Source organism: Somniosus microcephalus, chromosome 13 (assembly GCF_052327205.1).
Source record: "Somniosus microcephalus isolate GS21.2 chromosome 13, FLI_Smic_1.0, whole genome shotgun sequence".
Taxonomy (NCBI): domain Eukaryota; kingdom Metazoa; phylum Chordata; class Chondrichthyes; order Squaliformes; family Somniosidae; genus Somniosus; species Somniosus microcephalus.
In genome coordinates, this window is record NC_140999.1 from 132,843,827 (window position 1) to 132,988,005 (window position 144,179).

The window sequence follows — 144,179 nt, forward strand, 5'->3', positions numbered from 1 at the left end:
TAAAAATGTTATTTAATGATTACTTATAATGTTATGTACTATTTATCTAAAAGGGGAGGAATTGTAGTGTATGTACCTTTAAGTGGAACTATGTTTTTGAAGCCCCTGTATACTGTAGTACCAGTAGTGACCACTCGGGTATATAAGCCTGTGTAGCGTCTTGTGTAGTTAGTTCACCTCCAGACTTTGTTCAGTAAACACTTGTTAAATCAACTCCTGCATTCCGAATCTCCATTAACACACGGATCTAACAGATTCCTGCACTACCTGTCTGACGGTCACCCATTCCCTCTCTGTCTGCACACTCTTAAGCTACGGGGTGACCACCAACCGAAATGTGCTATCCATATAGCTCTCAGCCTCGCGGATGCACAGCATTGACTTCAGCCGCTGCTCAAGCTCCGTAACCCGGTGTTCGAGCTGCTGTAGCTGGTGACACTTCCCGCACATGTGGTCGTCCAGGCCACGGGTGGTGTCCCACATGGCACAGAATGTGCATTCCACGGGTGTGAGCTGCCCTGCCATACCTCTAATTAACATACTATTTACTAACCTAGCTGGAATAAACTTAAAAACTTTAAGAAAGCCAAGGAAACACCATTACCAGATACTCAACAATCAGCTCCCTCTATTTGAACGTTTAGTTTTTAATCCCGGCTCTTAATTTAAACCAATGCCCAAGATAAAGAGAGAAATACTGACCAACCAATCATGTCGCTGCTTTCCTGTGATGTCACTCCTTGTTTTTGTTGTCAGGTCCGCTGCCTCCGCTCTCGGGCCTCACTCTGCCGCGCTCTTTATATCTTCAGGCTCCGCTCTCGCTCCCTCTCAGGTCCGCTGCCTCCGCTCTCGGGCCTCGCTCTGCCGCACTCTTTATATCCTCAGGCTCCGCTCTCGCTCCCTCTCAGTTCCGCTGCCACCGCTCTCGGGCCTCGCTCTGCCATGCTCTTTATATCCTCAGGCTCCACTCTCGCTCCCTCTCAGTTCCGCTGCCTCCACTCTTGGGCCTCGCTCTGCCGCGCTCTTTATATCCTTAGGCTCCACTCTCACTCCCTCTCAGGTCCGCTACCTCCGCTCAAGTATGTGAAGACTGAGTATGGTGATTGTCAAGATTGTGACTTTGCCACAACTAAATCAAATCCCTTTCTTTTGTCTTCCAGGGCCTTCACACTTACAGCAAGTGACACTGGGCATCCATGAGGACCTCAGAGGACCTCATTCCTTCAAAAGGTGCACCGTCCCAGGACGTACAGTCACGCACCAGCACAGATACTCGCACTTCAGTGGGTCCACTTAGATAGTTAGTTGGGTTTTCACCTGGTGACTCACAACTCACAAGTGAGCAGGAGCAGGCACTGGTGGCAGGGATAGCTATGGAGAGTCCACATCAGGGGCGCAATCCTCTCCAGGCTCTGCTAAGCTGGACACAGATGCTGAACCCCGGGGACTTTCGTTGAGAAGGAGAATGCTAGAGGTACATTAGTTACTTAGCCAGGTACTGACAAACATGGTACGCACAATAGCGGAGAGGATGGAGGAGTCCAACTCGATCGCTAGGTACTGGTTGAGCAAGGAATTGTGAGAATGTCTGCAATGGAGCGAGTGGCCGACTCCATGGAGCTTCAAGCAAGGCTCTCAAATGAACCCATACAGCCCATGACCACAGCCGTGCAGAATTTGGATACCAATTTTCTGCCACCTTAAACAGGATGACAGAAAACATATCGGTGGCCTTACAATGCGCCACTGATCTGCAGCAAGCTGGTCTGCAGCAGAGTGGTTGGAGTGATGTGATGCTGGCCCAGGAAAGGAATGATCGCGAAAGGTGATATGGAAGTGGAAATTCCACTCAAGGCACTTCCACTTCTCATCCGTTGCCCCACCTTCAGTCAGTACCAGACATGCTGCCTCATCTCCCCATGGTCAAGTCTGGCCCTGCACAGGTACATGTGGAGCAGTCTTTGGTGGGGCCCTCAGGGGCTCCAAAACCCAGAGGGCATAGGTTAAAAGCATCTCAGAGCAGGGCAGGGAACTGAGCAGCCTGCCTGTACCTCTGCAGAAGCGATAGGGGATGCAAAATGTAGAAGCAGTAGTAAGCGTAAGTAGAAAAAATTGTAATTCACCAAGGGTATGCAACAAACATATATTCCTCTAGGGCATAAAAACTCAAAAGGAAAAGTGATCCAACCATGGCTAACAAAAGAAATTAAAGCTAGTATTAAGTCAAAGGAGGAAGCTTATAAAGTTGCAAGAAAAAGCGGTCAGCCTGAAGATTGGGATTTTTTAGAAATCAGCAAAGGGGGACCAAGAAATTGATAAAGAAAGGGAAAATGGAATATGAGCACAAACTAGCGAAAAATATAAAAATGGATTGTAAAAGCTTATATAGGTATGTGAAAAGGAAAAGACTGGTGAAGGTAAATGTAGGTCCTTTACAGTCAGAGATAGGAGAATTTATAATGGGGAATGAGGAAATTGCTGAGAAATTAAATAAATACTTTGTTTCTGTCTTCACGGAGGAAGACACAAAAAACCTCCCAGAAATATGAGAAAACCAAGGGTGTGGCAAGAATGAGGAACTTAAAGAAATTACCATTAGTAAAAAAACAGTACTAGCAAAATTAATGGGACTAAAAGTCAATAAATCCCAAGGACCGGATGACCTACATCCTAGGGTTTTGAAAGAGGTGGCCATTGGGATAGTGGGCATATTGGCTGTCATCTTCCAAAGTTCTATAGATTCTGGAATGGTTCCTGCAGATTGGAGGATAGCAAATGTAACCCCGCTATTTAAGAAAGGAGGGAGAGAGAAAATGGGAAACTACAGACCTGTTAGCCTCACAACAATAGTTGGGAAAATGCTGGAATCTATTATAAAGGATGCAATAACTGGGCACTTAGAAACTAATAGTAAGATTGGGCAGAGTCAACATGGATTTATGAAAGGGAAATCCTGTTTAACAAACCTATTGGAGTTCTTTGAGGATGTAACTAGTGGAGTAGACAAAGGGAAACTGGTAGATGTGGTGTATTTGGATTTTCAGAAGGCCTTCGATAAGGTCCCACACAAGAGGTTGGTGAACAAAGTTAGGGCACATGGAATTGGGGGTAATATACTAGCATGGATTGAGAATTGGTTAACAGACAGAAAGCAAAGAGTAGGGATAAATGGGTTTTTTTCAGGATGGCAGGTTGTGACTAGTGGGGTACTGCAAGGATCGGTGCTTGGGCCCCAGCTATTCACAATCTATATCAATGATTCGGATGAGTGGACTAAATGTAACATTTCCAAATTTGCTGATGATACAAAGCTAGGTGGCAGTGTCAGTTGTGAAGAGGATGTGAAGAGGCTTCAAGGGGATCTCGACAGGCTCAGTGAGTGGGCGAGAACATAATGGAATATAATGTGGATAAATGTGACTTTATCCACTTTGCTAGAAAAAACAGAAAGGCTGAGTATTTCCTAAATGGTGAAAGATTGGGGAATGCAGATGCTCAAAAGGACCTGGGTGTCCTTGTACATGAGTCACTGAAAGTGAATGTGCAGGTGCAGCAAGCCATTAGGAAGGCAAATGGTATGCTGGCCTTCATTACAAGAGGATTTGAGTATAGGAGTAAAGAAGTCTTACTCCAATTATATAGGGCCTTGGTGAGACCACCCTGGAGTACTGTGCACAATTTTGGTCTCCTTAGCTAAGGAGGGATATACTTGCCATAGAGGGAGTGCAACAAAGGTTCACGAGATTGATTCCTGGGATGGCGGGACTGTCGTATGAGAAGAGATTAAGTAAACTAGGCCTGTATTCTCTTGAATTCAGAAGAATGAGAGGAGATCTCATTGAAGCATACAAAATTATTACAGGGCTTGATAGGGTGGATGCTGGGAGAATGTTTCCCTTGGCTGGGGAGTCTGGAACCAGGGGCCACAGCCTCAGGGTAAAGGGTAGGCCATTCAGGACTGAGATGAGAAGAAATTTCTTCACACAGAGGGTGGTGAGTCTTTGGAATTCTCTACCCCAGGCAGGCTCAGTCATTGGGTATGTTCAAAACAGAAGTTGATAGATTTCTGACTAGTAAGGGCATCAAAGAATATGGTGATAGGGCCGGTGAATGGAATTGAGGCAGAAGGTCAGCCATGATCTCATTGAATGGCGGAGCAGGCTCAAAGGGCCAAATGGCCTACTCCTGCTCCTATTTCTTATGTTCTTATGTATGCACTTGGGTGGTTGACAAAAATATTATGTTGTTAAGTTTCCTTTTTTTTTATAATGCCATGTAAAATTTAATGTCTTGCTCATTCTTGCATCATGAGTGTCAACTCGCCCCTTCACTTGTTTCATGATGAATGTCAATACATGACAGGACCCATTGGGCATATGTGCAATGGGCAGATGAGTGGTTGAAGGACTGTTTAGTGCATAGGGAAGGGTGAGGGGGGTTGGTGCTGGTGGTGGGAGTGGATATAATGGCTCGTAACTTGCGGTCAGTGGCAAAGCAAAGGTGTTCGCTGCTGGCCCCAAACAAAAGTGCCCACAGAGATCTCGCGATCTTTATGGCGAGAAGTTTGACTTTTACGACATGCAGTTGAGATCAGTGTAGTTTAGTGGGAATTCCATTGCACGAGCTGTTGTGACGGCAACAAGCTGTCTAAGCACAATGGCCCAGAAATTCGGGTCTCCACGGGTGAGTACGCATGGGGTACTCACGCGTGGGCCCGATGGAAGTGCTGGTTTCTTGCATGCACTGCGCATGCGTGGGAAACCGGCACTTCCGTTCCTCTGACCGAAGGGGTTCAGAAGTCAAACGCGTGCACGCGGGAGTCTGCGCGTGCGCTTTGAACTTACGTTTTTTTTACAGGTTTTTCCGTGAGGGTAAGTCTTTAGATTTTAGAAATGTAAAAACCAGGCGTAAGGCCTGCATTTTAAAAGGTAAGTGGTCAATTAATTAAAATTAAAACATTTTTCCACAGGTTTATTATTTTTAAATACTTTATAGCAAGGTAAGTTTATTTTTAGCCCCGTTAGAATATAAAAAAAAAATTTTTTTAATTTAAATTATTGTTTAAAATGGTTATTTAATGTAATTTATAGTTTATTTAAAAAGTGTGATGATTTTTAAAAAATTATTTGAAGGTTTACTGCTATTTTGGGGCCGTAGTATTTATAAGTTTTGACAGGTCTTCCTGTCACTACTTATGAATGGGCTTTTCCCTGCGCCGATTGGCTGCCCATGGCCCACGTGATCCCAGGGGACGCATCGAACTAACTACGCCCCTGGGACATGCAAGCACAGCGTGCCGGCAGCTGGGTCAGGCCCCAGATCGGAATTCCACGGGGCCCTACAGCTCAACTGCTGGCGCGCTAGGTAAGTGCAGGTCGGGGGCTTACACCCGCGGGAAGCCCCCGACCCGAATTTCTGGGCCATTGTCTAATCACAATGCAGAATTCTCACAGACAGGAAGTGCAGAAGCTCCTTTTATTCTGACTTTTTAAAAATGTTAGAGAGCAAAAGAAAGATTGGGGCTCTCACATGGGGAAAAGGTAAACTTGATATAAATATGAACAAACTTTTTAAAAATATAATTTTTTTTAAAGTTTCTTAAAAATTGTAATTTTCATCATTATGGAGAAATTTGACATTCCCAAAATTAAAATTAGTTTTTCGGGGCCATAACACTTGTTTAGCAGTCAATAGGCTGTTAAAACTCCAGTTAGACCTAATCCAACAAGTCTAACCTTTAATGGGATATTTAGCACCGATATTACTGTGGACACGCCCAGGGCCTAGAAATTCCAATATTTCAAAAACCTGCCGGTGCCAGCACGGGCTGCAGTTAACGACCGCCCGACTTCATAGCACAGGCAGCGCCGCTATTTAAATTAGCGCAGCGCAAAACTTACCGTGCAACCCTCTTTTTCTGCCGCTATTCTCAGCAGGAGGCCCAATGTAGTGCGGCCGTAGCATCCCTGAAACGAGAGCACCGTTATCTTAAAGCAAGGCTGTCATTTTAGAAATCAGTGTCAATCCCTTAAAGGGGTGCTGTCTTCTAAAAAATAACAATTATTTAAAAATAGACAGTTTTAGCACTTAGAGCTCAACTGCCTTCTGAAAAAAAATAATTCTGAAATAGCAGTCTTAAGCTCTTAAAGCTGAATTGCCTTCCACACTAAAAAAAATGGTAAAAGTGCTTCAACACTAACATCAATGGCTCAACAAGCCAGGGAAGGGGCATGCAGGGTCTCACACGCAGCACTTCAGCTTTATGCAGGGGTTCAACACTACAAGACAGGTCCTGTACCCACTGGAGCCAGGAGGCCCTGCAGGAAGATGGATGTAGGACCAGATCACCGAGGCCGCCACTGCCAGCAGTGTCGCCCTCACGACTTGGCTTCAGTGCCCAGAGAAGCTTCTTTAGCTCAGACCAGTGGTCAAGGTCAGTGAATGTATCTTCAAAAGCCAGCTCCTACCAACTGCACCACTAGCCTCACATACTGCTCATTGCACGACCACGCCCCCATCACTCACCTACCTACAATCTGTACCAAATACGAGGCACACCTCCCATTCCTAGCTTCACCTCACCCCCTTGGAGGAGTGGGCCTTTGGCGTAGCGGTAGCATCCCCGCCGCTGGGCCAGAAGGTGTAGGGTTTCGAACCCCGCTCCAGACAGTCCCGGCAAGTGGAGTCGGAGCTCCGGCTCTAAATTCTGGGTTGACATCCAGCGGGATACTTGTGTCCGTGGGTGTGGGTGGCCCCCCCCTCGTATGGGTTGTGGGGGCCCGTAAAACCCTCCCGCCATAGGACTAACCACCCTAATGGCTGGTACGAAGATGGTTACGGTCACGGAAGGAGCGTTAATCGCGGCCAGAAATCCTTCCACCACTTCATACAGTTCCCCAAAGGGAACAGTGTGAAGACACGTACGACAACGACCCCCTTGGAGGAGACAGTGCTGGCCATTCATGGCAGGGGCATGGCTTAGCCCTTGGCCAGCGGTGGGGCTGAAAGGATACAAGATGCTGGTATCTTTGTACTTTATCCTCCTTCTCACATCCCACTTCCACCTCATCCCATAATATCTTCTGATTTACAAAGTGCGCATGGTGTAAGCATGCATCTCTTGCTTTCCTGCCCTCTCCTCACCACAACTCTACTCTTGTGCCTTCCTCATTTCACACACCCAAGAAATCCAGCCTGCCCAACCAGTGGTTGACTAAGAATAGGGCGAGGAGAGGGAAGATGAAGAAGAAGAAACACAGTCACTCAATTTGACACTCCCAACCACCAGCTCCTCAACATTGTCCTGCAAGGCCATCAGCAGTGTCCCCCCCGAAAGTCAGCAGCCTTCCACCAGCCATGCTGCACCCACTGGGGAAGCACTGCATGACATTAGTAGGATAAGCAAAGGCACACACAAGGCAGTCACTAAGGAAATGCACAAGGGTGATTTGTTTGTTTCTTGATGCGTATTGGATGGATAGATGTATAAAGTTGAATTGGAAAGTTTCCTTTCTGGTGCCTTTATTTCAGCATTGTGGCCAAGAGGATAAGGTGATGGTCAGTAACAGAGAGGGAAGGTAAGGTGTGGGACAAATGTTGATAGGGGAATTGGGGTTGTGATCACTAGTACCACAGGCGGATGATTCTGTGGTACCAGTGAAAGGGGTTGTCTGGGTTGCATCCTTTCTTCTGCTTCCACCTCTTTCTGCCTCCACCTCTTTCCTCTGTGAGCATATGCTGTAAAACTGATATAAAAGCAGAAAATGCTGGAAATACTCAGCAGGTCAGGCAGCATCTTGACCCGAGATGTGAACTCTGTTTCTCTCTCCATGGATGCTGCCTGACCTGCTGAGTATTTCCAAAATTTTCTGCCTTCTCAGAGACCTTCCTTTACCATCCAAAGCATTGCAAGCGTCCAGCAGCACTCCCTGCACTCTTTAAAAACTAACATCTATTGCACCAAGCCATTACTTCAATAAAACCAAAAAAAAGTCCAAATCTTAAATCCAAACTTACCTCAAAGATGTGTGTGTCCATTTAAGTAGTGCTGGCAGTGCCTCTGTTGGTCTGCCACACGCAGGCTTTTCTGAGCGTGCTTAGGACCCAGCATTAAAGTCAACAAAGAGGTCGAAGTTTGCAGATGTGGCGTCAAATTTGCACTGCAGGCCGACTTATGTCACACTCTGCTGATTTGCGTTTCTAGGGCCAACGCTGCTAACGGCAGTGCTATAGCCCTCACCAAATATTTTTCCAGAAGTGGGCATTACTAGAGAGCAGTAAGTCCGCAAATTTCTAGGCCCAAGTTTTTGCCAGTTTCACTGATTTCCCTGATTGTTGGCTAAGGGTGGAGTGGGGCGGGGGTGTCCACAGTGTAGCCAGTTTCGGAGCAGTGACTGACTGACTGCAACTTCAGGATTTCTGCATTGGGATTCGCATGCGCTAAATCCTGACGTTGATCAGTTTCACAGGGGTAATAACAGCGAACGCTGTTTGTTTGCTGTTACTACTCACCACAAATTCCAGGCAAATGTTTCCTTTGTTATGTTTCACTCTAGGTGAACCTCCCCGGGCATCAGTGTAAGCAGTTAGTCTGGCGATGGGTGCCCCATTTTCATCGTCCTCCCTCTGCTCTACATTCTCCTCATCAGAAGATGAGTGATGAGGCCCTTCACCTTCCTCCACCTGCAATGCTCACTGCTGCACAATGTTGCGCAGGACGCAGCACACCACTATCATTTTGGACACCCTTGCTTGTGAGTACTGAACTAGAACCGCTGCACTCCATCTTAAGGAAGGCAAGAAGCATTCTTAGGAGATGTTAATTCGGTATTTTTAAGTTGTTTTTCACTTGGCTCCAAATTTAACTTGTGTAGCATGGATTTCCCAGGACAAGGGAAACAGACCAGGAAAACACAGACAAGTTTGAGCAGCAGTTCAGGTCAGTATTTAAACTTGTCATTATTCCATCTGAATAAAAGCTCACTTATTCCAGACCTATCGAGGCACATGAAGAGCACTAACAACATTCAGATGGCTTTCTCAATGACACACCTGGTGGCCATGTGGTTCTTGTTGTAGGAGATGTGGTTGCAATGTGGCCAAGGTTGGGAACTAAATATTCCAGGATACTTAACTTTTAGAAGAGATAGGAAAAATGGAAAAGGAGGAGTAGCCCTGATAATAAAGGATGGGATAAAGACAGTAGAGAGAAAGGATCTTAGCTCCGAAAATCAAGAAGTAGAATCAGTTTGAGTGGGGCTAAGAAACAGCAAGAGGCAGAAAGCATTGGTGGGAGTTGTTTATAGGCCAGTATAAACAGTATTTGTAATGTAGGGCAGAGTATAAATCAGGAAATTAAAGGTACATGTAACAAGGGTAATACAGTAATCATGGGGGACTTTAATCTACACAGACTGGGCAAATCAAATTAGCAGTAATAGCATGGAGGACGAATTCATGGAGTGCATGCAAGATAGTTTTCTAGATCAGTATGTTGAGGAACCAACTAGGGAAAAGGTTATTTTAGATCTAGTATTGTGCAACGAGAAAGGGATAATTAATAACCTGGCAGTAAAGGGGCCTTTAGGAAAGAGTTGAAGGGATTATTACTAGTCCTAGCCCCTTTAGGGCTACCCCAGATCAGGCATATTCCCCAGACGTTCACTTTCAACTAAAGTTTGAGGTAGCCGAATCCTAAAGACACTTAATTGGGTCTAAAGGTCCAGACTATCTCTCCCTAAAGGAAATGAATAACCTGAAGATGTTACTGTCCTCCAGATAACACTTTTGATGACGCAGAAATTCGGGTCTCCACGGGTGAGTATGCATGGGGTACTCACCCGTAGGCCCAATGGAAGTGCCAGTTTCCTGCATGCACTGCGCATGCATGGGAAACCGGCACTTCCGTTCCCCTGAAAGAAGGGGTTCAGAGGTCAAACGCGTGCGCAGGAGAGGCTGCGCGTGGGCATCGAACTTACGTTTTTTTTGCAGGTTTTCCCAGGAGGGTAAGTCTCCAGAAGTTAGTCATGTAAAAAGCAGTCGCAAGACCTGCTTTTTACAAGGTAATGGTGAATTAATTAAAATTAAAACACTTTTTCCATAGGTTTATTATTTTTAAATACTTTAAAGAAAGGTAAGTTTATTTTTAGCCCCATTAGAAAATAAAATTATTTTTTCAAAAATTTTAATTATTGTTTAAAATAGTTATTTCATGTAATTTATAGTTTATTTAAAAAATGTGATTTTTAAAAAATTTATTTGAAGATTTAGTGATGTTTTGGGACTTATAGGCCTAGAAATTCAGTGGGCCTTGCGCCCACTTAGCGCCTAAAGAGGTCTTCTGCACCGGCGGGGCTGGTAGCACGGAAATTGAGTGCAGCGTTAATGGCGGCGGTAGCCGGTAGCGCTGCGCCAGCACCGATGACGTCATCGGAGTGCGCAGCGCCCCGGTTCCGCCCCGATGCCGGCCCGACGCCCATATTCAGTTGCAGCCGCCTCTTCCGCAGCGGCCGCAAACAACGTTCGTGAAACACGGCCTTCATGCAGCGTTAGTGGGGCGCATAAAGGTGGAGGTGCGGCCGGCCGCTTTTTCGGCGGCCGCCTGCCCGCACCTCCCTTCCCGGCCTCCTACACCACCCCCCCCCGCGGCATTGGTGGCTGATTCCCGCGAGCCCGGCACTTCTCCGTGGTGCCGGGCTCATTTGCCGGCAGAATCCAGCGGCGATCTCACGGCTGCAGGCAGCTCCTCCTTAAGAGAAGGAGGAGGCCTGCAGTACCCCAGCCTGCCGCACCGCATCGGGTGGCGCAGCGGCAGCTGGAGCACTGAAATTCACTTTCAGCGCCCCAAGCGGAGGCGGGCACACCCTGGAACAGCGCCCGGTTCCGACTTGGGGCGCTAAAAGTGAATTTCTGGTGGGCGCAACGGGCTCCGGGCGCTGCGCAAACTTTTGGGCGCAACTGAGCTGGCGGGGCCGTACCTAATTTCTAGGCCATAGTATTTATAAGTTTGACAGCCCTTCCTGTCAAACGTATGAATGAAGCATTCCCTGCTCTGATTGGCTCCCCATGGCCCACGTGATCCCAGGGGATGCATCGAACTAACTGCGCCGTTGGAGGAGGCCCAGAATCGCAATTCCACGGGGGCCCACAGCACAACGGCCGGCGTGCAAGGTAAATGCAGGTCGGGGGCTTACACCCGCGGGAAGCCCTCGACCCGAATTTCTGGGCCAATAAGTTTAGCTAGACTGTAACGTTCCAGATATTATGAGGGTCCGGAAAACTCCCCCAGAATTCTGCAACTCCTCACCAAAGAGTATACAGAGATTGAATTTGCGAGTTTGATACAGAAGTACTATGTGAAACAACTCTAAAAATATATAGATTTATTAAAGAACCGACATGTAATTTACAGTTGATGATTCAATCGCACCATTAACAGTTCCAAATACAAAAAGCTTACAATTCTATCATCAGAGATCCTTACATTTTTACATTTCTTAGTCTTATTCCAGGATATCCACCAAAATCAAATACAATACCTTGATCCTCGAGATACAAAGAGTTGAAGACTTACAGAGCTTGCCTCTGAACCCTGAGAATCGCGTTGCCCCTTTACAGCGAGACTAACTTCCCATTTGAAAGTTCAATTTTTATACGCTTTCTCAGTGGTATTTCCTTTGAAGTTTTCTGCTGATGTAAGCTAATTACCTCTAGTCATTTTTCTGTTGACCCCTGCTATTTTTACAGTTAGATCAGCTTGTAGCATTAAGAATTATGTCTCTACCTTTAGGTGTTCGAAGCTTATCATCAAAAACGGTGTGGAGCAGGTGCATCTATTTGATGTCATTCTTACCAAGGTCTTCTATGCAATTCTTAAGTCACCTCAGCTGGTTGTAACACAGAATCTGTAAGGTTCACAAAATTTCGGCAGCCCCCGAAGATTACTTGATTAAAGAAAACCTGGTTGGAATGTACTTTAAAAACCCAGGACATCAAAGATGGCTGTAGCCAGCCCTGTGGCAAAAGAGAAAGACAGCCTGTATGAATATGAAAGGAGGATCTCCCGGCACTGGCTGACGAAAGGATTGAAAAAAAACCCAGCTTCTGAGTACTTAAGTACATGAAACTGTCAATCAACTGCGGTTAGGAAGTTTCAACACTGAACAAAGCACTCTGTTTACGCAAGCCCTCAGCAGTGTTGACTCAAGGGCTTAAGTGGTTGCTGTCAATCAAGTTGCAGTTGGGCTGTAACCACAGGACAAAGGATTGTTTACCTAGCACTCAAGAAACCAGCGGGACATTTCAAACTGGGACAGTTCCATTCACAAACCAGTTAAATGAATGGGAAACGCATTATAGCCACATTCAAACCCATTACGGTCAATGGGGCCAGATCGGTCCCTTTTGTGTAACCCAGATACATCCAGGTTTCGGCGTGAAGATAAGGGCTCCCAATGGGGTATAAAGGTAGCCCCTCAGGAAGCCATTCGTTCTCTACCGCCTCACCTCCGGTGCCCTGCCTTCGAGAGGATCGTCACAGCTCGCCCAAAGAAGTGGAATACCCGCAGTTACTTTTGAATTACTGGGGTATCTCTACTTCAGGTGGTGAAAAATCCAAGGCAGACCACAGGGCACGGAGCAGGCATTTCAACATCATAGACTGGTGAGCATAAACTTTCTGGTCCATTACAAGGCAACCTAGATAGGTATAAGGGGTGGGAACAAAATGGGAATTTTGTTAAATTGTCATTTTAGTCAATTTTCCCTCGATGTGTCCATCTTTTCTCCTCCCCGTTAAGTAAAAGTGTGCTGTATTCATAATTATTTTCACTGAATAGCAATTCATTCTTTATTTCAATAAAACATTGGTTCTCTTTGCACCAAACCACTGGTCTCGTTTTGTCTATATCGCTACTGAAATAAGTCCGGCGGTCAGAACCAAAGGGGATGGAACAGCTCAGACACATGGCTGACTGACCAGGCAAAAACCTCAAACCAAAACCCCTTATAAATTGTGTCTCCCATGTTTCATTTGATGTCATTTTTATGAAGGCATATGTTTCTTAATCTTTATGTGATTCTTTCCAAAGTGTTATTTAAAACACCTTAATAGGGTATACCATTGTATTCTTTCCCAGGCTTCAGACTATCAGGAACCCCAACATCCTGTTTCAATAAGGTTATTGATTCAGTGTCAACAACCCATCTTATCTCAATAGCCTGTAGTTTTTTTACAGCTTCTCCATTGTTAGGTTTTTAGATTTTCAAGCCCAGTTTGTCGTGTTTTAATAAAGTCAGAATTCTTTTATAGAATGGTGTATTTTTCTGAATAGGTATATTGCTTATTCCTTCACAGAGTGACCATAATATGATAGAATTTTATATTGAGTTTGAAAGCAATTTGTTTAAATCCAAAACTAGCGACTTAAATCTAAACAAAGCAAACTACGTAGGTATGAGGGGTGAGTTGGCTAAAGTAGATTGGGAAACTGCATTAAAAAGTATGATGGTAGAGAAGCAATGGCTAGCATTTAAAGAATTAATACATAATTTACAACAAATATACATTCCTTTAAGGCACAAAAACCCCACAGGAAAAGTGGTCCAACTGTGACTAACAAGAGAAGTTAAAGATAGTATTAGATCAAAGGAAGAGGCTTAGAATGTTGCCAAAAAGTGTAGTAAGCCTGAGGATTGGAAGGATTTTAGAATTCAGCAAAGGAGGAGAAGAAATTGATAGAGAGAGAAAATAGAATGAGAGTAAACTAGCGAGAGACTAAAAATAGACTGTAAAAGCTTCTATAGGTATGTAAAAAGGAAAATATTAGCGAAAGTAAATGTGGGTCCCTTACAGGCTGAGACAGGAGAAATTATAATGGGGAATAAGGAAATGGCAGAGAAATTAAACAAATACTTTGTTTCTGTCTTCACGGAAGAAGATGCAAAGAACTTTCCAGAAATAGTGGAGAACCAAGGGTCTAGCAAGAATGAGGAACTGAAAAAATTAGTATTAGTAAAAAAATAGCACTGGAGAAATTAATGGGACTGAAAGCCAATAGATTCCCTAGACCAGATGGCCGACATCCTAGGGTTTTGAAAGAGGTGGCTATAGAGATAATGAATGCATTGGTTGTCATTTTCCAAAATTTCATGGATTCTAGAATGGTTCCTGCAGATTGGAAGGTAGCAAATATAATCCTACTATTTAAGAAAGGAGGGAGAGAGAAAACGGGGAATTACAGACCAGTTAGCCTGACATCAGTAGTAGGGAAATGATAGAATCTAATATTAAGGACGTGGTAACAGGGCACTTAGAAAATAATAATACTAGGATTGGGCAGAGTCAATATGGATTTATGAAAGGGAAATCATATTTGACGAATCTGTTGGAATTTTTGAGGTTGTAACTAGCAGAATAGATAAGGGGGAAACCAGTAGATGTGGTGTATTTGGATTTTCAGAAGGTATTCGATAAGATGCCATGCCAGAGGTTATTAAACAAAATTAAGGCTCCTGGGATTGGGGGTAATATACTAGCATAGATTGAGGATTGGTTATTGGACAGAAAACAGAGAGAGTAGGAATAAACAGGTCATTTTCAGGTTGGCAGGCTGTAACTAGTGGGGCACCACAAGGATCAGTGCTTGTGCCTCAGCTATTCACAATCTGTATCAATAATTTGGATGAGGGGACCAAATGTAATATATCCAAGTTTGCTAATGATACAAAGCTGGGTGGGAATGTAAGTTGTGAGGAGGATGCAAAGAGGCTTCAAGGGGATATAGACAGGCTAAGTGAATGGGAAAGAACATGGCAAATGGAATTTAATATGGAGAAACGTGAAGTTACCCACTTTGGTAGGAAAAATAGAAAAGCAGAATATTTTTTAAATGGTGAGAGATTGGGAAATGTTGGTGTTCAGAGGGACCTGGGTGTCCTTGTACACAGATCACTGAAAGTTAACTTGCAGGTACAGCAGGCAATTAGGAAAGCAAATGGTATGTTGACCTTTATTACAAGAGGATTGGGGTATAAGAGTAAAGGCGTACAATTTTGGTCTCCTTACCTAAGAAAGGATATACTTGTAATAGAGGGAGTGCAACGCCGCAGATGTGACTCCAGGATGGTATGTTGCCTCCCTGGTTCCAGGGTCAAGGATGTCACTGAGCGGCTGCAGGGCATTCTCAGGGGGGAGGGTGAACAGCCAGAGGTCATGGTCCATATCGGTACCAACGACATAGGTAGGAAGAGGGATGAGGTCCAGCAGGCAGACTTTAGGGAGCTAGGAAGGATGTTAAAAAGCAGAACCTCAAAGATAGTAATCTCTGGATTACTACCAGTGCCACATGCTAGTGAGTACAGAAATAGGAAGATAGAGCAGATTAATGCGTGGCTGGAGAGATGGTATAGGAGGGAGGGCTTTAAGATTCCTGAGGAATTGGAACCATTTCTGGGGGAGGTAGGACATCTACAAGCCAGACGGGTTGCACCTCAATGGGAACGGGACCAATATCCTTGCAGGGGGTGGGGGGGGGTTGGCTATTGCTGTTGGGGAGGGTTTAAACTAACTTGGCAGGGGGATGGGAACCTGAGGGTATAATCAGAAGGGAGAAAAGCTAAGCTGGAAATAAAAGATAGGGGTTCAGGTGAAGGGATATTTAGGAAGCCAAAGAGAAAGGAGAAGGCAATAGTGCAGGGCAACGACAGGGTTAACGATAACCAGAATGTATCAGGAAGGGGCAGAGCAAACAAGCATAAGAGTGCACCAGAAAATAGAGTCAGAGTAAGGAAAAATGATAAGTTAAATTAAAGGCTCTTTACCTGAATGCACACAGCATTCGTAACAAGATAGATGAGTTGACGGCACAAATAGAAATAACTGGGTATGATCTGATAGCCATTACAAAGATGTGGTTGCAAGGTGACCAAGACTAGGAACTGAATATTCAGGGGTATATGACATTTTGGAAGGATAGGCAGAAAGGAAAAGGAGGTGGGGTACCTCTGTTAATAAAGGATGAGCTCACTGCAGTGGTGAGGAATGATATTGGCTCAGAAGCTCAAGATAGAGAATCAGTTTGGATGGAGATAAGAAATAGTAAGGGTAAGATGTCACTGGTGGGAGTAGTATATAGGCCCTCTAACAGTAGCTATACTGTAGGACAGAGTATAAATCAAGAAATAATGGGGGCTTGTAAGAAAGGTACTGCAATAATCAAGGGCGATTTTAATCATCATATAGAATACAAATCAAATTGGCAAGGGTAGCCTTGAGGATGAGTTCATAGAGTGTATTCGGGATGGTTTCTTAGAGCAATATGTTGAGGAACCAACCAGGGAGCAGGCTATTTTAAATCTGGTAATGTGTAATGAGACAGGCTTAATTAATGATCTCATAGTAAATGATCCCCTAGGAAAGAGTGATCATGGTAGAATTTCAAATTCAGTTTAAGGGTGAGAAACTTGAGTGTGAAACTAGTGTCCTAAACTTAAATAAAGGCAATTACAAGGGTATGAGGACAGAGTTGGCTAAATTGGACTGGGAAAATAGATTAAAGGGTAAGACGGTACATCAGCAGTGGCAGACATTTAAGGAGATACTTCATAAATCTCAGGAAAGGTATATTCCAGTGAGAAAGAAAGGCTCTACAAGAAGGATGCACCATTTGTGGCTAACTAAGGAAGTTAAGGGTGGTATCAAATTGACAGAAAAGGCATGCAATGTTGTGAAGATTAGTGGTAGGCCAGCGGATTGGGAAATTTTTAGAAACCAGCAAAGGATGACTAAAAATATTATAAAGAGGGAGAAGATAGAGTATGAGAGTAAAGTAGCAAATAATATTAAAACAGACTGTAAGAGCTTCTACAGGTATGTAAAAAGGAAGAGGTTAGCTAAAATAAATGTTGGTCCCTTAGAGGATGAGACTGGGGAATTAATAATGGGAAATAGAGAAATGGCAGAGACTCTAATCAATTATTTTGGATCGATCTTCATGGTAGAAGAGACTAAAAATATCCCAATAATAATAGATAATCAAGGGGCTATAGGGAGGGAGGAACAATCTATATCGCTAGAGAATAATTACTAGGCAAACTAATGGGGCTAAAGGCCGACACGTCCCCTGGACCTGATGGCCTGCATCCTAGGGTCTTAAAACAAGTGGCTGCAGAGATAGTGGATGCGTTGGTTGCAATCTACCAAAATTCCCTGGATTCTAGAGAGGTCCCTGCGGATTGGAAAACCACAAATGTAACACCACTATACAAGAAAGGGGGGAGGTAGAAAGAAGGAAACTATAGGCCAGTTAGCCTAACATCTATCATTGGGAAAATGCTGGAATCCATTATTAAGGAGGTAATAGCAGGAGATTTAGAAAATCATGAGACAATCAAGTAGAGTCAACATGGTTTTATGAAAGGGAAATCGTGTTTGACAAATTTGCTAGAGTTCTTTGAGGAAGTAACAAACAGGGTGGATAAAGGGGAACCAGTAGATGTAGTGTATTTAGATTTCCAGAAGGAATTCGATAAGGTGCCACATAAAAGGTTACTGCACAAGATAAGAGTGCACAGGGTTGAGGGTAATATATTGGCATGGATAGGGGATTGGCTAACTAACAGAAAACAGAGAGTCGGGATAAATGGGTCATTTTCCGGTTGGCAATCAATAAGTAGTGGGGTGCCACAGGGATCAGTGCTGGGGCCTCAACTATTTACAATCTATATTAATGACTTGGATGAAGGGACCGAGTGTACTGTAGCCAAATTTGCTAATGATACAAAGATAGAAACATTGAAACATAGAAGATAGGAGCAGGAGTAGGCCATTCGGCTCCTCGAGCCTGCTCCGCCATTCAATGCGATCGTGGCTGATCATCCAAATTCAGTACCCTGTCCCTGCTTTCTCCCCATATCCCTTGATCCCTTTAGCCTTAAGAAATATATCCAACTCCTTCTTGAATATATTTAATGAATTGGCCTATACTGCCTTCTGTGGTAGAGAATTCCACAGGTTAACCACTCTCTGGTGAAGAAATTCCTCCTCATCTCTGTCCTAAATGGCTTACCCCTTATTCTTAGACTGTGACCCCCTGGTTCTGGACTCCCCAACCATCGGGAACATCCTTCCTGCATCTAGTCTGTCCAGTCCTGTTGAATTTTATAAGTTTCAATGAGATCCCCTCTCATTCTTCTAAACTCCAGCGAGTACAAGCCCAATCGACCCAATCTTTCCTCATACGTCATTCCTGCCATCCCAGGTATCAGCCTGGTGAATCTTCACTGCACTCCTTCCATGGCAAGAACATCCTTCCTCAGATAAGATGACCAAAACTGCACACAATACTCAAGATGTGGTCTCACCAAGGCCCTGTGCAACTGCAGCAAGACATCCTTGTTCCTGTACTCAAACCCTCTCGCTACGAAGACCTTCTTAACTGCCTGCTGCACCTGCATGCTTACCTTCAGCGGCTGGTGCACAAGGATGCCCAGGTCTCATTGCACTTCCCCTTCTCCCAATCTATTGCCATTCAGATAATAATCTGCCTTCTTGTTTTTGACACCAAAGTGGATAACCTCGCATTTATCCACGTTATATTGCATCTGCAATGCTTCTGCCCAATCACCCAACCTTTCCAAATCATACTGGAGTTTCTTGGCATCCTCCTCACAGCACACACGCCCACCCAGCTTTATGTCGTCTGCAAACTTGGAGATATTACATTTAGTTCCCTCGTCCAGATCATTAATATATATTGTGAATAGCTGGGGTCCAAGGACCAATCCCTGCGGTACCCCACTAGTCACTGCCAGCCACTCAGAAAAAGAGCCGTTTATTCCAAATCTTTGCTTTCTGTCTGCCAACCAGTTCCCTATCTAAGTCAATACCTTGCCCCCAATCCCATGTGCCTTAAATTTACACGCTAATCTCTTATGCGGGACCTTATCGAAAGCCTTCTGAAAGTCCAAATACACCACAACCACTGGTTCTCCCTTATCTATTTTACCAGTTACATCCTCAAAAAATTCCAGTAGTTTAGTTAAGCACAATTTACCTTTTGTAAATCCATGTTGACTTTGTCCGATCCGGTCACTGTTTTCCAAGTGCTCTGCTATTACATCTTTTATAATGGACTCTAGCATTTTCCCCACTACCGATAGCAGGCTTACCGGTCTGTAATTCCCCGTTTTCTCTCTACCACCTTTTTTGAACAGTGTGGTAACATTAGCTACCCTCCAATCCATGGGTACTCTTCCAGAGTCTATCGAATTTTGGAAGATGACCAGCAATGCATCCATTATTTCTAGGGCCACTTCCTTAAGTACCCTAGGATGTAGATTATCAGGTCCTGGGGATTTATCGGCCTTCAATCCTTTCAATTTCTCTAACACCATTTCTCAACAGCAAGGGTGACAGAATGGCTGCTGCATAGGTGGGTTAGCAAGTTCTGAGGAGGACAAAAGGGGCTGGATTTTCTCAATGGAGATGTGCTGGAGGCAGGAATCATGGTTTCCTGGTTTCAGTCCTGCCCCCAACGACATCTGACCAACCCACGCTATTTTCCCTTGATTGCCCTTGTTAATTTTGCCCTGCGGGCTTACCGGCCAATTAAGGGAAAGCCGGTGACAGATGACTTCAGCATATGATGCTTCATCAGTCGAAAATGTTTTGACAGATGAATTGTCAACGTTTCACAGCTTTGAGAAGCTGTCAAAAACATTGACAATCTCTGTTCTAAGGTGAGCCCTTGCACACAGGCCCACCAAGACCCCTCTTCTCAGCAGAAAGCAGATGGCTGCTGCATCTGAGAATGCAGTAGCCATTCTGTCATCCTTGGTGTTGAGATGCGGCACCTCTGGATCCTCAAAAGTTGAAGCCTGCAAGGAGAAACATAGGTAAGGAAACATTTTCCCCATACTTTACACTCACCTCTCATACCTATGTGTCCACACTTGCACCCATCACTCACCTCTACAACTGACATTTCGACCCCTCTCACCACCGCAGACCCACTGCTCGCCTCGCTGACACTGGCGAGGTTCACAGCCATTGGGAAGCCCACAATTGCAGGCGTAAAATGGGGAAATGCCTCAAAGCTGCCGGTTAACTACCTGTTAACAGGTAGTTAATTGGCTCTAATCCCCTTCCTGCCTCGAGGAGACGGGTCCCTGCGTGACTCGGGGACCCACCTCCCGAGAAGATAGCACGGAGATGAGTTGGGAGCAGGGTCGGTACCTGCTCCCAGATTCTGCCATTTCCCTGGCAGTCTCACCTCCCCAGGGCTGGGAAAATTCCCCCCAAAGAGTCTGCAAAGGGATATAGATAGGTTAAGTGAGTGGGCAAAAATTTAGCAGATGCATTATAATGTGGGAAAATGTGAGGTTATCCACTTTGAAATGAAGAATGAAAAAGCAAATAATTATTTAATTGGAGTGAGACTACAAAATGCGGTGGTACAAAGGGACCTGGGGGTCCTAGTACATGAAGCACAAAACGTTAGCATGCAGGTACAGCAGGTAATTAGGAATACTAATGGAACGTTGGCCTTTATTGCAATGGGTATGGAGTATATAAGTAGGGAAGTTTTGATGCAACTTTACAGGGTGCTGTTGAGACTGCACCTGGAGTACTGTGTACAGTTTTGGTCTCCATATTTAAGGAAGGATATACTTGCATTGGAGGCAGTGCAGAGAAAGTTCACTCGGTTGATTCCTGGAATGAAGGGGTTGATGTATGACGAAAGGCTGAGCAGGTTGGGCCTATAATTACTGGAGTTTAGAAGAATGAGAGGTGATCTTATTGAAACATATAAGATTTTGAGGGGGATTGACAGGGTGGATGCTGAGAGGATGTTTCCCCTAGTGGGGCTATCTAGAACTAGGGGGCATAATTTCAGAATAAGAGGTTGCCCATTTAAGACGGAGATGAGGAGGAATTTCTTCTCTCAGAGGGTCATAAATCTTTGGAATTCTCTACCCCAGAGAGCTGTGGAGGCGGAGTCATTGAATATATTCAAGGCAGAGATTGACAGACATTTGAACTACAAGGGAGTCAAGGTGTATGGGGAGAGAGCAGGAAAGTGGTGTTGAGGCCCAGATTGGATCAGCCATGATTTTATTGAATGGCGGACCAGGCTCGAGGGCCCACTGGCCTACTCCTGCTCCTGTTTATGTTCTTATGTTCACCAGACTGGTTCCTGGGATGGGCGGATTGTCCTATGAGGAGAAATTGACTGGACTCGGCTTATATTCACTGGAGTTTAGAAGAATGAGAGGTGATTTCATTGAAATATACAAAATTCTTACAGGGCTTGACAGGGTAGATGCAGAGAGGATGCTTCCTCTGGCTGGGAAGTCTGGAACCAGAATAAGGGGTCTGTCAGGGCGAGGCTGGTTCTGGACCCAAGTGCAGACAGACGAGGTGAGAAGCAGGTATGCAGTCTTAAATAAAAGTACTTTACTAGAATCACACAGGTAAACAGTTACAAACACAGGAGCTCAAGACAAGCTACCACTAGGCAAACGGCTTGTCAAGACTGAGCACAGAGGGAAGAAACCACATAACTTAAAGACAAGCAAAAACAGGTGAAACCAATAAACCTGATAAAAGGCAGTTAAGTAATAAATGCAGGAGAAACTAGTAACAATTAGCAAAGGGAAAAAACAAGTGAAGGCGCCATCTAGGGGTTACTGAGGGAACTAACCGGCACCCTCACAGGACCCCCTCCCCTAGGAACGGCTCCTGACGTTCCTCCTGGATGATCAGGGTGGCGACGGCGAAAATCCCTGATGAGTTCAGGATCCAAAATGTCCCGGGCCGGAACCCAGGAACGCTCTTCAGGACCATAACCCTCCCAGTCGACCAGGTATTGAATGCTCCTCCTAACCCGGCGACTATCAAGGAGGCAACGGACAGTGTAGGCTTGCTGACCGTCAATCATGCGGGGTGGAGGGGTAGGTCTGGAAGCAGGAACCAAGGGACTGGTAAGTACCGGCTTGAGGTGAGAGATGTGGAACATGGGATGTATCTTCATCGACCGAGGAAGGAGGAGCCGGTAGGCCACAGGGTTTACTTTTTCCAAAATCCTAAAAAGTCCGATGAACCGGGGAGCCAACCTGCGGGACTCCACATGGAGTGGAAGATTCTGGGTAGACAGCCAGACCTTCTGTCCGGTCCGGAACCGAGGTGCTGGGCAGCGGTGTCTGTCAGCCTGCACTTTCTGCCGAGAAGAAGCGAGCTGCAAGGCAGATCGGACCCTCCTCCAGGTACGGCGGCAGCGTTGGACGAACCCCTGGGCAGCTGGGGCTCCTACCTCCCTCTCCTGTTCAGGGAAGAGTGGCGGTTGGAAGCCATGTTGACATTCGAAAGGTGAGAGGCCAGTGGAGGAGCTCTGAAGGGTATTGTGCGCGTACTCTGCCCAGACCAGATACTTGCTCCAGGTGGATGGATTGGAGGACACAAACCTTCTTAGCACCCTCTCCAGATCTTGGTTGGTTCTCTCAGTCTGGCTGTTAGACTGTGGGTGGAACCCAGAGGAGAGACTGACGGAAGCGCCCAGGAGGGAACAAAAAGCCTTCCAGAACCTGGATGAGGACTGGGGACCACGGTCAGAGATGACATCCAGGGGCAAGCCATGGAGGCGGAAGACATGCTGGACAACCAGCCGGGCAGTCTCTCTGGCAGAGGGAAGCTTGACAAGAGGGACGAAGTGAGCAGCCTTGGAAAAGCGATCGACCACAACTAGGATGGTAGTGAATCCCTCAGATGGAGGTAGCCCGGTGATGAAATCCAGGGCGATATGAGACCAGGGACAGCTGGGGATGGGCAAGGGATGCAGGAGACCAAGCGGAGGTTGTTGAGATGTCTTGTTCTGGGCACAGACGGGACAAGCGGAGACAAAGGCCCGGGTGCCGGCTTCAATAGAGGGCCACCAGAACCTCCTCTTAAGGAACTCAAGAGCCCGACGGATCCCAGGATGACCAGTCAATCAAGAAGAGTGCCCCCATTGAAGGACCTGGGCGCGCACCTGACTGGGAACATAAAGGCTATGAGGAGGGCCTCCTCCAGGGTCAGCCTCCTGACGTTGGGCCCCTCGCACCACAGTCTCAATCTCCCATGCGACGGGAGCAACGATGCAGGAACTGGGGATGATAGGTTCCGGGGTCCGGTCCTTTTCCGAGGGGTCAAACTGGCGAGAAAGGGCATCCGGTTTGAGGTTCTTAGACCCTGGGCGCTAAGACAGGAGAAAGTTGAATTGGTTAAAGAAGAGAGCCCACCTGGCCTGCCGAGGGCTGAGGCGCTTGGCGTCCTGGATATATGTCAGATTTTTATGGTCGGTCCAGACGACAAAAGGGTGCTCTGCTCCCTCCAACCAGTGTCTCCACTCCTCCAAGGCCAACTTAACTGCCAAGAGCTCCCTGTTGCCGACATCGTAGTTACTCTCTGCTGGCTTCAGGCAACGGGAAAAGGAGGCACAGGGATGTAGCTTTTGGTCCTTAGGGGAGCGCTGGGACAGGACAGCCCTCACTCCAATATCCGAGGCATCCACCTCTACGATAAAAGGCAGGGTGGGGTCAGGGTGTACTAGAATGGGAGCAGAGGTGAAGCATTGTTTGAGCTCCTGGAAGGCCCGTTCTGCTTCAGAAGACCAACTGAACCGTAAAGACGAGCCCTTGGTCAATGCGGAGAGGGAGGCGGCAAGGGAGCTGAAGTTGCGGATGAAGCGTCTGTAAAAGTTGGTGAATCCCAGGAACCGCTGAACCTGCTTAACCGACGTGGAACGCAGCCAGGTCAAGACGGCTTGAACCTTGCTAGGATCCATCTGGACACTTCCACAGGAGATGACGTAGCCCAGGAAGGTGACCTTAGAGACGTGGAATTCACATTTCTCGGATTTGGCAAAGAGATGGTTCTCCAAGAGCCTTGGCAGCACCCATCTGACGTGTTGGACATGCTGCTGGGGGCACTTTGAGAAGATGAGAATGTCATCCAAATAAACAAACACGAACTGGTTCAGCAGGTCCCGGAGCACGTCATTGACCAGAGCTTGGAAGACAGCAGGAGCATTAGTGAGACCAAAGGGCATGACGAGGTATTCCCAGTGACCGCTAGGGGTGATAAAGGCAGTCTTCCATTCATCCCCCTCCCTAATGCGGACCAGGTTGTACGCATTGTGGAGGTCAAGTTTGGAGAAGATGGTAGCTCCCTGCAGTTGCTCAAACGCTGAAGACATCAAAGGGAGAGGATAGCGGTTCTTAATGGTAATTTTGTTAAGCCCCCGATAGTCTATGCAAGGCCTGAGACCACCATCCTTCTTCTTTACAAAAAAGAAGCCAGCACCCGCTGGGGAGGTGGAAGGGCGAATGAAACCTGTAGCGAGGGCCTCCTTGATGTATTCTTCCATAGAAACATTCTCAGGGCCAGAGAGAGAGTAGAGCCAACCCCGAGGGGGGCTAGTGCCAGGCAGGAGATCAATGGCACAGTCGTAGGACCGGTGTGGGGGGAGTGTAGTGGACCGCCTCTTACTAAACACAGCATGGAGGTCCGAATATTCAGGGGGCACATGAGCAAGGTCCAGCTGATCAGCTGACTCAGGAGAGGAAGGACGGGGCAGACTAGGGAAGACCTTAAGACAGTTGGCTAGACATGAAGGACCCCACTCCAGCACAGTCCCGATAGTCCAGTCAATGTGAGGGTTGTGAAGAGAGAGCCACGGATGTCCAAGAATGAGAGGGAGCTCAGGTGAATCGTTAAGGTGAAACTGCAGCAACTCTTGATGTCTCTCCCCTATTTGGACATGTAATACTCCGGTGATATGATGAATGCGCCCAGAACCAAGGGGCCTGCCATCAAGGGCGGTGACTTGTAAAGGCTTGTCAAGGCGTGAGAAAGGAATTTTCAGGCTGCGCACAAGGGTGGCATCGATAAGACAGCCAGCGGCCCCTGAGTCAACAAATGCCTGGAGGTTGTACTGTTGTCCCTCCCAAGAGAGATGAGCGGGAAGCAGGGTTTGGAAGACAGAAGGGGTAGGAGAAGGAATTTGATCTGTCAGTATTTTCCCAATCCTCCTGGCTTTTTCCTGAAGCTCAGGGCATGTGGCTCTGAGATGGCCAGACAGGCCACAGTAAAGACAACGCCCCTCTCTCAATCTCCTCTGTCTCTCAAATTGGGAGAGCCGAGTTCTGCCGAGTTGCATAGGTTCCTCTTCGGTGCTAACAGGTGGACTCGGGGGTACTTGGAAACTCTTGGTCAGATTCGAAACACCAGAAGATCTCACCTCTGTGGAAATAGTGAATCTCCTCTCTCTACCATGCTCCCGGAGGTGGTTATCCACTCTGATGGCAAGGGAGATGCGCGTGTCAAGGTCCTCCGGAACCTCTCTGGACGCCAGTTCATCTTTGATAGATTCGGAAAGGCCATGAAGAAACATGGAGAGATGGGCCTCGGTGTTCCAGCGGCTTTCCGCAGCGAGTGTGTGGAACTCGATGGCGAAGTCAGCTATGCTGCAGTTGCCCTGGCGGAGATTCAAAAGTCTCTTAGCTGCCTTCCGTCCACTCACAGGATGGTCAAAGACATTGCTCATCTCTTCGGCGAAAAGGAGAATGTCCGAGCAGACGAAAGATTGCTGCTCCCAGATAGCGGTAGCCCAGGTGAGAGCTTTTCCCGGGAGTAGTGATATGATGAACGCTACCTTAGAGCGGGGTGATAGGAACATGGAGGGTTGGAGTTCAAAAACTAGGAAGCACTGGGTCAAGAAGCCGCGACACTTGCCCGGATGACCGTCATAGCGCTCTGGCGTGGGTAGGCGAGGCTCTCAGTGAGTCTGGAGGTCGGCGACCGGTGGGGTAGTACCCAAAGGAACTGACTGAGGAGGAACATCCTGAGCAGAAGCCACAGCGGCTGGGTGTTGAATGGTGTGAGTCCACGTATTTACCTTGTCCAAAATGCTTTGGAGAAGTTGCTCAAGGCGGCCGATGAAAGCACCTTGATGGGAGAGAATAGAACGAAATTCCTCCATCACTGCTGGGTCCATACTGGCTCAGTCTTGCTGTCAGGGCGAGGCTGGTTCTGGACCCAAGTGCAAACAGACGAGGTGAGAAGCAGGTATGCAGTCTTAAATAAAAGTACTTTACTAGAATCACACAGGTAAACAGTTACAAACATAGGAGCTCAAGACAAGCTACCACTAGGCAAACGGCTTGTCAAGACTGAGCACAGAGGGAAGAAACCACAGAACTTAAATACAAGCAAAAACAGGTGACACCATTAAACCTGATAAAAGGCAGTTAAGTAATAAACACAGGAGAAACTAGTAACAATTAGCAAAGGGAAAAAACAAGTGAAGGCGCCATCTAGGGGTTACTGAGGGAACTAACCGGCACCCTCACAGGGTCGGCCATTTAGGACTTAGATGAGGAGAATTTTCTTCACTCAGAGGGTGGTGAATCTTTAGAATTCTCTACCCCAGAGAGCTGTGGAGACTCAATCATTGAATATATTCAAGACAGAGATCGCTAGATTTATGGATATTAAGGAAATCAAGGGATAGGAGGATAGAGCAGAAAAGTGGAATTGAGGTAGAAATCAGCCATGATCTTATTGAATGGCGGAGCAGGCTCGAGAGGCCAAATGGCCTACTCATGCTCCTATTTCTTACGTTATTATGTAGCGCTCCTGCGCCTCATTGGTGGAGCTCCTCACAGGTGCATGAGCCAAGTTTAAAGGGTGTAATCCTTGTCTCCTATGAGCCAGTCCTTAAGTCTGCTTCCTGGAACAAAAGGTCTGGAATGTTGGACTGCCGCAGTATGAAAGCATCATGACAGCTCCCAGGGAATCTGGCACACACCTGCATGAACCTCTTCTTGCGGTGGCACACCAGCTGATCATTGATGGATGAATATCCATTTTTTAAGAACTCCAGATTGCTTTGGTGGTGCTTGGATTGCCACATGTGTGCAGTCGATGGCACCCTGTACCTGGGGGATCCAGCCAGAGAGGAGAATCCAAGTGCCCGCTCATTCTGGTATTGTCATCACAGGATAAATTTTGCATAGTTGTCAACTGGCAAACAAGTCATCAATGGTTGCCACTTTCACAACCACTGGTAATACGTGGCCATCAGGTCCAGCAGGGGGCAGGTCTTCCTGTAGGAGGCTGCAGATGTCTGCCACCATTTAACTAGACAACCTCAGCCTGCAGAAGCATTCTCTTCTGAGAGGTCAAGGAAGTTGAGCCCATCTGCAAACCCTGTGATGTGAGCAATGCCTCCAATGACCTTGGCCCCTCTCTTGTGCACCACCCTCCTGCGCACCTCTCTCCTGCGCACGTGCTGATCTCACTACAGCACGTTGTCACTGCTGTGGATGTTGATGGTCTTCCTCTTCTGTAATGCTGTCAAACACATCCAAACATTTCCTCTTCTGTAATGCTGTCAAACACATCCCCTATCCTGACCTTGTCAATTTTAAATTCTCAAATGTTGAGAAAAAGTGATATCCACACAAGCACTCTGCCAAATATTTGCCAATGGATCAGCAGCTGCAATAAGGCAGCTTTTATTCAGATGGGATAATGACAAGTTTAAATACCCACCTGAACTGCTGCTCAAACTTGCCTGTGTTTCCCTGGTCAGTTTCCCTAGTCCTGGGAAACCCTTGCTGCACAAGTTAAATTTGGAGCCAAATTTAAAACAATTTAAAAATACCTCATTAACGTTTCCTAAGAATGTTTCTTATCTTCCAGAAGAGACAGTGCAGTGGTTCTATGTTCAGTTTAAATGAGTTTCTTTTCAGTCTGTTGCTTCCACCAGTGTCCCTTAAGGTCCTTATTTTGACTTTCCCTTGGAAGGCCTGTCAACACCGCTGAAATGCCTGTGACATTCATCTCCCATCCATTTGACCTGAGAGAATGTATTAACTTTAGAGATTATCTGCTGCTAAATCCTTAAGAAACTAAGAACTGAGGAAGGAATGGAACATCCAAAAGCCAGTGAGCCCATTTACTTGTCCGTCTTGCTTCTGGGTCTCTGAATTGAATAGAATCTTGACTAGTAATCCAAAAGGCCTTAACTAATAATCCAAAGACATGAGTTCAATTCCCACCATGGCAGCTTGTAAATTTGAATTCAGTAAAAAAAAATCTGGAATAAAAAGCTGGTATCAGTAATGGTGACTATGAAGCTATCAGATGATTGTAAAAACCCAACTGGTTCACTAATTTCCTTTAGGGAAGGAAACCTGCCGTCCTCACCTGGTCTAGCCTATGTGACTCCAGACCAATAGCAATGTAGTTGACTCTTAACTGCCCTCTGAATTGGTCTAGCCAGCAACTCAATTGTATAAAACCGCTACAAAAAAATATAAGAATAAAACTGAATGGACCACTCGGCTTCAACCTAGGTGACGTAAGAAAACTACTAGGCACTTGGTCTAAGTATTAAACAAGGCTTTAATCAACTGTTTTTCAACATGGAGGTCCAGTTGTGTCCTTCACTAGTTCCTGTTAAAGAATGTCCTGAGCAAGCTGGGCTCATGCCCAAGCATTTATACTCTCCCTGGACAGCCAGCAGGCTGCCCAGTATCATTTCATAAGTCATTTCCACATGAATGACAAGATTCATGTCACTAGGCATTGGATTCGAATACGACAAAGGCACACCCAGCCCAGTCGTCACTGCAAAGTCCTCCTCACTAACACCCGGGGACTTGCCAAAGTTGGGAAAGCTATCCCACTGTCTAGTCATACTCACAGAATTGTACCTATCAGCCAACATCCCAGACACTTCCATCACCATCCCTGGGTATGTTGACCCACCATCAAGACAGACCCACCAGAGGTGGCGGCACAGTGGTATACAGTTGGGAGGGAGTGGCCATGGGAATTTTCAACATTGACTCTGGACCCCATGATGTCACATGGCATCAGGTCAAACAAAGAAACCTCCTGCTGAGTACCACCTACCACCCTCCCTCAGCTGATGAATCACTACTCCTCCATGTTGAACACCACTTGGAAGAAGCACTGAGGGTAGCAAGAATATACTCTGGGTGTGGGACTTCAATATCTATCACCAAGAGTGGCTCGGTAGTACCACCACTGACTGAGCTGCCAGACTGGGCTTGCAGCAGGTGATGAGAGAACCAACACGAGGGAAAAACCTACTTCACCTCGTCCTCACCAATCTATCTTTTGCAGATGCATCTGTCTATGACAGTATTGGTAGAAGTGACCATTGCACAGTCCTTGTGGAGACAAAGTCCCATCTTCACACTGAGGACACCCTCCATTGTGTTGCATGGCACTACCACCATGCTAAATGAGACACATTAAGAACAGATGCAGCAGCTCAAACCTGGGCAGCCATGAGCTGTTTTGGGCTATTAGCAGCAGTAGAATTGTTGTCCACTACCATCTGTAACCTCATGGCCTGGCATATCCCTCACTCTATCATTACCATCAAGCCAGGCGACCAACCCTGTTTCAATGAGGAGTGTAGAAGAGCATCAAGTGTACCTAAAAATGAGGTGCCAACCTGGTGAAGCTAAATCACAGGACTACATGCATGCTAAACAGTAGAAGCAGTATGCTATAGACAGAGATAAGTGATCCCACAACCAACAAATCAGATCAAAGCTCTGTATTCCTGCCATATCCAGTCGTGAATGGTGGTGGATAAGTAAACAACTAATGGGAGGAGGAGGCTCCATGAACATTCCCATCCTCAATGATGGTGGAGCCCAGTAAGTGAGTGCAAAAGACAAGGCTGAAGCGTTTGCATTAATCTTCAACCAGAAGTGCCGTGTGGATGATCTATATCAGCCTCCTCCTGAGGTGCCCAATCTTCAGCCATTTCAATTCACTCCACATGATATCAAGAAATGGCTGAGTGCATTGGATACAGCAAAGCCTATGGGCCCCGCAACATCCCAGCTGTCATACTGAAGACTTGTGCTCCAGAGCTAGCTGCGCCTCTAGCCAAGCTGTTCCAATACAGCTACAACACTGGTGTCTACCTGACAATGTGGACAACTGCCCAAGTGTGCCCTGTCCACAAGAAGCTGGACAAATCCAATCCAATCAATTACCGCCCCATCAGCCTACTCTCAATCATCAGCAAAGTGATGGAAGGTGTCGTCGACAGTGCTATCAATTGGGAATTACTCACCAATAACCTGATCACTGCCATGGTCTTTCCGATTCCTCCCTCCCTCCCTCCTCTGCACTCCCCGGCTGCAGCCTCCAATCTCCCCGCTGACCATTCTGATCCCCCATACCCACGACCCTTCCAATCTCCACCCCCCCACCATTCCAAAATCCCCCCCCCACCCTGGCCCTTCCATTCCCACCCGACCCTTCCGACCTTCCCCCCTCATATCCTTCCGATCGTCCCCCTCCCACCCCTGACCCTTCCGATTTCCTCCCTGTTCTTTCCGATCTTCTCCCGACCCTTCCGATCTCCTTCTACCCCCCACCACCCCCCAACCGCTGACCCTTCAAATCACCACCCTGAACCAACACACCAGAAATCAATAAAACCATCCTACTTACTGGTATGAATCCAGTGCCCAACCCCCCTGCTATCTCAGTGCAGATTCACCAGAATAATATCGAGGCTAAAAGGGTTAAATTATGAGGAAACGTTGCAGAATTTTTGCTTGTATTCCCTTTGAGTATAGAAGATTAAGAGGTGATTTACTTGGTATTTAAGCTGATCTAAGGAGTTGATAGGATAGATAGAGAGAAAGTATTTCCTCTGGTGGGGGAGTCCAGAACAAGGGGGCAAACCATTAAAATTAGAGCTAGACCCTTCAGGGGTGATGTCAGAATGCACTTCTTCACACAAAGGATGGTGGAAATCTGGAACTCTCTCCCACTAAAGGCAGTGGATGTTAGGATAATTGGAGCTTTCAAGACTATGGGGGAAAAATTGGGTCATGCCCCTTTTGGGGCGCTAACTTCGCCGGCGTAAAAGTTAGCGCTCCCGCGCCCGAAGTTCACCAGTAGTGCCCCAAGAGGGAAGCGGGGTGCTACTGGAAGCGAGGGACTGAATGGTGTAAAGTCTGTGGGTTATATGGTGAATTAATACACAGACTACAAGAGTAACTTTAACAGGACTTTACTATTCGAAGGTCAGGGCGAATCTGCCCAATAAATCCTTACACAGCACTTATATACCGGTGTGGTCACCACCGGTATTACAGTATACAGTAGCCAAGATAAAGTAGTGCAACCCTTAAAATAGTTCTCTTAAAGGTGGAACGTTACATACACTACAATCCTCCCTTTTAAGGTTAACAATATATACATATTCCCATTAATATAACATCTTAACATATATACAACTTTATGTGAAACAGTTCACAGATTCAGTCTCTCTGGAGGCTTCCGGACTCTGTCCGGATAACGCCTCGGTGGTGTAGTCGTTTTCGGTGGTGTAGTAGGTTCTTCTGGCAAGGTCGATTCGGCTTGAAGGACCGTTTCAGGTTCATCGGATTCCAGTATTACCGGATCGGAGGTAAATGCTCTGGGTATCTCTGCTTCAACATTAGACGTATAGAGTTGCGGAGTAGGTTGGGCCTTTGTGGATGATTCTATGATCTGGTCAACATGGCGCCTTATTATGCTTTCACCAATGTCCACGGTATACATCAACGGTCCTAGCCTTTTTCCAATAGTTCCCGGCTGCCATTTCTCAGTACGGTAGTCCCGGGCCAAAACTTGTTGACCTATCTGGAAGGATCTAGTTGGCCTTTCACTCATGCCTTGAAATTGCTGGTTCTCTACGTCCCGTCTGACGTTTGGCTTAATCAAATCCAGCCGGCATCTTATTCTTCTATTGAAAAACATCATGGCGGGAGTTTGGTTTGTGACCGCATGTGTCGCATTCCTGTACGCCAACAAGAAGTTATCTACCTTATGTTGTAGATTTATGTCTTCATTACCCATGGCCTTTATGGCCTTCTTGAAGGTCTGGACAAACCTTTCAGCTAATCCATTGGTGGCGGGATGGTATGGGGCGGACGTATAGGGCTAGATTTTCAGTATAGACAGTTTTGGGGCGCTAACCTTAGCGCCCGCCCGAAGTTAGCGCCCGCCCCAAAGTAGCGCGCCGTTGCCGGAAATTCAGTGGCTTCGCCGTAAGAGATTGGTGGAGCGCTAAAAGAGGCGTTCCACTCCTATCTTTAGGCGCTAAACCGGCGGTCCAGAGGGATAGCGCCCAGGCGGGGCGCAGCGCGGGTGCGGTCATTTTTGGACTGACAGCAGACCCCGTGGCGCCGACCAGCTCTTAAAGGGGGAAGGGACGAATTGGTCTGCTGCCACGCCCTGCACACTGCAGCCTTGCAAAGAGGCCTCAACACTGCTGCTCAGCCCCAGGGAGTCATGGCAACGCCAGAGAAGGCCCGTCAGCGTGCCCTGCGCTTCTCAGAGGGTGATCTGGACATAATGGTCACAGCTCTGGAGGTGAGGCGCAAGATCTTGTTCCCAGAGAGTGGGAGGAATCCAAGCCACCACGACTACACCAAAGCCTGGAAGCAGATCGCCCAGAGGGTGACGTTCACCGGCGATGCCCCCAGGACCCACAAACAATGTCGTAAAAAATACAACGATCTGACCAGGATTGTGAAGGTGAGTAGCCTTTCCAGTCTCCTCCTCATTGTTGCATGTACACCTGACATGATGGGCAAAGGGAGCTGAAAGTCCTATTTGCCAGCCCTCAGCCAGCAGCATTGGGACAGTCATGAGCATCACATGGCCATTCGGCACTCTACACTTTGTCCAAGCTATTCCACCATGGGAGGCAGTGCACACTACATCAGGGCTTCACTCTGTCCACGCTATTCCACCATGGGAGGCAGTGCACACTACATCAGGGCTTCACTCTGTCCACGCTATTCCACCATGGGAGGCAGTGCACACTACATCAGGGCTTCACTCTGTCCACGCTATTCCACCATGGGAGGCAGTGCACACTACATCAGGGCTTCACTCTGTCCACGCTATTCCACCATGGGAGGCAGTGCACACTACATCAGGGCTTCACTCTGTCCACGCTATTCCACCATGGGAGGCAGTGCACACTACATCAGGGCTTCACTCTGTCCACGCTATTCCACCATGGGAGGCAGTGCACACTACATCAGGGCTTCACTCTGTCCAAACTATTCCACCATGGGAGGCAGTGCACACTACATCAGGGCTTCACTCTGTCCACGCTATTCCACCATGGGAGGCAGTGCACACTACATCAGGGCTTCACTCTGTCCACGCTATTCCACCATGGGAGGCAGTGCACACTACATCAGGGCTTCACTGCGCACTTACAGCCCGTCCTTTCTCTTGCAGGCTAAAGTAGCGTTTAATCGCCAGGCGCGTGTCAGGGGTGGCCGCGCCAAGCTGCAGAAGCTCACTCGGCTGGAGGAGCGCGTGTGTGTGCTCATGGGAGCCCGTGTGATTGTCCCCACAGTGTGTGGAGTATCCGACCCTCCGCTGCCCGGCAATGGTAAGGACCTTGCCTTTTGGCCCTCTCGCGTCGCACTGGCCCATCCGAGCTACCTCCTTTGCCACTGTCCCACCAATACGCTGAATGCCACCAGTCCTAACTCCCTCGCTGACGCCGTCTCCTCACTCTGAAGCTACTCTTGTGCATTCCTGCTTTCAGCTGGTGACGACCAGGACCCTGAAGCTGCCAGTGACAGCACCTCCGACCAGGAGGAGGAGGAGGAGCAAGCCGGACCTTCGGGGGAACAGTCACGTCCCGCAGGAGAGGAGGAAATGCTTGACACCTCCTCACTGGACGAGTGCCTGGAGGAACTGTCGCAGGGCAATGCAGCTTCTGGGACCAGTGGCGTCCAGCCACCCAGGAGCCGTGCGCGTGGCCCGCGGCCTTCCCCCCAAAGGGGGGAAGGATCAGAGGGGAGTGCTGCTGTTCGGCACACTCACCACCACCAACGCGGCAAGGGTCCCCTAGTTCGGCCCCCTCCTCCCCAGCGGGAGAGTCGCGACTCCAGTCCGGACACCTTCACCTCGGAGGAGGTGCGGAAGCTGGATAAGATGGCCGAGGATTCGGACCGGCGCCACACGGAGCTCATGAGCGTGGTGGGGCGCATGCCTGAGGCCATCGAGTCGCTGGCGACCAGTGTACGCGAGTTCGGGTCAGCAACTGCCGCGAGTGGCCGCATGCTGACTGATGCCGTCAAGACCCTGGCGGCTGTGATGCGCGCGCACAGCAGGACCACAGGGGCACTCACTGCTGCCACACGCGCTGTCTCAGGCAGGCATCGCCAGGGCAGCCGCCGCGCTGGACCATCCCAGCAAGCCGCCCCTCGGCTGATTGTTGCGGATCCTGCAGTGCGGGCCCGGCCGAGTGCCACCGCACCACAGCACCAGCCAGCGCATCCCAGATGCCAGCTGGCCCACATTGCGCCATCCGTCGCCGCCATTCCCCCACTGGGGCGTCAAGGGCAAGCGGCTGCAGCTGATGGTGGCCAGGCTCAGGTGCGCCACTCAGCAGACGGCCCCTTGATGCCCAAAAGCCGTGTAGGCCGCCCCCCAGCGGCATCTGGCGGAAGGGCATCTGAACCTCAGGCGCCTTCCCCCAGCCTCGCAGCAGCCACTGGGCAGAGCTTGCGAAGGAGCAGCAGGCCGGGCAGGGGAGGCAAAAGGCTGGGCAGCTTTCCTTTTATATGGCGGTGGCCATCTTTATTTTACCCATGGTTGTGTTGTTGGAGGGCTTATTTTTTGCGTTAGGCCGACGTTGAGGCCCGGTTTGAAGAAAGGTGGAGTGACTCCTCCCCAGTTTGTGGGAGTGAGTCGTTTGTTGGGCTTTTTGTGGGGCCCATTTATTGTTTTTGGGGATTCATGTGGGAAGGGCTTTTCATTTTTGTGTAATAAAAAATTATCTTTATTCATGCAGTCTCCATGGTTGTTCTTCTTAGTGTTTGTTGGCTTCGCCGGCTGAGGGCTTGTGGAGCGGCTGCATTCATCTTCCCTCATGGCCCCTGGCCATTCCCTGACAGGGGGCTTAGAAGTACCGTGTAATAATGTGGCGTCGTGCGGCCCTTGGCCCTGGTCGCTCCCTCCTGGGAACGTACTCCTGCTCCTCCTCCTCCTCCTCCTCATGCTCCTCCTGCTCCTCCTCCTGAGGTGCTGGTCCAACGTCAGGTGGCAGTGCCTGAGTCCTGCGGATAGCCAGGTTGTGTAGCATGCTGCAAACCACCACAAATTGGGAGACCCGGTCCGGCGAATACTGGAGAGCTCCTCCGGAGCGATCAAGGCAGCGGAACCGCTGCTTGAGGACCCCAATAGTTAGCTCGATGATGTTGCGGGTGGTTTGATGGCTCTCGTTGTAGGCCTCTTCAGCAGCGGTCCTGGGCGCGCGGAGCGGGGTCATGAGCCAGGTGCACAAAGGATAACCTTTGTCCCCGAGCAGCCATCCTCTTGAGGGAGGCTGTGCCTGGAACATGTCATGCACAGTACTCTGCCGCAGGATAAAGGCATCGTGGCTGCTGCCTGGGAAGCTGGCATTGACTGCCATGATGCGCTGCTTGTGGTCACAGACCAGCTGCACATTCAGAGAATGGTAGACCTTCCTGTTGCGATACTGCTCGCCATGCTCCAGAGGGGCCCGCAAAGCCACATGCGTACAGTCAATGGCGCCCTGCACCAAGGGGAATTCCCCGAGTCTGGAAAATCCCAATGCGCGCTGATGCTGGCTCTCCAGGGCCATGGGGAAGGAGATGAATTGGCTTCTCCTTCTGAACAGTGCTTCGGTCACCTGGTGGATGCAGCGATGCGCACCATACTGGGAGATGTTTGCTATGTCCCCAGCAGCGTATTGGAAGGAGCCGGTGGCATAGAAGTTCAATGCCACCGTCACCTTCACTTCCACCGACAGAGACGTCCTGCACCTGAGCTTTGGCCACAGATCTCGGCGAAGCAGGTGGCAGATCTCTGCAATCACCTCCTTTCGGAATCGGAGCCTTTTAACACATCGCGCGGCACTCATGTTTAGGTAGGAGCGCTGCTGGCGGTATAGCCTGACTGGGTAAGGCCTACGTGGCCGACGCCTGTAGCCCCCTCTGCCTCTAGCCAGGGCTGCCCCTCTCACAATGCGTCTGCGAGCCCTACGGACATGGAGCTGCAGCTCCGCGTTGGCACCCCATGCAACCCCCATCAAATCCTGGCAAACACTCTAATTTCCAAAAGGCCACTTGCAGCGCTCTGGCCTGAGTCCAAAAATACCTGGCTCTTGCTGCTTGAAACCAGTTAGCTATCCTCCTTGTTGTGTCTCCAGAAATGCGTTGCACAAGAGTGTTTTCTGAAAAAAGGCTGGCCTTTATACTGGAGAGCACGTCCCCTTTAATTTGCGCCCCCCGGGGCCCGCGCTGGTTGTGTTGCGTTCCTTTTTCCAAATGCTCCGGCCGCCAGCCGCACAATGGGGCGGTCCGACTGAAGTTTGGAATCGGGGCGCACAAAGGGCGTTGCACGAGGATGTGACGTCATTTTCTGCGCGCGCATCCGGGCGGGCGCTAAACTTTGCGCCGGCGCTAACGGGCAACTTAATTTGGGGCGGGGTGCAAACTGCGCTGCGCCCGGGCACTACACGCATAGCGCCCGAAAAACACTTCTCTTAAGGCGCTAACTGCTGGCGCAAGCGACTGAAAATCTAGCCCATAGTGCTTGACCCCATTGCTTTTTAAGAACTTCCTGAATTCTTCGGACACAAATTGCGGGCCATTATCAGAACAGATTTGTTCCGGCAGCCCATTCCTGGCAAATATGGTCCTTAATACTGTGATGGTTTTTTCCGTGGTGGTGGAGGACATTTTTATTACCTCCGGCCACTTGGAGTGTGCATCCACCGCGATTAAAAACATTGAGTCCATAAATGGACCAGCAAAGTCGATATGTACCCTTTGCCATGGAGATGAGGGCCACTCCCATGGATGCAGAGGAGCTTGTGGTGGCGTGTTTTGGACCTTCTGGCATCCTAGGCAGCTCTTGGTTATTTCTTCGATGTCTCCATCAATACCTGGCCACCACACAAACGCTCTGGCTAGGTTCTTCATTTTCACCCCACCCAGATGCCCCTCGTGAAGCTCCTTTAGTACTTTCTGCTGGAGTTTGGGTGGAATCACCACTCTAGATCCACACATCAAGGTTCCTCGGCACACTGACAGCTGTTCTCTTGTGTGCGAAAATGCTGGCAGCATTGGTTCGCCATGTACTGGCCATCCCTCCACCGTTAAATCGTAGACTCGTGAGAGAGTCGGGTCATTTCTTGTTTCCTTTTCGATCATGGAATTTGTTACTGGTAGACATTCCATTATGGTTGAGTGGAACATCTCCACTGGGTCCACTGTAGTCGCCTCTTCTTCCACTGGCAACGGTAGGCGCGATAACCCATCAGCATTTCCATGCTGTTTGGACCTTTTGTATTCGATGTCATATTGGTGTGCCCCTAGTAGAACGGACCACCTCTGTAGCCTTTGTGCTGTCATAGTGGAAACGGCCTTGTTAGGGTTGAATATGGACACCAACGGCTGGTGGTCTGTCAGCAATGTAAACTTCTTGCCCTGCAGGTAATGATTGAATTTCTTTACTCCCCACACAAGGCTGAGAGCCTCCCTATCTATCTGAGCATAATTTCACTCAGCGGAGGTCAATGATCGGGACGCAAATGCGACTGGCCTTTCCGAGCCATTTGGTAACTTGTGTGAGAGTACAGCTCCAATACCATAAGGGGAAGCATCACAAGCTAGACGAAGAGGTAGCGTTGGGTTGAAGTGAGCCAACACTTCCTCAGAGGTAATCAACGCCTTGCTTCTGCGAAAGGCCTTCTTACAGTCCTCGCTCCACTTCCATGGTACTTCTTTCCGCAACAGAGCATTCAGCGGATGCAGCACCGTGGATAGATTTGGCAGAAACTTATGGTAATAATTAATCAACCCCAGAAACGACCTCAACTGTGATACATTTTCCGGAGCGGGGGCCTTCACGAGCGCTTCGATCTTGTCAGTTGACTTGTGCAGCCCCTCTTGGTCAATGACATGACCGCAGTACGAGATCCGTTTTTGGAAGAACTCACACTTCTGGCGGTTAACTCGAAGGCCATATTCCTTCAACCTGGTGAGCACCAGTTTCAAATTTGTGAGGTGTTCCTCCTCGTCTTCTCCCGTAATCAGGATATCGTCCAAGTAACACTGAGTGCTTGGAATACCCTGTAAGACCTGCTCCATGGCCCTCTGCCAAATTGTTGGAGCCGAAGCTACTCCAAAAACCAGTCTATTATATCGATACAAGCCTCTGTGCGTGTTGATTATGAGATACTGGCGTGACTCTTCCTCGACCTCCATCTGTAAATATGCTTGTGCCAGGTCTATCTTGGTGAAGTGTTTCCCGCCAGACAATGAAGCAAAGATATCTCAATCCGCGGAAGCGGGTATTGTACCGTGTGAAGCACCGGATTAACTGTGATCTTGAAGTCTCCGCAGATGCGGACCTTCCCCGGTCCCCCTGGCTTGTTACTTGATGAAGACTTCATGACGGGAACAATGGGCGTGGCCCACTCACTCCAGTCCACCTTCGACAGTACCCCTGCACGTTCAAGCTCTTCCAGTTCTGCCTCCACAGCAGGTCGTATCGCGTAAGGTACCGATCTGGCTTTGAAAAATTTTGGGCTTGCATGTTCTGCAATCTTGATTTTTGCCTTAATTCCTCTCAGTGTTCCCAGTCCCTGCTGGAATACCTCTTTAGCCTCGTCCAATATTCTGGACAACCGTTCAGGTTTGACATCTTTCTTTCCGAAATCTACCGTCATTGTGTTTAGTGAGTGCCAGTCTATCTTTATTTTCCTGATCCACTCCCATCCCAGAAGTGGTGGACCTCCCTCGGGTAGTACATATAAGTCCATTCCTTGGTGATCTTTGCCCTTGTGTCTCACCTTGACTTTTATCTTTCCGATGGGGTATACTTTATTCCCCGTGTATGTCTGCAATACTATCTCCGTATCCCGTAGGGGAATATGTTTGAATAACTTTTTGTAATCTTGTTTATTCATGACCGTCAATGCCGATCCGGTGTCCACTTCCATCTTCACTTGGACTTTTGCAATCTGCAGAGTGACCCAGATAGTTTGTCGGTCAGCTTCTTTACTCACATTGTGAATCCTCAGACTACCCAGTTCCTTGCTGTTGGGGTCTGAATCCGAATTCAGTTCATCTGGACTCTTCACAGTCACCTTATGTACCTTTCTGTACTTCTTCTGTGGTGACTTATTGTTGCTGGTCTTCTTTCCTGACCGGCATACTTTAGCTATGTGACCAAGTTTGCCACATTTTCTACATTCCTGGTTTTTAAACCAGCATTGGTTCTGGTCGTGTGTTGTCTTCCCACAACGGTAACATTTCGTTGTACCCGAAGTCATTTGATCCACACTGAGTACCGCTGTCTTCAGCTGCATTTCCGCCGTGCCTCTCGCTGCGGCTTCGTGCGATGCTGCAATAAGGACAGCCTTATCAAGTGTAAGATCGTTCTCTTCGAGCAGTCGCTTTTGTGTTCCTTCCTTCGACATCCCGCACACGAACTTGTCTCTCAGTGCCTCTGTCAGATTTACCCCAAACTGACAGTATTTTGCTAGCCTACGCAGTTCAACCAGGTACTCCGCGTTGCTTTCCTCCTTTAGTTGCGTTCTCCCGTAAAATTTAGCTCGTTCCACTAACATCAGCGGTGTGGGGTTCACATGATCCTTCAGGACAGCAACAATATTAGCGAAAGACTGATCCGCCGGTTTAGCTGGTGATAGAAGATGCTTCAATAACCCGTATGTCTTCGCACCCATTGAGTTTAGTAAGGTTAGAGCTTTATCATAATTTGCTATCTTATTGACCTTACAATATATCTCGATGCATTCTACATACGTGGTCCAATCTTCCACATCAGAATCGAATTCGTTGATGTTGCCACGCTTAGGCATCTTCACAATCTTCCTGAGAAACAACAACGAAATTTTTCTTTAACTTTTTTTTTTCCAAAAATGGCGGTTTCCCGCGCTTGTCTTCTTCCTCGCCCACTTTCAAAATGGCGGTTTCCTGCTCCTGTCTTCTTCTCCGCCTACTGGCGGGAGGGGTAAGCTTTTCCCTCGGGCGACGACCGCTGGCTTTCGGGGTTCGCAGCCTGCGCGCCGGCTTCAGTGCGTTCTTTGTTCCCTTTTCTCGGCAGGGCAACCGGCGCTGGGGACAACCCATTGACGGCGAACAGTTCCAGCCGCTGGCTGAATCTCCTCGGTCTCCCTCGCTCGGCTCTGTCTCTCCCGCTCGCTCGGGCTCTGTCTCTCCCTCAGCGGCTTCCAATCGCGCCTCCCAGCCCTCTCGCAGTCCGGTCCTTTCCTCCCCGGCTGCGGCTGAGTTCTCCGCGGTTTCTTATTTTTATTTCTTCCCGCACCTTACGATCCCGGTCGCAGCGCCTCGCGGCCTCGGTAGCTGCCCGGCCTTTCGCCGGTCGCGATCGAGCTGTCTCATGACGCTGTTGCGTCTCCCAGCCCGCTTGTAGCCCGGTCTCTCACACCGGCTGCGTTCCCGCTGGTAGCCCGGTCTCTCACACCGGCTGCGTTCCCGCTTGCACCGCGGCTTCCGTGCCCCACGCTGCCCCAGTCTCAGTGCCTCTGGGCCCGACTTCTGTCCGGCTCCTTTCCCTCCCGACCGTGGTCGAGTTCATCGCCCTTCCTCCGTTCCTTTTTTTAAAATTTTCCCCCTACTCACAGTCAACGTGGCCGACTTGCTTCTCGTGGCTGATTGGCTCACTCACCACCGTGGCAGAAGGGACGATCACTGCCTGTTGCTGATGGAAGGCGTCATGTCTGAATTCTTCCTTCTTCCTTGCTCTGCAGACTCGAGTCTTCTCTCAGCAGAATGACGAGGGCGGGTGCCTCCTCTCGACGCTCGTTAATTGCTTCGGATGTATCGCTGCCACAGGGTAAGATCGAACTCGTCGCCACTGTAAAGTCTGTGGGTTATATGCTGAATTAATACACAGACTACAAGAGTAACTTTAACAGGACTTTACTATTCGAAGGTCAGGGCGAATTTGCCCAATAAATCCTTACACAGCACTTATATACCGGTGTGGTCACCACCGGTATTACAGTATACAGTAGCCAAGATAAAGTAGTGCAACCCTTAAAATAGTTCTCTTAAAGGTGGAACGTTACATACACTACAAATGGCCTACTCTTGTTCCTAATATTCCTATTTCCCGCACATCCAGCTGATCAACTGACATTAATTATTGAAGATTGAATGCTTTTGAGAGAGAGAGAGTGAGAGAGAGGAGAGGGAGGAGAGGGAGGGAGAGGGGGAGACATGGGCTGCACACACTGGGTGTCTTTCATTTCATCCGGAAAATAATACCATTACATATGCTAGGCATACACATGTTACATGACTGTACATGCACAGAGGAGCTCAGTGCTGTACAAGCAGAACTCAGATATTCTTGTGTGATGGGAATCAATGAAGCTTACATTGCTTCTTGCAGTTTGTTATGCTGTTGTTATGTGGTTATGTGGTTATGTGGTCACTCAGTACCTTTACAATTCATAATTCTGTCATTCGGTGCACCTTCTCCACGCCTGTTAGGACATTGAACAGTGGAAAGTCTTTTACACTTCTCACATATTCATCTCTGGATGAAATGACTTAATATACGCAAGCCTTGCATACAAAAATAACAGCGAGAAACCTGTTTCGACAGCAGTGATTTGCTGCTGCACTTAAGGAAAATATTGTTTGTAAATTCATTGCAAATAATCAAATTGAGCCTCCCTTCAGGCAAGTTTCACTGCATGTGAGTTTTATGAAAAGATAGAGGTGTTCAATTTATACTAGTAGCTGCTGGCTTGCCCACACTTCTCATTCGATGCTACCCATTCTATTAAAGAAAAAGTCTTCACCTTGTTCATTTTTGGCTACATCATTTACTAATTGAAAAGCCCCCAAAATATATATTCTATATGGTTTATGCTTTATTTTATCCCACTTTTTCTAATGGAGCAAAGTGCAAGAAGGCTGCATGAATCATCTTGCCTAATCTGATTATTGCTGTCACTTCATAGCCTATTGTTTAGCCAGCCAATACGCTTCATGAAAAATTCAAGTTGTCTTTCTGTCAGGACGTTTCAGCATTGTCATATAGTTTCCTGGCTGGGTCAATAACCCAAAACCTGTAAAATTTAACATATTACCATCTGATGTCACTGATGGCAGCAGCTCATATGACATTATGCTCATCTTTTTCAACTGATTCAAACTGGGTCACAGCATTGAGTTGTAATAAGATACTATAAATGTCAAGCGAGTCCTTTTAACCCTTGAAAGCCTGCCAGTATTCTGCTGCCAATTAGACACCAAGGGGGAAAAATTAGGTATCGCCCATTTTGGAGCGCTAATTATCACCTCCGAATGCAAAATTCACCTCTATCGCCCCTGGAGGTGATTGGAGTGCTAAATCAAGTGCTACACACCTCTCTTAGGGTGCTAACGTCAGGGAATGAGGCACTACCTCGGAACGCTACTGAAGGTCAGGCAATGTCAATTACCTTGTACTCAAACTGGCACCGTCCAGTTCTTAAAGAGAAGGATCCATCTTGCTGCACAGCCTCACCCTGATCATTGCAGCGTTTGACATCAGCCTGCAAGCAGTTAAAAATCTTCATCAAAGATTTATGATGGATACTCAGAAGCCCAGGGAGAGAGCTCGCTGGTTTAGCAACCAGGCATTGGTGGCTCTGGTTGGTGCTGTGGAACAGCGACAGGCAGTGCTGTTTCCAGAGACTGGCAGGAGGCCATTGCCCCATGAGTTTACAAGGGTCTGGAGGGAGGTTGCCCAGCAGGTTTCATCGATGAGCCTGGTCCAAAGGACACATACGCAGTGCCATAAGAAGGAGCTAGGACCGTGAAGGAGCCCGCCGCCAGCACAGCTGCTTGAAAAACCTCTACATCCCACCATCTTAACCTCACTCTGTGCACATACGGTGTAAATACCCAAATGCCCAACAGCAACGCCATGGGGGATGGGAAGCTCAGGGCCATCTCCCCGGAGGGTGAATGCGCGCACACGAGTTCTGCTGCACAGGACTCTGATGAGGACCTCGATATAGCGGCTATGAATACTCAGGCAAAGAGCATGCATATGGAGCTCATGGGTGCAATGGCAAGGGTGCTCGACAGCATGGATGCACTGGCGAGGAGCGTGAAGGAGTCCGACGCCAGCACAGTTGCTTGAAAAACCTCTACACCCCACCATCTCAACCTCACTCTGTGCACAGACGGTGTAAATACCCAAATGCCCAACACTCACCCAACAACTATGCCCATCTCATAAAAGTCACATGCCCATCCCACACCTTGCACACATTAAAGGCTATTCAACTATGGTAGGCACATCTTCCAAACACATGGCAGCACCCTCACTCACACGCTGTCCTTTTTCTTGCAGACCAAGCTTTCACATAATCGGAGGGAGCAACAACGGACGGGAGGACAGGCGGAGCTGCACCCCCTCACACAATTGGAGGAGAGTCTACAGACACATGTTGTCGGTGCTGTGGCCGTTGGCCCTTGGGGACAGCAACGGTATTTTCATCAGCTTTCTCTCCTCTCTCATACCAGTTCCGCCTCACAACACCAGCCTTTTACACTTTCTATCTAACTATACTGTCTCCAGTCCTGGCTCCCTTCCTGCTGCCCTGCTCTCACGTTAAAGTAATTCTTCTACCTTCCTGCTTTCAGATAGTGAGCCGCCAGCTGAGCAGCCTGCCCCTCAGCCTCCCAGTGGCAGCGACTCAGGAGAGGAGGAGGAAGATGAAGTCTACGCCTCACCACCTGTGGCTCCCGAGGGTGACACACCCGACACTGGGGCCATGCGATCTGATCTGGGTGAAGCTCCGAGACCCAGCGGCCTGCAGCAACGCCATGGGGGAAGGAAAGCTTGGGGGCCATCTCCCCGGTGGGTGAATGCACGCACACAAGTTCTGCTGCACAGGACTCTGATGAGGACCTCGATATAGCGGCCATGAATACTCAGGCAATGAGCATGCATATGGAGCTCATGGGTGCAATGGCAAGGGTGCTCGACAGCATGGATGCACTGGCGAGGAGCGTGAAGGAGTCCGACGCCAGCATAGCTGTCATCTGTGCGCAAACCCTTGAACCCATCCTTGCCTCATTGGAGGATGGTTGAATTGCAGGGAGACTGTGGGGACCCAGAGCCCATGCCGCGTGTAATGGGTGAGGTGGCAGGATCCATTGCAGCACAGGCCAAGGCAACGCTACAGCTTAGAGCTGCAATTGAGTCATTGGCTGGTGCCATCCAATGTCAGACTGCCCTCATGCAGTCTCAGATTGATGCCACACAAGCGCTGACTGCTGCCATTGTCGCTGGGTCACCCACTGTCCTCCGGGAATCTGAAGGTGCTGCAGCAGGCCAGCAATCAGTGCTCGAGCAGATTGCTCCGGATGCTAAGATACTGCCCTGGGGGAGTGGCAGTGTGTTGGTCAAGCAGGAGGGTGCTGTCCTCTCTCAGGATGACAGCATTCCTGCTCCCACCACTGCCACTCCGCCATTGCACTCTGCCATAGCCTGTCCAGACTGCTGCTGCCCATGCAGAGTTGGTGCAGTCTGCAGCCGGGCCCTCCAGGCCCAGAGCTGGTCGAGGGCATCCTTCAAGGCCATCTGCAGTCTCTAGATGCAACATTCAGCAGCCTTACGACAGCCTTGCTGCAGCCACTGGGGCCACATTACGGAGGAGCAATAGGGCGGGAAGGGGTGGTGGGGGGGGGGGGAAGTTCGAAGGGGAGGGAGATCAACCTCGAAGGGCGAATAACTAAAAATTCTCAAAAAATTGGGGGGAATATTTGTCCCAAAGTTGAATGTTCATGTTAATATCTTGTTCACTCTGTTTATGTTTATCTCGATGTGGTAAGAACCAGTTTTGTGAGTTAATGAATTGTTGTGTTTATTTGTTATTGGTTGCGCTGAATAAATAAGACACAATTTGTCAGATAAATAACATTTTTTATTGGAACTTCACAACTTTGCTCATTTGACTCATTGGAGCTTTGCCCGGCAATAGGGGCTGTGGGATGGTTGTGAATCATCACATGCTTGTTCATCCCAAAAGCCACCTTCTCTGACATTCATCAGAGGCGGTGTCTTATGAGGCGTTCACAGACGGCCCTTGCAGAGGCAACATTGAGTGCCTCCCTCCCGCATTGGTGCTGCTCATCCTCCTCTTCATCCTCCCCCTCCACCTCCTCCTCCTCTCGCTCTTCCTCCTCCTGAGGTGGTGCAACAATCCCTGGTGGCAATGACTGGGTCCTCATAATTGCAAGGTTGTGAAGCATGCAGCACACAACAATGAAAAGGGAGACTCACTCGGGAGAGTACTGCAGGGCTCCTCCAGAGTGGTCAAGACACCGGAACCGTTGCTTCAAGATGCCGATCGTCTGTTCAATGAGGTTCCTGGTGGCGCTATGGCTCTCATTGTAGGCGAGCTCAGCAAGAATGTTGGGGTTATGGAGCAGTGTCATCAGCCAGGATAACCCTTGTCCCTTAGGAGCTGGCCACGAGGTTGATGCGGTGGTTGGAAGAGGTCTGGGACACCAGTCTGGCGCAGGATGAAAGCATCGTGGCTGCTGCCTGGATAGCGGGCATTGACGGCGAGGGTGCGCTTTCTGGGGTCGCAAACCAACTGCACGTTCAGAGAGTGGAAGCTTTTGCGGTTGCGGAAAACCTCTGCATTTTCATGAGGTCCCCGCAATGCCACTTGCGTGCAGTCAATGGTGCCCTGAACCGTGGGGAAGCCCGCTATCCTAGCAAAGCCACATGCGCATTCACGCTGTTTGCCCTGGGTCATGGGGAAAAAGATGTACTGCCTTCTCCTTTTGTAGAGAGCAATTGTGACCTCCCGGATGCAGCAATGGACAGCGAGCTAGAAGATATTCGCTATGTCCCCAGTTGAAGCCTGGAAGGAGCTGCTGGCATAGAAATTCAGAGCTACCATCACCTTCACTGCCACCGACAGAGATGTCCTGGTCCTGAGCTGAGGCTACAGATCTGGTTGCAGCAGGTGACAGAGCTCAGTGACCACCTCCTTGCTGAAGCGCAGCCTGCACAAACACTACTCCTCAGATAAATGAAGGTATGAGAACTGCTCCCGGAATACCCTGGGAGGGTAAGGTCTCCTGTGCAGAGCCCAGTTGGCCCTCCTCCCTCTGGCCACTCTTGCCACTCTCTCTCTGTGCCTCTGTGAGTTTGCCACTCTCTCTCTGTGCCTCTGCTGCCTCTGAAGGTGAAACTGGAGAACGACACCCCGAGTTAGTACAGCCCCAATTTAATCTTGTAAATGTGTTAAATATAAAGCTCAGAGAAATGGGAGTCTGAAAAGTGTTGCTCAGGAAAAAAACTCCTTGTAGGATAGCGTTAAATGTCTCCAGATGCCTCTCTCCCTCTCAACCTGCGTATGCAAAATATTTTGCCGACAGGAAAAAGCAGGAAACACACGCCTTTAAATAGTGCTCCCCTAGTTCCTTGCTGACTGCAGGAGCTAAGACAGGGGGCGAGAATTAATTTCCAGTCCAGGGTGTTGCGCACTTCGAACACGTCATGATCTCTGGGCGCAGGAGATCATGGCGGTAATGTTTGGCACTACCGCAAAGCGACAGGTCAATTTCATGGGCGGTGCTAAAATTGCCGCGCTCGGTCGATAAGTCATTAGCGCCCCGTTAGCGCACCCCCCGGAGGCGCTAATGGGGGGAACGAGCCAACCCAATTTTCCACCCCCCCCCAACCTCAAGGATTTCTGCATTCCACATGTCTTTTATCAGCAGGATTATTCATAACCACCATATTTGTATAATATTATATAAATCACCACACAAATTGTGAAATAAACCTTGCTCTATTAATATGGGAATTGAAGTTGACTACCCACAAAAGGACATGCTGATGGAATTACATTTTCTTTATGTTCATTAAGTGAAGGATGTTAGCACTGTGGAATGGAACTCTTCCCATTGTCAGCAACAAACGGTCCCAGGTCAGGTATAACAACCAGATGCAGAGTAAAGCTTCCTCTATTCTACCCTAACAGTGTGTCTCAGCCCAAACCTGCACCAGTGTGACATTGTTTCTGTGTCCCACATCGGCAATTCTCTGGATTCTTTGAATGAGATTGTCAATTAGTGCCGAATTAGGGACACTTTTGTGATGTAGGCCAAAGGCCTATTAGGAACTGGTTTGAAGACAGCACAAGCTCATTTCACATAAGACCCTTACAAGAAAGAGATGTTCATCCCAAGAGTCTGAGCTGAATTTCAACCCTGATCTCAAAGGTGAAAAGTAAGTATCTAACCCACAGTGCCACTAAGTTCCCCAGCTTTAACTTTACTTGTATTATTTTCACTTTCAAATTAATAGTAACAAAATATTAGCACCTTAACTGTGTTCCAAAATCTTTTGTATCAAAGAAGCTCCCTATAAATACAGAAATGTTCATAGAGTCATAGATAGAGTCATAGGCCTAGAAATTCAGTTGGTTGCGCCAGCCGTTAGCGCCTTAGGAGGAGTAGATGTCGGGCGCTAGGCGGGTAGCGCCCGGGCGCAGCGAGAACTGCGCCTCGCCCCAACTTCACTGGAGATTTAGCGGCGACGCAAAGTCTTTGCGCGCGCTCAGCTGCGCGCGCAGATCATGATGTCATTTCCTCGTGCAACGCCCTTTGTGCGCCCCCAACCGGAACTTCAGTGGCAATGCCCCATTGTGCGCCTGGCGCCCCTAGCGACTGTTAAGTGGAACGGTGCTCAGCCGATGCGGGGCGCGGGGGGCGCAAATTAAAGGGCACTCCTCCTGCAATATAAAAGGCTGCCATTTCGCAGCACTCCCTCTTGCGAAACGGATCTTTGGAGAGAGACCAAGGTAGATAGCTTTCTGCTTTGGCCCAACACTCGGACAGGTACTTCTGGCTTCAGGCCACAGATTTCCACTAGTCTTTGCCTTCATTGACATCTCATTGTTTGCCAGCATATTATGGGGGCTGCAATGGGTGTCAACGCAGGCTTTCTCAATTACATCCAAAGGGTTCACAGACGCCGTGAGAGAGTGGCAGCCCTGGCTAGACGGAGAGGGGGCAACAGGCGTCGGCAAAGGAGGCCTTACCCAGCCAGGGTATACCGCCAGCAGTTCTCCTATCTCAACATGTCTGAGGAGCAGTGTGTTCGGAGGCTGCGATTCAGAAGGGACGTGGTCACAGAGATCTGCCAGCTGCTTGGCGGTGATCTGCAGCCACAGCTGAGGAGCAGGACGTCTCTGTCGGTGGCAGTGAAGGTGACGGTGGCTCTCAACTTCTATGCCACCGGCTCCTTCCAAGCCGCTACTGCGGACATTGCCAACATCTCCCAGTTCGCCGTGCATTGCTGCATCCGCCAGGTGACCAATGCCCTTTTCAAAAGGAGACGTCAGTTCATCTCCTTCTCCATGGCCCTTGCCAAGCAGCAACAGCGTGCAATGGGCTTTGCAGCATTCGCGGGCTTCCCCATGGTGCAGGGCGCCATTGACTGCACGCATGTGGCTTTGCGGGCACCTCTGGAGAATGCCGAGGATTACCGCAACCGGAAGGGCTACCATTTGCTGAACGTCCAGCTGGTGTGTGACCACAGGCAGCTCATCCTAGCTGTCAATGCCCGCTTTCTAGGCAGCAGCCATGATGCCTTCATCCTGCGACAGAGTTCTGTGGCAGACATGTTCCAGGCCCAGCCTCACCCACGAGGATGGCTTATCGGGGACAAAGGCTATCCTTTGTGTACCTGGCTGATGACCCCGCTCCGTGCGCCCAGCACCCCTGCTGAAGAGAGATACAACGAGAGCCATCAAGCGACCAGGAACATCATCGAACAAACAATCGGCGTCCTGAAGCAACGGTTCCGCTGTCTGGATCGTTCCGGTGGAGCCCTACAGTATTCGCCGGAGCGAGTCTCCCATTTCGTGGTCGTTTGCTGCATGCTGCACAACCTGGCTATCCGCAGGACTCAGCCACTGCCACCACAGATTGGAGGACCACCTGAGGAGGAGGAGGAGGAGGAGGAGGAGGAGGACCAGCACAGGAGGGAGGCACAAAGCGCAAGGGCCGCCCGTCGCCGGTTTATTGAACGTCGGTTCTAGGCCCCCTCTCAGGGACTGGCTTGTGCCAATGTCAGCAGATGAATGTAGCCGCTCCACAAGCCCTCAGCCGAGCAGGGCAACCAGGACTTAACCAAAAAACCATGCACACTGCAATTTAACAACAATAATTTATTGAAAACCTCTGCCCTTCCCACATTACATGCTCATGTGGAGAAGACCCCTCCAAAAACACAAAACTACCAGTCTCGGCCTTACAAAAAGAAAGAAAGACACCAGTCTCGGCCTTACATAAAGAAAGAAAGACACCAGTCTCGGCCTTACATAAAGAAAGAAAGACACCAGTCTCGGCCTTACACAAAAACAACTGCACCAGTGTCGGCCTTACAACAAGCACCAGGCATTTGTGCATGCCTCTACTTTTTGCCCTGCGAGGGCGATGCCTTGCGCATCCTTGCCTGGCCCCTGCCCGGCCTGCTGCTCCTCCTCAATGGGAGCCCAGTGGCTGCAGCAAGGCTGGGGGAAGGCTGCTGAGGGGCAGATGGCGAGACGGCAGATGCCCTTGGGGGTCAGCCTGCACCAGCTCTGGCCTTGGAGTGGCCGGCTGCTGACTGCTCCAACTCTGGCTGGGCGGCAGCAGTCTGTCCAGCAGCTCGTGGCAGCTGCAATGGCGGAGCGGCAGTGTCAGCTGCAGGAATGGTGGCAACCTGGCAGATCGCAGGTGTTCGCTGGTCGCCTGACACATTGGCACTCGCACGGGCCAGCACTGCAGCATGCGCAGCAAACAGCTGAAGGACAGACTGCTGGGCTGCTGCTGCGCGGCGAGTGCCCCGGCGATGCCTGGCTGATCCAGCGAGGGTGGCAGCAGTTAGTGCCCATGTGGCCCTGGTCTGTGTCCGCATGACACCAGCCAGTGAATGGACGGCACGACTGAGCACTTGGCAAGAAGCCGACTGTGCTGCCGCGAAGTCCTGCAGAGTCCTGGCCTGTGCTGCCGCGATGTCCTGCAGACTCCTGGCCTGTGCTGCACTGAAGAGTTCCAGACTCCTGGCCTGTGCTGCACTGAATTGTTGCAGACTCCTGGCCTGTGCTGCCCCGAATTCCTGCACACTGCTTGCCAGTGACTCTATGGAGTCAGGCATCCTTGCCACTGCAGCCATGAGCTCAGTGTGCCTGCGCTCAGCGTGGACGGCCATTTCCTCTAGGAGGCGCACCTCCTCTGCGCTGGCCGTCGCAGGACTGGAGGCCGCACTCACCCTCTGGGGAGAAGTCCGCCGAGCTTCCCCACCCCTCCTGCGTTGCTGCAGGCCGCTGGGCCCCAGAGCTTCACTCTCCTCCGACCCTTCCCCCCGGCTCCCCTCCAGGGAAGACGTGTCCCCTACATCGCCATGGGCTGGCGCGGCTGAGGGTGGCACTGATGGGCCGGCTTCCTCTTCCTCCTCCTCGTCTTCCGAAGGGCTGACAGTGGCAGCTTGAGGGCCCGCCTCCTCACCTGGCGATTCACCATCTGAAAGCAGGAAGGCACAAGAGTAGCTTTAGGCTGAGGACAGGGCGGCAGCGAGGGAGGCATGAGTGCTGCCATTCACTGCCTTGGTCGGACAGTGGCAAAGGATGCTGATCTGATGCGCAAGTGGAACGAGAGAGGTCCAAAAGGTGATGCCCTTACCATTGGTGCCCAGAACAGGGTCGGCATCTCCACTGGCGACGGGACCAATCAGCCGGCCTCCCATAATGCGCTCCACACGCTGGTCGAGGTCGGAGAGCTCTTTGAGGTCAGGACGGCCTCCGCTGGTGTCAGTTCGGTTGCGCCGGTTGTGCGCAACCTTGGCCTGCAAGAGAAAGGACGGCCTCTAAGTACAGTGTGTAGCCCTGATCTTGTCTGCACTGCCTCCCATGGTCGAATAGCTAGTATAGTGTGAAGCCCTGATCTTGTCTGCACTGCCTCCCATGGTCGAATAGCTTGGACAGTGTGTAGCCCTGATCTTGTCTGCACTGCCTCCCATGGTCGAATAGCTTGGACAGTGTGTAGCCCTGATCTTGTCTGCACTGCCTCCCATGGTCGAATAGCTTGGACAGTGTGTAGCCCTGATCTTGTCTGCACTGCCTCCCATGTTCGAATAGCTTGGACAGTGTGTAAAGTGCTGAATGTGCAATTGATTTTCATGCCAGTCCCATAGCTGCTGGATGAGGGCTGGCCATTAGTGCTTTCAGGTCCCTTTGCCCATAATGTGAGGTGCACATGCAAGGATGAGGAGGACACTGGAAAGGGTACTCACCCTGACAACCCGAGTGAGGTCGTTGAACTTCTTCCGGCATTGCACAGGAGTCCTGGCAACCACGCTGTTGGAAGACACCCTGTTGGACACCTCCCTCCAGGCTTTCCGGTAGGCGCTGAGCAGCGGCCTCTTGCCACCTTCTGGGAACAAAACATGGCGCCTGCGCTCCACTCCGCCAACCAGCACCCTCAGGTCTCCGTCGCTGAAGCGCTGCGCTCTCTCCCTGGCCTTCTCCATAGTCCTGGCCGTTGTACAGGTGAAGCTGAAGTGGTCAGGCCTAGGTTGAGGGCTGCAGTGTGCAGGGCGTGGCAGGCAAACAAATCCACCCTCCCCCTTTAAGAGATGACCGGCGCCAGAGTGTCTGCCGTCAATCAAGAACTCGCCGCACCTGCGCTGCACCCGGCCTCGGGGGTATCGCTCAGCACCGCCGGCTTAGCGCCTAAAGATTGTCGTGCATCGCCTGTTTTAGCGCAGCAGCAGCCTCTTGGGGCGATGCGACTGAATATCGGCGAAGGGGGCGCGACTTTGCGCCGGGCGCAAACTTTAGCGGCCGCCCGACTGTACCGCCCCAAAAGTGGCTATACTGAATTTCTAGGCCATAGAGTTATACAGCACAGAAAGAGGCCCTTTGGCCCATCGTGTCCGCACCGGCCATCAAGCCCTGTCTATTCTAATCCCATTTTCCAGCACTTGGTCCGTAGCCTTGTATGCTATGGTGTTTCAAGTGCTCATCTAAATGCTTCTTGAATGTTGTGAGGGTTCCTGCCTCTACCACCCTTTCAGGCAGTGAGTTCCAGATTCCAACCACTCTCTGGGTGAAAAAGTTTTTCCTCAAATCCCCTCTAAACCTCCTGCCCTTACCTTGAAACTATGCCCCCTGGTTAGTGACCCCTCTACTAAGGGGAAAAGTTGCTTTCTATATACCCTATCAATGGCCCTCATAATTTTGTACACCTCAATCAGGTCCCCCCTCAGCCTTCTCTGCTCTAAGGAAAACAACCCCAGCCTATCCAGCCTCTCTTCATAGCTGAAGCGTTCCAGCCCAGGTATCATCCTGGTGAATCTCCTCTGCACCCGTTCCAATGGAATTACATCCTTCCTATAGTGTGGTGACCAGAATTGCACACAGTATTCCAGGTGTGGCATAACTAGCGTTTTGTACAGCTCCATCATAACCTCCCTGCTCTTATATTCTGTGCCTCGGCTAATGAAGGCAAGTATCCCATATGGCTTTTTAACCACCTTATCTACCAGTCCTGCTGCCTTCAGGGATCTATGTACATGCACACCAAGGTCCCTCTGATCCTCTGTCCTTCCTAGGATCCTACCATTCATTGTGTATTCCCTTGCCTTGTTTGTCCTCCCAAAATGCATCACGTCACACTTTTCAGGGTTAAATTCCATTTGCCACCATTCTGCCCATCTAACCATCCCATCTATATGTTCTATAATCACACCCAGTTTGCCAGGTAAAATTATGAGGTTAATATTGTTAGATCCGTGTATTTTTGATGTTGTGTGTCCTTCAATAACTAGACACGAGACTGCAGGAACAATCAACAGGTATTTACTGGATGAGGGTTACTCTAAAACTAAACGTACAGATCCCTACTCAGGGTTTATATACAGGTGTGGTCACTGCCGGTACTAAAGTATACAGGAGCTGTAAAAAGTAGTTCTGCCGTTAAAGGTACATACACTACAATTCCTCCCCTTTTAGATTGACAGTATCATAACATTCATTTAACAATTAACACTTTTAACATGCACATTAACTGAAAATAGTCCATTTATAAATTCAGCCTTTGGGGCGGCTTCCTGATCCTTTCTGGATAGCGCCTTTCCTGAATGTCTTGTTCTTGGTGCAGAGGCCCCTTGTCATCAGTTGGTTCATCAGCTTCCGATGCTACTGTTTCGGGGGTAGATGGTACCTGTATGTTGGGTTCATCACCAGGTGCGCGAGAAATGGGGTTGACTGGCTCCTGTGACTCTAGGATCTGGTCGACATGGCGTCTCACCTGGGACTCTAGGATCTGGTCAACATGGCATCTCACAATGTTCTCCCCAACATCCACTGTGTACATTAGTGGCCCCTGCTGTGTGCATATCGTTCCTGGTTGCCATTTCTCTGTTCGGTAGTCGCGGGCCAAGACTGGTTGCCCTACATTGAAGCTCCTTGTCGGCTTCTCATTGATGTGCTGGAATTGCTTATTCTCAACATCTCTTCGTACATTTGGTCTGAGCAAATCCAGATGAGATCTCAACCTTCGATTAAAGAACATCATGGCCGGGGTCTGGTTGGTGACTGCATGTGTCGCATTTCTGTAGGCTAACAGGAAATTGTCCACCTCATGCTGCAGTGGAATGTCGTCATCGCACATGGCCCTTACTGCTTTCTTAAAGGTTTGTACGAACCTCTCAGCCAATCCATTTGTGGCTGGATGATACGGGGCGGATGTGTAATGCCTTACCCCATTCCTTTTCATGAATCTTCGAAACTCTTCGGACACAAACTGTGGTCCGTTATCAGAGCAAATCTGCTCTGGCAAGCCGTTCCTGGCAAAAATGGTCCGTAGGACTGCAATAGTTTTCTCCGTGGTGGTGGACGACATTTTGATCACGTCAGGCCATTTCGAGTGTGCATCCACGGCTATTAGAAGCATTGAGTTCATGAATGGACCAGCAAAATCAATATGCACCCGTTGCCATGGAGATGAGGGCCACTCCCATGGGTGTAGAGGGGCCTGTGGTGGTGCATTTTGGACCTTCTGGCATCCTGAGCAGCTCTTTGTCAGGTCCTCGATTTGCTGATCGATCCCCGGCCACCACACATAAGCCCTAGCAAGGCTTTTCATTTTCACCCCTCCCAGATGGCCTTCGTGAAGCACATTGAGCACTCTCTCCCTTAACTTGGGTGGAATTACCACTCGGGATCCACACATCAAGGTCCCCTGACATACTGACAGCTGTTCTCTTCTGGATGAGAATGCTGGCAACAGTGAGTTGCCATGTGTTGGCCATCCCTTCACCGTCAAGTCATATACCCGAGACAGAGTCGGGTCATTTCGGGTCTCCTTCTCTATATCAGCGTTAGTTACTGGCAAGCGTTCAATTATAGTCGAATGAAATATTTCGACAGGGTCTACTGCTGGTGCTTCCTCCGCAGTAGGCAGTGGCAGGCGTGATAGCCCATCAGTGTTTCCATGCTGTTTCGTGCCCTTATACTCGATCTCATATTGATTCGCCCCTAGAAAAAGCAACCATCTTTGTAGCTGTTGCGTAGTCATCACCGGCACGCCCTTCTTTGGATTAAAGATGGAGACAAGTGGTTGGTGGTCCGTCAGCAAGGTGAACTTCTGCCCGTGCAGATAGTGGTTGAACTTTTTCACTCCCCACACTAGGCTGAGGGCCTCCCTGTCAAACTGGGCTTAGTTACGCTCGGCTGAGGTTAGTGACCGAGACGCAAAGGCTACTGGCCTCTCCGAGCCGTCCGGGAACTTGTGCGACAGCACCGCTCCAATGCCATAGGGTGGTGCATCGCACGCCAACCGAATTGGTAGTGCTGGGATGAAATGAGCCAACACCTCTTTTGATGTGATCAATTTTTTGCACTTCTTGAAAGCTCGTTTACATTCGTCATTCCACTTCCATGGTACCCCCGTTTGCAGTAGAGTGTTCAGTGGGTGTCGTACTGTAGACAAATTCGGCAAGAACTTATGGTAGTAGTTCACCAGCCCGAGGAACGGCCTCAGTTGTGACACATTTTCCGGTGCTGGAGCCTTGACTACTGCCTCAATCTTTTCGGACTTATGTAACCCATCTTCATCAATAACGTGGCCACAATGCGAGATCTGCTTCTGGAAAAACTCGTATTTGTGGTGATTTGCTCGGAGCCCATATTCCTTCAATCTAGTGAGTACCTGCTCCAGGTTGGCAAGGTGAGCACTGTCATTTTCGCCCGTGACCAGGATATCGTCCAAATAACACTGGGTCCCTAGAATCCCTTGCAGGACTTGATCCATTGCCCTTTGCCAAATAGCCGGAGCTGATGCTGCCCCGAACACCAGCCGGTTGTATTGGTAGAGACCTTTATGAGTGTTGATCGTGAGGTATTGTTTCGAGGCTTCTTCTACCTCCATTTGCAGGTACGCCTGGGCCAGGTCAATCTTAGTGAAGCGTTTCCCTCCAGATAGTGAGGCGAAAATATCTTCAATCCGCGGAAGCGGATATTGTACCGTGTGAAGGACTGGGTTCACTGTCACCTTAAAGTTCCCACAGATGCGAACTTTCTTTGTTTCCCCAGGCGTATTACTCAACGACCTCTTCATTACAGGAATGATGGGTGTGGCCCACTCGCTCCAGTCCACTTTGGACAGTACTCCTGAACGTTCCAAACCTTCCAGCTCTGCTTCGACGGCTGGGCGGATCGCATAAGGCCTTAAAAAACTTTGGGCTTGCATTTTCCTCTATTTTGATCATCGCTGTTATGCCTTTTAGTGTTCCAAGTCCCTCCTGGAACACTTCTTGTGCATCAGTTAGCATTTTTGACAGTCGTCCAGGTGTGGCGTTGTCATCCTTTTTGGCATCTGCAGTCAGGGCTTGTATGGAATGCCAATCTAGCTGTATCCTGTATCTTCCAGATCCATTCAGATCCTAGTAGTGGTGGTCCTCCATCTGGCAATACATATAGGTCCATTTTTGGTGTTTCCTTACCATTATATACAACGTTCACCCTTATTTTTCCTTTGGGGTAGACTTTTTGCCCCGTGTACGTCTTCAAGACAATCTCTGTATCTCTCAAGGGTATATGTGAGAATAGCCGCTTGTAGTCCCTTCAGTTTATGACTGTTAGGGCTGATCCTGTGTCCAATTCCATTTTCACTTGGACTCCAGCAATCTTGAGCGTGACCCAGATAGTTTGATGATCCTCCCTTTGGATCACCTTATGCAGTTTCAGACAACCCAGCTCCTTGCTTCCGGAGTCTGTATCACTTTTCTGTTCGTCTGAACTACTCTCCGTCACCTTATGTACCTTCTTGTACTTCTCCTGTGGAGATTTCTTGCTGCTGGTTTTCTTTCCCGACCTGCAGACTCTTGCTATGTGTCCTACTTTTCCACACTGTCTGCACACTTTGTCCTTAAACCAGCAATCATTATGGTTGTGTGTTGTTCTGCCGCAGCGATAGCACTTCACTGTTCCGTATGACATTTTTTTGTGCCATATTCTTGCGGTCTCCGTTGTATCTCTGCAGCACCCCGTGCGGCTGCTTCGTGTGATACTGCCATGCTGAAAGCCTTGTCCAGCGTAAGATCCTTTTCTGATGGAATCCGTTTCTGGGTTCCTTCACTTTGAAGCCCACACACAAACTTGTCCCTTAAAGTATCTGCTAGTCCCGTTCCAACCTGGCAGTGTTTCGATAGCTTGCGCAGTTCCATTAAATATTCAGCATTACTTTCATCTTTATGCTGGTTCCTTTTGTGAAACTTAAATCTTTCTGCTATCAGCAGCGGTGTGGGGTTTAAGTGGTTCTGTAGGATTGACACTATGTTTCCAAAATCCTTGTCCACTGGCTTCTCTGGGGTTACTAGGTTTCGCAGTAAGCCATACGTTTTTGCACCCATGGAATTCAACAATACCAGCGCTTTCCTCTCATCTGGCACTTCATTCACCTTGCAGTACACTTCTATGCGTTCGACATATGTCGTCCAATCTTCGACTTCATTGTCGAACACTGTGATACTGCCACTCTTCGGCATCCCTGGGTGTGGTTAGACTGGCTCAAGATGGCGATTTCCCGCGCTTTCCCTTCTTCTCCGCTGCGGCTCAAAATGGCGTTTTCCCTCGCTCTCCCATCTTCTCCGCTGCGGCTCAAAATGGTGTTTTCCCGCGCTCTCCCTTCTTCTCCGCTGCGGCTCAAAATGGCATTTTCCCGCGCTCTCCCTTCTTCTCCACTGCGGCTGCTTGCCCTTGAACATCGGCTGCGCTCTGCGCGTTTCCCTTTCTTCCCCGCTGACGCTGCTCGTCCCTTGAACACTGGCTGCGCTCTGCGCGTTTTCCTTCGCACCGCTCTCTCTTCTCCCATCGACGCCGTTCGGTCCTGAACACCGGCTGCGCCCTGTGCGCTCTACCCTCTCTCTTCTCCCGTCGACGCCGCTCGGTCCTGAACACCGGCTGTGCCCTGTGCGCTCTACCCTCTCTCTTCTCCCGTTGACGCTGCTCGGCCTTTTCTGTGCCGTCGGTTGGCTCTAGCTGCCGCTGTCCGGGAAGGGTCTGCGCCGTACCTGTTGCCAGCCCGTTTTGCTGGACCACCGTGACTGGAGAACCAAGCCCAGCTCTCAACAGGCTCCCCTGCGATGCTCAAATCTCTGCTGGATGACTGGGCAGTTGCTCGTGGTCGACGCCCGTGCTTCTGGCCTCAACTTTCTTCCACTGTTCTCCAGGAGCGAATCCCTGGGAGGTAATGCAGAGTTGCAGGTAGTTTCGAATCTGCCTCGTCGCCACTGTTAGATCCGTGTATTTTTGATGTTGTGTGTCCTTCAATAACTAGACACGAGACTGCAGGAACAATCAACAGGTATTTACTGGAAGAGGGTTACTCTAAAACTAAACGTACAGATTCCTACTCAGGGTTTATATACAGGTGTGGTCACTGCCGGTACTACAGTATACAGGAGCTGTAAAAAGTAGTTCTCCCCTTAAAGGTACATACACTACAAATATCTAATTTATACAAAAAACTATCATTAGAATTCAGGTCTCAGCATTCAGAGTTCCTCCCTTATATTCGTACCGCAGAGCAGTTTCAGCAATAGGATGAAGAAGGTGGCCACAGTGCCAAAAACAACATGAATAATATAAGGCCACCTAACTCTATCCTTCTCGTTTGAGAAAGAAACATTCAAATTGTGGTAAAACATCTGAACAAGAACACTGTGCAGACATCAGCATGAGAATTTACTTCTTTCTGCTTTTATTTTTAAAAAGCCAAATCCTTGGTCGATCTTTTGAAATCCACATGATGGGTGGCTGTGACAGCAGAGAGAGAAAGAAGGTCTACTGATAGCATCCATGTTAATAAACCTGAGTGTGAAGTCCACCAGGCAGAACCACAATACTCAGAATTCAGAGCACCATTATGGATTCTGTGACTTTGATACATTAAGATTGGTAAGTGGGAGCCAATTCAGAATCATTTTGGTCTGGGGTAACTTGTTCACTAATCCTCTTTCTTCGCTCTCTCTCTCTAGTGAAGCATTTAGCCTTTCTTTAATGCTTTCCCAGGTGACTTGACCTAGTTGAAGAACTTACCATGTGCAAAATCATGACATGAATCTTTTCAATAATTAAATACAAAATTAAAACTGTTCTCATAACTCTTGAATGTGTGAAAGTTTGAACAGAGTCCATTACATTTTCAGCCCTTGTATACTCAGCCAGGGAAACCTTTACCACCATTGTTACATCATGACAATAATGAAGTATGTTATACAGTGATTAGGAAATGTTCTGGTGTCTTTTGAAATTCTATAATAAGTAGAATAATGTACCTCAGTCCTGTCTTATGAAGAATGTTAAGCTTGTTAATTATTGTGCAATCCTATACATTATTATAGAATCTGTAATTTGCATGTCAGCAGTCATTACATTTATTTAGAGGTTCTGTCCCTTGTGAGTTAGTGTTCACTGTTGTGCCATGGCTGCAAAGGCAGCAGAAGACCCGGCACCATTGCAGTCAGCCATGGAGCAAGCTGGCAAGAGGGTGGCATCATTGTCCCCAGCAGTAGATGAAGGAACAGGGCTATCAAGTGTGGGTATGACGATTGATGCTGCAAGAACAGGGAGAGGATGCTGGATTCACAGTGAGGTTTCTCTTTTTATTTCAGGTATCATAGAGCAGTTGTATGGTCGGGTAAGGGGGATATCCCACCATGTGGTAGGAAACAGGTGGTGGTGGATCAGGAGGTGGCTGAGTGAATGACTTCAGCAGCTATCGAGGGGGCTTATGGTTGTTGCCTCTCATCTGCCTCCAAATAAGACATTTTGTAAAAGGGCAGGTGGCACAGTACTGAACACCTGTCAAGAAGTGTAAAAGACCAATAGCATTTGCAACAAGTACAGAAGCAGCAGACCATTTTTTTAGTCAAAAAGCCAAAAATGAAGACTTTCCTTTGTCCCTTTTGTCCTAGTTAGTCCCTTAAAATAGAGTGCCAAAGCAGGAATTTCTGGGACTAGTTTGCCCCTGAACTGTATCCGGTGCTATTAAAGGAAGTTTCAGTGCAGAGGTCTCTGACACACATTTGCATCAAATTGACTTGGCTGTGCCCTGTTCCAGAACACTCAAGTGCAGACACGAGATAAGCCATTGAGGAAGTTTGAGTGCGATTCTATTCAGGAGCAAGATGGGAACAAATAATTAACACCCATTCTTCCTCTGAATTTCAATCATTGTTTGAACATTATTCAGGAGCAGGACAGTAGAAAATCAGCCCTCACAAATCTTGACTTCCTATGTGCATTACCATGTGAGATCGCCTAGCCTGCATAATAACTATGGCCTTAAAGTATGAATATGAATGCACAAATTCATATCCCTTTCATATGTAATTCCTTTGTCTGCCATTTCAACAGGTGGACCAGGCAATTAAGAATTTGTATGATAATAGCAATAGCACACAATGCAATTACAAGGCTTATGACTTCTTAGTGTCCACTTGAGTATTATGTTGCTACTGTACAGTAATATTATTGGCACACAACATTTTCTGGGTCTTCTGTAAGGTCTTCAGAGCTGCTGACATTGTGCTCACATTGTTTGTGAAACATTGCTATGTTTGTTTTCTCTGTATCATACTTGACAGCCGACTTTCTGAACCAAAATTCAATCACACTTCAGCATTATATAGTTTGGAAAGATGTTCAGGCTTGGCTGCGATATCTGACCTTTCGTTGTGTTTGCTGAGCCATTTTCAAAAAGAAAAATTGCGCACTGCACAGTTGAATTAATAACGTTTTTTAAATTTATGCCAGTTAAGTACCTTATTAGCTGCTTGAGAAGTGAAAGGATTATTGTTGCAGGTGTTCTGCGATTGGCTGTTACCACATTATAAAATGAAACCACATTCTCATGGAGCACATTTGTAGTGCATGCCTTCTATTTTTCCAGGGCATTGAAAATAACAATATTTAACCCATTTTCAATGAGACAGAAACACAGCTCTGTGTCTCACTGCAGAGAATTGAAAACAGAGATCTGTCAACTATATCATAATGTCAGTATAATTATACCCTCAACACAATGAATACATGCACCATTGTTTTCAAAGTCATTAGGAACAGTCTCTCTACGATATTGCAGCTTAAACCTCTTGAGTTCAATATACACATTTTCCTAGAGAGACGAACAGACAGTAAGGATTCTATCTAAAACCTAGCTGCATTAATCTTTGGCAGATTCGGAGCGTGGTTCTACTCATTTTTTGATGATTTTTTTATTAGTTCTTTTCTTTAGACTTTACAGAATCTAATGAAAGTGAGTTTTGCTATTTAAAAAAGTAATTTAAAAAAATGTTATATGAGTGAAGCATAATTTCAAAAATTATGATGTAGTCATCCTTTTCACCTGGTTATACTTTAGTATGCACTGGGGGTGGGGAGAACTTGCATTTTTCTTTTCAATAAGTTGCTCTATTCCAATCTCTTAATTTTTAGGTTTCTATTGAGCTCATTCGGCATTCTTTGTATTGCATGATAATTAATACCACCACCACATCCACTAAATTTTCATCAAGGCTTAGCTTGGAAATTAATGGAGACTAAAGCAGTTAGAAAAACAGTCTTTACCATTTGTGGGAAGCAAGATGTCATTTTAGGAGCCCTGACATGCTGCACCATTTCTCATCCAGCTCAATTTTCAAATAAAAATTCATAATCTGTCCCTTCAAACACAGAAGGTAAAGCAGGCAGGCATTGCTTCTCACCGCATTTAAACTGAGCCCCTTCGCCTTTAATTAATTCCTCTAATTCTTGGAAGATTATTTCAAGTTCTCCATGTTAATTATCTCAATGAGTAGCTGCAACGCAACGATGATCATTTAATTTTGATACTTGTAATGTGACAAGTGCAAACTCCGGCTGTCACTGTGTAAAATCCTAGTGCCGGCTGAGGGTTGTGGGGTTTCAGCTAAAGTGATTATATCTTTTAGCTGCGTTGACACATATAATTTCAAGCTGCAGGAAGAATGAATTCATCGACGTGAAGGAATATCTTACCAACATTCAGTCAGAAAAGGGAAAACAAAACACTGAAAATACTTAAAGGGAAAATATGACCAAATGTGGCTACACTGTGGGGCAGATGTTGGCAAGGTGGGCACTGGAATTTTTGCATTTCATAATAACCACTTCAAATGCTAACAATCTAATGGTAATGTGAATGTACAGGACACAAAGTATAGCTTTGGGAGAATTCTCTTACCAAGAATTTCACTTAGATTTCACTAGGGATCTAATAAATTTCTTAGCGGTATTTTGTTAATATTGGTGAAGTATTTCAAGGACACATTCCTTCAGCATTTAAGAGTGCAGGTGGTGAAAACCATTTTGTTTTTTACCTGTGGCATTACTGTGGTTTTGTCCTACTCGGGTGGACATAACCGAATCTGTGGCACTATTGCAAAGAAGAGCAGGGGAGTTCTCCCTGGTGTCCCAGCCAATATTTCTCCCTCAACCAACATCACTAAAACAGATGACCTGGTCGTTATCAAATTGCCATTTGTGGGACCTTGCTGTGGGCAAATTGGCTACCATATTTCCTACACTACATCATTGACTACACTTCAAAATTACTGTGAGTGGTCTGCACAGAGTGATCCTAAACAAAGTGCTTCTAAACAGCGTGCTAAATTTGGGAATTTGGAGAGAGAGTGGGAATTCGGAGCAGTAGGGGAAGGAGGAGAGAGCGAGAGGAGCGGCCAGATATAAAGATAGGCCCGAAAGCCCAGAGGAAGCGTGAGCGTCAGGGAGTGAGGTAAGTGATGACAGCACAAGGGAAGGAGCTGAAAAGAAGAAAAAAAATTGGTGAGTAGCTGGTGATTTTTTTAAAAATCTTGAGTTTATTTCTGTTAAGTTAGTTAATAGTCTATTAAATAGAGGCATAGTAGGGCACCTCATTCCCCTGGAATGCACATCTTGTGCCAAGTGGGAACTCTAAGACGCTTCCCGTGTCCTGGTCAACCACATGTGCAGGAAGTCTCGCTAGTTGGAGGAGCTCGAGCTCTGGAGCTTGAGCAGCAGCTGGCGTCACTGCAGTGCATCCGCGAGGCTGAGAGTTACGTGGATAGCATTTTTCTGGAGGTGGTCACCCCACAGCGTAAGAGTTTGTAGGCAGAGATGCAATGTGTGACCACCAGACAGACAAAGAGGGCCAGGCAGGTAGTGCAGGAGCCCCCTGAGTGCATCTCACTCTCTAACCAGTATTCAGCGCTGAATATGCGTGAGGGCAATGGTTGCTCTGGGGAGTAGGCATGGAGCCAAGGCCACGGCACTACAGGTGGCTCAGTTGTACAAGGGTGGGGGGTGGGGGGGTTGGGAGGAGGAAGATCGGGAAAGCAATAGTCATATGGGATTCAATAGTTAGGGGAACAGACAGGCGCTTCTGTGGCCGTAGATGTGACTCCAGGATGGTATGTTGCCTCCCTGGTGCCAGGGGCAAGCATGTCACTGAGTGGCTGCAGGACATTGTGGGGGGAGGGTGAACAGCCAGAGGTCGTGGTCCATATCAGTATCAATGACTTAGGTCGAAAGAGGGATGAGGTCCTGCAGGCAGATTTTAGGGAGCTAGAAAGAGATTAAAAAAAGGACCTCCAAAGGTAGTAATCTCCGGATTACTCCCAGTGCCACGAGCTAGTGAGTATAGAAATAAGAGGATAGAACTGGCTGGAGAGATGGTGCAGGAGGGAGGGCTTTAGATTCCTGGGACATTGGGACCGGTTCTGTACAGGCCGGACGGGTTGTACCCTAACAGAACCGGGATCAATGTCCTTGTGGGGGGAGTGTGCTAGTGCTGCTGGGTAGGGTTTAAACTAATTTGGCTGGGGGATGGATGCCAGGATGTAACATTAGAAAGGATAAACAAGGTGTACAAAGGATTGGGAGGGACAGATAGCACTAGAGTAAGATATAGTACGGTATTAGGTAGGGTCAGACTAAGAGAGAATACAAGAAGGTCTAAGATAGGTTTGCAGTGCATTTGTGTAAATGCACAAAACGTGGTAAATAAGGTTGGTGAGTTTCAGGCGCAAATAGTCATATGGAAAAATGATATTGTGACAATAGCGGAGACCTCGCACAAAAAAAGGACCGGATTGGGTACTAAATATTCCTGGATATAAGGACTGGAATTTTCCGGGGTGTTAGCAGGTGCAATCGGTGGCGGGTCAGGTGGGAAGGTTGTTATTTTTGACAGCGGGTCGGGAACTCGCTGTGATCCCGTCCCCATGCGCCTTTCCCCCAGGTGCCTCTGTCATTGTGGAGCCGACTCGACTGGCAGCAGTGGGCACCCAATTGAGATGATTAACAGCTAGTTGTCAGACACTTAACAGGCTTTAACAACTTACTTTTTAAATTTCACTGCATGGCCATGGCAACTACGTTGCCTGGGAACAATGTCTGTCAACCTGAGGTGGGAGTTCTGTGGCATTGCTCCAGCTGATTACTTGACAGCATCAAAAATACAGTAAAAGCTCCCACCTGATCACTTTCCTCAGGACGAAGCTTTTGCTCAGTCCATTTCCAGCACAGATTCTGCAGGCTGCAAGTTTTTCCAGCAAAGTCTCCATCCAGTCTCACTGCATTGGAAGAACTCTTACACCATTGATAGAATGCTTCTGTCATCTGTACTTCACCTGCCATCTATTATATCAACATGGGGACTGTTTATACCGTCTCACCTTGGTCCTCAGAATCAGAGCACAATGAGCCCCAACACCGGCAGCGCCAGGCACACCAGCAGCACCAACAACAACACCAACCTTCTCCGTAATCACCTGATGCTGCACAGGACACAGAGCACCAGCACACGACCACATTGTTTCCCAGGACGCCAGGGATGGCCTCATCATGGCCAGATTTAGTTAACTTGATGCTGTAGACCTATATGGCTGCCACATGATGTACCAGGTTGGCACCACCCCACATCAACACCATAAACCATTCCTGCAATGACCAAGCCATTTCTTTCACACTCATCACCATTGTGGGGGGTACCGTTTTGTCTCACCATTTACTGCAACTCACTAAGCCACTTCCAAAGGTGCACACAAATCTGTCCAAGACCGGAAAGCATTGAAAATAAAGATTTTTATGTTTGATACCACATTAACAGAAACTTTACATAAACATTGGATAAAACACCCAAGTGCCTACCCTTGTGTGTTGTTAGTTGGTATGATTGCACTAAGATTAGGGTGAGTGTATGGGGTGGCTAGTGAGATGTGGATGTAATAATGTGGATAGGGAGAGAGGGGTGGGTGGATGTGCAAGGTATGTTGATGTGAGTAAGGATGTGCAGGAGTAAGATAGGGAAGGCAGAGTAATAGGGATGTGATGAGAGGCACAGCAGGGTGAAGTTGAGTGTGGCTTTGTATTAACGCTTCCTGATCTAATGAGAGATCATTGAAATGTTTGCAGCACAGCACCCAGGTCCTCCTGAACACATCCCTGCTTGTGACCTCCTCTAAAATCTGCAACCAGGCTGTTTTGGTCTCCTGGGGAGGTCTCTTCTGCCCATTGGAAGGAAAGAGGACCTCCCCGCATGCTCTGACTCCCTCCATAAGCATATAGAGGGAGTTATCGGAGAACCTAGGTGCAGCCCTCTGCCTCTGTACAGTCATTGTCAGTGTTTGCAGCACTCCAATGCTGTAATGCACTGACAGCACTATGTTAGATTAAACATCAAATAAAATATGGCTATGGTCCTTTTAAAGATCTCGGCTGAAAACGCGTCATGAATGACGTCACCAGACTCGCTCCATTTAATTGGGCCGGGTAATGCGCTGGGTGGACCCTATTAATCCAAGTTCATTTTCAGCAGTGGGATGAGCTAGCAGCGGGGTCGCTACCCGCCAAGGTCACCGCCCGCACTGGACTTGCCGAGGTAGGCAAAACTCCGGCCAAGGTGTTCAGGAAATACAGGGAAGGAAAGAAAGGAGGTGGCAGTATTGGTTATGGAGAATTTAAAGTGCTGGAGAGAAAAGATGTCCTGGAGGGGTCAAGGACAGAATCTACTTAGTTAGAGTTAAGAAACAATAGAGGTGCCATTACACTATTAGGTCTATTCTATAGGCCACCAACTAGTGGAAAGGAAATAAAGGAGCAAATTTGCTGGGAAATTATAGAGAGATGCAAGAACTATAGAGTAGTGATAATGGGGGACTTCAATTATCCTAATATAGTGGGATAGTAATAGTGTAAAGGGCAGCGAGGGGGAAGAATTTCTGAAGTGTGTTCAGGAGAACTTTCTTGATCAGTACATTTTCAGCCCAACGAGGAAGGATGCATTGCTGGATCTGGTTCTGGGGAATGAGGTGGGTCAAATGGAGCAAGTGTCAGTAGGGGAACATTTAGGGAACAGTGATCATAGTTTAATAAGGTTTAGATTAGCTATGGAAAAGGACAAGGAGCAATCTAGAGTAAAAATACTTAATTGGAGGAGGACCAATTTGAGTGGGTTGAGAACGGGTCTGGCCCGGGTAAATTGGAATCAAAAATTGGCAGGCAAAACTGTACTTGAACAATTGGCTGCCTTTAAAGAGGAGATGTTTCGGGTACAGTTGAGGTACATTCCCACGTGGGGGAAAAGTAAGGCAACCAAAGCCAGAGCTCCCTAGATGACAAAAGAGATAGGGAGTAAGATGAAGCAGATAAAGGGGGCATATGACAGATGTCAGGTTGAGAATACAAGTGAGAACCAGGCTAACTATAGAAAGTTCAGAGGGGAAGTGAAAATGGAAAAAGAGGGGCAAAGAGAGAATATGAGAATAGATAGGCAACTAACATAAAAGGGAATCCAAAAGTCTTTGAAAGGCATATAAATAACAAATGGGTACTAAGGGGAGGGGTAGGGTCGATTAGGGACCAAAAAGGAGGCCTATGCATGGAGGCAGAGGGCATGGCAGAGGTACTAAATGAGTACTTTGCATCTGTCTTTACCAAGGAAGAAGATGCTGCCAAAGTCAGTGAAAGAGGAGATAGTTGAGATACTGGATAGGATAAAAATTGATAAAGAGGAGGTATTAGAAAGGCTGGCTGTAATTAAAGTAGATAAGTTACCAGGACCAGATGGGATGCATCCTATGATGCCGACGGAGGTAAAAGTAGAAATTGCAGAGGTACTGGCCATAATCTTCCAATCCTCCTTAGATACAGGGGTGGTGCCATAGGACTGGAGAATTGCAAATGTTACACCCTTGTTCAAAAAAAGGGTGTAGGGGTAAACCCAGCAACTACAGACCAGTCAGTTTAACCTCGGTAGTGGGGAAGCTTTTAGAAACTATAATCCAGAACAAAATTAACAGTCACTTGGACAAGTGTGGATTAATTAAGGAAAGCCAGCATGGACTTGTTAAAGGCAAATCATGTTTAACTAACTTGTACGAAAGACTGATATTTAAAGATATTTAGTAACATAGAAACATAGAAACATAGAAGATAGGAGCAGGAGTAGGCCATTCGGCCCTTCGAGCCTGCTCCGCCATGCAATGAGATCATGGCTGATCATCCAAATTCAGTGCCCTGTCCCTGCCTTCTCCCCATATCCCTTGATCCCTTTAGCCTTAAGAAATATATCCAACTCTTTCTTGAATACACTTAATGAACTGGCCTCCACCGCCCTCTGTGGCAGAGAATTCCACAGGTTCACCACTCTCTGGGTGAAGAAATTCCTCCTCATTTCAGTCCTAAATGGCTTACCCCTTATCCTTAGACTATGACCCCTGGTTCTGGACTCCCCGGCCATCAGAAACATCCTTCCTGCAGCTAGTCTGTCCAGGCCTGACAGAATTTTATAGGTTTCGATGAGATCCCCTCTCAATCTTCTAAACTCCAGCGAGTATAAGCCCAATCGACACGATCTCTCCTCATACGTCATTCCTGCCATCCCAGGTATCAGCCTGGTGAATCTTCGCTGCACTCCTTCCATGGCAAGAACGTCCTTCCTCAGGTAAGGCGACCAAAACTGCACACAATACTCAAGGTGCGATCTCACCAAGGCCCTGTACAACTGTAGCAAGACATCCTTGTTCCTGTACTCGAACCCTTGTGCTACGAAGGCCAACATACCATTTGCCTTCTTAACCGCCTGCTGCACCTGCATGCTTACCTTCAGCGACTGGTGCACAAGAACACCCAGGTCTCTTTGCACTTCCCCTTCTCCCAATCTATTGCCATTCAAATAATAATCTGCCTTCCTGTTTTTGCCACCAAAGTGGATAACCTCACATTTATCCACATTATAGTGCATTTGCCATGTTTCTGCCCAATCACCCAACCTGTCCAAATCGTACTGGAGTTTCACAACATCCTCCTCACAGCTTACCCTCCCACCCAGCTTTGTGTCGTCTGCAAATTTGGAGATATTACATCCAATTCCCTCGTCCAGATCATTAATATATATTGTGAACAGCTGGGGTCCTAGAACCGATCCTTGCGGTACCCCACTAGTCACTGCCTGCCACTCGGAAAATGACCCGTTTATTCCAACTCATTGCTTTCTGTCCGCCAACCAGTTCTCTATCCAAGTCAATACCTTGCCCCCAATTCCATGTGCCTTAATTTTGCACGCTAATCTCTTATGTGGGACCTTATCGAAAGCCTTCTGAAAGTCCAAATACACCACATCCACTGGTTCTCCCTTATCTATTTTACCAGTTACATCCTCAAAAAATTCCAGTAGATTAGTCAAGCATGATTAGTCAGTAGTCAAGCATGAGAATCACATATGTATAACTTAAGTGTAGCCATTGACCAAATAATATTACCCATAATTACTCCTGGGTAACTAGAAAACTTGTTCAAAATGTAGCTGCACAGTCAAAAGCAGTTTTGACTAAGTTTTGATAAGAAACAGCCACAGACTGCAAGTGAAGGTCAAATCATTAAATTGCTGAAAAACATATTATAATGCTGTTATAACTTAGAATTCGCTTAACAAAACTAATTGCAACAATATTTAAAGAAAAATTAGTATAAATTCCAATAAATGAGAGAGATCATGGAAGTTAAGGTATTTATCTGGTAGATTAAAGTGAGATAGTCTGGATACATCATGACTAGTGAAACAGCGCTGAAATGATCTGGGCCCTTGGTGTAGAGAAAGGCCTTGTACTGCTTGAGGCATGAAATGAAAGAGATACGTTAAATTCCAATGGGGTGAAAAACTATAAACAAGGTAACACTAAACATGGCAAAGTTGATGGAAATGTACTGGAAAAGGAGTGGCCAGGTTACTAGCCTTAACCGGAGTGACAATTGTATTTTGACCATTAGAACCAAATAAAAAATGTAATTTTGTTAACGTCCATATATGGACACTGGCCAATCAAACTGTTGATAAGGAATGGGTTAAAACCTCGATATTCAAAGAACAGTTTCACACAGACGTAAAGTGAGGACAAAGGAACAGATTTAAGACGACATCATCTGTGTCCGAGAGGTTCCAGAGACCAAGGGTTGTGAGCTACTCGTTAAAGCTATTGCCTAATATTAAATAAATTATGCTGTATGCTTAATAAATCTTGATCTATTGCTCAAACATTCTGGCTGCTGCCTATTGGTGTCTTGTCCAAGAACCCAGAGATCGTAAAGATCTTACAAACTTGATTGAGCTTTTTGATGAGGTAACAGAGAGGGTTGCTGAGGGTAATATGGTTGATGTGGTGTACATGGACTTCCAAAAGGCGTTTGATAAAGTGCCACATAATAGGCTTGCCAGGAAAGTTGAAGCCCATGGAATAAAAGGGACAAGATACAAAATTGGCTAAGTGGCAGGAAACAGAGTAGTGGTGAACAGTTGTTTTTGGACTGGAGGAAGGTATACAGTGGTGTTCCCCAGGGGTCGGTACTAGGACCACCGCTTTTCCTGATATATATTAATGATTTGGACTTGGGTGTACAGGGCACAATTTCAAAATTCACAGAGGACACAAAACTTGGAAGTATAATGAACAGTGAGGAAAGAAAGACTTGCATTTATATAGTGCCTTTCACAACCACCAGATGTCTCAAAGCACTTTACAGCCAATGAAGTACTTTTTGGAGTGTAGTTACTGTTGTAATGTAGGAAACACAACAGCCAATCTGCGCGCAGCAAGGTCCCACAAACAGCAATGTGATAATGACCAGATAATCTGTTTTAGTGATGTTGATTGAGTGATAAATATTGGATAGTGATAGGCTTCAAGAGGACATAGACAGGCTGGTGGAATGGGCGGGCACGTTGCAGGTGAAATTTAATGCAGAAAATTGCGAATTGATACATTTTGGTAGGCAGAACAAGGAGAAGCAATATAAACTAAAAGGTAAAAATTCTAAAGGGGGCGCATGAACAGAGAGACCTTGAGGTATATGTGCACAAATCGTTGAAAGTGGCAGTGCAGGTTGAGAAAATGGTTAAAAAAGCATACGGAATCCTGGGCTTCATAAATAGAGGCATAGCATACAAAAGCAAGGAAGTTATGATGAACCTTTATAAAATACTGGTTCAACCTCAACTGGAGTATTGTGTCCAATTCTGGGCACCGCACTTTAGGAAGGATGTGAAGGCCTTAGAGAGGGTGCAGAAAAGATTTACAAGAATGGTTCCAGGGATAAGGGACTTCAGTTATATGGATAGACTGGAGAAACTGGGGTTGCTCTACTTAGAGCAGAGAAGGATGAGAGGAGATTTAGTAGAGGTGTTTAAAATCATGAGGGGTCTAGACAGAGTAGGTAGAGAGAAACTGTTTCCATTGGCGGAAAGGTCGAGAATCAGAGGACGCAGATTCAAGGTGATTGGCAAAAAAACCAAAGGTGACACAAGGAAAAACTTTCTTTACACATGGAGTGGTTATGATCTGGAATGCACTGTCTGAAAGGGTGGTGGAGGCAGATTCAATTGAGACTTTCAGAAGGGAATTGGATAAGTACCTGAAGGAAAAAAAATTGCAGGGCTACGGGGAAAGGGCAGGGGAGTGGGACTAGATGAAGTGCTCTTGCAGAGAGCTGGCACGGGCTCGACAGGCTGAATGGCCTCCTTCTGTGCTGTAACCATCCTATGATTCTATAATTCTACTTAATTGGCTGAAAAGTTCTTTGGGACATCCTGAGGTTGTGAATGGTGTTAAATAAATACAAGTCTTTCATTTCAGTGGGGTTGGAAGCAGAAAAATGAATTCATTTGCAGGACATCAAATGCTGTTCTAAGTATTTAAGCAGACTTTCCCTCCCTTCAACACCCTGCATTGAAAATGCTTCTGCAAGAAATAGGGCAAAGGAGATGTGTCCTATTTGGCACCCACCACAAAGCAGATATACACCCAGTTTAGGAGGAGGTTGCCCAACAAATTAATACTGTGTGTCACACCTAAAGGGAAAAAGAACAGGCCAAGAAAAAGCTTAATAGCCTCACAAAGTTCATCAAGGTAAGACGAGACAATATTTCACTACCACCAAGTAGATGTGACAAGTATGCATGTCGCAAAGGGTTTCCTCTCAACTGTTACACCATGACTGAGCTAAGCTCCCAAAAACACAGCTCTTTCTAAGCTTCACGTGAGTGGCCATATTTGAACAAGGCACCCTTTACAATTGCCACTTAAAACTGGAACTATTGTTGCATTTGCATTTGGAAAGGCGAGCCCACAAGCAACCTTACAACCTTCCCTTCCTGGACTTCTCCGTCTCCATCTCTGGGGATAGGTTATTAACTAACATTCACTACAAGTCCACTGACTCCCACAGCTACCTGGACTACACTTCCTCCCATCCTGCCTCCTGTAAGGACTCTATTCCATTCTCCCAGTTTCTCCGTGTCCGCCGCATCTGCTCTGATGATGCCACCTTCCATACCAGTGCTTCCGACATGTCTTCCTTTATTCTCAACCGAGGATTCCCCTCTAATGTGGTTCACACGGCCCTCAACCGTGTCCGTTCTATCTCCTGTACTTCTGCCCTCACCCCTGCCCCTCCCTCCCGGAACCATGTGTAGGAATTAAACACAACAGCAAGGTTGGGGTTATTGTCTCTGGCCAGTCAGAAGCCTCTGAGCTGCTCCAGGGACCCCCGTGCAGTTTCGAAGCGCTCCCCTATTTCTGGTTCTGACCGCCGGACTTATTTGGCAGCGATGTAGACAGAAAACGTGACTCGTGGTTGGGTGCAAAACAGACCAGTATTTATTGAAACAAAAAGAAACAAATTGAAAATAAACAATACAGCACACCTATGCTGAAATACAGCACTTTACTTCTCACAGTACACTTTAGTGTCTACTACAGCACTCGTTTGCTTAATAGAACACTGTTACTTAAATGCAGCACTTTACTTCTTAGTACAACACTGTTACTTAGATACAGCACTTTTAATACAGCTACTTAGTGTTCACTACAGCACTTTTCTGCTTAGTGCAACACTGTTACTTAGATACAGCACTTTTAATACAGCTACTTAGTGTTCACTACAGCACCTTTCTGCTTAATGCAACACTGTTACTTAAATGGGGGAGGAGAAAACAGACACAACGAGGGAAAATTTACTAAAATTACAGTTTAACAATATTCCCCTTAATTCCCACCCTTATATCTATTCTAAGTTGCCTTGTAATGGGCCAGAAAATGTATGCTCACCAATGAATGCCTGCCCCGTGCCCTTGCGGTCTTAGATTCTTCACCACCCCAAAAATGGAACTACCCCAGTGTTTAAAAGTAACTGCTGGTATTCCACTCCCTTGGGCGGGCTCCCGAGTTGCAGATGGGGCACGGAGGTGAGGCTGCAGAGAGAGAGAGATGGCTACTTGAGAAGCTATCTTATACCCCATTTGGGACCGAAATCTTCCCGCCCAAATCCGGATACATCTGGGCTAAACAAAAGGGATCCAAACTGTCCCCATTGATTGTGATGGGTTTTGGATGAATCACCCATTCATTGTGATGGGTTATTGAATGCATCCCCATTCTTGTGATGGGTTGAATGAAACTGTCTCAGTTTGAAAAACCATGTCTATTTCATTAATTGCTGAGTAAACAGCCCTTGGATGTTAGTGTAAACAAACTGATTGTCCTGTGGTCACGCCCAACCACAATTGATTGGCAGTCTCAAGTGGTTCAACATTGTAGCAGTTTAGTGTAAACAAACATCGATTGTCCTGCAGGGAGGGAAACTCCCTGAACTGCCTTTGATTGACAGTTTAACTACTCCATTGCTTCAAGGGCTGGTTTTCTTTGATTTCTTTGATTTTCCCTTTTCATATGCATACAGTCTGTGTGGTGTCTCCTGCCATGAGGTCGGACAGCCATCTTTGATTATCTTTTTTCACAGACACACACAGGCTGCCTTTTCAGTCCTCTTTGTCAGCCCGGGCTTTGAAGAGAGACTGTCCTTTTGCCTTCTGCCACGAGGTCTGACGGCCATTTTGATCCCTGGATTTTCAAAGGTATATTCTACCCAGGTATTTTTTTAATCAAAAATCAATCTTCGGAACGGTAGGAAATTTCGAAATTATTGCAAAATCCTACACATGATAGAGTTCCTCTTGTCTTCACCTTTCACACCTCCAGCCTCCACATTCAATGGATCATCCTTCAACATTTCCGCCACCTCCAGCGTGATCTCACCACCAAACGCATCTTCCCCTCACCTCCCCTATCAGCATTCCGTAGGGACTGCTCCCTCCAAGATACCCTAGTCCACTCCTCTAGCACCCCTTCCCCTTCGCCCGGCACCTTCCCATGCAAGCGCAGGAGATGCAACACATGCCCTTATGCCTCCCACCTTCCCAATGTCCAGGGCCCCATGCACCCCTTCCAGGTGGAACAGTGATTTATTTGAACCTCTTGCAATTTAGTATACTGTATTCGCTGCTCACGATGTGGTCTCCTCTACATTGGGAAGACCAAATGCAGATTGGGTGACCGCTTTGCGGAACACCTCCATTCAGTCCATAAGGAGGACCCTGAGCTCCCGGTGGCTTGTCACTTTAATTCACATCCCATTCCCACTCAGACCTCACTTTCCTTGGCCTCTTGCATTGTTCCACAGAAACTCAGCGTAAGCTCGAGGAACAGCACCTCATCTTTTGATTGTGTAGGGGGTGGCGGGTGACGCGTGCGCCCAGTGAGTAATGCCCCTGACTGTTGGTGAGCGGTTCGAATCACTCCCACACCCCTGGGTTCTAGACACTGGACTTAGGTACAGGCGGTGATACAGAAAGACTCAAGTAGACAAGTGGTTTGGTGTAAGAAAACCAAGATTTTATTAAAACAGTCTTATGAGAAGTCACTAGTGTAAAAATACAGGCGAATACAAAATAACTATACTTATACAGGGAATGGGGAACACACGGCAAATTGAGGGAAAAAGAATTACTTTAACAATTCCCTTAATCCTTATCCCACCCCTATACCTAACTAGATTAGGCTGTGAGGGACCAGAATTCATGCTCACCAATCCAAAGCAAAACCAGCTGTTTTAACGGATGAGGGTTTTGAGGTTTGGTCTTCTGTCCTTTTAGGTACCCCGTCGCCACGTGTTCTCAGGGTGTGGTGCTGGAGCTGCTGCTGCGACACACCTTTCTTCTCCTTAGCTGCCGTTGTCGTCTCATCACGATGGGTTCTCTTCTTCTTCTTCCTCGGGCGGTCGTCGGCGGTAACGTTACGTCAATGAGACGATTAGCAGTTTTTACTGCTTAGATTTTACTACCCATCCTTAGAACGCCAACATATTCGTCATGGCGTGGACACCTGCGTTACTGTGTTCAACAAGGGGCTTGCCAGCTTAATTGCGAGGTTCGCCCAACCAACTTAGCCCCACTGTCCTCAGATACTTTCTTCCCCGAGCGTCAGCTTATAACTCGGTGCTCGTTTATTTAAAATTAATACGTCTTCTGCTGCCCTTTTCTGCTCTTTGTCGGGTCTACCTTACTCTTCATCTCAACTCGTCTCATCACATATAGCTACGATACAAGTCCTGGGCTACCTGCTCAGTTTCGTCTCGCCACTTTCTGCGGCCTGGGTGTCCTGGATGACTATGGACTCGGGTCTCATTCCCCTCCCCTGCTGTTGGTATGGATGTCCTTGACTGCTGGAATCTTACCACGGGGAGCGAGGAGAGACCTGCCATGAGGCCAGGGCATGAGTGCAAGCGGCGGCAGCCCCAAGCCTGATGAGAGCGGAGCGACCAGAGAGAAGAGCCCACCATGCAATTGGTACTAAGGGCCTACAGTTATACTCCTTTCGATGGCCCCTTATCTGCGTGCCAAATCAGGTTAGTCCATTGTTTCAATTTTGGCGGGCTGTTTTAAATGATTGCACCAATCTAAAATAACTGTTTTTAGATGGCCGTTTGTCACACCTAATGGCCTGATGTCCGGGCTGTATTGTCATTAATGCATTTTAATCGGCCTGTCCAGCCTCGATGGCTTCCTTAAGCTGTTTCCGATTATTTATGCGGACAAACTAATGGCCTCCTGTTTAGGCCTAACTGGGTTGATCTGTTCCCATTTGACGAGAATGCATATTCAAATGTTTGCTTAGCTGTCTGGCTCTCCAAACACAAAAGTCCTTTTCACAGAAATGCATTTTAAGTTTCGATTTCCCAAAGTTGCTTGTTCTGAGCTGCAGAGTCCAAGTTTTTAAAATCTTGCAGACTTTTGGTCACGAGGTGCAGATGCCATCTTTTGGTACCCTTTTCAAATTGTCCATAGGGTCCCTTTTATTAATAACCTTGGGGAAATGTGGAAATTTTGCGAATCTTACAATTGCTAGTCTACAGCCCTCTGGACTCAATATAGAGTTCAACAATTTCAGATCATAACCTCGGCCCCTATCACATATATATATTTTCTTCTTTTTTTTATCCACACTTTTTGTTTTTTCTTCCCTCCCTTCAGCTGTCCTTTAGGCTGCCAGCACAATTCACACCCCATCTAGAGCCATCCTTTATTTTTTAACCTGTCCAATTTCCACCTCCCCTTGCCTTGAATATCTCTTAATGTCTCTCAATGTCTCTTAATCTCTCCTGCTTTCTATCCTATCACTGACCTTCCCTTTTGTTCTTTTATCCCCTCCCCCTTTTCCCACCCCACAAACTTGCTTTCCATTTCCTGCTTTTTTTTCAGTTCTGCCAAAAGGTCATCAACCTGAAACATTAACTCTGTTTCTCTCTCCATGGATGCTACCTGGCCTGCTGAGTATTTCCAGCGTTTCCTGTTGTTATTTTGGATTTCCAGCATCCGCAGTATTTTGCTATCAAACTTACAATATTACCTGGCTGCGTGGTCCATACTTATTTATGCCGAGAAGCTGGGATTCAGAATGGGCAGTTGAGCAGGATCTTTTAAATTCAACTCCTCGCGAGGCCTGTAAGATTTAAATCTGCCCTCCTTGTGCTGTAGTTACGCAGGAATGGACTCATGTCCCTAGCAATCAGTGTTACCAGAATACAAATAACAGAAAATACACTGGATTGATATATGCTTGTCATTTGTATACTCTTTGTATATTCTAAAGGTGCAGAATAAGATATTAAGGGGGAAAAATTGAGTCGCCCCCCTTTGGGGCGCTAACTTCGCCCCATAAAAAATTAGCACCTCTGCGGCCAAAATTGATTGGTAGCGCCCCAAGAGGGAAGCGCAGCTCTACTGGAAGCGCCCTGCCTCCCTCTTGAGATGCTGCGAGGGAATATCGTGGCGCTACATGCCGCAGTACTTCTTAAAGGGGAGTGGCCTAGCGCAGCATGTCCCGGCGCCCAGCTGGGCCACCAAGGGTCGGAGTGCCGGCAAAAGAGCCCGGCACTGAAGAGAAGTGCCGGGCTCACGGAGCGCAGCCGGCACTCTGTGGCGGGGGGAGAGGATGCTGCAGAGGAGGCCGGGGACGGCAACGGGGGCAGGTGCTGGCAAGCGGCCAGCAACGCAAATGGCCGCCCGGCACCTTCACTTTAATTAGTGCTGCCCCGGCCGCAGTAGGCCCCCCTGACTCCGTCGGAAATAGCGTCCGGCGGTAAGTCACGGGGTGCTACCGAAGATCTCGGCCGGGGCGCGAGCAGGGCGCTGCGCACGGTGATGACATCATCACCGGCGGCGCAGCGCCGCGGGGCACTAACGGTTACCGCCACCACTAACCTCCTGCTGAATTTCGCTGGAGGCGTTGGCGGCACTGCGCCCAGGCACTAGTTGCTTTGCGCCCCATTAGCACCCTCTTAGGGCGCTAACAGAAGGTGCAAAGCAACCAAATTTCTCCCCCTATAAGTTCAGGAGCTGGGCATCCATGGAAGTTGATTTAATGCAGTCGGTAATGTAGGTGAATGTGCATTGGGTCACTGCATTTGAACATGTAGAGAGGTGCACACTTATTGGGTTAATGTGGCACCAAGCTAAAGGTCTCATTGGTGTGCAGAATGCATTACTCTTGTTGCCTGCAAATGTATTTCAGCAGACCTGTGCTGTGGCTCATTGTCAGGAGTTTTCTCTAGTTGTCTGTAGGTGAATGTGCTGCTCCACTGGATAGCACAGTTGTGCAGAATGTAGCAGACTAACATAGTCTTGCAGATCATGGTGGGGGTGCATTGTAAGACACACCCAATTTGTCTAGGCAGCTGATGTGCTGTTCAAGATGCCTTCAGTGTACTTGATAATCCTGATGGCATCATTGTATCTTGGCTGAGCTGCTACTCATGCTGTCTCATGGTGTCATGAGCGAGGATTGGTGAGAGCACCTTTGTGTTGTGTATGTAATATGTGTGCTACTTTGAACCTATGGACAGGACTGCACTACTTGTAGGGCGTAGTGATACGCAGTACCACTCCTGGCCATAGGGGTATAAATAGTACTGTGGGTACTGATCTCCCCTCAGTTCCCGCCTGTGGGCATGAAGTAAAGACCTACGTGTAGTCCCTACCTCCAACCAGTAAAGACCTGTTTGAGTTATACGTTTAAGTCTTTGTGTTAATTGTTCAATACAATACACATACTTAACACTGGCGACGAGTCAGGTTCTTACCCTGCGGCAGTTGAAGAGAGGTTTCAAACCTCACCACCCCACTAGAAGCGACAGGCTTAGGACTCTGAAGCCTCCATCAGCGACTGAGCACTGGAGTGCAGCAGCCATCCTGACAGCTTCCAGCGACTGACAGAAGTCTTTCTGCAGTTTCCTTGTTCAACCTAGGTGGTGGGGTAAGCCGTGCAGCGTTGGCTGCAAAGACAGGGCTGGGGAAGTCGGAGCAGATAAGGGCCATCGATTGCGATCGGAGATAAGGCCGGGCCGCCTTCAAGTGCGAGGTGCAGCGCGGGCCAGCGATCGGGACCAAAGATAAGGGCCGCACTCGGACTGAAAGGCACGGCGGCTGCAGAAGCTCAAGGTGCGAGAGCCGCGGTGCACAGCGCGGGCTATCGATCGCACAGAAGATAAGGGCCGAGAGCCGCTTCGGTCGGGAGCCACTTCGCGATCCAGCGATCGCATCCGCTGATAAGGGCCGCACTCGGGCGATCGCGGCGAAGATAAGGGCCGCACTCGGGGGCTGAAGGGAGACTGCGTCGGGGGACGGGTGAAGACCGCCAAGAGCGGGAAAACCGCCATTTTGTGGGCGGAGGACGACGGCAAGAGCGGGAAGCCGCCATCTTTGATAACAAGTAAAGAAAAGAAAATCTGAGAAATTGCAAATCTACAATGCCTAAACACGGGAATATTAGCACCTTTGATAGTGACCTCGAAGATTGGGCCATATATGTTGAAAGAGTAAAAAATTATTGTAAGGCCAATAAAATTCGTGACCAAGATAAAGCTCTAACATTATTAAATTTAATGGGTGCGAAGACATACGGGCAATTGAAACACCTGTTATCACCAGATGAACCGGCGGATAAGACGTTCGATGAGATTGTTACTGTCCTGAAAGATCATCTAAACCCCACGCCGCTGATGCTAGCGGAACAATTTAAATTTTATGACAGAAGGCAGCTACAGCATGAAAGCAATGCTGAATATTTGCTGGAATTGCGTAAATTAGCGAAATATTGCCAGTTTGGAACGGGACTGACAGATGCACTACGAGACAAATTTTTGTGTGGTTTATTTAAACAGGATACACAAAAGCGACTGCTCGAGGAGAATGAGCTGACGCTTGAGAAGGCGGTCACTATGGCAGCAGCACACGAAGCCGCAGCGAGAGGCACGGCAGTAATGCAGCTACGGTCACCGGAGCTCAGTGCACACAAATTGGGTGTGAGTTCTGGCAAATGTTATCGTTGTGGAAAGACAACGCATGATCAGAACCAGTGTTGGTTTAAAAACCAAGAATGTAGAACTTGTGGTAGGCTTGGACATATAGCTAGAGTATGCAGGTCAGGGAAGAAGACCAGCAACAAGAAGTCACCGCAAGGAAAATACGCAAAAGTACACAAGGTGGCCGAACAGGAGTCCGATTCAGACGCTAGCAGTAATGAACTGGCTGGCTTAAGCAGTATTGAACTGGCTAGCTTAAGGGTACTCAACGTTGGTAAGGGTGCAGACCTCCAGACAATTTGGGTCACTCTTCAGATAGAAGGAGTCCAAGTAAAACTGGAATTGGACACTGGATCGGCATTGACGGTCATAAATAAGAAAGATTATGGAAGGTTATTCCAACATATTCCCCTACAGGATACGGAGCTCATATTGAAAACATACACGGGGCAAAGAGTGTACCCCATCGGGAAAATTGAGGTCACAGTGGTCCACAAGGGCGAAGAAAGTCAAATAATGGACTTATATGTGCTATCTGAAGGAGGTCCTCCACTACTAGGACGGGAGTGGATTAGGAAAATGAATATCGACTGGCATTTCCTACAAACAATAACGAGTGAGAACTCGGTGAACATAATCAACCCAGACTCTGGAACTGATGATGGTAAGACCAACCCGTGTGCAAAAGACAAAGTTTCAGCACAGAATTCCACTGAGATAGAGAATTCTGAGTCTGTCCAGTCTACTGACATGCACATTTCTGAGGGACACCGGGCTCGAACTCAACTCCATTTCAAACTGCAACAGCAATTAGAACAAATGATTCGCCGTTTTGAGCAAGAGATGAATGCGACGAAAGAGTTCTTTGATATAGAGTGGGAACATCTGGAAAGACAACAGAAGCAGCTGCTGGAGCAAATGGAGCAGGAGCACACAAAACGTCTGATGTCAGAGGAGTTAACGGTCAGCCAACTCCTGCATATGCTGAAGGACAGGACTCTGAAATGGGAAAAACTTGAACACGAACTTCAATATTCAAACGAAAGGGGTTCGGAGCTCTCAAAGGTTATTGGAAGAGCTGAGGTGGCAACACAGACTGAGATGACTGCAACAGAGCAGCCCTTGGATGCCAAAAGTACGCTGACTCACGTCAACGTAGAACAACAGACCGCTGAAACAGCTGCTCCGGTAGAGGGATTGAATAGTCCGATCAATCAATCTCCAAAAGAAGTTGAAGTAGTAAAATCTCAAATGAGGTCATTAGTAAACGACTTGCTGAAAGCCCAGAAAAAGCTGGATGAAGAGGTACGCATGAAGAAGTCTCTTCAGGAAAGATGTCTGGACTTGGAACAAAAGCTGGCTAACGCCCAGCTGGGTATGGAGGAAATAGAAGACCCTCTCGCTGGCCTAGATCAGGACGACACCGAATATTACTATGTCCTGTCCTGCCCAACTTGTAACTTCGACTCCCACCATACAGAAATCATGGAGGAGCACCGAAAGTCTCCGGAACATCGGGAGAAGGTGGCTCTACTACGGAAAAAGGAGGAAGAGAAGGAGGAACTGCACATGCAGCTGGCAGCTGACAGTGGAGCCCAGAGAGTCTCCAAGAAGCAGAAAAGGAAAAGTCGAAACAGAAGATGACCCATCTGAACCATTATTACCTCTACCAGATCACACACGTGGTCCCTCCGAACGGAGCCAATTCAGTTCGGAAGTTCAAACTGTTAAATCCATGGAAGGACTATTGAATGAGTCACTCCAGCAACGTGAACCGACTACACCACAGAGATTGAATCTGTGAACTGTTTTCCGCAGAGACTGAATCTGTGATCTGTTTTGACATGAAGTTATCTATGTATCTATGTTATTCTGTTATGTAAACCTGAAGTTATATATGTATATATGTTATTACGTTATGTTAAATGGGGAGATGACTGTAAAGCTAAGAAGGGAGGAATGTTGTGTATGTAATATGTGTGCTACTTTGAACCTATGGACAGGACTGCACTACTTGTAGGGCGTAGTGATACGCAGTACCACTCCTGGCCATAGGGGTATAAATAGTACTGTGGGTACTGATCTCCCCTCAGTTCCCGCCTGTGGGCATGAAGTAAAGACCTACGTGCAGTCCCTACCTCCAACCAGTAAAGACCTGTTTGAGTTATACGTTTAAGTCTTTGTGTTAATTGTTCAATACAATACACATACTTAACACTTTGGTCTACCTGAAGTTGCCCTTGAAATCTCTCTTCTTCAAATATCTCAGGCACAGAAGATTTTCTTGTAATGAAGGCATCACAATTTCTGTCTGAAAAGTGAGCATTAACTTGCATTACTCTTTGGAACTGGTCACTGTCTCGCTAGATACTGATGGAGAGGAGCAGCTTGCAGTTCCTGAAGATCTTGTGGTTGTGTTTGGGATTCAGTTGGCCTTTGGGTGCCATCAATAACATCCCAAGACTTCCACAGCCTTTTTGCTGGAGGTGTTTGTCCTGGTGATCAATGTACCAGTGACCTGCTTGATGTATCTGTGCACTGCCGATCAGCTGGTTTCCCTGAAGCAGTCTAATGGAACACAAGGTGAACCGACCCAGAGCTATTATTGAGTTCCAAAAGGTCTTACTTCTGTGCATTCTTTGTCTGCAAGTCTCTATCACTAGGTTCAAATACTTGTCTTTTATTGAAACAATTGAATGGAAACTCATTCTCCACAATGTCCTGAGTAAGTGACATAATAAGTCATTACTGTCTGCTGCAGTGTGTAGCAGGCATTTTGTTAGAAGAGTACCCATTTAAAGTCTACATTGTAAAACATTGTATTAGTGCAATGAACCGCACCAGCAATTCCACTGTTAAAATAACTTCTCTGATGTACCATCTCCCAAGGTGCTTCACAAAGGAGACACAGACATTGAGCAGTAATAAGAGTGTTAGGGGGAGAAATTTGGCATCGCCCCATTTGGGGCGCAATTATCGGCCGGGCGCAAAGATTAGCGCCTGGCGCTAATTATCGCCTCCGACAGCAAACTTGGCTTTTATCGCCCCTGGAGGTGATTGGAGCGCTAAATCAGGCGCTACACAACTCTCTTAAGTCGAGAAGGCCGAGGAGCGAGGCGCTACCTCAGAAGGCGGGCGCGGTACTGGACCTAATTCTAGGGAATGTGGCCGGGCAAGTGGGAGAAGTGTTAGTAGGTGAACACTTTGGTGACAGTGACCATAATTCGGTGAGATTTAAGGTAGTCATGGAAAAGGACAGCGATGGACCGGAAATAAAGGTTCTAAATTGGGGGAAGGCCGCTTTTAATATGATAAGGCAGGATCTGGCCAAAGTGGACTGGGATCAGCTACTTGTAGGAAAATCCACATCGGAGCAATGGGAGTCTTTCAGAAAGGAAATTGAGAGAGTACAATGGCAGCATGTTCCCGTAAAGTTCAAGGGTGGGACCAACAAGCCCAGGGAACCTTGGATGTCAAGGGATATACGAGAATGGATTAGGAAAAAAAGGGGGGCTTTTGGCAGATACAAAGGGCTAAAGACAGAGGAAGCCCTAGAGGAGTATAAAAAGTGCAGGGGGATAATTAAAAAAGAAATTAGGAGAGCGAGGAGGGGCCATGAAATAACACTGGCGAGCAAAATAAAGGAAAATCCTAAGGTGTTTTATAAGCATATTAAGGGCAAGAGGATAACTAGGGAAAGAGTAGGGCCCATTAGGGACCAAAGTGGCAATCTGTGTGTGGAGCCAAAAGATGTAGGTGGTGCTTTAAATGAATTTTTTGCATCTGTGTTCACTATGAAGAAGGACGATGTAGACATAGAAATCGGGCAGGGGGACTGTGATATATTTGAACATATTAGCACCGAGAGGGAGGAGGTACTAGCGGTTTTGGCAGGCTTAAAAGTGGATAAATCCCCAGGCCCGGACGAGATGTATCCCAGGCTGCTGTGTGAGGCAAAGGAGGAGATTGCAGGGGCTCTGACACAAATTTTCAAAACCTCTCTGTCCACAGGGGATGTGCCAGAGGACTGGAGAACAGCTAACGTAGTACCATTATTCAAGAAGGGTAGTAGGGATAAACCAGGGAATTACAGGCCTGTGAGCCTAACATCAGTGGTAGGGAAATTATTGGAAAAAATTCTGAGGGACAGAATTAGTCTCCACTTGGAGAGGCAAGGATTAATCAGGGATAGTCAGTATGGCTTTGTCAAGGGAAGATCATGTCTGACCAATTTGATTGAATTTTTCGAGGGGGTGACTAGGTCTGTGGATGAGGGTAGTGCAGTGGATGTGGTATACATGGATTTCAGTAAGGCTTTCGATAAAGTCCCGCACAGAAGACTGGTCAAGAAGGTAAGAGCCCATGGGATCCAGGGTGCCTTGGCACATTGGATCCAAAACTGGCTTAGTGGCAGAAAGCAGAGGGTGATGGTCGAAGGTTGTTTTAGTGACTGGAAGCCTATGTCCAGTGGGGTACCGCAGGGATCGGTGCTGGGCCCCTTGCTGTTTGTGGTCTACATTAACGATTTGGATGTGAATGTAAAAGGTATGATCAGTAAGTTCGCAGATGACACGAAAATTGGTGGGGTGGTAAATAGCGAGGAGGGTAGCCTCAGTCTGCAGGATGATATAGATGGGTTGGTCAGATGGGCGGAACAGTGGCTAATGGAATTTAACCCTGAAAAGCGTGAGGTGATGCATTTTGGAGGGACAAACAAGGCAAGGGAATACACAATGAATGGTAAGACCCTAGGAAAGACAGAGGTTTAGAGGCACCTTGGTGTGCATGTACATAGATCCCTGAAGGCAGCAGAACAGGTGGATAAGGTGGTTAAACAGGCATATGGGATACTTGCCTTCATTAGCCGAGGCATAGAATATAAGAGCAGGGAGGTTATGATGGAGCTGTACAAAACGCTGGTTAGGCCACAGCTGGAATACTGTGTGCAGTTCTGGTCACCACACTATAAGAAGGATGTGATTGCTTTGGAGAGGGTGCAGAGGAGATTCACCAGGATGTTACCTGGGCTGGAGCGCTTCAGCTATGAAGAAAGACTGGACAGGCTGGGCTTGTTTTCCTTGGAGCAGAGAAGGCTGAGGGGGGACCTGATTGAGGTGTACAAAATTATGAGGGGCATAGATAGGGTAGATAGAAAGGAACTTATTCCCTTAGTAGAGGGGTCAATAACAAGGGGGCATAGATTCAAGGTAAGGGGCAGGAGGTTTAGAGGGGACTTGAGGAAGAACTTTTTCACCCAGAGGGTGGTTGGAATCTGGAACTCACTGCCTGAAAGGGTGGTAGAGGCAGGAACCCTCACAACATTCAAGAAACATTTGGATGAGCACTTGCAATGCCATAGCATACAAGGCTACGGACCAAATGCTGGAAAATTGGATTAGATTAGACAGGGCTTGATGGCCGGCGCGGATGCGATGGGCCGAAGGGCCTCTTTCTGTGCTGTATAATTCTATGGCCTAGAAATTGGGTTGGGGCGCCAAAGTGGCGCAAAAGTCGCCTGAGCGCAGGATTTAGCGCAGCGTTCGCGGCTTCAGCGATTGTCCGATATTCAGTTTCATTGCCCCTCGAGGGACACGGGGTGAGGCTCGAGGCGCTCCGTGTCCCTCTTAGGGCGCTGAAACTGAATATCGCAGCACAACGTGCTGCAGCGCCACACGCTGCGGCACGGCATGCTGCGGTACTGCAGGACTTCCTCCCACTGTTAAGGGGGAGGTGCCTGCAACAGCGCGAACCCCGATCGCGAGTGCCGGCAAATGAGCCCGGCACCAAGGAGAAGTGCCGGGCTCTCGGGAAACAGCCAGCAATGCCGTGGGGGGGGGGGTTAGGAGGCCGGGGACGGAGGTGCTGGCAGGCGGCCGCCGAAAAAGGCGACCGCCCCGCACCTCCACCTTAACTTGCGCCGCTGCCGGCACAGTAATGCCCCGTGAACCGGGCGCGGGTAGCAAACGGCGCAACTGCGGCGTTCGCTACCAAATATCACGAACGGGGCGCAAATGGGGCGCTGCGCACACCGATGACGTCATCGGTGGCGGCGCAGCGCAAAAGACTAATGCCACCATTATCGCCCCAACTCAATATCGCGGGAGGTGCAGCCAGTGGCGCTACAGCCACTGCCTGCCTCTTTAGGCGCTAGCAAGTGGCGCTACTTACCCAATTTCTTCCCCTATGACTCTAGGACTCTATGACTATGAGTGCAGGTGCTGTCAGTTAGCGATTGAACACAGACACACTGGCGCCGGTCTGTTCTTAAAGGGGAGGGTCGATCTTGCTCTGCAGCCACACCCTGCTCACTGGAGCCTTGAATCTCGGCCTGAGCAGACCTGTGGCTAAATCTAGCAGCCAGACAATATGGAAAGGGCCAGGGAGCGAGCACAACACTTCTGCGAGCGGGCTTTGGAGGCTCTGGTTCATGGGGTGGAGCGCAGAGGATACATTCTGTACTCAGAGAGTGGCAGGAGGCCTTTGCCATGTGAGTACAGAAAAGTGTGGAGGGAGGTGGCTCAGAGAGTGTCCTCAAGCAGCATGGTGCCTAGGACCCATGTGCAATGTAGGAAATAGTTCAATGACCTCACTCGGGTCGTCAGGGTGAGTGCCCTTTTTTCAAAACCTCTTCATCCCTCCATCTCAACCTCACTTTATGGCCAGAAGGTCTTGAAAGCCCCAATGCCCAACGCTCATCCAACACCTATGGCCCTTTCATGGCACATTCCACACTTTGCATACAGTAAGGGCTATTCAATCACGGGAGGCATTTCAGGCAAGATCATGGCTGCATATTTACTCAGACGCCGTCCTTTTTCTTGCAGGCCAAGCTGTCTCATAATAGGAGACAGCAGCAACGGACTGGTGGAGGGCAGCCTCACCTTCAAGCCCTCAGCGATCTTGAGCAGCGCGTCCACAGGATTGTCGCAAGTCGGGTAATTGGTCCCATCACCACTGGAGATGCTGACTCCGTTCTGGACAGCAATGGTAAGGTCATCACCTTTTTGTCCTCTCTCCTTCCACTTGTTCCTCACAACAGCAGCCTTTGACACTTTCAATCCAAATCACGAAATCGCTGCACTCATGCCTCCCTTGCTGCCACCCTGTCCTCACGCTAAAGCCACTCTTGTACCTCCCTGCTTTCAGATGCTGATTCACCAGGTGAGGAGACAGGCCCTCAAGCTGCCAGTGAGAGTGAACCTGAAGGCGAGGAGGAAGAGGAAGCCGGACCATCAGTGCCACCCTCTACCGAGGCAGCCCATGCCCATACTGGGGACATGCCTTCCTGGAGGGGAGCAGGGGGGAATGGTCTGATGAGGGTGAAGCTCCAGGACCCAGCGGGCTGCAGCAACATGAGGGGGGTAGGGAAGCTCGGGGGCTTTCTCCCCGGAGGGAAAGTTTGGCCTCGAGTCCTGCTGCACTGGACGCAGACGAGGAGCGGGTCCTAGCTGAAATGAGTGCCCAGGCGGAGCGAAGGCACACTGAGCTCATGGCTGCAGTGGCAAGGATGCCCGAATCCATTGAATCACTGGCAAGAAGTGTGGAACACTTCACTGTAGCACAGGCGGCTGCTATGCACATGCTAAGTGCTGCAATGCAGTCAGTGGCTGGTCTCATGCAGACGCAGATTGAGGCCACGTGAGCACTGACTGCTGCCACCCTCGCTGGATTGGGAAGATTTCCCCGGGGCTCTCACCATGCCACAGCAGGCCAGCAATCTGTGCTCCATCAGATTGCTCTGGATGCTGAAGTGCTGCCCCGTGGGAGTGCCAGTGTGTCGGTCGAGCAGGGAGTTGCTGTCCTCTCTCAAGATGACAGCATTCCTGCTGCCACCACTGGCACTTCTCCACTGCAGTTGCCACCACCTGTAGGACAGACTGCTGCCGCCCATGCAGAGTTGGAGCAGTCAGCAGCCGGGCCCTCCAGGCCCAGAGCTGGTCCAGGCCGTCCCTCAAGGGCATCTGCAGTCTCAGTTTCTGACACTCAGCAGCCTTCCACCAGCCTTGCTCCAGCACTGGGGTCCCATTACGGAGGTGCTGCAGGGTGGGAAGGGGGGATTTTCGCAAGGGAAGCAGATCACCCTCGAAGGGTAAAAAGTAGGAGGTGTGGCAAAATGTTTTTCATTGTTTTATTGAAGGCCGAGGTTCGTGGTCAAATTTTTATTACCATTTTGGACATTGTCTCCAGGTTGTGAGAGCCAGTTATGTGAATGACTGCTTTTTTTAGTGTTTCTTTCTATTACTTTTTAATGCGGAAATGAGACACAGTTTGTGAAATAAAGAGGTGTCTGTATTGAAAATGTACATGTTTGGTCTTTGCACTCATTGTTGTCTTGACTGGCTTAGGGGTTGCGGGATGGTTTCATTCAGGTTGTTTGAATGGCAGAAGCCATTCCCTCAGAGGGGGCCTAGAAGCGACTTGCTATGAGCCTTTGACGGACAGCCCTTCCACTTTGTGCCTCCCTCCCACCTTGGTGCTGCTGATGATCATCCTCCTCATCTTCTTCCTCCTCCTCCTCCTCCTCCTCTGCTGGTGCTCCAATGTCTGGTGGCATTGGCTGGGTCTTGAGGATTGCAAGGTTATGCAGCATGCAGCACACAACAACGAGATGGGAGACTTGCTCAGGCGAGTACTGCAGGGCTCCTCCAGAATGGTCCAGACAGCGGAATCGTTGCTTGAGCACGCCAATTGTGTGCTCAACGATGTTCCTGGTAGCTTGATGGCTCTCATTGTATCGTAGCTCAGCAGGGGTGCTAGGCGAACGGAGTGGTGTCATCAGCCAGGTGCACAGAGGATATCCCTTGTCCCCGAGAAGCCAACCTCCTGGGTGATGCGGTACCTGGAAAAGGTCTGCCACAGAAGTCTGGCGCAGGATGAAGACATCATGGCTGCTGCCTGGAAAATGGGCATTGACAGTGAGTATCAGCTGTCTGTGGTCACAGACCAACTGGACGTTTAAGGAATGGAAGCCCTTTCGGTTGCAGAAATCCTCGGCATTCTCTTGCGGCGCCCGCAAAGCCACATGCGTGCAGTCAATGGCGCCCTGCACCATGGGGAAGCCCGCTGTCATCGCAAAGCCCGTTGCGCAATCTTGCTGCTTGGCCGGGGTCATGGGGAAAGAGATGTACTCTCATCTCCTTTTAAAGAGGGCATTTGTTACCTGACAAATGCAGCAATGCACTGCGAACTGGGAGATATTGGTGATGTCCCCAGTAGCTGATTGGAATGAGCCGATGGCACAAAAGTTGAGAGTCACTGTTATCTTCACTGCCACTGACAGAGACGTCCTGCCCCTCAGTTGAGGCTGCAGATCTGGCTGAAGCAGGTGGCAGAGCTCAGTGACCACCTCCTTGCTGAATCGCAGCCTTCACAAACACTGTTCCTCAGACATATTAATGTAGGAGAACTGTTGGCGAAAAACCCTGGGAGGGCAAGTACTCCTGTACCGAGGCCTGTTGGCCCTCCTCCGTCTGGCCATGATTGCCACTCCCTCTCTGCGTCTCTATGCCCTCTGAATGTGATGGAGAAGGACGACGTTCCCATTCATTGCAGCCCCCATAGTATCTGGGCAATCAAAGTTATGAAGGTCAAAAAGCAAAGTACCTGCAAAGTTATGGTCAGAAGCCAAAACTACCTCAGACAGTGGTGACACAATGCAGAAGTCTCTCTTTCTCTCTTTGTCTCTCTGCAAATCTCTCTCTCTCTCTCAGAACGAGTGGTGCAAAAATGGCTACCACACAAAAGCCAGGAAGAGGCCCCCTTTAAATAGCGCCCTCCCAGCCCCACAGTGACTGGGAAGCGTTCCAGTCAACCTGTCGTTGGTAGCGCCAGGCGAAAAGGAGGGGGGCGCCACTCAATTTCCGATCCGGGGCACACCAAGGGTGTTGTACTCTCGAATAACGTGAAGATCAGCGTGCGCAGGAGTTCGGGCAGTATTGTTTAGTACCGCCGCAAAATGTCCGGTCAATTTCGCGAGAGGCGCAGTTATCGCCACGTCCGGGCGCTAACGAGTGGCGCTACCAACTGAATTTTTCCCCCTTAGGGTTAGAAGATGTGATTGAAGGCAATGTGAAAAAGATGGGTTTTGAGGAGAGGTTTTCAAAGGCAAATACATAAGTAGCAACAAGAGGAGTTAGGCAGTGAGTTTCAGGGAGGCAAATGCATTAAGGATGTTCAAAAATGTCAAAACAACAAAGACACTTGTCTTGTGCTAATTCTCAATATAGGATTGATGCTTGTAACATGGTTGTAGTGTATGTACCTTTAAGAGAGAACTACTTTTACAGCTCCTGTATACTGTAGTACCAGCAGTGACCACACCTGTATATAAGCCTTGAGCATGCCTCTGTACTGCCAGTCTCGAGACTACCCTACTCCAGTAAACACCTGTTGATTGTTAAGTTACAGCCTCCGTGCAGTTATTGGAAAACGTCATACTCTAAGAATCACGGATCCAACAGTGGCGACGAGGTTGATTCGAATCTACCTGCAACTCTGCATTTCCCTTCAAGGATTCGCTCTGGGAGGGCAGTGGAAGAAAGTTGAGGCCAGAAGCACGGGCGTCGAGGACGAGCAACCGCCCAGTCGCCCGGCAGAGAGTGAACATCGCAGGGGAGGCTGTTGGAAGCCAGGCTTGGTTCCCCAGCCACGACGATCCAGCAACAGACTGGCAACAGGTACAGCGCAGACCCTTCCCGGACAGCGGCGGCTGGAGTCGACCGACGGCAGAGAAAAAACCGAGCAGCGTCGACGGGGTAAGAGAGAGTGTGAAGCGCACAGGGTGCAGCCGGGGGTTGAAAACCGAGCGGCATCGAGGAAAAACAAAAACAGAGCGAGAGAGGGTAAAGCAGCAGCCGGGTTCAGGACCGAGCGGCGGAAACGGGAAAGGCGCACAGGAGAACGCGTAGAGCACAGCCAGGGCTCAAGGGCTGAACAGCGTCCGCGGGGAGAAGAAGGGAGAGCGCGGGAGACGCAATTGAGCCGCGGAGAAGAAGGGAGAGCGCGGGAGACGCCATTTTTAGAAGCCGCAGCGAAGAAGAAGGGCGAGCGCGGGAAGAAAGGAAAGCGCGGGAGACGCCATTTTGTGCCAGCGGAGAAGAAGGGAGAGCGCGGGAGACGCCATTTTTGACAGTTAAATCACACCCAGGGATGCCGAAGAGTGGCAGTATCTCTTCGTTCGACAATGAAGTCGAAGACTGGGCGACATATGTGGAACGCATTGAGGTGTACTGCAGGGCGAATGAAGTGCCAGATGCTAGGAAAGCACTGGTTTTGTTAAATTCCATGGGTGCTGTTACATCCGTGAATAATTGAGACACGGACAGCAGGAGTGAACAAAATAAGTCTTTACTGGTGGAAGTCAATAGTGAAACTAAAAACACAGAGGCTCACTAGCGCCTTTTATACAGGGGTGGTCACTGCCGGTACTGCAGTCTGAGACCAGTTATTCTCTGAAAAGGTACATACACAACAATTCCTCCCCTTTTAGATAAACAGTACATAACATTCATTTAACAACTAAATGATAACTAATTACAATCACAATTACTGTTGCTAGATACATTGGTTAAGTTTAAGCAATTATAAGATCAGTCTTTGAGGAGGCTTCCTGATTCTGTCTGGATAACGCCTCTTTGGGGTATCAGGTTCTTCTGGCAATGTTGAGTCGGGATCAATGTCGTTGTTTGGTTCATCTGCTTCCAATATTACCGGTTCTGCGGTAGCTGCAATTGGAACGTCAATTTCATTACCAGGTGTATCAGATCGTGGTGTGGAGTTGACGTTTTCCAATGACTCTAGAATCTGGTCAGCATGGCGTCTTACAATGCTCTCCCCAATGTCCACGGTATACATGAGAGGTCCTTGTTGTGTACAAATCGTTCCTGGCTGCCATTTCTCAGTGCGGTAGTCCCGGGCCAAAACTGGTTGACCTATCTTAAAACTCCTGGTCGGCCTTTCATTCATATTCTGAAACTGCCTGTTCTCCACATCTCTTCAGACATTTGGCTTAACCAAATCCAAGCGGCATCGTAGTCTTTGATTGAAGAACATCATGGCTGGAGTTTGGTTGGTGACCGCATGTGTCGCATTCCGGTAGGCAAACAAGAAGTTGTCCACTTTGTGTTGTAGGGGTATATCTTCATTACACATTGCGTTGATAGCCTTCTTGAATGTTTGGACAAACCTCTCGGCCAATCCATTAGTGGCTGGATGATATGGAGCAGATGTGTAATGCTTAACACCATTGTTCTTTAAGAACCTCCGGAACTCTTCAGACACAAACTGTGGTCCATTGTCAGAGCAAATCTGTTCAGGCAGCCCATTCCTGGCGAATATGGTTCGTAAAACTGTGATAGTTTTTTCCGTGGTGGTTGAGGACAATTTTATTACCTCTGGCCACTTTGAATGTGCATCCACCGCAATTAAAAACATCGAGTCCATGAAGGGACCAGCAAAATCAATGTGCACCCTTTGCCATGGAGATGAGGGCCACTCCCATGGATGCAGAGGAGCTTGTGGTGGGGCGTTTTGGACCTTCTGGCATCCTGCACAGCTCTTGGTCATCTCTTCGGTTTCTCTATCGATTCCCGGCCACCACACAAACGCTCTGGCTAAGCTCTTCATTTTTACCCCACCCAGATGACCCTCATGAAACGCATTGAGCACTCTATCCGTCAACTTAGGTGGAATTACTACTCTGGATCCACACATCAAGGTTCCTCTGCACACTGACAGCTGTTCTCTTCTCGGCGAGAATGCTGGCAGCAGTAGTTCGCCATGTGCTGGCCATCCCTTCACCGTTAAATCATAGACCCGTGATAGTGTCGGGTCATTCCGTGTTTCCTTTTCTATGTTTGCATTCGTCACAGGGAGACATTTGACTATGGTCGAGTGGAATAACTCCATTGGATCCACTGCAAGGTCTTCTTCTTCCACCGTCGGCAATGGTAGACATGACAATCCATCAGCATTTCCATGCTGTTTAGTTCCTTTGTATTCGATGTCATATTGGTGTGCCCCTAGGAAAAGGGACCATCTCTGCAGCCGTTGTGCTGTCATTATCGGTACGCCCTTCTGAGGGTTGAAAATGGAGACAAGAGGTTGATGATCGATTAGTAGAGTAAATTTTTGACCGTGCAGGTAGTGATTGAACTTCTTCACCCCCCACACTAGGCTGAGGGCCTCTCTGTCAATCTGGGCGTAGTTACGCTCGGCAGAAGTTAACGAGCGTGATGCAAAACTATCGGCCTCTCTAAACCATCAAGGAATTTATGTGACAGTACCGCCCCAATGCCGTAGGGAGACGCATCACACGCCAGCCTGATTGGCAGTGCTGGGTTGTAGTGAGCCAATACTTCCCTTGAAGTGATTAAGCCCTTACTCTTCTGAAAAGCACGCTTCCAATCATCGCTCCATTTCCATGCTACCCCCGTTCGTAGCAGGGCGTTCAGTGGATGCAGAATTGTCGACAAATTCGGCAAAAACTTATGATAGTAATTCACCAATCCAAGGAATGACCTCAGTTGCGACACATTTTCAGGCGCTGGGGCCTTAACAACCGCTTCAATTTTGTCAGGGGACTTATGTATCCCCTCTTCATCAATCACGTGGCCACAATACGATATCTGTTTCTTAAAAAATTCGCACTTGGGGCGGTTGGCTCACAGCCCATGTTCCCGTAGTCTAGTGAGCACCTGTTCTAGGTTGTTAAGGTGTTCACTGTCATCTTCACCTGTTACAAGGATGTCGTCCAAGTAACGCTGAGTCCCCGGAATCCCTTGCAGAACTTGTTCCATCGCTCTTTGCCATATCGCCGGAGCCAATGCTACTCCGAATACCAATCGATGATACTTGTAAAGACCTTTGTGAGTGTTTATCGTGAGATACTTCCAAGAGGACTCCTCAACCTCCATCTGCAAATATGCTTGTGCTAGGTCAATTTTTGAAAAACGCTTCCCTCCAGACAGTGAGGCGAAGATGTCTTCTATCCTTGGAAGAGGATATCGTACTGTGTGAAGGATTGGGTTCACCGTCACCTTGAAACCCCCACAGATGCGAATCTTCCTTGGCTCCCCGGACTTATTGCTTAACGTTTTCTTCATGACAGGAACGATGGGTGTCACCCACTCGCTCCAGTTGACCTTAGACAACACGCCCGCATTCTCCAGATTCTCCAGCTCTGCCTCGACGGCTGGGCGAATTGCATATGGTACCGGTCTTGCTTTGAAAAACTTGGGAACTGCATTCTCTTCTATTTTTATCGAGGTGGTTACGCCTTTAAGCGTGCCCAGTCCTTGTTGAAAAATCTCTTTGGCGTTAGCAAAGATTGTTGAAAATCGTCCAGGAGTGATGTCTTCATCTTTTTTACCGTCCACCGTCATTGCATGAATGGAGTGCCAATCTAAGTTTATCTTCCTGATCCATTCCCGTCCCAATAACGGTGGTCCACCATTTGGCAGTATGTAGAGTTACAATTTCCGTATTTTCTTGCCGTTGTATTCGACTGGCACCCTTATTTTTCCTCTGGGGTATACTTTTTGCCCCGTATACGTCGTCAAGACGATGGATGTCTCTCTCAAGGGTATGTGTGAAAATAGCCGCTCGTAGTCTCGTCGATTCATGACGGTTAGCGCTGATCCTGTATCCAATTCCATTTTAACTTGTGACCCTGCTATCGTGAGGGTGACCCAAATGGTTCGGTGATCCTCTTTAGCGATTACATTGTGAAGTTTGAGACAGCTTAGTCTCCTGTTCCCGGATTCACTATCGCTCATCTGGTCTTCAGAACTACTGTCCGTCACCTTTTGTACTTTCTTGTACGGTTCCTTAGTAGCCTTTTAGTTATCGCTGGTCTTCTTCCCAGACCTGCAAACTCGTGCAATGTGTCCCATCTTCCCACATTGCCTGCATATTATGTCTTTGGACCAGCAGTCCTTCTGGTCATGGTTAGTTCTGCCGCAGCGATAACATTTTGCAAATCCCCGTGTCATTTCGTGGGTGCCGTATTCCTGTGGTTTTTGTTGAATTTCTGCAGCTCCCCTGGCTGCTGCTTCATACGATACTGCCATGCTAAAAGCCTTATCTAGCGTCAGCTCTTTCTCTGAGAGTAAATTCTTCTGTGTTCCTTCACTCAGGAGTCCACAGACAAATTTGTCCCGTAGGGTATCTGCCAGTCCTGCTCTGAACTGGCAGTGCTTTGATAGCTTGCGTAGTTCCGTAAGATACTCAGCATTGCTCTCATCTTTGTGCTGAGTTCTCCTGTGGAATTTAAATCTTTCTGCTATCAACAGCGGTGCAGGTTTTAAGTGTTCCTGTAGGACAGCAACAATTTCGTTAAAACTCTTCGCCTTCAGTTTGGCTGGAGTAATCAGGTCCCGCAATAGGCCGTACGTTCTAGCGCCCATTAAGTTTAGCAATATCGATGCCTTTTTCCCCTCCGCTATTTCGTTTGCCTCGAAATATACCTCGACTCTTTCCACATACGTGGTCCAGTCCTCTATTGTATTATCAAAAGCAGTGATACAGCCAGTCTTCGGCATCTTGCAAATCTAAAATGGCGCCTCCCGCGCTTTGCCTTCTTCCCCGATTTAACAAAATGGCGCCTCCCGCGCTTTGCCTTCTTCCCCGCTGTTGTTAGCGCTGCTTTCCACGGTTTCTTGCGCGTTTAATATTGATTCTTTTTCTTTTATTATTTTCCCGTCGTGGAGCGGACCCTCTGGGACACTTCCCTCCCTCTTCTTAGGTCCGAACGCTGCCTGGATTCGAAGCACCGGCCGCGCCCTGTGTGCTCCACCCTCTCTCTCTCTCTTTGCTTCCCGACTCGCTGCCCGGCCCCGTTGAAAAGCCACCCAATCGAGCTCTAGCCCGCCGCAGCCCAGGAAGGATCAGTGCACTACCTGCCACCAGCCCGATTAGCTCGGATATCACAGACCGAGGAACCCAGCCTGGCTCTGGACAGTCTCTCCAGCAAGTTTTCAATCCGACGATTTGGAGGGCGGTTGCCCACGGTCGACGCCCGTTTCTTGATTTTCTTTGGATTTTATTTTATTTTTTCTTTCTTCTGGCTTCGACCTTCAATAACGTCGTCTGAGGTGCTGCCGAGTTGCAGGTAAGTTCGTTTCTTACTCGTCACCAGTGTTACGTCCGTGACTAATTGAGACACAGACAGCAGGAGTGAACAAAATAAGTCTTTTCTGGTGGAAGTCAATAGTGAAACTAAAAACACAGATGCTCACTAGCGCCTTTTATACAGGGGTGGTCAATGCCGGTACTGCAGTCTGAGACCAGTTAATCTCTTAAAGGTACATACACAACAGGTGCAACAACTTATGGCTCACTGCAAAACCTAATAACCCCAGAGAAGACCGTGGATAAGAATTTTGAAAGCATAGTAGAAATCCTACAGGACCACTTAAACCCCATACCGCTGTTGATAGCAGAAAGATTTAAGTTCCAGAAAAGGAACCAGCATAAAGACGAAAGTAATGCTGAGTACTTAACGGAACTGCGCAAACTATCGAAACACTGCCAGTTTGGAGTGGGACTAGCAGATATGTTAAGGGACAAGTTTGTGTGTGGGCTTCAAAGTGAAGGAACCCAGAAACGGCTTCTATCAGAAAAGGATCTTACGCTGGACAAGGCTTTCAGCATGGCAGTATCACACGAAGCAGCCGCAAGGGTCGCTGCAGAGATACAACGGAGACCGCAAGAATATGGCACCAATGAAATGTCATATGGAGCAGGGAAGTGTTATCGCTGCGGCAGAACAACACACGACCAGAAGGATTGTTGGTTCAAGGACCAAGTGTGCAGACAGTGTGGAAAAGCAGGACAAATAGCAAGAGTCTGCAGGTCAGGGAAGAAAACCAACAGCAAGAAATCTCCGCAGGCGAAGTACAAAAAGGTACATAAGGTGATGGACAGTAGTTCAGACGAACAGAAAAGTGATACAGACTCCGGAAGCAAGGAGCTGGGTTGTCTGAAACTACATAAGGTAACCAAAATGGAGGATCACCAAACTATCTGGGTCACACTCAAGATAGACGGAGTCCAAGTGAAAATGGAATTGGACACAGGATCAGCCCTAACAGTCATAAACCAAAGGGACTACAAGCGGCTATTTTCACATATACTCTTGAAAGCTACAGAGATTGTCTTGAAGACGTACACGGGGCAAAAATCTACCCCAAAGGAAAAATAAGGGTGACATTGATATACAAAGACCAGGAAATACCTAAAATGGACCTATATGTATTGCCAGATGGAGGTCCACCACTACTAGGACGTGAATGGATCCGGAAGATACAATTAGATTGACATTCCATACAGGCACTGAAGGTTGAGGCCAAAAAGGATGACGACGTCACACCTGGACGACTGTCAAAAATGCTAACTGACGCAAAAGAAGTGTTCCAGGAGGGACTCGGAAGACTAAAAGGCATAACAGCAACGATTAAAATCGAGGAAAATGCAAGGCCAAAGTTTCTTAAGGCCAGACCAGTGCCTTATGCGATCCGACCAGCCGTCGAAGTAGAGCTGGAAGGGTTGGAACTTTCAGGAGTACAGTCCAAAGTAGACTGGAGCGAGTGGGCTACACCCATCATTCCTGTAATGAAGAGGTCATTGAGTAATACGCCTGGGGTACCAAAGAAGGTCCGCATCTGTGGGGGTATAAGGTGACAGTGAACCCAGTCCTTCACACGGTACAATATCCGCTTCCACGGATTGAGGATATTTTCGCCTCGCTATCTGGAGGTAAACGCTTCACCAAAATTGATCTAGCTCAGGCGTACTTGCAAATGGAGGTAGAAGAAGCCTCAAAACAATACTTCACGATCAACACTCATAAAGGTCTCTACCAATACAACCGGCTGGTGTTCGGGGTCGCATCGGCTCCGGCTATTTGGCAAAGGGCGATGGATCAAGTCCTGCAAGGAATTCCAGGGACCCAGTGTTATTTGGACGACATCCTGGTCACGGGCGAAAATGATATTGATCACCTCGCCAACCTGGAGAAGGTGCTCACTAGATTAAAGGAATATGGGCTACGAGCTAATTGCCACAAGTGCGAGTTTTCCAGAAGCAGATCTCGTATTGTGGCCACGTTATTGATGAAGAGGGGTTACAAAAGTCCCCAGAAAAGATTGAGGCAGTAGTCAAAGCTCCAGCCCCGGCAAATGTGTCACAACTGAGGTCGTTCCTCGGGCTGGTGAACTACTACCATAAGTTCTGACCAAATTTGTCTACAGTATTACACCCACTGAACACCCTACTGCAAACGGGGGTACCATGGAAGTGGGATGACGAACGTAAATGAGCTTTCCAGAAGTGCAAAGAATTGATCACATCAAAAGAGGTGTTGGCCCATTTCAACCCAGCACTACCATTTCGTTTGGCATGTGATGCATCACCCTATGGTATTGGAGCAGTGCTGTCGCACAAATTCCCAGATGGGTTGGAGAGGCCAGTAGCCTTTGCGTCTCGGTCACTAACCTCAGCCGAGCGCAACTACGCCCAGATTGACAGGGAGGCCCTCAGCCTAGTATGGGGAGTAAAAAAATTCAACCACTATCTGCATGGGCAGAAGTTCACCTTGCTGACTGACCACCAACCACTTGTCTCCATCTTTAATCCAAAGAAGGGCGTTCCGGTGATGACTGCACAACGGTTACAAAGATGGTCCCTTTTTCTAGGGGCGAACCAATATGAAATAGAATATAAAGGCACGAAACAGCATGGAAACGCTGATGGGCTATCACGCCTGCCACTGCCTACTGTGGAGGAAACACCAGCAGTGGACCCTATCGAGATATTTTATTCATCAATAATTGAACGATTGCCAGTAACTAACATGGATATAGAGAAGGAGACCCGCAATGATCCGACACTGTCTCGGGTATATGATTTGACGGTGAGGGGATGGCCAACACATGGCGACTCACTGTTGCCAGCATTCTCATCCAGAAGAGAACAGCTGTCAGTATGCCAGGGGGCAGTGATGTGTGGGTCCCGAGTGGTAATTCCACCCAAGTTAAGGGAGAGAGTGCTAAATGAGCTTTACGAAGGTCATCTGGGAGGGTGAAAATGAAAAGCCGTGCTAGGGCTTATGTGTGGTGGCCGGGGATCGATCAACAAATCGAGGACCTAACCAAGAGCTGCTCAGGATGCCAGAAGATCCAAAATGCACCACCACATGCCCCTCTAAACCCATGGGAGTGGCCCTCATCTCCATGGCAACGGGTGCATATTGATTTTGCTGGTCCATTCATGGACTCAATGTTCTTAATAGCAGTGGATGCTCACTCGAAATGGCCTGAGGTGATAAAAATGTCCTCAACCACTACAGAGAAAACGATTGCAGTCCTACGGACCATATTTGCCAGGAACGGCTTGCCAGAGCAGATTTGCTCTGATAATGGACCACAGTTTGTGTCCGAAGAGTTTCGGAAATTTATTAGAAGCAATGGGGTAAGGCATAACACATCCGCCCCGTATCATCCAGCCACAAATGGATTGGCTGAGAGGTTCATACAAACCTTTAAAAAGGCGATAAAGGCCATGTGCGATGATGAAATTCCACTGCAGCATAAGGTGGACAATTTCCTGTTAGCCTACAGAAATGCGACACATGCAGTTACCAACCAGACCCCGGCCATGATGTTCTTTAACCGAAGGTTGAGATCTCGTCTGGATTTGCTCAGACCAAATGTGCGAAGAAATGTTGAGGATAAACAATTCCAGCACGTCAATGAGAAGCCGACAAGGAGCTTCAATGTAGGACAACCAGTCTTGGCCCGTGACTACCAAACAGAGAAATGGCAACCCGGAATGATATGCACACGGCAGGGGCCATTAATGTACACAGTGGATGTCGGGGAGAACATTGTGAGATGCCACGTCGACCAGATCTTAGCGTCACAGGAACGAGTCAACCCCATGTCTCGCGTACCGGGGGATGAACCCGACATACCAGTAGCATCTACCTCAGAAAAAGTAGCAGTGGAAACTGATGAACTAACCGATGAAAGGGGGCCAGAATCGCCTCCGCACCAAGAACAACAACCTCAGGAAAGGCGCTATCCAGAAAGGATCAGGAAGTCGCCCCAAAGACTGAATCTATAAATGGACTATTTCTGTTTAATGTGCATGTTAAAGTGTTAATTGTTATTTAAATATTATGAGTACTGGTAATCTAAAAGGGGAGGAATTGTAGTGTATGTACCTTTAAGAGAGAACTACTTTTACAGCTCCTGTGTACTGTAGTACTGGCAGTGACCACACCTGTATATAAGCCTTGAGCATGCCTCTGTACTGCCAGTCTTGAGACTACCCTACTCCAGTAAACACCTGTTGATTGTTAAGTTACAGCCTCCGTGTAGTTATTGGAAAACATCATACTCTAAGAATCACGGATCCAACAATGGTCTCTCATATCTTATATGGGAAAATGCTGCCACTGATGGATAATAAATATGGAGACTATAATAGGTCAGTATGGAAAGGGTTAATCAGGGCAACAGCAGAAATCCTGTGGCTGACGTGATTAATGAGGGAATTTACTAGTCTAGCATTGCTAGGCTTTGTTTTATAAATTTAAACTTTTATTTGTCAAACATGATGCTTAAGCCACAATGACTTAAAGTAACTGATCAGTGCCTAATTACTGTTTTGCAGTTGTGTGTAAAGAAGTGGCTTAAACAGATGGTTTTTGAGTGAGTAAATGAATAAGGAAGTGGAATCTATGGTTAGAGATGATAAGAGTATTGCAGTTGGAAAAACATGTCGGGTATGTCTTTGCAATGAACTATTGCATGGCAAGATGTGGTAGGAATCTTTCACCTTCTGAGTCTGCTATGAATGAATAGTAACTGAATTTATGTTTAACAGAACCACATGCTGAACAACAATTGACTGCAGGAAGACTGTACCATGTGATGAGGTAACTGGTACCTACTGATAATTTATAACAATGCCATACTTTCAATTCAGCAAAACGGAATGGTGTATGCAGTATATATATAGCAGGGACTCGTTACATTCTCTCCAACTATTGGCGTCTTAATTTCAGCAGTGCAAGTGTTCTTTTTATAGTTTCCCATGATGATTTATGGAATAGTGTCATGATAACTCAGCAAACAGCCAAGGATGAAGTCATCCCTTTCAAATACACTTGGAATTGGAGACTATTGTCAAGCAAACAAAGTCACAGGTTAACCCTGGGAGATTTGCAAAACAATTTGGTGCATTGCACACAACCTGCATGGTCACCGAGTAGTAACTTTTATGTACAAATATCCTGTTATTCTTTCAGATTTAAGGAAACGTGTGAATCTTGCCACATTTTAGATCAGTGTATCTGTTATCCCTTGGATGCAGTTCAACATTGTGGGCTGCAAGATGCCAATATAATCAACCCCTTAAGAGGCCTGGAAGTAGCCTATGACACAGAAATGTCTTGCTGTTATCTTTGCAGGTAACAGGTAACACATTGGGTACCAGAGAAAGTGAATGGCAATCAGCATGCGACTGATGACACACATCATTGAGTACATCTCTCCTGAGGTAATAACAACCACAGTGCTGCTCTGTCAATGCCAAGGAACTGCTCTGTAAATTGGGCGAGAAAGACAATATTTCGTCTACCAGATTAGTTTCTCCTTCCCATTGTTCTTTCTCCTGCTGTAAAATCTCAGTGACCTGTACGAACATTCCATTTGCAAGCTATTGCTTAACTCAATGGACCCAATATTTACGGGGAGGTAGGGAGGGGAGGGTGCGGGGGAGGCCGAACGTGGATGAAGAACTTGACGAGGCAGGACCACATTATACATTTTTTTTACTTCCATTCACCACCCTGCCAGCCAGCCAAATTGACAGGCTGGCTGGCTGCTGGATGGGAAAACCAGCCCACTGCCGAGTGGTTGACCGGGTGAAGGAAAAAGTTGGATGACAGATGGGAAACAGAGTGAATCTGGTAAAAGGGACCTTGCATTGCCTTGCAAGAGCCACAGTGGGATCTGAGGGAACTCTTAATTTTCCAGATTTGCAGCTGACCCCAATTGATTGTGTCATGCTGTCTCATGCCATTGGACCTTGGGATACAATAAGACACCTCGATCTACAAAACTGCTACTTTCATTGTGAAGGGCTCCAGTGGCTGTATTCCCATCCTGCACAAATTCTGGATGTTGGGTTAAGTGTTCTTTTGTCTCTAACTGCTAGGTGATTTGTCAAACAGTCACTGATTGTGTTGTTTCTTCGTGCTGGAAGAAATGGTCCCCGGCAATCAGGAGGTGGGCAGTCTGCTGATTGGGGGTTGAGGGGGAATTTGCCGATCGCAACAGAGGCTAGAGAGAGGCCGCAATTGGCCAAAGGGAGACCAAAGGCTTCCTTGAGGGTCGGGGGGGGGGGGGTGGCGGGCAGGTGGGGAGCAGTTAAATTTAAATCAGGCTCCCAATTGCACTGTGGGAGTCTGATTTAAATATGTCAATGAAGTGTCCCTCCTCTCCAAGATGGGACACTTGCACGGCACACTACCCATCACCATAAAAATGTTAGTATACATCATGTTGGGGTCACTGACATGAATCAGTCATTCATAAAAGAAAGACTTATGAAATGATACTGAGTGGCCTGCGGGTGGCGCTGTCCAGGGAGAGTATAAATACCCAGGCACGGGCCCAGCTTGCACAGGGACATTCTTAACGGGAACTAGTGAAGGACACAACTAGACCTCCATGTTGTAAAACAGTTGATTACAGCTTTGTTTAACGCTTAGACCAAGTGCTTAGTAGTTTTCTTACGTCAGTCTTGTTTTGTGATTTTTTAGAGTTTAACTCCCACCCCGTCCTCCTCCCGCCCATCATGGGGGGGATAATATCAAGCCCAATATTTGTGGCTCAAGCAGCATGTAAACACTTAGTGCCACTTAACCCACTTCATTGGTAATTTATAACATACTTGAGGTGAGAAATTGTGGCTGTCCCAGTAAACTTCTGCTGTAACCTCAGCGGGAGTCTACTGGAACAGATGCAAGCCAGCTTGCTCCCGGATCTGCCGAGTTCCAGCCTTGCACCAACATTTCCTGTATGGCCTAAGCTAAGACTCCCTGCGCCCTGGCCCTCAGTTGAGACCCAGTTTAGGGATGACGCAGGCTGGGACAGTTATAGATTCTATGTAGGGTCCAAGTGAGGATCAGGGCCTGGATCCTGAACTCATGAGGCGTTGTGGGCCATCAGCAGCAGCAGAATTGTATACTGCCACAATGTGGAGCCTCATGAATCGGCATATCCCTCACTCTACCATTAAACCAAGGGATCAACCCCAGTACAATGAGGAGTGAGGAGTGTAGAACAGCATGTCAGGAGCAGCACCAGGCATACCTAAACATGAGGTGCCAATCTGGTGATGCTACAACACAGGACTACATCTGTGCTAAACAGCAGAAGCAGCATGCCATAGACAGAACTAAGCGATCAAACAACCAACGGATCAGATCAAAGCTTTGCAGTCCTGTTACATCCAGTCATGAATGGTGGTGGGCAATTAAACAACTAACGGGAGGATGAGGCTGAATGAACATCCCCAACGTTAATGATGGTGGATCCCAGCACGTGAGTGCAAAAGACAAGGCTGAAGCATTCGCAAACATCTTCAGCCAGAAGTACCAAGTGGATGATCCATCTTGGCCTCCTCCTGAGGTCCCCACCATCACAGAAGCCAGTCTTCAGCCAATTCGATTCACTCCACGTGTTATCAAGAAATGGCTGAGCGTACTGGATACAGCGAAGGCTATTGGCCCCGACAACATCAGTGGCTGTCATGCTGAAGACTTGTGCTCCAGAACTAGCCGCGCCTCTAGCCAAGCTGTTCCAATACAGCTACAACACTGGCATCTACCCGACAATGTGGAAAATTGCCCAGGTATGTCCTGTCCACAAAAAAGCAGGACAAATCCAATCCAGCCAATTACTGCCCCATCAGTCTACTCTCAATCATCAGCAAAGTGATGGAAGGTGTCGACAGTGCTATAAAGCAGCACTTACTCACCAATACCCTGCTCAGGACCACTTGATTCCGGACCTCATTACAGCGTTGGTATAAACATGCACAAAAGAGCTGAATTCCAGAGGTGAGGCGAGAGTGACTGCTATTGACATCAAGGCAGCATTTGACTGAGTGTGGCATCAAGGAGCCCTGGTAAAACTGAAGTCAATGGCAATCGGGAGGAAAAACTCTCCACTGGCTGGAGTCATACCTAGCACAAAGGCAGATGGTTGTGGTTGTTGGAGGCCAATCATTTCAGCCCCAGGACATCGCTGCAAGAGTTCCTCAGGGCAGTATCCTAGGCCCAACCATCTTCAACTGCTTTATCAATGACCTTTCCTGCATCATAAGATCATAAATGGGGATGTTCACTGATGATCCCACAGTACTCAGTTCCATTCGCAACTCCTCAGATAATGAAGCAATCCGAGCCCACGTGCAGCAAGACCTGGACAACATTCTGGCTCGGGCTAATAAGCAACAAGTAACATATGCGCCACACAAGTGCCAGGAAATGACCATCTCCAACAAGAGAGAGTCTAACCACCGCCCCTTGACATTTAAAAGCCATTACCATCACCGAATACCCCATCAACATCCTGGGGGTCATCAATGACCAGAAACTTAACTGGACCAGCCACATAAATACTGTGGCTACAAGAGCAGACCAGAGGCTGGGTATTCTGTGGCAAGTGCCTCACCTCTGACTCTCCAAAGCCTTTCCCCCATCTACAAGGCACAAGTAAGGAGCGTGATGGAATACTCTCCACTTGCCTGGATGAGTGCAGCTCCAACAACACTCAAGAAGCTCGACACCATCCAGGACAAAGCAGCCCACTTGATTGGCATCCCATCTACCACCTTAAAGATTCACTCTCTCCACCACCGCCATACCGTGGCTGCAGTGTGTACCATCTACAAGATGCATGGGTACACCATCACCTGCAAGTTCCCCTCCAAGTTGGAAATATATGATCATTCCTTCATCGTCACTGGGTCAAGATGCTGGAGCTCCCCCCCTAAAAGCACTGTGGGAGTACCTTCACCACAAGGACTGCAGCGTTTCGAGAAGGTGGCTCACCACCACCTTCTCAAGGACAAATAATGATGGGCAATAAATGCTGGCCTTGCCAGCGACGCCCAAATCCCAGGAATGAATAAAAAAATGCTTTCCTCACAACAGAACACAATCTCATCTCATTGAAACAGACATTTAAATTTGGCATCTTCCAACATCCTCTGCTGAAAATTATACCCTGAGAGCTGAGCACTGTGAACAATATATGGAAGAATGACAGGAAATATCATGGAAGATGTTACATGGCCATCCCACTCTCATTTGCTTCTCCTCCATTTCCTTTCTGGAGGGTCTTAACTATGCTCTTTGCCAGGGTCAATAAAGCTAGCAGACCAACAAATAGGCAGAGAGTTGATGGAACACTATCCCAAAGCTATTTATAAATATGCTCGTCACTTGAGTACTCACCTTTGAAGTGTACGGTGGCTGGAAGCTGCAGGCCTTTTACTTTCAGCAAGAGAAACTCTCATCTCCCTTTAAGAAGGATTCCCCATTTTATAGGAGGGAGGCGGGCTGTGGACGGAGCTTACAGCTTACTCCTTTAAACTTAAAGCAGTTTAATTCAATTTATCTGATAATTCACTTTTCTTAAGCACTAAGATCCCACTTTGTTGTATTATTTAAATTGCTAAATTTAAATTACTTAATTTAAATTACTTAACTCAAAAAATGCCTTTGCGTTGTCAACAGTAGACTGCACTTTATTTAAATGCACGTCTGTACCATATTTTCTCTCACCAAATTGGCTGACAAAGAGTGGGTCACACAGGGAATCGAGCACACATTTTTCCATCCCACCAGGAAGGCTTTGTGCCATTAGCAGGGCCCCTCCAAAATCAACCCTTATATCTTAATCAGCAGCCTCCCCAGCAACTGTAGGATTCGCAAAATTGAACTTTATACTATAAAGGGTCAAATGGCAGAAGAGGCCATGATTTTAAAGACTGTTTTAAAAGAAGCCTAGGAAACAGGGGCATTCAAAATGGCCACCAGACCCCGTGACCAACTTAGTGGGACACTTTAAAATGGTTCCTGCAGCCCTCAGAAAGCTTTGTGGATTCAGCCCACAGTAAGTTCTGGAAGCCGTTTCTGAGAGAATGAAACCAGACACCCACATATACATATAGATTGGATGCAGATCCAGTCAAGCTCGGCCTGTAGATAAAGGCCATCTAAATGTATAACCAGACAAAAGGGAACAGTTTCATATTCATAAGAAGAGCATCAAGGGCCCGTTAAGGACATCACCAGGACATTAAAAACAATGAAAATTGGTGTTAGGAAAATTGATGGGACTGAAGGCCGATAAATCCCCAGGGCCTGATGGTCTACATCCCAGGGTACTTAAGGAAGTGGCCCTAGAGATAGTAGATGCATTACTGATCATCTTCCAGAACTCGATAGACTCTGGAACGGTACCCATGGATTGGAGGGTAGCTAATGTTACCCCACTATTCAAAAAAGGTGGTAGAGAAAAAGCGGGGAATTATAGACCGGTAAGCCTGACATCGGTAGTGGGGAAAATGCTAGAGTCTATTATAAAAGATGTAATAGCAGAGCACTTGGAAAGCAGTGACAGGATCGGACAAAGTCAACATGGATTTACAAAAGGTAAATCATGCTTGACTAATCCACTGGAATTTTTTGAGGATGTAACTGGTAAAATAGATAAGGGAGAACCAGTGGATGTGGGGTATTTGGACTTTCAGAAGGCTTTCGATAAGCTCCCACACAAGAGGTTAGCGTGCAAAATTAAGGCACATGGGATTGGGGGCAAGGTATTGACTTGGATAGAGAACTGGTTGGCGGACAGAAAGCAAAGAGTTGGAATAAACGGGTCGTTTTCCGAGTGGCAGGCAGTGACTAGTGGGGTACCGCAAGGATCGGTCCTAGGGCCCCAGCTGTTCACAATATATATTAATGATCTGGATGAGAGAACTGGATGTAATATCTCCAAATTTGCAGACGACACAAAGCTGGGCGGGAGGGTAAGCTGTGAGGAGGATGTCGGGAAACTCCAGTACGATTTGGACAGGTTGGGTGATTGGGCAGAAACATGGCAAATGCACTATAATGTGGATAAATGTGAGGTTATCCACTTTGGTGGCAAAAACAGGAAGGCAGATTATTATTTGAATGGCAATAGATTGGGAGAAGGGGAAGTGCAAAGAGACCTGGGTGTCCTTGTGCACCAGTTGCTGAAGGTAAGCATGCAGGTGCAGCAGGCGGTTAAGAAGGCAAATGGTATGTTGGCCTTCGTAGCAAGAGGGTTCGAGTACAGGAACAAGGATGTCTTGCTACAGTTGTACAGGGCCTTGGTGAGACCGCACCTTGCGTATTGTGTGCAGTTTTGGTCACCTTACCTGAGGAAGGACGTTCTTGCCATGGAGGGAGTGCAGCGAAGATTCACCAGGCTGATACCTGGGATGGCAGGAATGACGTATGAGGAGAGATTGTGTCGATTGGGCTTATACTCACTGGAGTTTAGAAGATTGAGAGGGGATCTCATCGAAACCTATAAAATTCTGTCATGTCTGGACAGACTAGATGCAGGAAGGATGTTTCTGATGGCCGGGGATTCCAGAACCAGGGGTCATAGTCTAAGGATAAGGGGTAAGCCATTTAGGACTGAAATGAGGAGGAATTTCTTCACCCAGGGAGTGGTGAACCTGTGGAATTCTCTGCCACAGAGGGCGGTGGAGGCCAGTTCATTAAATATATTCAAGAAAGAGTTGGATATATTTCTTGAGGCTAAAGGGATCAAGGGATATGGGGAGAAGGCAGGGACAGGGTACTGAATTTGGATGATCAGCCATGATCACATTGAATGGCGGAGCAGGCTCGAAGGGCCGAATGGCCTACTCCTGCTCCTATCTTCTATGTTTCTATGTTTCTATGAAGGTCATTCCAGACCAGAGATGGCCCGTTACCGGCCATCCAAGAACAGTTTAAAATATAATAACTATCCAGTTGTGCTCCCAAACCGCCAAAATTAAAACAAAAGACTAACCTGATTTGGCGCGAGATAAGGTCTTCTGTTGAGAAATATATCTGGGAACCCAGAGGTAGAAAGAGGTCATCGAGAGAAGCATCGTGAAAAATGGGAGGAAGCCATAAACGGAGCGGCCATCATCGGAGAGGAAGACGGTTCGAGCCGGCGTCCCCCCCCAGGGTAAAACATCGGGAGATCATCGACCAACCCCGGGCCATTGATGAAACGAGAGGCCATCGACCCGCTCCGGCTCGGGAGAAGAGATAAGAAAAAACGACAGAAAAGATGATGGGGGCCAGCCCAAGGCTCCTCTGACCGGGGTCGAGCAAACGATCCCCGGCCCCGCCGACATCCAGACCAGCCGGTGTCCAACCAGTGTCCAGCTGTCCCCGACCCCCACCTCAGGAGAGAGGTGTGGTGCAGTTCGCTGGGGCTCCAACAACCACGTGGAGACGGGACGCCTGAAAGGATCATACGCAGACCTGTTTCAAAACCATGCACTTCCTAGTTGGATTGGTGAGCATGTTCCTGGCCCTTCATAATCAGATCTAGATAGGTTTAAGGGGGTGGACATTTAAGGGTATAATTAACATGAGTTGTTGTCCCTCGATGTTCCGTGTGTTTTCCCCATTTCATGATGATCTTTGTAGAATATAATATGCCTGTATTTGCCTTAGTTAGTACTGTGTCATTATGATTTGTTTGTGTTTTCCCCTCCCATGTACCCTCTTATTTGCTTGCATCTTGATTTGTTCTACATGATGCAATAAAATTCCATTTTGTTTCATCAAACTTCGTCTGTAAGAGTTTTCTCTACATTGTAGTTCCTGCCCCCAAGACCAGAGTACAGAATCTAAGGGGCGAGTGGGTCGAACCACTCACGGTTTTCCTGTGCAAGAGAGAGAGGCCTCTAGAGAGAGAAACCTCTGCGATCTAAAACCCCTTACAGAAAATGGCGACCGCGGCAGGACTCTGGCAGCAGGATTGCAATGTAGTAGATCCAAGTTTGAATGGTCGAAATGCAATGGATGAGAGGATAGCAGATTATGTCTTTGGCAAGGTAAATCTCACTAAGCAGTGGATTTCCGATCTCTTACTGGATGGGCGTCCAGTGGACGCAGCCATCAGGTGGACAAAGAGCAAAGAGCATAAGAAGTCAGTGGAAAAGGCAGTGTGGCTGATGTGTTACAAGAAGCAAGTCCAGATCTTGGATCGAGTCGTTGCAGCACAGGCAGCCAGGATCACTGCACAGGCAGCAGAGATAGAGGAAAAGGCCATGGGTGGGGAAAAACTCATCACAGCGCTTCACGTGCTGAATCAGGAGCGCCAAGTGGTAGCTATTCAACATCAGGCTAGAATAGAGTACCTGGAGTGCCATGTTACTGTGGCAAAGATCAATGAAACGAGGATACGGGAGAAAAACGCCTGCCTCGCACAACAGCTAAGAGCGCAGGAGGAGAGAGTAGTGGAGGTTAAGGCAGCTTTCAAGCTCGCCCTCAAGCACGGGTTTGAGAGCACAGACCATGGCCCCTGCCAAAAGACCATAGAGGACCTGACAACGGCCCTGGTTAAGGCAAAAGGCATGGTGTATCTCGTCAGCCCAAAAGCCAGTCACATGGACTTTTTAAAGGAATCGAAACAGCCGATTCCAGCCGAAGTAGTTGTGGTACCAGCCACCGAGCCCTCAGCACCGCCGAGCTATAGTGAGGCTTGGTCGGAAAATCAGGGGGTGGTAAAATAGGAGGTAGCCGAGGTGGAATGTGAGGAAGAACAGCCACTGGTAGCAAAACCGGAGCCGGCACCAATGTGTCCTGCTCGGCACCAGAGGTTCGGTCCCAACGCCGCAAATGGCGATGCCGGACCCCACCAGAACCAGCTCGTGGTGCCCTACGCTACCCAGCAATTAAGGTCCATGGTGAGCCACCTCGCAAGACTCACAGTAACGGGAGATCCCTCGATTCATTTCAGGGAGATAGAGGAGACTGTGATGATCAGGAACAGGCAAAAATGTTCCTTTTCTCCCTGGATTGCACAATCCTTCAGCGCCTCTCAGATGAGTAAGAGGGGACGGAAAGGGTATGCGGATCTCAGGGAGGAAGTTTTAGAAGTGATGGGAGTGGACGACGGTAGTCCGTTCGACCGTGTAGAAGGGACCGTGCAGCTATCTGGAAAACCCCCACGGGTTTTTGCAGCTAGGCTGTGGCCAGTGTATCGGCGCAGCTTTCCGGGCATGCCTGACCGGGCTGCAATGAACGATGAACAGTGGGTTCATTGGCTCCATTGCTTGGTCACCGACAGCTTGCCGCAGATACGGGCCCTAGCCAGATCTTGGTTTGATCCCCAAGGTCCCGGTGTCATGGAGGAGACGATACTCCGCTAGCTCAACGTTGCGTATAAGAATTGTAGAGGTCAGGAAACACCTCCCCAGAAGGGAAAGGTGCATGAGGCAAAACCCGCAGCCCCAAGCAAGAAGGAGTGGCGTCAGGAGGGGAATCGCCCTGCCCAAGCCAAGCTCAATTGCTACGGGTGGGGGAAGGATGGGCATTGGCGCAAGGACTGTAGAAATCCGTGGAAGGATAATAAGGGAAAATTTCCTGCAGCCCAAGCCCAAGCCCAGACCGCCGCCCCAGCACCAGCCCAAACCCAAGCCGTAGCTCCTGCCCCAGCACAAGGAGTTGGTGCAGCTATGAACCCCGCTGCGATTGAATCAATTTTAGAGACAATGCGGTCTCTTATGATTTCGCAGGGGAAGATAGCCATCACCACTGGTCTTGTCGTTCCCGAAACCCCGACCGTTGAGCCCCAATGACTAGAGCCAGTGCAGCCTGTCGACCTGTGTCCTCTAGAAAGACATGCACAGGAAGAGACCTCCTGTAAAATGGAGGAATACCTGCGGTGCCAGGTTGCGGAGGCTAAGTTAGTTGAGCAGGCTTTAAGGGAGGAGAACGCTAGGTTAACAGCGAGGGCTGGCAGTTTAGAGGGTCAGCTAAGTGCTTGTAAATGGTTCCACACTGATCAGTGCAAACTGTTTAAGCCGGGTGCAAAAGAACCAGCAACCGAAGCCAGGTCTGAGGGTAAAGATCCTCAGCCTGAGGCGTGCAAAAAGTCACAGACCACACAAGCTGGCGCTGTAGCCTGCTTGGAAGGAGAAGCTGTCCCGCCCACCTGGGGGGAGGTTTCCCCTTTGGCCTGGGATTCGGACGAGGAGGAGCCCGAAGATCAAGGCCCTCCCCCTGATCCGAACGCTATCAGAGCCGAGGAGCCCGAACAGCTGGGCCATGCCCTTGATGCGATTCTGGAGGAGGTGGAGTCGGAGGACGGAGATCCCGCCCTCGACTCAAATTTGGGGGAGGTAGAAATTGGGGGGGAAGATCCTCCACCTGTAGGGACAGGTGAGGAGGAGTTGTCTGCCACAGACCCAAATCACAAAGGGGCGGAGCCTGAGGGAAGGGAGCCGAAGCCGGCAGTCGAGGAGGAGCCACGGGCTGTGAGAGCCAAGGTCCCGCCCAAAGGTCCACTCGCTACGGGAGCCTCACCAAAGGCACCCCCTCGCAGGTCGCCTCGAGCGCCCCAGCCAAGGAAGACCTGGCTCGATCCCCCCACCTTCAGTAAACGCAGACTTGGGAAACCCCTGGCAGAACGCAGTCCCCAGTTGACAGCAAAAGGCTGTGAGGAACCCAAGCCACAGGTCACTGCAGCCCCGCCACAGGGAGCGGCAAGCTGCGGTCCAATCAGGGATTAGGCAAGCCGCCCGGGGACGGGCGACGCTGTACATAAGTTTAAGTTTTGAGTTAAGTTGTGTATATATTAAAGTAATTAGATTTATAAGTAGTTTTGAATCTGCCCAGTACATGTGTTTGTTTGGATCGAGGTCGGAAGACCCGATCATGTCTTCACCTAAGCCAGAATCTCGCGGGAGCCTGGCGGTATTGTTTAACTTTGTTGCAGGAACCAGGATGTGATGAAATATTCATCATCATCACTGCCTGTGACTGAGATCGGTTTCAGTGCCATTTCCCTTCCCCCAGACCTCATTGTATTGTGTACTGGAATGTGCTGTATTGTATACTGGAATGTGCTGTGTGTAGGGCTCCGCCCATACCTGGCCCCGTTTGTAGGCTGGCTCAGTCTGGCCTCAGTCCCCAGAAGGAAGACATCTCTCTCGCTTACGTGTTGCGCTCTAAGTTAATAAAAGCCTTGTTTTGTTCTGCTAACTTCGAGTCTCGGAATTATTGAGGCACATCAATTTTATTAACTTATTTTTCAACACTATGGATCAACTCCTGAAACCCGAACGTTTGGATTTGGATCAACATGCTCCGGACGCATCAGCACGCTTCGGACACTGGTTTGAGTGTATGGAATTCTTCCTGGACAATTCCGCAGCCGTCAAAGACGCTACGGACGCTGCGAGGATGAGACTCGGAATTCTGCGGAATTGGGTAAGCCACCGGGTTTACCCCCTCATCCAAGATGCCGAGACGTACCTGGCCGCCTGCGACATCTTAAAGGCGCATTACCAGCAGCCTACGAATGAGGTGTATGCTGGGCACCTGCTCGCTACCCACGCACAGCGACCTGGGGAATCGGTGGAGGAGTTCCTAAGCACCCTGAAAATGCTTGGCAAAGACTGCAAGTGCCGAGATGTAAAAGCCGCAGTGTACACTGACGAGCTTGTTCGTGATGCCTTCATCACAGGCCTCAGCTCCACTTACATCCGGCAAAGACTGCTGGAAAAAACGGGGTTGGACCTGAAACAGGCTGCGGACACCGCGCGATCCCTGGATGTGGCCCAGAGAAACTCGGACGCCTACTCTTCAGCCCGCGCCGTCCACGCCACCACGTGTGCACCAAGGGCGCCGCCATCTTGGAAGGCATCTTCCCCGCCCGACAGCCCGACACCGGCTGGGCCCCGCTCTCCCCCCAGAAGCCCTAAGACAGCCGCGACGCGTCAGGGACCCAACTGCTACTTCTGCGGGCAGCCAAAGCACACCAGAAACCTGTGCCCGGCGAAAGGCACCACCTGCTTTAAGTGCGGTAAGAAGGGGCACTTCGGGAAGGTGTGCAGAGGGAACTCCGCCGGAAAACCAACCGCCGGAAAACCCGCCACCGCCGCGTGTGCGCCGTGGGAGCGGCCATCTTGGACGCCATCTTGCCCGACCTCGTGGGGTCCGCCATCTTGTGAGCAGACAGCGTGGACGCCATCTTGTATCGATCAGGGCCCTACAGTGGCATCAGTCACAGTGGACCAGACCAGGCCGCACCCGCTATCCAGATCAATGGTGGACATCGAGGTAAACGGGTGCCGGGTTAAATGCTTAATTGACAGTGGAAGCACGGAGAGCTTTATCCACCCAGAACTGGCACAACAACTCTCCCTAAAGGTGGTCCCTACTCAGGGTACCATCTCTATGGCTGACAAAACCCAGACATCGACCATTCTGGGTTACTGCACGGTACAATTGTGCGTTAACGGAACTGTATATGATAATTTTAAAGTATTAATCATGAAGAACCTATGTGCGAGCGTGATCTTGGGCCTGGATTTCCAGTGCAACCACCAAAGCATCACGCTCAAGTACAGTGGGTCCCAGCCGCCCCTCACAGTGTGCGGTCTGGCTACCCTGAAGGTAAAGCCGCCTTCGCTATTCGCGAACCTTACCCCTAACTGCCGGCCAATAGCGACCAAAAGCAGGAGGTACAGCTGGGAGGACAGGCGGTTTATCGCGACCGAGGTAGACAGGCTCCTGAAAGAGCGCATTATTGAACGCAGCAACAGCCCGTGGCGCGCCCAAGTGGTAGTGGTAAGGGGTAGCGAGAAGAAACGGATGGTGATCGACTATAGTCAAACGATCAACAGGTACACCCTACTAGACGCCTACCCGCTACCCCGCATATCAGAAATGGTGAACCAAATCGCCCAATACCGGGTGTTCTCCACCATCGACCTCAAGTCAGCGTACCACCAGCTCCCTATCAGACCAGAGGACCGCTCGTACACCGCCTTCGAGGCGAACGGACGCCTGTACCAATTCCTCAGAGTCCCCTTTGGGGTGACGAATGGGGTCTCGGTCTTCCAGAGGGAGATGGACCGCATGGTCGATGACCACCACTTGCAGGCAACCTTCCCCTACCTCGACAACGTCACCATCTGCGGCCACAATCAGCAGGATCACGACTCGAACCTCGAGAGGTTCCTGGAAACCGCACAAAAACTCAACCTCACCTACAACGAGGACAAGTGCGTTTACAACACCACGCGCCTCTGCATACTAGGCAGCGTGGTGGAGAATGGGGAAATCGGACCAGACCCCGACCGATTGCGCCCCCTACGGGAGCTGCCCCTGCCCAACACTCCCAAAGCCCTGAAAAGGTGCCTGGGGTTATTTTCTTATTATTCCCAATGGGTCCCCAACTACTCCGACAAAGCCCGCCCCCTCTTGAAAGCATCCTCTTTCCCGCTCTCTGCTGAGGCCCACGCCACCTTCAAAAGCATTAAGCAGGATATTGAGCGGGCCACGCTACAGGCAGTGGACGAGAACACTCCATTTCAAGTGGAAAGTGATGCGTCTGACTTCGCCTTGGCGGCCACCCTCAACCAGGCGGGGCGGCCCGTAGCTTTCTTCTCGAGGACCCTCCAAGGGCCCGAGATCAGACACTCCTCCGTGGAAAAGGAGGCCCAAGCCATCGTGGAGGCAGTGCGCCACTGGCGCCACTACCTAGCCGGCAAACGCTTCACCCTACTTACCGACCAGCGGTCGGTAGCGTTTATGTTCAATAATAAACAGAGGGGGAAGATTAAAATTGATAAGATTCTTAGGTGGCGGATCGAGCTCTCCACCTTCGAGTACGACATCATTTACCGGCCAGGGGCTCTTAACGAATCCCCTGACGCCCTCTCACGAGGGATGTGTGCCAGCGCCACCGGGGATCGGCTACAGACCCTCCACAACGACCTCTGCCACCCAGGGGTCACGCGGCTGTTCCACTTCATAAAGTCCCGTAACTTACCCTACTCGATTGAGGAAGTTCGGTCCCTGACCAGGAACTGCCGCACTTGCGCTGAGTGCAAGCCTCGGTTCTACCGCCCAGATAGAGCCCACTTAATCAAAGCTACACGGCCCTTTGAGCGGCTCAGCTTAGATTTCAAGGGCCCCCTCCCGTCCGTCGACCGCAATGTTTACTTCCTGAACATTGTGGACGAATACTCCCGGTTCCCATTCGCCTTCCCCTGCCCAGACATGACCAGCGCCACGGTCATTAAATGCCTCAACAGCCTGTTCTGCCTGTTCGGTATGCCGAGCTACATCCATACGGATAGGGGGGCGTCCTTCATGAGTGAAGAGCTACGCCAGTACATGCTGTCCAGGGGGATCCCCACGAGCCGTACCACCAGCTACAACCCCCGGGGTAACGGCCAAGTGGAGCGAGAGAACGGGACAGTATGGAAAGCAGTCACTCTAGCTCTAAGGACCAAGGGCCTCCCTATCTCCTGCTGGCAGGAAGTCCTCTCGGATGTGCTCCATTCGATACGGTCGCTATTGTGTACGGCCACTAATACCACGCCTCATGAACGAATGTTTGTCTTTCCCCGGAAATCCACCTCAGGCGTATCCATGCCGTCATGGCTCTCCACCCCAGGTCCGGTACTCGTGCGAAGGCATGTGAGGGGCCACAAGATGGACCCTCTCGTGGAGCCAGTACACCTACTCCACGCCAACCCCCAATACGCATATGTCCGGCACGCCGACGGAAGGGAGGACACCGTGTCCATAAAAGACGTCGCCCCGGCCGGCATCGACAACAACCACGGCAATAGCGGCAATGACGATCACAGCAACTCTTACCCACCCACTACTCTTTCATCACCCCCGGAAGAACACCGACCAACGGCACCCCCACCAACTACCCCTTCAACAACCCTGGCGGCAACCCCGGCAGAGACCCAGGAGGCTACCGGGGACACCCAGCCGACACCCGCGGCACCGCAACAGCCACGTCGGTCGCAGAGGACTATCAAACCCCCGAACAGACTAAATCTATAGAAGGGGTGAATGTGATGAAATATTCATCATCATCACTGCCTGTGACTGAGATCGGTTTCAGTGCCATTTCCCTTCCCCCAGACCTCATTGTATTGTGTACTGGAATGTGCTGTATTGTATACTGGAATGTGCTGTGTGTAGGGCTCCTCCCATACCTGGCCCCGTTTGTAGGCTGGCTCAGTCTGGCCTCAGTCCCCAGAAGGAAGACATCTCTCTCGCTTACGTGTTGCGCTCTAAGTTAATAAAAGCCTTGTTTTGTTCTGCTAACTTCGAGTCTCGGAATTATTGAGGCACATCACAGGAGAAAGATGAGCAGGATCCTTGTCGTGGCCGTGGTGATCGGGTACAGTGTGGCCTATCAGGGCCGCACTAAGGACTCCACGGTGTATGGCTGCTCTGGCGACAGAGGCCCCATCGCGATTGACGGAACCGGCCCACGGGACGCTGAAGAGACTGCTGCCTACTTCCATGAAGGGAGATGGCCAGGCTGGCTGGGGTCGAACTCTACTGAATACTACAGCCAGACGGGGTTCACATACAGAGAAATGAGGGGATCTACATCTGTATGTGGGGTTCAGAACGCGCTTGCCCCACAGGCGTCTCCATCTTTTTCCAAAGACAGTGGCAAGATGCCGGGAGAGGAATGAGGTGGGACGTCAGCACACAGGCGTGCGGAGTCCCATACTCTCAGATCCCAGTAAACGCCACTGAGCTCATCACCCGCCCCCGCAAGCCTCTGCCCACGATTCCGGTAGCCAAAGCCTGCAAGGAAGGGTGTCCCACCACTACCAGGGGAGCCGGGAACGGATTGGTATTAGTACCCACAGGCCAGGTGCTGTACCAAGGGGTACACTACGCGGTGGCTTCGGTGATTTTAAACCTCACCGAGATGTGGTTGCCTGCGTGGTGCCCCAAGGAAACGGAACAATTGTACCAGGTCCTGTTAACAAACATGTTTAAACAGTTTCACGAATTCGACTTTGCTGACGTCGACAGAGCCGAATTGTACACCACACCACATGAGGTCTTGGACAGGATAGGGAGGCAAAGAAGGGGTGCAGTAAATGATATTTTCACAGCTTTTAATACAGGAACTTCCGTCATCAACACACTGGATGACGTGGAGCTGCAAACCCAGATCAATGGTTGGAAAACACAGTTAAGATGTAAACATCTGACATGATTCTCTGACTATATAAGCTGTGCCTTTATGCGTTTCTCCACTTCACCTGAAGAAGGAGCAGCGCTCCGAAAGCTTGTGATTTCAAATAAAGCTGTTGGACTATAACCTGGTGTTGTGTGACTTCTTACATTTGTCCACCCCAATCCAACTCCGGCATCTCCACACCAAGAAAGATACTGACTGACGAGAACAAGGTAGTGGGTTCTGAGTTACATGAGGACCAGGCCATGACACTACACCTAAAAGAAATTATAGCTGAGCTGTAAAAACACGCCAGAACGGTAAATGCTCTCATCAGGGAGGAACGGAATGCGTCCGATCAGGCAGCGCAGAACGAAGCTTGTGTACTGTACGGGGCGTGGTTACTGGGCGAGGGCCGCAGTAACCTGGAGGATTTGAAACAAGGTTTAGTCCCCTCCTGGATCAGCAACAAGCACCTCGCAGCCCTCCACCCTTTTGAGAATGCATTGAGTCCGTGCCAGCTCAGACTAGCTTCAGAAGCCTACCCACTCCCAGTGGACTGTGGATGGTCTAATCACACCATTATGGGTAAAGTGGTAAGAATGCCGGTGATGGGAAAGACAGCAAAACCCACCCCGGTATACAGGGTGTAGAACATTGGATTCATTCGGGGGGTGTGCAAATTCGCTACACAGGGGTCCCACCTTACGTCATTTGATGGGAGCATGCAATGATGGGTAGCGACGTCTCGGGGTGCCGGAGCCGGGGAGCACACATCATCCTGTGTCCCCAGCACTTGAATGCCCATTCAAAACCACAGTGCGGGTTCAGAACTGCTGGCGCGGAGCCTATAAATTGCACCATGGAGGCAATGGCACAAGACCATGTGCCCCCGCAGGTGGCATATATAGGAGGTGGGACATACTGTGTCACCACTGCAGCGCCCCACTACCAACATGGACAGCACAGTTGGTGTCCAGTTAGTGACAGCAGCTTCTGTTTCAAGCCCAGGGCAGAAGTTCAAGTGGCCCAAGAGCGAATTGTCCCCATTCCTGAACCTTCCACGGTTCACATCACTGTTAAAGAGAATTTCACCAATCTGCAGCGACTCATTGCACATTTTGGATATATCATTCCCCCTCTCCCTGAACACCTCACCAAAATATTAAAAGCCGTTGTTGTTTCACAGAAACATTTCTATACACTGGAGCAGAAGACTTTAGAGATAGTGGCAGACATATTGGATATAGTGACCCCACCATGGTGGGACCTGTTCACTAGTATAGAAGTCCCTTCTTGGATTTGGATCGCCTCCCACCTTCTTGTAGTGTGCCAGGTTATCATTGTAGTTTATTTACTGTTTGTACACTGTAAAAAGTTCAAACATTCGCAAAAGTATGAGAACAGAGGGGAATGGAGGGAGCAATATGTGCGGGTGGAAGAAGAGACACCCATTTAGATTTTTGCTGCTCTGTATAAAGTTAAAGTTTTCCCTCCCTCCTCTGTATTATTTTGATATGTATTCATGTGCATTTGATTTTGTGTGTGTGTACTTTATTTTTATTCTTGAAGTTTATTAGATGTGTTGTTATTATTAAAAGATAGTGTGTATGCACCAGGTGATGTAGGGATATTAGGCCCCCCTGCACACCTGGAAGTGAGTATGTCAAATTTCACATCTGAAGTATTGCCATCTATAGATGCTTAATGTTCACTAGGTTTTTCTGAAATGGGAAATGCATGTGTCGTGGGGTCATAGATAGGTAAATACTGGGGATGGTTTGATTATGGAAAGTCAGAAAATTTTGCTCACCCAGAATTATGATACTTCAAGCAAGTTACAGTATCAGCACAGGGAAGTGTAGGATTCGCAAAATTGAACTTTATATTATAAAGGGTCGAATGGCAGAAGAGGCCATGATTTTAAAGACTGTTTTAAAAGAAGCCTAGGAAACAGGGGAATTCAAAATGGCCACCAGACCCCGTGACCAACTTAGTGGGACACTTTAAAATGGTTCCTGCAGTCCTCAGACAGCTTTGTGGATTCAGCCCACAGTAAGTTCTGGAAGCCGTTTCTGAGAGAACAAAACCAGACACCCACATATACATATAGATTGGATGCAGATCCAGTCAAGATCGGCCTGTAGATAAAGGTCATCTAAATGTTTAACCAGACAAAAGGGAACAGTTTCATATTCATAAGAAGAGCATCAAGGGCCCATTAAGGACATCACCAGGACATTAAAAACAATGAAGGTCATTCCAGACCAGAGATGGCCCATTACCGGCCATCAAAGAACAGTTTAAAATATAATAACTACCCCGTTGTGCTCCCAGCCTGCCAAAATTAAAACAAAAGACTAACCTGATTTGGCGCAAGATAAGGGCTTCTGATGAGAAGTATATCTGGGAACCCAGAGGTAGAAAGAGGTCATCGAGGGAAGCATCGTGAAAAACGGGAGGAAGCCATAAACGGAGCGGCCATCATCGGAGAGGAAGATGGTTCGAGCCGGCGTCCCCCCCCAGGGTAAAACATCGGGAGATCATCGACCAACCCCGGGCCGTTGATGAAACGAGAGGCCATCGACCCGCTCCGGCTCGGGAGAAGAGATAAGAAAAAATGATCGAAAAGATGATGGGGGCCAGCCCAAGGCTCCTCTGACCGGGGTCGCGCAAACGATCCCCGACCCCGCCGACATCCAGACCAGCCGGTGTCCAGCCGTCCCCGGCCCCCACTTCAGGAGAGAGGTGTGGTGCAATTCGCTGGGGCTCCAACAACCACGTGGAGATGGGACGCCTGAAAGGATCAAACGCAGACCTGTTTCAAAACCTTGCACTTCCTAGTTGGATTGGTGAGCATGTTTCTGGTCCTTCATAATCAGACCTAGATAGGTTTAAGGGGGTGGACATTTAAGGCTATAATTAACATGAGTTGCTGTCCCTCGATGTTCCGTGTGTTTTCCCCATTTCATGATGATCTTTGTAGAGTATAATATGCCTGTATTTGCCTTAGTTAGTGTTGTGTCATTATGATTTTTTTGTGTTTTCCCCTCCCATGTACCCTCTTATTTGCTTGCATCTTGATTTGTTCTACATTATGCAATAAAATTCCATTTTGTTTCATCAAACTTGGTCAATAAGAGTTTTCTCTACATTGTAGTTCCTGCCCCCAAGTCCAGAGTACAGAATCTAAGGGGCGAGTGGCTCGAACCACTCACGGTTTTCCTGTGCAAGAGAGAGAGGCCTCTAGAGAGAGAAACCTCTGCAATCTAAAACTCCTTACACAACTAATACACAAGCCAGCTTGCTTAGTTCTCCATTTTCTCTGGAATGAAGAGTTGCATTTAATGCATGCCTGTGCTATACTACACCTGGAATTTATAATCTATGAAAGTCATTACTTCCTTTTCTTCAGATAAATTTGAATCTCAATCCCCACAGAGAAACTTGCCGAGATATTTCAACTAGCTGCTCCATTGAACCCAAATGTTATTTAAAAGAAAAATTCACAGAAACCCAGAGACCCCACAGTGCAGATAGAGGCCATTTCGGCCCATCGAGCCTGCACCGACACATATCCCACCCGATCCCCGTAACCCCTACAGCAACACCAACACATATCCCACCCTATCCCCGTATTTAATCCTCCTAACACTAAGGGTCAATTTATCATAGCCAATCAACCTAACCCACACATCTTTGGACTGTGGGAGGAAACCGGAGCACCCGGAGAAAACCCACAGAGAATGTGCAAACTCCACACAAACAGTCACCCGAGGCCAGATTTGAACCCGGGTCCCTGGCGCTGTGAGGCAACAGTGCTAACCACTATGCCACCATGCTGCGCTGTAAATTTCAAAATAAAGGATTTATATTCAAGGTGATGTCTTGTGCCTCCATAACAGGTTGCAAATATCTGAGTGTTCTGTTGATGGGAAATCTTTATGCAAAGAGAAAATTTATTAAGGTATAAATGAAATCAGCAAAGTGTTTACCTGTATAAACTGATTCAGCACAGAGCTACTAGTTTTTGTCAAGTGCGGTTATAGTAGTAATTTGGAAGAAATCAAGGGTTAAAACTATAAGGTGCAACATTTTCTGATCTTGCTCATAATTCTAAAGGAGAAATGGATTAAAAACGCGAGTTTAGCTCGAATCAACATGGAGTTGTCCATTTCATTATTGACAAACATTCACTATAAGCCAACTGACTCCCACAGCTACCTGGACTACACTTCCTCCCACTCCACTTCCTGTAAGGACTCTTTTCCATTCTCCTAGTTTCTCCATCTCCGTCGCATCAGCTCTGACGATGCCACCTTCTGTACTAATGCTTCTGATATGTCTTCCTTTTTCCTCAACTGATGATTCCCCATTACCATGGTTGAAACGGCCCTTGACCGTGTCCGTTCTATTTCCTGCATTTCTGCTCTCCCCCTTCCGCTCCCTCCCAGAACCACAATAGGGTTCCCCTTGTCCTCACCTTTCACCCACCGACCTTCACATTCTACGGATCATCCTCTGCCATTTCCGCCACCTTCAGCGTGATCCCACCACAAAACACATCTTCCGCTCCCCTCCCCTTTCAGCATTTTGAAGGGGCTGCTCCCTCCGCGACACCCTGGTCCATTCCTCTATCACCTCCAACACCCCTTCCTCTTCCCACGGCACCTTCCCCTGCAAGCGCAGGAGATGCAACACCTGTCCTTTTACCTCCTCCCTTCCCACTGTTCAGGGCCCCAAACAGACCTTCCAGGTGAAACAGCAATTTACTTGTTTTTTTTCCAACTTAGTAGACTGTATTCACTGCTCACGGTGCGGTCTCCTCTACATTGGGGAGACCAAACGCAGATTGGGTGACCGCTTTGCGGAACACCTCCATTCAGTCTGTAAGCATGACCCCGAGCATCTGGTCGCCTGTCACTTTAATTCTCTGCTTCACTCCCACTCTGATCTCTCTGTCCTCGGTCTCTTACACTGTTCCAATGAAGCCCAATGTAAGCTCGAGGAACAGCACCTCATTTTCGATTAGGCACTTTACAGCCTTCTGGACTCAACATCGAGTTCAATAATTTCCGACTATAACCTCGACCCCTATTTTTTTTTCTTTTTTTTCTTTTTTCTTTTTTTATTCCCTCACATGGCAGCTGTTGATGATTCTGCCGTTCCCATTTAATCCTCATCTAGAGTCATCTTTTGTTTCTTAACTTGTCCCATTACTATCTCCTTTTGCCTTGCACCATCATCCCTTTTGTCTTTTAATCTCTCCTGCCTTCCATCCTATCACAGACCTCCCTTTTGTACTTTCCTCCCCTCCCCCCTTTCCCTGCCCCTACACTTGCTTAAAATCTGTTACATCTCTAACTTTTTCCAGTTCTGACAAAGGGTCATTGACCTAAAATGTTAACTCTGCTCCTCTCTCTACAGATGCTGCCTGACCTGCTGAGTATTTCCAGCATTTACTGTTTTTATTTCAGATTTCCAGCATCCGCAGTATTTTGCTTTTGTTTGGAGTTGTCCAATTTATCCAAAATTGTTCATTTTAAGTGTGGATTTTGTATTACCCACATTTTCTCCAGGGCTTTGGTCTTCCTGAAAATTTCTTCCATCGAAGTTACTCCTGAAGGAAATTCCAAGCACATATTAACCTTAATCACTGTTAAACATGTACAACATCATTTGTTTTGCTAATGTGCTGATACACAGATTGAATAGCAACTTTCAAAGGGGAATTGGATACATACTTGAAAAGGAAAAATATATAGATTTATTAAAGAAATATATAGATTTATTAAATACAAGTTGGTTCTTGTATTTTACAGTTGGAGTCATCGCAACTTTAACATTTCCAAAAAGAAAAGGCTTTTCAATCTTATTATCAGAGATCCTTATTCTTAAATCTTAACTTTGCTACAGTTTAACAGTTCTTAGTTTTATTCAGGATATCCACCAAAATCAAATACAGTACCTTGATCCCCGAGATACTAAGAGTTGAAGATTACAGAGCTAGCTCTGAAGCCGAGAATCGCTTTGCCCCTTCAAGCAAGTCCATTATCCCTTTTGAGAGTTCAATTTTTATACCCTTTCTCAGTGGTATTTCCTTTTAAGTTTTCTGCTGATATAAGCTAATTATCTCTAGTCATTTTTCTGCTGACCCCTGCTATTCTTACAGTCACCTCAGCTGGTAGCATTATACACTTATGTCTCTACCCCAGGTGTCCCAACCTTACCATAAAAATGGTGTGACAGCAGGTGTTTCTATTTGATGTCATTGTTACTAAGGCCTTCTGTTTGTGCTCTTGCAATTAGAACACCTTAACTAGGATGCTCTATGCAATTCTTAGTCACCTCAGCTGGTTGTAACACAGAATCGTGTCTCTCCTCCGTAGGTGTTCTAAGTTTAACATAGAAGTGGTGTGGTAGCAGGTGTTTCTTTTACTTGATGTCATTTTTACGAAGGCACATGTTTCTTAATTTTATGTGCCTCTTTACGAAGTGTAACTTAGAACACCTTAACCAGGATACAACATTGTCTTCTTTCCAAAGATCCAGACCATCGGGAGCCTTCAACCTTCTGTCTCAATAAGGTTATTGATTCAGTGTCAACAACTTATCTTATCTCAACAGCCAGAATGCTATCACAGCTTTTTCAGTTAGGTTTCTAGATTTCCAGACCCAGTTTGTCATGTTTTAACAAGGCCAGAATTATTTCATAGAATGGTGTATTTTTCTGAATAGGTTATATGGCTTATTCCTTCACAGGACAATGTGATGAGGGCAATGCAGCACTAGCTGCTCACATTCCGGGATGCCAGGAATGCAATTATTAATGCAAGGTTCACTTAGGTTGCACCAGTGGACCGATGTTAGAAACACATGCAATGGCCACTCTTATCTCTACCACCCCCCCCGACAATGGCACTGACACAGAGCAGTCCTGCAAACAACCAACCACCCTTTGCACATCCCCCCTGTAAAGTCTGTGGGTTGTTTAGTTAATTAATACACAGGCTCCAAGAGTAACTTAAAACAGGACTTTACTATTCGAAGGTCAGGGCGAATCTGCCCAATAACTCCTGGCACAACACTTATATATTGGTGTGGTCACCATCGGTATTACCGTATACAGAAGCCAAACAAAGTAGTGCCACACCTAAAATAGTTCTCTTAAAGGTGAACGGTTACATACAATAGTTCTCTTAAAGGTAGACGGGTACATACACTACAATCCTCCCTTTTTAGCTTACAACATACTTATTCCCCATTAAACATAACATATAATCAACTTCATGTAAAACAATTCACAGATATAGTCTCTGCGGGAAACAGTTCACAGATTCAGTCTCTGCGGGAACAGTTCACAGATTCAGTCTCTGGTCTTGACTCGGTCCGAACAACATCTCTGTGGTGTAGCCGGTTCACATTTCTAGCGTGACTCATCCAATAGTCTTTCCCTTGGCTTAACAGCTTGAACTTCCATCCTGCTGAACCAGCAGTGCTGACTTTTACAAACAGCTGGACTGCCTTGGTAATTTTTCCTACTTTCCAACTGATTTGGCCCCCTTCGTGGGCCCACGTGCATGATCTGATAGAAGTGATAATGATTTAGATGGTTATCGTCTTCTGCTTCGTCTTTTTCTTTTCTGCTTCTTGGAGACTCTTGGGGCTCCCTTATACGCTGCCAGCTGTAGCGCCACCATCTCCCTATGTTCCTTAGACTTTAAGTGCTTCATCCTGATTTCTGCACTTTGGGAGTTTTCATCACAAGCTGGGCAGACCAAGTCATCGTAATATTCCGTGTCACTCAACAGGTCATGGTAATATTCGGTGTCGTCCTGAGCTAGTCTAGCGAGAGGGCCTGCTACTTCTTCCGTACCCAACTGGACGTTAGCCGACTGTTGTTCCCTCCCTAGACATCTTTCCTGAAGAGACTTCTTCATGCATTCATATTCATCCCGTTCTTCCTGGGTTTCCTGCAAATCCTTCACTAATGACCTCGTTTGTGATTTCAATACTTCCCCTTCCCTCGGGGATTGATTGATCAGGCTATTCAATCCTTCTACTGGAGCAGCTGTTTCAACATTCTGCTGTTCACATTGACGTGATTCAGTGTACTTTTGGCATCCCTGTAAAATCTGTGTTGCAACCTCAGCTATTTCCATAACTTTTGAGAGCTCCGAACTCCTTCCCTTTGAAGATTGAAGCTCGTGTTCAGATTGTTCCCATTGTAGAGTCTTGTCCTTCAGCATATGAAGGAGTTGGCTGACCGTTAACTCTTCCACGGGAACACTGTGGGTCAGAGTCTTCTCCATTTCATCCACCTTTTCCTCCAATGCTTTCACCTTCTTTTCCTCTTGTACTTTGGCTTCCAGCGCTCGGAGAAGTTGCGCCTTGATGCTCTCTAGCTCATGTTCAGAGGCCATTCTTACAGTCTCTGTGTTTCTTACAGTTCCCTTTTCTTCCACTGAACGGATTCCCAGTTGAATCTGTTCTTCAAGTTGTTGAATCTCGGTCATTGCCGCCCCATATTTGTCTTGGGTTTCCTTTAATATTTTTATGAGTTCTTGTACATCTTGTCTTTCATGTTCTGCCATGTCTTTCACCTCTAATTTCTCATCTATGGATGGAACTTCTACCGATGAGTCTGTCTTGGCCTTGAGCTCATCAAGAATTTCCTGCAGCCTTTGGACTTCTTGCTCATGTTCAACCTTCAGTTGCTCATATGCTTCCACTGAAACTAGCTTTTCGGAGGTTGCCGAGTTAACCCCTTCCAGAATTGTAGCCTGGGCCTGTTCATACTGTTCTTTCAACTTCTCACACTCTGCTTGTGAGGAGTCGTAGAGAAGAACTGGAATAAAATCCTGGCTTCCTGAAGATTCCTCTTCATTTGCTTCTTCCTGCAAATATTCTAACTCCTGAACAGCATAAGGGAGATGTGATCGGTAATTGGTCACGATGGTTCTATGGTCGCTCTCTGTTTGAGCTAGCTGCTTCTGTTGTCTTTCCAGATTCTCCCATTCGGTGTCATAGAACTTTTCCATTGTTTTCATCTCTTGTACGAGACGGTAACTCAATTGTTCTAATTGTTGTCGTAATTTGAAATAAGTTTGAGTCCGAGCTCGGTGTTCTTCCGTCATGGATATGTCCGTAACTTGAACAGGCTCAGAATTTTCTGTCAAACTAGGTTGTCGTTGTTCGGTGGAGTTCTGCTCCGAAACTTTGTTCTTCTCTGGAGCATAAGCCTTTATGCATGCCTTCGTTTTTCCAACCTTCGTCGGCAAGTCCATTTCAGCCTTGTCTTTCATATTTGGGTTGGTCTTATCGTCATCCGTTTCAGAATCTGAGCTGATTGTCTGCACCGAGTCCTCACTCGTTATGGCTTTTAGATAGTGCCATTCCATGTCTATTTTCTTGATCCACTCCCGTCCTAGAAGTGGTGATCCTCCCTCATGTAGTACGTATAAGTTCATTCTTGGGTGTTCTTTACCCCTATCTCTCACTTTGACTCTTATCTTTCCCATGGGGTATACTTTATGCCCCGTGTATGTCTGCAATACGAACTTGGTATCTCTTAAGGGTATATGTGAGAATAGCCGGTGGTAATCCCTTCGATTTATGACTGATAGAGCTGATCCAGTGTCCAACTCCATTTTCACTTGGATTCCAGCTATTTTTAGCATGACCCAGATAGTTTGTAGGTCAGCTTCCTTACTCACATTGTGAATTCTCAGACTACCCAGCTCCTGGCCATTTGGGTCTGAGTCTGAATTCTGTTCGTCTGAACTCTTCTCAGCCACCTTGTGTACCTTGTTGTACTTTTCCTGTGATGGCTTCCTTTGGTTGTTGGTCCTTTGGTTGTTGGTCTTCTTCCCTGACCGGCATACCTTAGCTATGTGACCCAGTTTGCCACATTTCCTACATTCCTGGTTCTTAAACCAGCATTGGTTCTGGTCGTGTGTTGTCTTCCCACAACGATAGCATTTTGTTGTTGTCGAGGTAATTTGATCCACACTTAGTGCTGCTGTCTTTAGCTGCATTTCCGCAGTTCCCTTCGCTGCGGCTTCGTGCGATGCTGCAATAAGGACAGCCCTGTCAAGTGTAAGGTCGTTCTCTTCGAGTAGTCGCTTTTGCGTTCCTTCCTTTGCCAACCCGCACACAAACTTGTCTCGCAATGCCTCTGTCAGATTCCCTCCAAACTGGCAGTATTTCGCTAGTCTACGCAGTTCGACCAAGTATTCTGCGTTGCTTTCGTCTTTCCATTGCGTTCTCGCATAGAATTTGAATCGTTCCGCCAACATCAACGGTGTGGGGTTCAAGTGCTCCTTCAGAACAGCCACAATATCATCGAAAGTCTGATCCGTCGGTTTAGCTGGTGATAGTAGATGCTTCAAGAGCCCGTATGTCTTCGCGCCCATCGAGTTTAGCAAGGTTATAGCTTTGTCATCTTCTTCTATTTTATTGGCCTCACAATAGATCTCGATGCGTTCCACGTACGTGGCCCAGTCTTCTACCTCGGCATTCAAATTGTTGATGTTACCACGCTTAGGCATCTTCCTCTCTTTCTGATAACACCCCGAATTATTTCTTTAACTTATTTTTTTCTTTTTTTCTAAGATGGCGGTTTTCCCGCGAAAATGGCGGTTTCCCGCGCTTATCTTCTCTCCCCGCCCACTTCAATGGCGGTTTCCCGCTTCTGTCTTCTTCCCCGCCTAATGGCGGCTTCCCGCGTTTCTTCCCTAGCGGGAGGGGTACACTTTCCCCCACAGGCGACGGCCGCTGGCTTTCAGATTCACAGCCTGCGCGTCGGCTTCAGTGCTTTCCCTTTTCTCGGCAAGGCAACCGGCGCTGGGTACACCCCGTTGACGGCGAACAGGTTCAGCCGCTGGGCTGGCTCTCGCTCAGTTCCCCTTGCTCGGGCTCGGTCTCTCTCCCGCTCTCTCGGCTCTACCGGCGCTGGGTACACCCCGCTGACGGAGAACAGTTTCAGCCGCTGGACTGGCTCTCGCGCAGTCTCCCTTGGTCGGCTCTGCCTCTCCCGCTCGCTCGGCTCCCAAACGCCTCTCCCAGCCGTCTCGCAGTCTGGTGCTTCCCTCCCCGGCTGCGGCTGAGTTTTTATATCTTCCCACGCCTACGCTCCCGGTCGCAGCGCTTCGTGGCTTCGGTCGCTGCCCGGCCTTTTTCGCCGGTCGCGGTCTAGCTGTCTCACGACGCCGTTGCGTCCCCAGCCTGTCTGTACCGCGGCTTCCTTGCTCCACGCTGCCCCAGTCTCAGCGCCTCTGGGCCCGACTTCTGTCCGGCTCCTTTCCCCCTCGACCGTGGTCGAGTGCACCGCCCTTATCCTCTGGTTATTCTTTTTACTTTTCCCTTACTCACAGTCACCGTGGCCGCCTTGCTTCTCGTGCTGATCGGCTCACTCCTCACCGTGGCAGAAGGGACAGTCAGTGCCTGTTGCTGATGGAAGTCTTTGTCTCTGAATTCTTCCTCCTTTCCAGCTCTGCAGACTCGAGTTTTCTCCCAGCAGAATGACGAGGGCGGTTGCCTCTTCTCGACGCTCGTTAACTGCTTCGGAATTATTGTTGCCGCAGGGTACGATCGGACTCGTCGCCACTGTAAAGTCTGTGGGTTGTTTAGTTAATTAATACACAGACTCCAAGAGTAACTTAAAACAGGACTTTACTATTCGAAGGTCAGGGCGAATCTGCCCAATAACTCCTGGCACAACACTTATATACTGGTGTGGTCACCGTCGGTATTACCGTATACAGAAGCCAAACAAAGTAGTGCCACACCTAAAATAGTTCTCTTAAAGGTGAACGGTTACATACAATAGTTCTCTTAAAGGTAGACGGGTACATACACTACACCCCCATTGGACACCATCAATTCATGTCTTCCCAAGTTAAAAGGCAAGTTGCCACCTAGTAACCAATAAAGGGCAAGATGATAAAGTAGTGCAAACTAATAAAATGTATGTGATTCGACTAAAGAATGGAAACATAACAACATAACATTTTATCATACACCCACGTGCATACCCTTGTTGAACTACAAAGCTTTACTCTTCCTTTTCCTACCGCTCCTACGTGGTGCAACCCCTGTGGGTTCAGCAGAGGTAGAGGCAGGCTGCTCATATCCCTGCTCCGACTAATGAGATGCTCTTGGCCGACAACCTCTGGGTTTTGGAGCCTGTGATGGCCCCACCAAAGACTGCTCCACCTGTACCTGTATAGGCGCAGACTCGGCCACTGGGACACGAGGCATTATGTCGTGTACTGACTGTGGGCGGGGGGGGGGGGGCGGGGGGGGGACGGACAACGAGTGAGAAGCAGAAGCGCTTTGCGTGGAGTTCCCATTTCCATGTTCCCATTCACCATCAGTGCCAGCTGCTCTCTGCTGTTGAGCACTTTGGTGCCGATCAGTGTAAGGCTGAGGCTAAGGTATCTGTCATACTAGTTAATGCAGCAGACATGTTGGCATCCAGAGTGTGCACGGCCGTGGTCAAGGCATGCATGGACTCATGTGATTGCCACGATTGATGTTCCAGGGAGTTGGCCACTCTATCCATGCAAGAAGACAGCCTCACAATGCCCTGCAACATCAACCCACTCATGCTTGAGCTGGACTCCTCCATTCTCTCTGTGATTGTGGACAGTGTGCTTGGAAGGCCTGCCCGTGCCTAGCAGATTTTTTGCTGCCCCTCAATGATTATCCTTTTCATCGATGGCCCCTGGAGTACAGCATCTGTGTCCATCTGAGCAGAGCTTGGAGACAGCAGCGCCCTCCGACATGGACTCTCCACTGGTGTCCCTGTCACCACCATCTGCTCTTGCTCACTTGTGAAGTGTGAGTCATCAGGTGAAAACCCAATTATCTGTCTAACTGGTCCCACTGAAGTGTGAGTATCTGAGCTGGTGCATGGTATACATAGGTCCTGAGATGGTGCATCCTCAGAAGGCATCAGCTCCTCTGAGGATTCATCATCCGCGAGGTCCCCACTTCCACTTCCAGAACTCCTACTGTGCACGTGAAAGCCCTGGCAGAGAGAAAAGATATGACTAAGTACTGGCAAAGTGAGTATGTTGCAACTTTTCATTTTGAAGATGATCATATTTCACTCGCTGCTGAAATGAAATCAACATGACTGAGCATTGAATGACATGTGTGTTGTTGATATTTAATTCTGTCACCGGGTCCCCAGCTCCCCATCCCCGATGGCCAGGGATGCCGAAACACCAGCTGATCTCCAGCGCCTCCTCCTCTGCAGTTATTAGCTGGGAAATCCGTGGAGGATCACCTCCGGTTCTCTCCCTCTCCCTAATGATCTGTGCCCCCACTCCCAAAGCGTTTCCGAGTTAATATCGGGGCCTTTGTGTCCAATGTATCAACTTGGTTCAGTCAGTTCAGTTTGTGGCACTTGCACCTCTGAGTCAGTATACTGTGCTTACATGGTTCATACCACAATCTGGGCTGCACTCAAGGGCACTACTGAAGGAGTGGTGATTTGTCAGAAGTACTGCCCTTTACCTGAGATGCTAAACCAGGGCTCTAGTTGCCTGTTCCGGGCTAGGTGGACTCAAAGATCCAATTACACTATGTTAAGAAAGGCAGGATATTTTCCTGGTGTCTTGGGTAACATTGTACCCTCAATCAGACGGCATCAAAAACAGTTTAATTGCTCATTAATCCCATTGCTGTGTTTTCACTGTGCACAAAATAACTACGAGATAATGCAGAAATACATTACCACCTTGGGAATTATGCGTAGTGTACAATAATTTCCTATCACATCAAGTGCAACTGAACATGTGACCATACAGCCTACTCCTCTTAAGTTGAAATCACTTAATTCAATTTTCTAGTCCTAAATTCACATTTTGATGTTATTTACATTGCTTAATTCAAATTATTCACTTAATTCAATTTAATAGCACCAAAAAGACTTCAAGTTATCTGCAGCCTGTAAGTAATATTTATTAAATATATTGTTACTCCTCCCAAAGTTATTAAAATTTCCTCGTACTATTTCACATTCTTATTGCTTCTTTCCAGAGGCTCGAGATTTGAGTTCTGCTTCAGTTGCTGAGTTAGAACTTTTACCTTGGCCTTGGGTTGTGTGTAAGTGTGAGAGAGAGCGATGTACCATACGAGTTGCAGTTTTTACCCTGCTGCTATGCAATTATAATACCCAGAAAGCACCAAAACAACCAGGCCGAAAATTTGTAATAACTAGGAGATGCAAGCAACAAAAAGAAAACATCAAAATAAAATGATTTATTTTCCCCAGTTCTGTATACAATTAAAGTGATTAAGTAACCCTGTTTAGAAAGTTTCTCCTGTGCTTGATGACCTACATTGGCTCCCAGTCTACCAAAATTCTATTCCGCTAATTCTCATCCTTGTTTTCAAAACCCTTCATGGCCTCACCCCTCCCTGACCCTGTGACTTTCTCTAGCCTATAACCCTCCCAGAACCTTGCGATCCTCCAACTCTAGCCTTGTGCATCCCGCACTCTATTTGCTCCAGCATTGTTGGCCGTGCCTTCAGCCGTCTAGGCCCTAAATTTCACTGCCTCTCCACCAATGTTCCCTATAATTTTTTTTTGGGTGCGTGGCCCCTTTAAGGGGCTGTGGAGTCCATTCAAAATACCACGCAAGTGTGATTTTCCTCATTAAAAAGCCAGTGAGCCGGCTGCGCAGGAGCTCCAGATGGCTGCGTGGCCGTGCTGCTTAAAGGGAACCTTGCTCTCCACCTCTCTCTCCTCCTTTATGACGCTCTTTAAAACCAACTTTTTTGATCAAGCTTTTAATCACCCGTCCGCTATCTCCTTCTTTGGCTCGCCGTCAATTTTAGTCTAATTACGCTTAAGTGAAGTGCTTTGGGACATTTTACCATGTTAAAAGCGTGATATAAATGCACGTCATTGTTGTTGTCACTGAGGGGACTGATGTTTCACATCACTAACTACACTTCAGATTCCCAACCCCCATGGGCACACAAGAAATCTACTAGTAGATGCACAAAATAATTATTTGACATTAGCTGCTTGCTAACATTCTGTATTTTACCTGGAATTAAAGCCCTGCCATCTGGTCTTTGTGGCACATATGAAAAATAGTTTTTCGGGCCTACGTTTCGTTCATTGAAAAGGCCAGTGAATCATTTACTTATGCAAACTGTGTCAGTGTAATCAATTATTATAGTGTCTCTTACAATTCTATTCTATACTGTTATTAGCACCTCTGGCCACAAAATGTATAATATATTAAACAGGACCAACGTCAACCAAAGGAACTAATTTCATCACCTTGCTTGACCAATTACCAGCTAGGGGCAGCTGTTAGGACTGAGATGTATTTCCAGATTTAAAAAATGACACTCTGTGAATTTTCTGCTCAAGGACCCTGGCTTTGTGATTCTAACGTTTCATTTTGCTCTCAGTAGACCTTGACAAATTCATTCAAATATTGCCTCCAAGCTCCAGGTAGTTGTTGCAGCTCACACAAAGAAAAAGTAATATAAAATAAAACAAATGTATTTGATCAAATGAATAAAAATACAGTATAAAATGATATTCTAAAACCTAACACATTCAAAGCACTTCCGGGACAAGATGTTTTATACTTCAGTCTACAGCTCAAAAACAAATTCACTTTAAATAATGCACTTCAAAGGTGAATGGAGTTTCAAACCAAGAAAGTAGCATGTAGGTAAGGAAATGAGAACTTGGGCTAGTGCCAGCCAATAGCAATACCTGAGATCTGTACGGCTAGTTTACTCTGTCTCTTGAGCTGTTGACTCCTCTCTCTGCATCTCCCCAACAGCAAAGCTACTGTTTCCTTCACCATCCAGGATATCAGTTCTGTTTCTGCAATAAAATAATATTTTTCTTTAAAGTTAGATTATCTTATTTTTTTTTATTTTTTTAGCTCACATATGCTCTCTTTATCTTTTCTCTCCTACATACTCTCACAATCTCCTGACCTGTTTAAATATTGTTGCAACTCTCCTAATCTGCATTCAAGACATAGAATGTGAATTAAATTGCAGTTAATCTCCATTGCAAATTAAGGTAGTACTTAATGGGCAAAATTCTATTATCATCAGTGTTAGTTCCACCACTAATATAATTGGATGAACTGCAGTACAACAATTTAAATATTCATTCAGCAGCGCTTTGTATCACATTACATCATCAAATAGAATTCTCTTTCAGATAAATGGTGGTTAATGACATGATGTATGCCTGAATAGGTGAACATGTAAATCATGATTTCCATATCCTGCTGGTACTGCAATTCTAGTGCAGCAACACTGAAGAGGAACTGTCTCTCAACCCACAGTGGCTTCAGATTGCAGTCTGCCCTCGCCTAAATCAGAAAACCTCTCTTAATTTAAAAAAATCCTAAAATGACTTCAAATGGCAGGGGATCTGCTCAACTTCCACACTATACAGGGAGAAGAGTCCTTACAGTGTACAGTGTAAAGTTTGGAGCTGTGCTCAGAGAACTAGAAAAAGGGAATTATCACAGTGCCCTGCGTGTGACAAACCCTGCATAATTACAGAGTCAAAGTAGTTTGTATGGTAGCAGTGAGGCTCAGCACTTAATTGATGTGCACTCTCCTATTTCCATTCCTTCCACTGCTGCGCAAAACAGAAATCCTGAATCATTACTGGTCAAAGTGCAGAGCAGAATCTGATTTCATAAATCCACTTATCAGCATTACAAATAGAACAGAATTGTACGTTAAAAATGAATCTAGCAGTAGCATGCACATCACCTGCTTATTGATATTGCAGCAGCTTGGTCAAAATCATTGGCCGCGATTTTGCCGGCGCCTAGAGGGCGGGTTTGGAGGCGGGTCTGGAGTTAAAATGATTGACGGGGGTTGCGAACCCGCTGCCATCCCGCCTCCACACAACCTTACAGAGTGTCGGGTCTGCGAGTCCCAATCAGACCCGACACCAAGCGGCGGGAGAGCCACTTAAGGCAGCTAACAGCTTGTTAACAACTGGCTTAATCCTATTTTGAGAGACTTTTTCCATTTTGCAACATTTTCAGCGTGTTCCACGTCGTTCGACAAACATGCCAGCTGATTGTGCCGGGTTCAGCAATTAGCTGAATAGTTCACAGCTGCACCTGCAGCATAAAAGCTAACCTGCAACATCAGTTCAATTTCAGATGCCAGAACTTCCTGTTTTGAGGTCTTGGAACACATTTTACAGGTCTATTGAGGCTGTAAGTGTTTAAGCTGAGATCCATATAACAATGTGACCTCCTTGGAATACCCTCTCCCCACATTAACTGAGCGATTATAACATCTCTTCCTCAACTGACATATATACCAGCAGAATGGGAACCATTTATACCCTCTCATCCTGGTTCTCTGAATCGGAGGAAGAGCAGCCGTGGCAGCAGCAGAACCAGGCACACCAGCAGCACCGACAACAAGAGCGCCAACCTTCTCCTCAGTCACCTGATGCTGCACAGGGCAGAGGGCATCAGCGCAGGGCTGCACCTTGCTGCAGGAGATACCCCCAACACAGGGTTTGCAGGCAGAGGATGAGCTTCCTCAACATGACTGAGCAGCAGTGTCAAAGGAGGCTGAGACTTTTGCGACAGGTAGTCGCTGACAGGTAGTCGCTGACATCTGCATAATGCTGCACCAAGACCATCAGCCCAGAGGAACAGGTGGACACTCATTACCAGTGGCTGTCAAAGTCACCACTGCACTTAACTTTTTGCTTCAGGGTCCTTCCAGGGATCAGCAGCAGACATCAGCGGCATTTCCCAATCAGCTGCACACAGTTGCATCCCGCAGGTTACTGGTGCCCTCTTTGCCAAGCCGCACAATTACATCCAATTCTCCACGGATGAAGCAAATGTTACCATGCGTGCGGTTGTCTTTGCAAATATGGCAGGCTTCCTAAGGGTGCAGGGCATCGTAGACTGCACACATGTGGCCATTAGGGCACTCCATCACAACCCAGCTGTACTTGTGAACCGCAAGGGCTTCCACTGACTTAAATTCCAGCTGGCGTGTAGCCACAGGAAGAGCATTATGCATGTTTGCGCCAAGTTCCCTAGCAGTTGCCATGACTCATACATCCTGCGGCAGTCCACTGTGCCTCAGCTGTTCAATCCACCAAACCAACTTGGAGACAAGGGCTATCCCCTGAAGATGTGGCTAATGACACCGATGAGGAGGCCATCAAATGAAGCTGAGGAGCACTACAATGAGAGCCACATCTCCACCAGAAGCATTGTAGAGCAAACCATCGGCTTGCTCAAAATGCACTTCAGATGCCTGGACAGATCTGGTGGAGTCCTACAGTATGCACCAACCAGGGTGTCCAGAATCATCGTGGTCTGCTGTGCCCTGCACAACATCGCACTGCAGCGTGGCTTACCACTGCCCGAGGAACAAGTGGCTCAGTGTACAGCCACCTCAGAGGAGGAGGAGGTGGAGGAAGAACTGAATGAGGCTGCAGATGAAGACCTTGCAGAGGTGTCTGTCTCAGTGCTACCAGCATGCGAGCTCATTGCTGGCCAAGAGGCTAGGGATGCACTAATCCATGCCAGATTTGCGTAACTTTACGCAGCAAACACATGTGGCTGGCACATGGAAATGAGTGTTTGCACAACCTTCATTACACATCATACAGCATCTGTACAATAAACTGTGCATTCCTATTACTCTCCCCACCATCACTACAGATGAAAGGCGCATTGACCCCTCATTGTGCAACTTCCATTTCTGAGCACACATAGGCCAACTCTTTGAATTTTTGACATTGCATTTCTTTAATACAATTGAAATAACGATGACAAACGTAACTTTGTTTGATATCAACACACCCAAGTGACTACCCTTGCGACTATTTGTGTGTTAACTTTCTCTTACGCGTGCTACTACGTGGTGCTTCCTCTGTGGCTTCAGCAGATGTAGAGGCAGCTTGCTCACTTCTCTGCTGTGCCTGCTTTGATGCCTTTGGTGGGCGTCCTCTGGGTTTGGGAGCCTGGGAGGGCTCCACAACAGTTTGCTCCTCCTGCGGCTGTGCAGGGGCTGAGAAGGCCATCTCAGTTGGGTGAGGAATCTGGGGCTCTGACCGAGGGATCCGCAGTGGCATGGGAGTGTGAACGCGTGGAGAGGAGCCCACACTTCCTTGTTGTCGACCACCAACATCCCTCTCATGGGTCACCCACACTTCAGTGCTAGCAAGTAGCTGGAGAGCACCTTGCTGCACATCAATGGAGCCATGAGGACCCATTTCTGTGCTGACATTCCTCATAACAAGGACATCCATGTACCTTTGGTATCTTTGCACAATAGATGCCCATCTATTTAGAAGTGTTACCATGTTCTACTGTGTCCAGCAATTTACGTCCTCCATGGAGATTGCCATTCTTTCCATGGCGGCACCTACATTCGCCATTGCGTGCACCACGGCACTGCTCATGTTTGACAAGGACTCCTCCATTCGCTGCACACTCGCAGTTACCGTGGATGCAAACCCAGCCAGAGCCTCATGCACTTGTTCCTGAAGCTCCAGCACCGCTCTCTTTCTGGATGGCCCCAGAGCATCTACATGCAGTGGAGCAGAGGTAGGAGCATCCATCGCCTTCCGATGTGGACTCTACTCCGCTGTCCCTGTCTCCACCATCCGCTGATGCTCACTTGTGAGCTGTGATACACCAGGTGACAACACTACTCTATCTTGCAAAGGACCCACCGAGGTGTGCATCGCTGTGCTGGTGCTGGCTGCGCTAATTTCAGCTGACATTGATCCCTCAGAAGCTACAGCTTCCTATGAGGAGTCGTCTGGCTCGTCTTCCTGGACAGTGGAGAGGGGGGCTCTCGATGGTCCTGTGGGGGAGTAAAGGCATGAGTTAGACATGTGATATTTATGTAGCAGACACAATCCATTGTGTAGATGATCAGAGCTCAATCTCTATGAACATCAGATGCAATATCAGTCACTCATGAAATCTAAATGAGAGGGCTGCAAATCTATTCTTCACCACCTTGCTCTACTGCGCCCGTCTCTCCGTTACCCACTTCTAGCTCCTCGGCACCTCCGATGATCTCGATAGCAGCCTCCTCGGCATTGGTTAAATGCCTCCTCCTGTCCTCCCCCTCTCCCTCTTATTGTGGGTTCTCTTTTCCTGCAATGAGGGAGACAAGTGGCGTTTGAGCGAGAATGTTGGAGTGAGTGTAGTTAATCCTTAGCATAGATGATTAGAGAGAGGCAAATATGGAGTGAGGTGCAAATACCAAGGTCCCTCACTGTGAGTTGTTAGTTGTTGTCATTGCATAAGAGTGAGAGCGAGTGTGAGGGGTGTATAGTAGGATGGTGAAGTGATTCAGTACAGAGAGAGAGAGGGATGGTTAAGGGTGCAAGGGATGTAAGGGTAAATTGGGATGTGCAGGAGTAGGTTGACAATGCAGAGTGCTGGTGATGAGAGGAGATGGGGAGCAGATTGAAGGTAAGTGTGATGTTATACTCACTTTTGCTGTGCGTAGCAGATCATTGAACCTTTTCCTGCACTGAACCCAGGTGCGTGAACACAAAGACCTGGCGCTAACCTCCTCAGCAATTTGCAGCCAGGCTGCCTTGGTTTGCTGAGGAGAATTCCTCCATCCATTGGAGGGAAACAGAACCTTTTTGCGCCCTCTTACTCCCTCCACAAGAGCATGGAGGGAGTCATCATCAAAGCGGGGAGAAGCCTTAGTTCTTGCAGCAGTCATCTCACAAACAATACCACTGAGGAGCATCAGAAAGTGAATAATACCCAAACGCTGCATGGGCCCCTTAAATGCAGCTGAATCGAAGACTTCAGCAGAGGCGAGCAACAGACCCGAACCCACTGATTGGGCCGGGTAACGCACACAACGAGCTTAATAGGCCCAGTTAAATGAAAATATTTATCTCAGTGCAGCTGAAATCAACAGCGGGACCGGAACCCGCCGACCAGTGAACCCGGCGCGAAACCGCCTCCGCTGGGAAAATCCAGCCCATTAATTGTGTGGAGGTTAGCAGGCTGGAGAGAGAGCAAAGATACCAATGTTTTAGATTAGTGTCGCATACTTCTTCAACTGTAAACTATTGTCCAATACAGCAACATTTTGGATTTTAGTTGGCATAGTTACTAGACTTTCTTTCAGATGGGTATCCTACAAAGGACATGAATCCAAATAGCAAACAATGAACAATTTTCTTCACAAATTCATGAATCCTGAAGAATTGTGAGATTCTAAAGCAAATGACTTCTGTACTTACCTGTATTGTTAGTGACAATCTGTCCTATTTCACCAATCTTCTTATTTTAAGGCTTTTTGTAATCTGAGAACAAATGAAAAAATGAATAACTTTAGTAAGACTTAAAGCATTATTATGTTCACCCTCTACTTACAAAACTTCATCTTCAGTTAGAGTAGTTCAGATTAAACCAGTTCTCTACTCCAAGAGAAAATAATACATTGGCCTAGAAATTGAGTTGGCGCCGCGCCAGGGCTTTAGCGCCGGAAATTTAGCGCCGGCGCTAAGTCCCCCTGCGCGCGCCAAAAATTCAGTAGCGCCGCGCCCAGACGGCTGCCGGCGCTACTGGAGGGTGTCAGCGCCTCGCAATGGGCGCTGACTGCCGCATTGCGGCGCTAATCCGCCGCTGCGGCACCCGATGCGGTGCGGCAGGCTGGGGAAGTGCAGGCCTCCTCCTTCCGTTAAGGAGGAGCTGCCTGCACCCGACCGCTGGCCGTTGATCTGTGGAGAAAAATGAGCCCGGCACCTCGGAGAAGTGCCGGGCTCGCGGCCCACACGCATCTGTGCCACGGGGGGGGGTGTTGGAGGAGTCCGGGGAGGGAGGTGCGGGCAGGCGGCCGCCGGGAAAGCGGCCGGCCGCCGCGCGACCTTAATGCGCCGGCGCTAAGACCCGTAGCGAACTTTTGAAAAATCGTTGGTTGCGGCTGCCACGGGCGAGGCGGCCGCAACTCAATTTTGGCATTTGGGCGCGTTGCCACGGCAACTGGGACGCTGTGCACACCGATGACGTCATCGGTGCCGGCGCAGCGCAACCGGCTAACGCCGATGGCAGCGCCCAAGTGAATTTCTCAATCGGCTGTACTTGCGGCGCTAGGCCCTCTAGCGCCTCAAAATGGGCGCTAACCCCACTCAATTTCTAGGCCATTATGTCTTCATCCTGCGCCAGTCTGGTGTGCCTGCAATCTTCCAGCTACCACGTTAAACCTGAGGATGGCTGCTTGGAGACAGGGCTATCTACTCTGCACCTGGCTGATGACGCCCCTCCGCAATCCCAACACTCGTGCCCAGCAGTCATATAACAAGAGCCATGCTGCTACCAAAAACATCATCGAGCAGACCATCGGGCTGCTGAAGCAACTGTTCCACTGCCTTGACTATTCAGGAGGACCACTCCAGTACTCGCGGAGTGGGTGTACCATTTTGTGGTGGTCTGCTGCATGCTCCATAACTTGGTCATCAAGAACACACAGTCCTTGCCAGCAGGGATTGCGAGACCATCTCAAGAAGAGGATGAGGGAGAGGAGGAGGAAGGGAGGAGGTAGGCAGCAAATATCCCTTCAGCATGGGCTGTCCATGAATGCTTCATCAGACTCCGATTTCAATGAATGAAATCCCAAATCCCCATTGCTCACCACATCCCCATCAACCACAACCCCATCATACCGTATAGCATGGAATATCACAGTGTCCTCCTGGGCACAAAGCTGGAATGAGAGCCACCACAAAACAAAAATGTCCAGCAAAATTAATACATTTATTACTATTCAATTAACATTACAATATCAACAAATCACCCTTGTGCAATCCCTTAATGCCTGTTGTTCGGGTGCCCTTTCCTGTTCTGGTGCTCCTACGCAGTGCTCCCCCAGTGGCTGCAGCATGGCTGGTGGGAGGCTGTGGAGTTTCTGTGAGGGAGACTTCAGATGGCCTTGCAGGATGACCTTGACCAGCTCTGAACCTAGAAGGTCCAGCTGTAGACTGCACCAACTCAGCATGGGCAGCAGCAGTCTGGGCTGGCTGGCTGAGAGGCAGCAGCAAGGGCAATGGTGGAGTGGCAGTGGTGAGAATAGGAATGCTGTCATCCTGAGAGAGAACAGCTGGTTCCTGCTCCGCAGACCCACTGCCACTCCCCCGTGGTGTGCTTCAGCATTCATAGCAAACTGTTGGAGGACAGATTGCTGGCCTGACGCAACAACCTGCAAGCCCCTTTCGACACTGATGAACCCAGCCATGATGCTAGCAGTCTGAGCTTGCATGGCAGCAAGCTCAGACTGCAGGAGAGTGGTCTGCACTTCCACTGCAGCACTGAGATGTTGGGGTGCTTCTGTCTGTGCTGCAATGGCAGCCACAACATTGCCCATCACACGCAGCTTCATGCCTGTGTCGACACGGTCTCTCCTGGAGTTGCCCATCATTTCCAGCCTGGAAATCATGGGCTGCAAGCTCTGTGCAAAGCCCCATCCAATGTTGGAGCTGAATTCTTTCATGCTTCTTGACATTGCCAAGAGGCTTTCTGGCAGGCTAGACATTACACCTAGCAAGTCAGTGGGCATGCCCATCACCCTTCTTCTGAAGGCTGCCCCAATCGAGGTCTTCATCTGAGTCATGTGCAGCAGAAATCACGCATGAACTCGCCTTCTGCGGAGCTGGCCCCCGAGCTACGCTTTCCCTCTGGCCATGTTACAGCCCACTTGTGCCCAGAGCCTCACTATGTGCAGATCCCACATCTATACTACCCTCGAAATTCCGCGCCATGACAGTTTCTGAGTTGGTGTCTGCGAGTGTCAGATGCAGTGACAGTATGCCTTCTTCTTCTCCTTCACTCTCCTTCATTGCTTCAGGGATAGGTTGGGCTGGTGATTGTTCTTTGTCATCTGAAAGCAGAAAAGCACAAGAATTGGGTTTGGTAAGGGGATGTTGTGTCCGTGTATAATAAGACACAGACTGCAGGAGAACGGTACAACGGGTGTTTACTCAATGTGGCTCAGACTGGAACTGATCTGTACAGATTGCTACTCAGTGCTATATACAGGTGTGGTCACTACCGGTACTGCAGTATACATGAGCTGTAAAAGATAGTTCCCCCCTTAAAGGTATATACATTACAATTCCTCCCCTTTTAGATTAACAGTACCATAACACTCATTTAACAATTAAATATCAAACTAATTACAATTAACACGTTTAACATGCAACATTAGCTGAAAATAGTCTATTTATATATTCAGTCTTTGGGGAGGCTTCCTGATCCTTTCTGGATAGCGCCTTTCCCGAGTGTCTTGCTCTTGGTGCGGAGGCGATTCTGGCCCCCTGTCGTCAGTTGGTTCATCAGCTTCCGATGCTACTGTTTCTGGGGTAGATGCGACCTGTACGTCGGGTTCATCACCAGGTACGTATGGGCGAGGCATGGGGTTGACTTGTTCCCGTGGCTCTAGGATCTGGTCAGCATGGCGTCTCACGATGCTCTCCCCAATGTCCACTGTGTACATTAGTGGGCCCTGCCGTGTGCATATCATTCCTGGCTGCCATTTTTCTGTTCGGTAGTCGCGGGCCAAGACTGATTGCCCTACATTGAAGCTCCTTGTTGGCTTCTCATGGATGTGCTGGAATTGCTTACTTTCAACATCTCTTCATACGTTTGGTCTGAGCAAATCCAGGCGAGATCTTAACCTTCGGTTACAGAACATCATGGCTGGGGCCTGGTTGGTGACTGCATGTGTCGCATTCCAGTAGGCTAACAGTAAATTGTCCACCTTGTGCTGCAGCGGAATGTTGTCATTGTACATAGCCTTTATTGCCTTCTTAAAGGTTTGTACAAACCTCTCAGTCAATCCATTTGTGGCTGGATGATACGGGGCGGATGTGTAATGCCTTACCCCATTCTTTTTCAAGAACCTCCGGAACTCTTCGGACACAAACTGTGGTCCGTTGTCGGAGCAAATCTGTTCTGGCAAGCCAATCCTGGCAAAAATGGTCCGTAGGACTGCAATAGTTTTCTCCGTGGTGGTGGAGGACATTTTGATGACCTCAGGCCATTTCAAGTGTGCATCCACGGCTATTAAAAGCATTGAGCCCATGAATGGACCAGCAAAATCAATATGCACCCGTTGCCATGGAGATGAGGGCCACTCCCATGGGTGTAGAGGGGCCTGTGGTGATGCATTTTGGACTTTCTGGCATCCTGAGCAGCTCTTGGTCAGGTCCTCAATTTGTTTATCGATTCTCGGCCACCACACATAATCCCTGGCTAGGCTTTTAATTTTTACCCCTCCCAGATGACCCTCATGAAGCTCATTGAGCACTCTATCCCTTAACTTGGGTGGAATTACCACTCGGGATCCACAAATCAAGGTCCCCCGGCACACTGACAGCTGTTCTCTCCTTGTCGAGAATGCTGGCAACAGTGAGTCGCCATGTGCTGGCCATCCCTTCACCGTCAAATCATATACCCGAGACAGTGTCGGGTCATTTTGGGTGTCCTTTTCGATACAAGCGTTAGTTACCGGTAGGTATTCAACTATAGTCGAATGGAATATTGCGACAGGATCCACTGCTGGTGCTTCCTCCGCAGTAGGCAGTGGCAGGCGTGATAGCCCATCAGCATTTCCATGCTGTTTCGTGCCCTTACATTCAATCTCATAGTGGTGCGCCCCTAGAAAAAGTGACCATCTTTGTAGTCGTTCCGCAGTCATCACCGGAACGCCCTTCTTCGGATTAAAAATGGAGACAAGAGGCTGGTGATCAGTCAGCAAGGTGAATTTTTGCCCGTGCAGATAGTGATTGAACTTTTTCACTCCCCTCACTAGGCTGAGGGCCTCCCTGTCAATCTGGGCGCAGTTACGCTCGGCTGAGGAGAGTGATCGTGAAGCAAAGGCTATTGGCCTCTCTGAGCCATCCGAGAATTTGTGCGACAGCACCGCTCCAATGCCGTAGGGTGACGCATCACAAATGCTGGGTTGTAATGGGCCAATACCTCTTTCGATGTGATTAGTGTTTTGCTCTTCTGGAAAGCTCGTCTACATTCGTCACTCCACTTCCATGGCACCCCAGTTTGCAGTAGGGTGTTCAGTGGGTGTAGTATTGTAGACAAATTTGGCAAGAACTTATGGTAGTAGTTTACCAGCCTGAGGAACGACCTCAGTTGTGACACATTTTCCGGTGCTGGAGCCTTGACTACTGCCTCAATCTTCTCTGGGGACTTATGTAACCCCTCTTTATCGATAACGTGGCCACAATACGAGATCTGTTTTCTAAAAAACTCGCATTTGGGGCGGTTAGCTCGGAGCCGATATTCCTGCAATCTAGTGAGCACCTGCTCCAGGTTGGCAAGGTGATCACTATCATTTTCGCCCTTGACCAGGATGTCATCCAAATAACACTGGGTCCCTGGGATCCCTTGCAGGACTTGTTCCATTGCCCTCTGCCAAATAGCCGGAGCTGATGCAACTCCAAATACCAGCCGGTCGTATTGGTAGAGACCTTTATGGGTATTGATTGTGAGGTATTGTTTTGATGCTTCTTCTACCTCCATTTGCAGATATGCCTGGGCCAGATCAATCTTAGTGAAGCGTTTCCCTCCAGATAGCGAGGCGAAAATGTCTTCAATCTGCGGAAGTGGATATTGTACGGTGTGAAGGACCGGGTTCACTGTTACCTTAAAGTCCCCACAGATGCGAACCTTCCTTGGTTCCCCATGCGTGCTGCTCAACGACTTTTTCATCACAGGGATGATGGGTGTAGCCCACTCGCTCCAGTCTACCTTGGACAGTACACCTGAACGTTCCAGACTCTCCAGCTCTGCTTCGACGGCTGGGTGGATCGCATAAGGTACCGGTCTGGCCTTAAAAAATTTTGGGCTTGCGTTTTCTTCAATTTTAATCGTCGCTGCCATGCCTTTTAGTGTTCCGAGTCCTTGCTGGAACACTTCTTTCGCGTCAGTTAGGATCTTTGACAGTCGCCCAGGTGTGACGTCATCATCCTTTTTGTCAGCCACAGTCAGTGTCTGTATGGAATGCCAATCCAGTTGTATTTTTCGGATCCATTCACGTCCCAGTAAAGGTGATCCTCCATCTTGCAATACATACAGGTCTAGTTTTGGTGTTTCCTTACCGTTATATATAACAGTCACCCTTATTTTTCCTTTGGGGTAGACTTTTTGCCCCGTGTACGTCTTCAAAATAATTTTTGTGTCTCTCAAGGGTATGTGTGAGAATAGCCGCTCATAGTCCCGTTGGTTTATGACTGTTAAGGCTGATCCTGTGTCCAATTCCATCTTTACCTGGACTCCTGCTAACTTGAGAGTGACCCAAATGGTTTGGTGATCCTCTGTTGTGATCACATTATGTAGTTTCAGACAACTCAGTTCCCTGCTTTCGGAGTCGTTATCACTCTTTTGTTCGTCTGAACTATTCTCCGTCATCTTTTGTACCTTCTTGTACTTTCCTTTGGTAGGTTTCTTATTGCTGGTTTTCTTTCCCGACCTGCAGACTCGTGCTATGTGTCCTACTTTTCCACACTTTCTGCACACTTTGTCTTTGAACCAGCAATCATTCTGGTCATGTGTTGTTCTGCCGCAGTGATAGCACTTCTCTGTTCCATATGACATTTCATTTGTGCCATATTCTTGCGGTCTCTGTTGTATCTCTGCAGCACCCCGTGCTGCTGCTTCATATGATACCGCAATGCTGAAAGCCTTTTCCAGCGTAAGATCCTTTTCAGATAAAAGCCGTTTCTGGGTTCCTTCACTTTGAAGCCCACACACAAACTTGTCCCTTAAGGTATATGCCAGTCCCGCTCCAAACTGGCAGTGTTTCGATAGTTTGCGCAGTTCCGTTAAATAATCAGCATTGCTTTCATCCTTATGCTGGTTCCGTTTGTGCAACTTGAATCTTTCTGCTATCAGCAGCGGTGTGGGGTTTAAATGTTCCTGTA